Raw genomic sequence first — 142,320 nt, forward strand, 5'->3', positions numbered from 1 at the left:
AAAAGAAACAGGGTCCGGTACGATCTCCCGAACGGCTCAAATTGAAGTGTATAATACACGGTTTTTCGGGATTCAAGGGTACCGGAAAGAAATTCTCCGGTAATCGCGCATAAAGTTCCTCGAGTTAGATAAAGCGGCCACGCAAAATTTGAGTAGCAACGGAAGACATTCGGGAGTGCCGGTATGCCATAATCCAGCATTCGTCGAACCTCGGATAATCGAGAAAAATGTATTAATAGTCGTCATCCGAGGCTAAAATCTAATAGGTTAACTCCTGAAATAACCTCGGACGCGTGATAAGAAAACCGGGAGAAAAAAAAACATGTTCCGGTACGACCTCCCGAACGGCTCAAATTGAAGTGTATAATACAAGGTTTTTCGGGATTCCATGGTACCAGAACAAAATTCTTCGAAAATCACGCAGAAAGTTCCTCGGGTCAGATAAAGCGGCATTGCAAAATTTGAGTAGCAACGGAAGACATTTGGGAGTGTCTGTATGCCATAAACCAGCATTCGCCGAACCTCGGATAATCGTGAAAAATGTATTAATACTCGTCATCCGAGGCTAAAATCTAATAGGTTAACTCCTGAAATGACCTCGGACGCGTGATAAAAAAATCGGGAGAAAAAGAAACAGGGTCCGGTACGATCTCCCGAACGGCTCAAATTGAAGTGTATAATACACGGTTTTTCGGGATTCAAGGGTTCCGGAACAAAATTCTCCGGTAATCGCGCAGAAAGTTCCTCGGGTCAGATAAAGCGGCCACGCAAAATTTGAGTAGCAACGGAAGACATTCGGGAGTGTCGATATGCCATAAACCAGCATTCGTCGAACCTCGGATAATCGTGAAAAATGTATTAATACTCGTTATCCGAGGCTGAAATCGAATAGGTTAACTTCTGAAATGACCTCGGGTGCGTGATATAGAAAACCGGGAGAAAAAAAAAGGGTCCGGTACGACCTCCCGAACGGCTTAAACTGAAATGTATAATACACGGTTTTTCGGGATTCCTGGGTACCCGAAATCGCGCCGAAAGTTTCTGTGGTCAGATAAAGCGGCCACGCAAAATTTGAGTAGCAACGGAAGACATTTGGGAGTGCCGGTATGCCATAAACCAGCATTCGTCGAACCTCGGATAATCGTGAAAAATGTATTAATACTCATTATCCGTGCCTAAAATCTAATAGGTTAACTTTTGAAATGACCTCGGACGCGTGATAAAAAAATCGGGAGAAAAAGAAATAGGGTCCGGTACGATCTCCCGAACGGCTCAAATTGAAGTGTATAATACACGGTTTTTCGGGATTCAAGGGTACCGGAACAAAATTCTCCGGTAATCGTGCAGAAAGTTCCTCGGGTCAGATAAAGCGGCCACGCAAAATTTGAGTAGCAACGGAAGATATTCGGGAGTGTAGGTATGCCATAAATCAGCATTCGTCGAACCTCGGATAATCGTGAAAAATGTATTAATACTCGTCATCCAAGGCTAAAATCTAATAGGTTAACTCCTGAAATAACCTCGGACGCGTGATAAAAAACCGGGAGAAAAAAAAAACATGTTTCTGTACGACCTCCCGAACGGCTCAAATTGAAGTGTATAATAAAAGTTTTATTTGGATTTCAGGGTATCGCAACAAAATTCTCCGGAAATCAAGCAGAAAGTTCCTCGGGTCAGATAAAGCGGCCACACAAAATTTGAGTAGTAACGGAAGACATTTGGGGGTGCCGGTATACCATAAACCAGCATTCTTCAAACTTTGGATAATCGTAAAAATGTATTAATACTCGTTATCCGAGGCTGAAATCGAATAAGTTAACTCCTTAAATAACCTCGGACGCGTGATAAAAATACCGGGAGTAAAAGAAACAGGGTCCGGTACGACCTCCCGAACGGCTCAATATAAAATGTATAATACACGGTTTTTCGGGATTTCCGGGAATCGGAACAAAATTCTCCGTAAATCGCGCAGAAAGTTCTTCGGGTCAGGTAAAGCGTCCACGCAAAATTTGAGTAGCAACGGAAGACATTTAGGGGTTCTAGTATGCCACAAACCAGCATTCATCGAACCTCGGATAATCGTGAAAATTGTATTAATACTAGTTATCCGAGACTGAAATCAAACAGGCTAACACCTGAAATGACCTCGGACGCGTGATAAAAAAACCAGGAGAAAAAGAAACAAGGTCCGGTACGACCTCCCGAACGGCTTAAATTGAAATGTATAATACACGGTTTTTCGGGATTCCTGGGTACCGTAACAAAATTCTCCAGAAATCGCGCCGAAAGTTTCTCTGTTCAGATAAAGCGGCTACGCAAAATTTGAGTAGCAACGGAAGACATTTGGGAGTACCGGTATGCCATAAACCAGCATTCGTCGAACCTCGGATAATCGTGAAAAAGGTATTAATACTCATTATCCGTGCCTTAAATCTAATAGGTTAACTCCTGAAATGACCTCGGACGCGTGATAAAAAAACCGGGAGAAAAAGAAACAGGTTCCGGTACGACCTTCCGAACGGTTCAAATTGAAGTGTATAATACAAGGCTTTTTAGGATTCCAGGGTACCGGAACAAAATTCTCCGAAAATCACGCAGAAAGTTCCTCGGGTCAGATAAAGCGGCCACGCAAAATTTGAGTAGTAACGGAAGACATTTGGGAGTGCCGGTATGCCATAAACCAGTATTCGTCGAACCTCGGATAATTGTGAACATGTATAAATACAAGTTATCCGAGGCTGAAATCGAATAAGTTAACTCCTGAAATAACCTCGGATGCGTGATAAAAATACCGAGAGTAAAAGAAACAGGGTCCGGTACGACCTCCCGAACGGATCAAATTGAAGTGTATAATACACGGTTTTTCGGGATTCCCGGGTATCGGAACAAAATTCTCCAGAAAACGCGCAGAAAGTTCCTAAGGTGAGATAAAGCGGCCACCCAAAATTTGAGTAGCAACGGAAGACATTTCGGGGTGCCAGTATGTCATAAACCACATTCGTCGAACCTCGGATAATCGTGAAAATTGTATTAGTACTCGTTATCCGAGGCTGAAATCGAATAGGTTAACTCCTGAAATGATCTCGGACGTGTGATAAAAAAATCGGGACAAAAAGAAACAGGGTCCGGTACGACCTCCCGAACGGCTCAAATTGAAGTGTATAATACACGGTTTTTCGGGATTCCTAGGTACCAGAACCAAATTCTCCGGAAATCGCGCAGAAAGTTCCTTGGGTCAGATAAAGCGGCCACGCAAAATTTGAGTAGCAACGGAAAACATTTGGAGGTGCCGGTATGCCATAAATCAGCATTCGTCGAACCTCGGATAATCGTTAAAAATGTATTAATACTCGTTACTCGAGGCTAAAATCTAATATGTTAACTCCTGAAATGACCTCGGATGCGTCATAAAAAAAACCGGGAGAAAAAGAAACAGGTTCCGGCACAACCTCCTGAACGGCTCAAATTGAAATGTATAATACACGAGGTTTTTCGGGATTCCAGGGTAGCGGAACAAAATTCTCCGGAAAACGCGATGAAAGTTCTTCGGGCCAGATAAAGAGGTCACGTAAAATTTGAGAAGCAACAGAAGACATTTGGGGTGCCGGTATGCCATAAACCACTATTCATCGAACCTCGGATAATCGTGAAAAATGTATTAATACTCTTTATCCGAGGCTGAAATCGAATTGGTTAACTCCTGAAATAACCTCGGACGCGTGATAAAAAACCGGGATCAAAAGAAACAGGGCCCGGTACGACCTTTCGAACGGCTCAAATTGAATTGTATAAAATAAACAGTTTTTCGGGATTCCAGGGTACCGGAACAAAATTTTATCGTAATCGCGCAGAAAGTTCCTCGGGTCAGATAAAGCGGCCACACAAATTTGAGTAGCAACGGAAGACATTTGAGAGTGCCGTTATGCCATAAACCAGCATTCGTCAAACCTCGGATAATTGTGAAAAATGTATTAATACTCGTTATTCGAGGCTGATATCGAATAGGTTAACTCCTGAAATTACCTCTGGCGCGTGATAAAAAAATCAGGAGAAAAAGAAACAAGGTCTGGTACGACCTCCCGAACGGCTTAAATTTAAATGTATAATACACGGTTTTTCGGGATTCCTGGGTACCGGAACAAAATTCTCCGGAAATCGCGCCGAAAGTTTCTCTGGTCAGATAAAGCGGCTACGCAAAATTTGAGTAGCAACGGAAGACATTTGAGAGTACCGGTATGCCATAAACCAGCATTCGTCGAACCTCGGATAATCGTGAAAAAGGTATTAATACTCATTATCCGTGCCTTAAATCTAATAGGTTAACTCCTGAAATGACCTCGGACGCGTGATAAAAAAACCGGGAGAAAAAGAAACAGGTTCCGGTACGACCTTCCGAACGGTTCAAATTGAAGTGTATAATACAAGGCTGTTCCGGGTGTAATTCCAGAGCAAGTATTGTTACCACCCGTGGCTTGTAGAATGATGTCTCGAGTTGGATTCCTCACGTCTCTATCGTTCCTCTCGGCCTCACCTGCAACAATGAACGAACTGAGGGCTTGGCTTTGTGCCAAGCGTACTCACTCCGACGCTCAAGTCAGTGAACTTAGTGGGATAAGTTGTTATTACTCGGCTAAGGATGTATTGTAGAGAGATAAGGAAGATATTACCAGATGAATAGTGATTCTTAGGTTAATTTATGGATCCTTTCCTCAATGAGGGTTGAGGAGTATTTATAGACTTTCACCTTTTGTCACGTAGTGGCCAAGTGGCCAAGTGGCTAGCAGGTGGAAAGACCGTTCAACCCTCGGCCGCTGGACCCATGGCAGGCCGGCCGAGGGTCTTGGATATGAGTACGCGGATATGTGTCCCGGCTGATCAGTTGCCAGGCCGAGACCCAGGTGACAGGCCGATGGGCTTCATCGGCTAGGCTGTCTAAGTCGTTGACTTTGCTGTGGATATCTTTGACCTTGCTCAATATGTTGACTTGGTCAGCGGTGCAGAATATGCCCCATCAATTTTCCCCCAGCGTAGTCTATGCCGTGGTATGGGCTCCGATGTATGCTGAGCGTATATTCTGCGAAAGTAATTTTTGAAACTTTTCTGTATCGGCTTCTTCTATCTCGGCCTGGTTCTTATCAGGCCGTACCATATATATCCCCCCTCCGCATGGATGTGTAAAGGGCATCCGATGTGGAAAAGGAAGTGACGCTGGCCGAGACCAGGGTTGGGAGTGTCGGTTGTTTTTGATTGCCCCCAGGCCGGTGCTCCTTATCATGGTTGATCCTGTGGCCGGCGGAGAGCAGATACCTAGGAATTTGTTGAGGAAGATGAATGGGCAGAGATATGAAAGGGCGTGTTGAAGACGCTTGGTCACTGTTGCGTTGATTGAAGTTTAACTGTTGCGATGATTGACATTCCGTGGTTGCATGTCCGACACGTGTCTGCTCGCTGATTGGCTAACGCTTCATGGCCTGTTCTATGATTGGTCCTTCTTTATGGGCTTTTTTTCTATAAATAGGGCGGTTGTTCCGTGAATTTGGCCACCAATTTCATTCTCCAAAATTTTCTTCTCTCTAAACTTCCAAGGCCTTCTTTGTCTTCTAATTTTCAGGGTTGCTACTCCGGCGAGCGTTTTTCTTCAAGGTAAACAAACAAATTTCCTTTCTTCTCTTGTTAAATAATCATTGCTATCATGTCTTCTGCTGACGCTGGGACTAGCGCTTCGGCGCTGGGGGGTTCCCCGTCGCGTCTTGATGGGGAGGGGATACTAGAGGCCATCCCGATAAGGTTTGGGGGTCCTAGGTGTTCCTCTCCCGTAGTTGATCCACCAATTCTGGAGGAGTTGGAGGATGAGGATGATGATGCTGATGATGATGAGAGGACTCCTTCTGATGGTGAGAGGACTCTTTCTGTTGTTGAGAGGCCGTTTATCCCGGACCATGGCGAGGCCTGCACAACTGGGTTTGACCGCGCCTGGACTAATAAATTCGCCAGCTGTTCCGGCGGGACTCTTTTCGAAGGCCATTTCTCCTTCGGCGATGGGTACAAGATCGTTATCCCTGAGGAGGGTCAGGCGGTCTGTTGCCCTCCCCCTGGTCACATCGGCGTGTATATCAGGCATCTGGAGTATGGGCTCCGGTTTCCTCTGAATGAATACGTCGCGGCCATCATCAAAGCCATGAACGTTGCTGTGGCCCAACTGCATCCGTTGGCCATGAGGACGATAGTTGGCTTTGTGTGGCTTTGTCTCTTTAGGGGGGAGATCCCAACAGTAAACTTATTCCGCCGCCTTCACCATCTACGACCTTCGATCTCCGGTAAAGTGGGGTGGTACAGCGTGCAGACGGAGCCAGGCGTTGTCTCCGTGTCCAAGATTACTTCTTGTAAGGACTGGCAACGGCGGTGGGTGTACGTCCAAGTGCCTGAGGACTACCCATTGCCTCGGTCCTTCCAGAGCCTTGTTTACTTACGGTGTGAGAGCCGGGAAGAATATGAGAAATGTATCTCCCGGGGTAAAGTTAAGATGGACGCTTCGATGGTCCCTCTTACTGCGGAGGAAGAACGGGCGAGGCAGCTGTTTGATGCTGAGAAAGGATGGCTGCCCCCGACTCAGATTATCTTGCAGGATGAGCTGCTTTGCCGCGTCGGCCTCATACCGGCCCTCAATCAGGGTGAGTGGGGTCGGTGTGAGGCCCATCTTTGCCTGTTGTATTCCTGTTTTAGAGCTTTGTTTCGCTTCTTTATGTAACTCTTGCTTGATTTCTTGCAGATTGGTTTGGCCAGGGTCTGTCCGAGAAGACCTTAAAGAGGTTGGGGCTTGATAAGGACGGGAAGGTTGTTCAACGGCGTCCTACGGCTAACAAGCTTGATCGCAGATCGCTCCCAAAGAGTCGATGGACAGACACCAAGGCTTTGGATCCGGAGACGGCCCAGGCACGGGTTCTCGGAGGCGTGCCGAGGAGAACGAAGAAGGCGGTGTCCAAAACGGTGGCGGCGTCAGTGCCAGCCCCATCCTCGACTCCAGCGGTCCCGAAGGATCATTTGGAGGTCGTCGATATCACTGGTGGGGTGGTGACCGTTGCTCATGTCTCCTCTCCCCTGAGGAAGAGGAAAGTGCCACCGTCTTCTTCCACCGTTGCTGGGGAGGAAACTGCCCCAACCGGCCCTCCGACTAAGAGGGTCCAGACTGGTACGGACCTAACTTGCGGTTCAGACCTAGCTGGTTCGTTGGACATTCCCGATGACCGACTTTCTTATGTGTCGATGCGTGTTGACGTGGATGCTCTGTGTAAATTTTTTGTAGATTTGCCGTCGATAGCTGCCGTTCTCACTGAGCGGCGGCTCGAGAAGCAGCCTGAGAAGACAGGTGATAGAAATGTCACCGTTGACTCCTCGGTCCAGAAGATTTCTTCCGACGAGCTCGTGGCGGAGGGTGAGAGAATATATAAGAGGCTGGCGAAGTGGACCCGTCTAGCCGGCTCCCACATCATGGAGTAGGAAAAGAGCGTGGCCCAATCTGCGCCGTTGATCGCGAAGCTCAAGCTTGATCTCTCCGCTTCAAGGGGGGAAGCCGGAAAGGCTAAGCTGGACCTCTTTGCTGCCAAGAGGCGTGTGGAGGAGGTTGAGAAGCTGCTGGTGGCCGAGAGAGCCAAAGTTGAGGATGCTGATGCTGCCACCGCCAAGTTGATGGAGGAGCGAGACCGGTACAAGGGCGCTTATGACGCCGTGGTTTCCAAGAGGGACGAGTGGAAAGATTTGTTCCAAAACCAGGCGGAGGCGCTTAGGGATACGCGGGCTTCCCTTGCTCAAAAGGAGAAGGATATCGAAATGCTTCAAGATGATCTCCTTCCTAAACTGTGCGCCCAATACCGTGCAGGCCGAGGAGGCGACCAGGGAGGCAATCAAAAAACTCATCCCTGACGGCTCCTTCCCGTGGGATAAATTTGAGCAGCTTCTGGATGAGATGGCTGATGCTGCGGAAGCGGCAGCTGCGGAGAAGGCGGAGGCGGCGAAGGCGGCTCAGATAGCTGAGGCCAAGGCGGCCTACGATGCAAAGGTGAAGGAGGGTGAGAGGCTAAAGGAACTTGAAAATGTCGGGCCCTCCTCTGAGCCGGCCACCGTAGATGCTGCTGCTACTGATGGAGGGCAGCAACAGGCGTAGGGAGACGGGCGGTCGTCACCAGACTCACCCGGCATCTCGGATAGCTTTAGCTGCTCGGGAGCCAACTATTGAGCCTTTCCTCCCTGCCACTTTTGGCGCTTCAAATGATATGTCTGTAATCTTTTGCTTTTCTTTCCCTTGTTTTGTTAGTAAAACTCCTGGTAGGTTGTGTTTAGGCTTATCCCTATGGGGACGGCCGTCGTCTGTACTTCCTCTGTAATTGTTTTCAATAAAGTTCGTTTTATCGGCCTTTGGCTTGGACAGGGCTTCGATCACAATTCCTCGTTTGTCTTTTTGCGTTATTAGGTGAGTGCCTTCGTTTCTAACCTCGGCATGACCGCGGTAGTTTGAATGCATGTCCCAACTGTGTTTAACGTCTTTAGCGTGTCGACAGCGTTCGTAACTGTGTAGGCATATTGATCGCTAGATTTGCGTCTCAATTGCACTGAGTATACGTTTCTTGTAGCGTATCGACCGACGTGTTCCCCGTCGCTCTCGGCTTTGGCCGAGGTAATCGGGGTTGCGGCTTCGACAGCGTTCGTAACTGTGTAGGCATATTGATCGCTAGATTTGCGTCTCAATTGCACTGAGTATACGTTTCTTCTAGCGTATCGACCGCGTGTTCCCCGTCGCTCTCGGCTTTGGCCGAGGTAATGGGGTTGCGGCTTCGACAAATGTTAAATCGAATCGTGGCATATTGATCGCTAGATTTGCGTCTCAATTGCACCGAGTATACGTTTCTTCTAGCGTGTCGGCCGGTGTGTTCCCAAGTCGCTCTCGGCTTTGGCCGAGGTAATCGGGGTTGCGGCTCGACAAATGTTAAATCGCGTGTAGGCATATTGATCGCTAGATTTGCGTCTCAATTGCACTGAGTATACGTTTCTTCTAGCGTATCGACCGGCGTGTTCCCCGTCGCTCTCGGCTTTGGCCGAGGTAATCGGGGTTGCGGCTTCGACAGCGTTCGTAACTGTGTAGGCATATTGATCGCTAGATTTGCGTCTCAATTGCACTGAGTATCGTTTCTTCTAGCGTATCGACCGCGTATCCCCGTCGCTCTCGGCTTTGGCCGAGTAATCGAGTTGCGGTTCGACAATTAAGAATCGTGTAGGCATATTGATCGCTAGATTTGCGTCTCAATTGCACCGAGTATACGTTTCTTCTAGCGTATCGACCGACGTATCCCGTCGCTCTCGGCTTTGGCCGAGGTAATCGGGTTGCGGTTCGACAGCGTTCAGAATCGTGTAGGCATATTGATCGCTAGATTTGCGTCTCAACCGCACCGAGTATACGTTTCTTCTAGCGTATCGACCGCGTGTTCCCGTCGCTCTCGGCTTTGGCCGAGGTAATCGGGTTGCGGCTTCGACAAATTCAGAATCGTGTAGGCATATTGATCGCTAGATTTGCGTCTCAATTGCACCGAGTATACGTTTCTTCTAGCGTATCGACCGGCGTGTTCCCGTCGCTCTCGGCTTTGGCCGAGGTAATCGGGTTGCGGCTTCGACGGCGTTAAAATCGTGTAGGCATATTGATCGCTAGATTTGCGTCTCAATTGCACTGAGTATACGTTTCTTCTAGCGTATCGACCGGCGGAGGAGATAAATACTGACGGAAAATTTGGATGTTTCTTCACTAGATATAAACATGCGCCGGGGTGCCGACAATGGTTTTGGACACCTCCGTCGCTTATACAAAGTACTTTCTTAGGTTGTCAGTGTTCCAGTGGCTCCTCAAAGGCACGCCCCTCATGTCTGTCAGCCGGTATGTACCCGGCCTCATCTCTTCAACTACTTTGTAGGGTCCCTCCCAGTTGGCCGTTAATTTTCCATGAATATTTCCTTTGTTGGTGGCGGCCGACTTTCTTAGGACCAGATCTCCTGTTTTTAAGTCCCTTTTGTGGACTCTTCGGTTGTAGGCCCTTTTCATCCGGTTTTGGTATACTGCCAAGTTGAGGCGTGCCGTATCTCGGCTTTCTTCGACCAGGTCTAGGAGGCTCTTAGGCCTTCCTCGTTTTCAAATGGTTAAAGGTAGCCGTTCAATGTTGGCACCGTCGCCGATTGCGGATCGCCGAGCCGTAGACTAAGTGGAAGGGGGTGTACCCCGTTGCTTCTTTCTCCGTGGTCCGAAGGGACCATAGGACGCCGGGTAGTTCATCGGCCCACCTTCCCTTAAGGTCTTCAACTGTCTTTTTCAAACCGTTGAGTATGGTTTTGTTGGCCGCCTCCGCCTGCCCGTTGCTCTGTGGGTGACAGACGGAGGAGTATGCAAACTTGATGCCAAGCTCTTCTAACCAGTTCATTATCAGGTCACTCCAAAACTCTCGGCCGTGATCAAATACCATAACTTGGGGTAATCCGAAACGGGTTATAACATTTTCCCAGATTACCTTTCTGACGGCCGCTGTGGTTTTTGCCGGTACTGCTACCGCTTCAACCCATTTGGTGAAGTAGTCAACAGCGACGATCAAGAACTTCCTTCCTCCGGAGGCCGTTGGGAATGGCCCTAGCATATCCATCCCCCACTGTGCGAAGGGGAGGGGATTAAGCACCGGTTGTAGGTCCCGGGAAGGAGCATGTATCACCAGAGCATGCATTTGACAGTTCGTGCACTTCTTGGTTTTAGCCTTGGAATCCGCAAGCATGGTGGGCCAGAAGTAGCCGGCTCGGAGAGCTTTGTGGGCCAGCGTTCTTGCCCCCATGTGGTGACCACAGATGCCTTCGTGAATTTCTGTCAAAATTAGCTTTGCGTCGGCTGGGCCGACGCATTTCAAGAGTGGTCTTATTAAGGACCTTCTGTATAATTCACCTTCAAACAATACGTACCTGGCGACGATCCTCTTTATCTTGGCCGAGAGATTGCGGTCCTCCGGCAACTCATTTGCAAGTTTGTATTTCATTATGGGAGTCATCCACGTCGTCACGGCCTCGATGTTGTCCACCGTGCAGAGTGTGTCAGTGATGCTTTTAGCGGTCCTGATATCTACTAGCACGGTTCAGCTGATATTCTTGATGGTTGAACTGGCAATTTTTGAGAGAGCGTCGGCTCGGTTGTTCTCAGATCTGGGAACGCATCGGATTTGGAAAGATTTCAATTTTGCTATGTCGGTCTTTACTCTTTCCAGGTACCTTACCATTCCGTCGTCCCGAGCCTCGAACTCCCCTCTGATTTGGTTAGTAACCAACAATGAGTCTGTCTTCAACACAATGTGTTCTGCTCCGGCAGCCCTAGCTAGCTCGACTCCGGTTATCACCGCCTCGTATTCGGATTCGTTGTTCGAGGCCGAGAAGGTGAATTTCAAGGCATACTCAAACTCGTCCCCATTTGGGCTGATGATAAGGATGCCGCTTCGAGTCGTTCGTCGTGGAGGAGCCGTCGGTGTAAACCTCCCATACTCCCGGTTTGGCTCTTCTTGATATGTGCATTCGGCCAAGAAATCTGCAAGTGCTTGCCCTTTTATCGAAGGCCTTGGTTTGTACTGAATGCCGAAGGCAGAGAGTTCCACTGCCTATTTGATGAGCCTACCGGATCGTTCGAATTTTTCCAAAGCTTTTTCCAGTGGCTGATCGGTTAGGACCGTCACGGGGTGTGCGTCGAAGTAGGGTTTTAACTTCCTCGCGGCAACGACGACGGCGAAGGCTGCTTTTTCAATTAGTGGGTAATTTCTCTCGGCGGGCAACAACGTATGGCTGACAAAGTAGATTGGGTGTTGCTGTTTATCCTCTTCCCTGATGATCACAGCACTTACCGTGGCCGAGGTGACTGCTATGTATAGGTATAGCGTTTCCCCCAGCAACGGCCTGGACAGAGTTGGGAGAGTCTGAAGATGAGCTTTCGGTTGCTTGAAAGCCGTGCTCGTTCCTCCCCCTGGGTGAAGTCTTTGTTCCCCTTCAACACTTTGAAGAATGGGGTGCCTTTGTCGGCTGACCGAGAGATGAAACGGGCGAGAGCCGCCATTCTCCCGGCCAAGATCATAACCTCTTTTCGATTCCTTGGTTCCGGCAGGTCTAGGATTGCTCGGACTTTGTCCGGATTGGCATCTATGCCTGCGCGGCGACAAGTACACCTAGAAATTTACCTGCCCGGACACCGAAGTTGCATTTCATTGGGTTGAGCTTCATCTTGTATTTCCTTAGTGAACAAAATGTCTCGTGTAAATCGGCCAGATGCTCGCTGTCGGACTTGATTTTTACAATAGCATCGTCGACGTAAGCCTCAATGTTTCGTCCTTTTTGGTTTTGGAACACTTTGTCCACCAGCCTTGTGTACGTTGCTCCGGCGTTCTTCAAACCAAACGGCATCATTTTGTACATGTATGTGCCGTTGGCAGTGATAAATGCGCATTTAGGCATGTCTTCCTCGGCCATAAATACTTGGTGATACCCCGAGAAGGCGTCCAGCAGGCTCAGCATGGTGTAGCCCGCCGTGGCGTCGATTAAACTATCTATTCGAGGCAAGGGATAACAATCTTTGGGGCATGCTTTATTAAGGTTGGTAAAGTCTACACACATTCTCCATGCCCCCGATGACTTCTTCACCATTACAACATTGGCTAACCACTCAGGATAAGTACAAGGCATGATGAAACCCGCCGCTAGTAATTTATCTACTTCGGCTTTGATGGCCTCATCCTTCTCGGCCGAGGAGTTCCTTATTCTCTGCTTGACTGGGCGAGCGGTGGAGAGTACGTTCAGCTTGTGAACAATCACCTCCCGACTCACGCCTGGCATCTCGGCCGCTGAGTATGCGAAAACATCTTTATTCTTCCTCAGCAGGTCCAGGAGGTCGGCTCTGAATTTTGGTTCCAGGTTGACACCGACGGTTACGGTGCGGCCTGGATCAATCTCTACCTCCTCGGTCTCTGCTTCTTCGACCATGCCGATGGTCCGGTCGTTTCCGGATCTGGGGGTGTACTGTATCTGGAAGGATTTTAGTTCTGAAGCGACAGCTCTCACCCTCACTAGATACTTTATCGTCCCGTAGTCCTGGGCTTCGTACTCTCCTTTGATCTGGTTGGTCACTAAGAGTGAATCTGTCTTCACCATGATACGCTCTGCCCCGGCGGTTTTAGCTAGCTCAACTCCGGTTATCACCGCCTCGTACCTGGATTCATTGTTTGAGGCCAATTAGGTAAGCTTCAAGGCGTGCTCAAACACGTCTCCGTTTGGGCTGATAATAACGATGTCGGCCTTCGAGCTATTCGTCGTGGAGGGGCCGTTAGCGTAAACCTCCCATAAACCGGGATCCTCCTCGTTCTTCGAGATGAGCTTATGCGCCTCCCCCCGGTCCGAGACATATACTAATGTTAGGGCCCGGATGGACATCACAGCGTCGGCTTCGCTCCCTCGCCGAACATTACTGGCAGCTTGATTGATCCCAGGGTTACCAGGCCGGCCCCAGAAAAACTGTACAACGGTTTGTAGGGGCTCAAGTCTTCAACCTTCAGACCGAGGTCGAGGAAACATTCTCTGTACATAATGTTCGTGTAGGCGCCCGTGTCAATCAGGCATCTCTTCACCAAGTGGTTGGCTATGTCTAGGTGGACCACAAGTGGGTCACTGTGAGGGGCGATGACTCCCTCGTAGTCTTTCTTCCCAATGGTCATGTCGGGGATGTTGGAAGCGGGGGTTGCTGTGTTGGGCACAAAGTTGATGGCCTGATATGGTTCATTCAGGTGCCGTTTGTGCCCATGAGCGGACCCACCGTTCTCGTTGTCCCTGATGACGACATTGACTACTCCTACTCGCTCAGAAACGGATTTCTTATTTGTCCTGTCGGTATCTGTTTTTCGGCCCCGGCTACGTATTTGCCGAGACTTCCCGTTCGGATTAGATCTTCAATGGCGTTTTTCAAATGCCTAGCGATCGTTGTTAAGTGGCCGGTGTGGCCGTGGTACTCACAAAAGATCGCTCGTGTCACCGTCACTTCTCGCCTTAGGGGGCCTTTCCCACTTCTGACCTTCGTTTTTGCTCAGGGTGAAGACCTCGGCGGCAGATACGACCAGAGGGGTGTGATTATTGAACTGCTTCCGGTAGTATGGTGCCGAACTCCCCCCGGCGCCCGCCGAGTCATGTTTCCTGGCAGACTGGCCAGACCGTGACCTATTATTGTCACGGCGCTCTTCATTCGGGTTGTTCTCCCGGTGGCTCTTCTTCTCTGAGTGGTCGGCCCCGCTGGGGCCTACCCAGATTTTGTGGTAGTCCTCCACTTTAATGGCTTGATCAGCCAATCTTCTGGCGGCGTCAAAGGTCAGGCCGCCGCGTTTGATGAGCTCGTTTTTTAGGTCCCCCCTTGGGAGGCCTTTCATCAGCGCGAAGGCTGCCAGTTCGCTGTTCAGCTCACGAATTTGCTGAACCTTGGCGTCGAACCTCTTCACATAACTCCGGAGAGACTCGCCTCCCTCCTGTCTGATAGTCAGAAGGTCCGATGTCTCCACAGCCCTCCTCTTGTTGCAGGAATACTGGGCTAGGAATGCGTCCTTTAGGCCGGCGTAACAGTATACCGACCAGTCGGGCAGCCCCTTGTACCAACTCTGTGCCATCCCATGCAGTGTCGTTGGGAAGATTCGGCACCAAACCTCATCAGATTGCTCCTATACTGACATGTGAGACTCGTAAGCCTCGACGTGGTCAGTCGGGTCACCTTCCCCTTTGTATGCTATAGGTGGTAACTTCAGCTTAGTCGGCACCGGAGTATCAAGGACGTAGGCGCTGAGGGGTTGCCTGACCACATGTCAGACGACACGCGGCGATCGGCTCCTCGCATTCCTAGTCCGGCTTCTCTCCTCGTAACAAGAAGGACTTCTCCTCCGACTCTGGCGAGTCGGGCTTCTTCTCCAACTCTGACGAGTCGGGCTTCTCTCGCTCCTCCGGGGTGTGCCTCGTTCGTGCCGCGACGACGCAGTCTTCTCACGAGTGCGAGAAGGACTTAGGTTCACCACGACCACTTTGGGCTCCCCCGGTGTCTTGACAGGGTCAGCTTCTCCTAATGCTCCGTTTAAGTTTCTGGGGGTCACATTTTGGGCCCTGGTCTCCTGGACGGTTTCCGTCGCTCTTGTCGGCGTGACAGTGTGAGCCGGCGTACTCCCAATTAGGTCCAGGAGCATCTTCGGTTTGCTACGTCAACCACATGTCCCATGATGGTGACACGGTCGGCGGCAGCGGAGTGTCCGGTATTATTGGCATCCCGTACTCCGGTTGAATCACTTGACCAGCGGAGGGTTGCACAACTCCAGATTTGTGGACGGTATCATCTTGGTAGAATTCGGTTTCGTCGGTCACGAATGCCTCTTGTTCTTTCGACATCTTCTTGGCTTTCGGGGTGGGTTTTTGTGTGTATTTTGTTTGGGAATGAATGTGACTAGCTTCTAGTGTCTTTCCCCACAGACGGCGCCAATTGTTCCGGGTGTAATTCCAGAGCAAGTATTGTTACCACCCGTGGCTTGTAGAATGATGTCTCGAGTTGGATTCCTCACGTCTCTATCGTTCCTCTCGGCCTCACCTGCAACAATGAACGAACTGAGGGCTTGGCTTTGTGCCAAGCGTACTCACTCCGACGCTCAAGTCAGTGAACTTAGTGGGATAAGTTGTTATTACTCGGCTAAGGATGTATTGTAGAGAGATAAGGAAGATATTACCAGATGAATAGTGATTCTTAGGTTAATTTATGGATCCTTTCCTCAATGAGGGTTGAGGAGTATTTATAGACTTTCACCTTTTGTCACGTAGTGGCCAAGTGGCCAAGTGGCTAGCAGGTGGAAAGACCGTTCTACCCTCGGCCGCTGGACCCATAGCAGGCCGGCCGAGGGTCTTGGATATGAGTACGCAGATATGTGTCCCGGCTGATCAGTTGCCAGACCGAGACCCAGGTGACAGGCCGATGGGCTTCATCGGCTAGGCTGTCTAAGTCGTTGACTTTGCTGTGGATATCTTTGACCTTGCTCAATATGTTGACTTGGTCAGCGGTGCAGAATATGCCCCATCAAAGGCTTTTTAGGATTCCAGGGTACCGGAACAAAATTCTCCGAAAATCACGCAGAAAGTTCCTCGGGTCAGATAAAGCGGCCACGCAAAATTTGAGTAGCAACGGAAGACATTTGGGAGTGCCGGTATGCCATAAACCAGTATTCGTCGAACCTCGGATAATTGTGAACATGTATAAATACAAGTTATCCGAGGCTGAAATCGAATAAGTTAACTCCTGAAATAACCTCGGATGCGTGATAAAAATACCGAGAGTAAAAGAAACAGGGTCCGGTACGACCTCCCGAACGGATCAAATTGAAGTGTATAATACACGGTTTTTCGGGATTCCCGGGTATCGGAACAAAATTCTCCAGAAAACGCGCAGAAAGTTTCTCAGGTGAGATAAAGCGGCCACCCAAAATTTGAGTAGCAACGGAAGACATTTCGGGGTGCCAGTATGTCATAAACCACATTCGTCGAACCTCGGATAATCGTGAAAATTGTATTAGTACTCGTTATCCGAGGCTGAAATCGAATAGGTTAACTCTTGAAATGACCTCGGACGTGTGATAAAAAAAATCGGGACAAAAAGAAACAGGGTCCGGTACGACCTCCCGAACGGCTCAAATTGAAGTGTATAATACACGGTTTTTCGGGATTCCTAGGTACCAGAACCAAATTCTCCGGAAATCGCGCAGAAAGTTCCTTGGGTCAGATAAAGCGGCCACGCAAAATTTGAGTAGCAACGGAAAACATTTGGAGGTGCCGGTATGCCATAAATCAGCATTCGTCGAACCTCGGATAATCGTTAAAAATGTATTAATACTCGTTACTCGAGGCTAAAATCTAATATGTTAACTCCTGAAATGACCTCGGATGCGTCATAAAAAAAACCGGGAGAAAAAGAAACAGGTTCCGGCACAACCTCCTGAACGGCTCAAATTGAAATGTATAATACACGAGGTTTTTCGGGATTCCAGGGTAGCGGAACAAAATTCTCCGGAAAACGCGATGAAAGTTCTTCGGGCAGATAAAGAGGTCACGTAAAATTTGAGAAGCAACAGAAGACATTTGGGGTGCCGGTATGCCATAAACCACTATTCATCGAACCTCGGATAATCGTGAAAAATGTATTAATACTCTTTATCCGAGGCTGAAATCGAATTGGTTAACTCCTGAAATAACCTCGGACGCGTGATAAAAAACCGGGATCAAAAGAAACAGGGCCCGGTACGACCTTTCGAACGGATCAAATTGAATTGTATAAAATAAACAGTTTTTCGGGATTCCAGGGTACCGGAACAAAATTTTATCGTAATCGCGCAGAAAGTTCCTCGGGTCAGATAAAGCGGCCACACAAATTTGAGTAGCAACGGAAGACATTTGAGAGTGCCGGTATGCCATAAACCAGCATTCGTCAAACCTCGGATAATTGTGAAAAATGTATTAATACTCGTTATTCGAGGCTGATATCGAATAGGTTAACTCCTGAAATTACCTCTGGCGCGTGATAAAAAAATCAGGAGAAAAAGAAACAAGGTCTGGTACGACCTCCCGAACGGCTTAAATTAAAATGTATAATACACGGTTTTTCGGGATTCCTGGGTACCGGAACAAAATTCTCCGGAAATCGGGCCGAAAGTTTCTCTGGTCAGATAAAGCGGCTACGCAAAATTTGAGTAGCAACGGAAGACATTTGGGAGTACCGGTATGCCATAAACCAAAGATTCGTTAAATCGAACCTCGGATAATCGTGAAAAAGGTATTAATACTTATTATCCGTGCCTTAAATCTAATAGGTTAACTCCTGAAATGACCTCGGACGCGTGATAAAAAAACCGGGAGAAAAAGAAACAGGTTCCGGTACGACCTTCCGAACGGTTCAAATTGAACTGTATAATACAAGGCTTTTTAGGATTCCAGGGTACCGGAACAAAATTCTCCGAAAATCACGCAGAAAGTTCCTCGGGTCAGATAAAGCGGCCACGCAAAATTTGAGTAGCAACGGAAGACATTTGGGAGTGCCGGTATGCCATAAACCAGTATTCGTCGAACCTCGGATAATTGTGAACATGTATAAATACAAGTTATCCGAGGCTGAAATCGAATAAGTTAACTCCTGAAATAACCTCGGATGCGTGATAAAAATACCGAGAGTAAAAGAAACAGGGTCCGGTACGACCTCCCGAACGGATCAAATTGAAGTGTATAATACACGGTTTTTCGGGATTCCCGGGTATCGGAACAAAATTCTCCAGAAAACGCGCAGAAAGTTCCTCAGGTGAGATAAAGCGGCCACCCAAAATTTGAGTAGCAACGGAAGACATTTCGGGGTGCCAGTATGTCATAAACCATCATTCGTCGAACCCCGGATAATCGTGAAAAATGTATTAATACTCGTTATCTGAGGCTGAAATCGAATAGGTTATCTCCTGAAATGACCTCGGACGTGTGATAAAAAAAACCGGGAGAAAAAGAAACAGGATCCGGTATGACCTCCCGAACGACTCAAATTGAAGTGTATAATACACGGTTTTTCGGTATTCCAGGATACCGGAACAAAATTCTCCGGAAATCGCGCAGAAAGTTCATCAGGTCACATAAAGCGGCCACACAAAATTTGAGTAACAACGGAAGACATTTGGGGTGCCGGTATGACATAAACCAGCATTTGTCGATCTCGGATAGGCAAAAGAGTTATGCAGATCGACATCGCCGGGATATAGAGTTTCAGGTTGGGGACAAGGTTCTTCTGAAAGTGTCTCCTATGCGTGGGGTTATGAGATTTGGGAAGAAAGGCAAGCTGAGTCAGAAGTTCATAGGGCCTTATGAGATCTTAGAACGGGTTGGAGAGGTTGCTTATCGTTTGGCTTTACCAGCTGCGTTAGAGAGGGTGCATAATGTGTTTCATGTATCTCAGCTGCGGAAGTATGTGAGTGATCCGTCACATGTGTTAGAGGCAGAGAGCTTAAAGCTAGATGAGTCCTTATCCTATCTTGAGGTACCTAAGCAGATTCTTGACCGGAAGGTTAGGAAGACTAGGAGTGGTGAGACAGTTTTGCTTAAAATCCTTTGGTCTAATCACGAGACTGAGGAAGCTACATGGGAGGCAGAGGAGGCCATGAGAGAGCATTACCCTTTCCTTTTTGATCAGGTATGTATGGTTACGGGGACGTAACCTTGTTTCTTTTTTTTTTTTGGGGGGGTAGGAGATGATCGCAAAGAGTTTTTAAGAGTTTTTACATCTTTTTGTGTGTGTCGGTATGGTTAGTAATGGTTTGAGTCGGGTTGAGTTTGGTTAGTAGCATGTTTTTATGTTGAGTTTTGTTTTGGTTGTTGTGTCAGGAATGTAGTAGTCGGGAGTGTAGTAGTATGTCTTTGTTTTGTTGTGGTTTGAACTTCGGGGACGAAGTTCTTTTTAATGAGGGAAGACTGTAATACTACGGTTTTATGAGTCTCTGGGTACTCCATCGAGTGTGCCTTACTCTGTCGAGTAAGGGTGTTTTGCGATTTAAAATAGTTTCTGACCTGTAGGGTACTCGATCGAGTAGCCTTGGTACTCGATCGAGTAGGCAGCACTCGATCGAGTACGTCAGTTACTCGATCGAGTAGTCCGGTTTACGGGTAATGTTTTATCGGGTTTTGTTAATAATGCGAATTAATATATAAACACTTCCGTCACTTTCATAATACGCTTTTACAAACCTAATTACTTTCAAAAGAGATTTCAATCTACGTACTTCGCATTCATCGCATTATTGACAAATCCCGGAGCTTGGAAAGTCGGAATTCATCTTTCTTTACATCTTTGTGATCCTTGCGTCAAGGGTAAGATCTACGTACCGAATTTGTTACATTTAATTAAGTCTTGTTAAACCCTAATTTTGGGAATTGGGGATTTGTGTTAGTTTTATGTGGTTAATGATGTATGTGATGTTATGTTAGGAGGAGAATTCGTAACAGAGGCTTTTTGATAACAGCTGTTGAGATCGTCTGACTGTATTACATTCCAGGTAGGGTTTCCCTACTCAGTATTAGACCCATAATGTGTTGGTGGTGATTTGTGATTGTTGATTGTTATCATACGAGTATTGTGAAGGTTGTTGGTTTTGATTGCTGATTAGTAGTTGCAATTGTTTGTATCTGTCTGTGTTCTTCGGGGTTGCGTCCCTGGCTGAGTGGAGTCACTTGCGAGAGTGGCTTCACGCCCATTATTCGCCTTCTGTGGAACCCGCCACAGAAGGGATGTGCACATTAATGGATTTGGGTTTATCGCTCGACAGAGATGAGCGGGGCTTAGGTGGGAACGGCTGCGGTCCCCACTGGCGGCGAGGAGTGACCTGTTGCGATGGGCACTCTGGCAGGGCTACACACTTTAGTGTGTAGTCAGTATTGTGGAGTTGGTGATGGAGTTCGGAGTATATCTGTGACGATTGAGCTGTGTTGTTTGTTGTGTTGTTGAATTATATAAATTGTGTGATTAGTACTGACCCCGTTTATTGTTTTAAAAACTGTGGTGATCCATTCGGGGATGGTGAACAGTTGTTGAGCAGGTTTGATATGGTACTTATGGGCTAGCTGGGATGAGTCATCACTTGCAGTTAGAAGAGTCTTCCGCTGTTGTCAGACATTATGTTTGGTTTTCGGATTGTAATCTTTCACTTAACTTTATACTATTTAAACATTGTTTCGTTATTGTCTTATGATTATCATTGCCTCGGGGCACCGAGATGGTAACATATTTATACCTAAGTGGTCCTGGTAAGGCACTTGGAGTATGGGGGTGTTACACTCAAATTGAAGTATAATACACAGTTTTTCGGGATTGTATGGGAACCGGAACAAAATTCTTTGGAAATCGTGCAGAAAGTTCCTCGGGTCAGATAAAGCGGCCGCGCAAAATTTGAGTAGCAATGGAAAACATTTGGGGGTGCCGGTATGCCATAAACCAGAATTCGTCGAACCTCGGATAATCGTGAAAAATGTATTAATACTCGTTTTCCGAGACTGAAATCGAATAGGTTTACTCCTGAAATGACCTCGGACGCGTGATAAAAAAAAAACCGGGAGAAAAAGAAACTGGGTCCGGTACGACCTCCCGAACGGCTGAAATTAAAGGGTGTAATACACGGTTTTTCGGGATTCAAAGGTACCGGAACAAAATTCTCCGGAAATCGCGGAGAAAGTTCCTCTGGTCAGATAAAGCGGCCACGCAAAATTTGAGTAGCAACGGAAGACATTTCGGTGCCATAAACCAGCATACGTCGAAACTCGGATAATCGTGAAAAATGTATTAATACTCGTTATCCAAGGCTGAAATCGAATAGGTTAACTCCTGAAATAACCTCGGACGCGTGATAAAAAAATCGGGAGAAAAAGAAACAGAGTCTGGTACGACCTCCCGAACGGCTCAAATTGATGTGTATAACACACGGCTTTTCGGGTTCCTGGGTACCGAAACAAAATTCTCCGGAAATCGCGCAAAATGTTCCTCGGGTCAGATAAAGCGGCCACGCAAAATTTGAGTAGCAACGGAAGACATTTGAGGGTGTTGTCGTGCTTGTATGCCATTAACTATCATTCGTCGAACCTCGGATAATCGTGACAAATGTATTAATACTCGTTATCTGAGGCTGAAATCGAATAGGTTAACTCCTAAAATGACCTCGGACGTGTGATAAAAAAACCGGGAGAAAGAAAAACAGGGTCCAGTACGACCTCCCAAACAGCTCAAATTGAAGTGTATAATAATACATGATTTTTCGGGATTCCAGGATACCGGAACAAAATTCTCTGAAAATCGCGCAGAAAGTTTCTTGGGCTAACTCATGGTGTGTTTTTTTCCCGTGTCTATGTGGATTTTGTCGGAAATCAGGTCGTGAGCACTGAGCCTATCACGGAGTCGTAGCTAGAGTCCACTTAGTGATGGACATGGATTTCGGGTTTAGTCCACATTTATTGGGTCGGTTTTTTATCGTAATATTTGTTATTGTCAAGAAAAACTAATTCTTGCACCCGTCTAAGTACCCTTGAGCTATAGGCCATATCCGTCCGAATAGGTTGAGATTTTAATTCGTATCGGTTAATTATACTCATCACCCATTTATACACTATAATTTCATCCGAATTTTATTTTATTTTGTTCAAAATATATTTCAAATGGTTTTGATTTTGATTACATAATTTAATAAATTATTTTCAACACAAAAATAATTTTATAAAATAGTAATAATAGTACGGTTTATTTAATAATCGGCGAGTATAAAGCAACTATAATGCAAATTATTAATTTATTAATGAAGCTCATCAAGAATATTATTTGGGGAGAGGATGAGAAATATTATATTATTGATTTTCATTTAACTTATTAAGCATTTTTTTCTCTTAATCAAATTACGATAATCCGATCAAATTCAAAACTAAAAATGAACTACTCCTCCATACCAGACCAATGGTAACACTTACCTAATACGGCTGTACCACACCAATGAAAACATTCCTTATTTGGTCCACAACATTACCAAGTTATCCTTATACCTTTTTGATATTTACACAAAATGTCATTACATACCCACCTATAAACCTACAATTAAACCCACAATTACATACCCCCCTAATTTTTTCCCTCTTTACCCTTGCTTTTACCTTTTTTTTCTTAAAAACTCCCATTTTTACGTTACCATTTGTCTGGTATGGAGGGAGTATTAGAGAGGTAATGGAATCTCATTTCTTTCGAAGAAATAATAATGATCTTTACTCGTTCGTTTGATAGCTATACTCTCCCTACCACTAACCACTCATTAAATATCTACTCATTCCTTAGTATCGTTCAATCTGGATTCAAACCGGATACTTGCATAACTATATAAAGCGGCGGGACATTGTACATGTAGTCAGGAGAACACTAATTAAAACAATGCATAGATGATCGACTGTTTGACAGAGTGTTCATGCTAGTCAACACCGTTACCCTAGTTATCTAGTTAATACAAGGTTGTTCATACGTAAAAATACACACACCGCACCACTATGAGTAGTCGCTAACACACAATAATACGTTCATAATCGACGTTCATAATCGAGACTAAGATTTCTCAAACATACAAAATCGTCAGGTGTAACTGTAAGCATGTTCTGCTTCTTGCTAATTGCTATCCAATCAGGTCGCCGCCACCTGAAAAGTAATTAACTCTCATTATTATTAGAATAGCAAGCTATTAAAGCTAGCTGTCGACTTGTAGCCTCTAAATACACAATCAGGTTCGTAAAGAGATGCGTATCTAATTAGAAAAAAAAAAAAAAAAACGTCTAAACTTACTTGTAGAATTTATCTGGGGTAGTATCTCCAACAATCAAGCATAGCTTGAGCTTTTCGCCGGTACTTTCTCTTAATATATTGAACTCTACTGATTTCCCAACCATATCCCAGATCACGTCAAAAAACTGACAAATATAGAGTAATACCAATTACCAAGTGCGCAAAGTCTCTAAAGAAATGGTCTCAATAAGAAGTACTAAGTGTACAAGAGAATATTTCCATCTATAAACCAATAGAAGAGGATTGTGCAGGAGAATATCTACCTACATAAATAAAAAAGATTGTCAATTTACCTGTAATTTACTGGAGACCACCTTCCCATTGCATTCTACGATAACATCTTTAGGGCGTATTCCAGAACAAGATGCTGGCGAGTCCTGCGTGACCTGTTTAAACCACGGTTAGATAGAGACATACATGGTCATAATCTTACAGAAGTATTCTACTTATTATAATGGCAGGTTTTAGCATCCTGATCAGCTTCCTAACCGCACCGGGGGGAAAAAAAAATAGAAAAGGCGTTCCTGAAATAAGTTATTAGACATTAAACTATCATAATCCCAGTCCCAAAATAAGTCTTAAACTAACAAAATTATTAATTATATTCTTATGACTCAGTTTAGACTAAACTTATTTTCCAACCTTATCCCTCAGACTCGTCAAAACATTCGAACATAATATATAGGATCCGCTATTTCACTCACATTCACGAGTCTTGAGATGGGTCTAAGAAATCCAAAATTAAACTCAAAACCCACAAAAAACTCTTCAACCCTAACGCAAGTCTTAGCTCAAGACTCATCTAGAGACTTGCGATAAGGACAGTCTTACTCTTTACAAGTTTAAGGTATTCATGCACAACATACCATCCCACCCTATCACCTTTTCACTGCTCGACATAGCCATTGACACCAAAGGAACGTAATATTACGTGAAATGCTACTTATCGACAATTAGTTTGCTATTATTGGCTGTCAAATTACAAAACTATCCTTTTCTTCCTTTTCCTTTAGTTTGACCCTCAGGTCCTCCATTACCCATTGTGACATCACCTCTACAACTTTACGGCTAGGCCAAACAACTCCTCCCGGCCAGCCTGCCGCCACCAGGCTCAGCATAACCATCTTACTTCTGACCCGTTGGAACCACGGGACGCCAGTGTAGCCCCTTTCCCTCCCCATCTCTTCATCTTTTAATGTCTAAGTTACCACGAAATGAGTCATCAAATTGATAAAGCAACACGATCAAGAACATACCTCTGCCACAACAACACCTGTGGAGATATTAGGGAACTTCATCATAAAATGCTCCAGAAACTCTAGATTTGAAGAGTAAAGATTGGCAACTTCCACGCCAAGCCAAGGTCGACGGTATTGCCTACATCAATAAATTAGAAACAATAAACATGTTAATAACAGGAAATTATTATATGAAATCGTTTATTAAAGAACGACAGCAGAAAATCTTCATGCAAGGATTCAGAAATGTAAATTATAAAATGAAAAAAAAAATGAATAAATGGCAAATAGGATGCACTCAGAATACACCAGAAGGTGACTGAGATCCATCTGTAGAAATTACTCAAATGACAAACTTGGACAGAAGTGCAAAACTGAAGCAATTACTCACCCACAACTTTTAAAATGCTCCCACCACCTTGAAACTATGTTTGCTGGTAGAAATGGTTGTCTATAAAAACCAATACCAATGACTTCTCCAGAGTAGTTCGTAACAGGTCCCCCACATCTATCCTATCGATCGAGATATAAAATTTTAGTTAGTAAACTACTCCAATGCACCATGTACGTCCGGAAGCTAAATGTTAGAGTAAGAGAAGCGAGATTACAACATTTGCGTTGGCATGCTTGACCCAATAGAGCTCATTGCAATTCAATAAAGTTCTCTTAAAAGTATCACTGAACAAAAAACAAGAGAAGACGGTAAGAAAAGCATTTTTTTATCGGAAAGTAGGATACAATCCGAAGTATCTCTGAGCCAACATTTTTCATTGAACTAAAGTGTCTGTACGATACCTGAAAACACCAGAAGAAATAGAAAGACGGCCAGCGGGTTGATAACTATGAACAAGCCTAATAATCTTGGTTCCGGGAACAATCTTAAATAAGTTAGAATGAGGAAGCATTTGCTGAAGTCCATGAGTAGGATAAATAGAAAGGGTATCATCCAAAGACTTAAAAGTGGCAGTTTGTATCGGAAAATAGGATACAATTCGGATTGCAGCGAGATTGTAGTGAAAATCACAAGCAATGACTCGACCTTTGAATAATTTACCGTCTGATAAATACACATCAACCTTAACTTGATGAGGTAAGACGCCATTTGTGCGTTCAAATAGAGATGCAGCGGTCAATATAATATTAGAATATTTACCACCCACGAGTTGCTCGCATTCTACTATAATCCCAGACCCCCTAAATATAATCTCATCTCCTCGGCTTTTTTTGTAGACATATATTTGTGTTCCTGTTTCGTGCTCCGCCATATCATCTATTAGATCAAATTTAACCGTAAGAACAAATGGACATAGACGGAATAAAAAGCGCTACTTTTATATAATTTAAAGTTAAAGAAATGATTGAGACGTAATTGTAACTAACCAGGAACATGATAAGAAAAGATGGAAACGAGCCAAGGTGAAGCTTTGGCAGTTAGGTCCATCTCTAAGTTATCAAGTATAGCTTTCGATCCCGCAACATGTTCTACACGTTTCTTCTTTCTCAATCCTTATAAATATAAATTAATAAATTAATTAGTATACAAAAAAGTAAGACGATTAATGGGGTGATGGTTTAAATCGGCCCATCACTGGCGGATATTATTTAAAGCTTAATCATTGAAGTGGGTGGGGATGGGGGATGATAATTTAACACTAAAATACGAAAACTCAAACTCCGAGCACAACTAAGGGTGGATGATCCTCCACTGACTTAACTATGATGATGATGATGATGATGATAAACAGCAAAATAAATAAGGGAGGATAGAAACAATAAGAATAAAAAACGGGAACAGACGGTTACCTTGCGATATTAAGTGTGGTGAATTGGTGATTGACGGCATTGGAAAACGAGTTCGTCGCACTGGAGACCTAGGTTTTGCTTGTTATTCTTTTGCTCTCTCTCTCTACTCACCGTCCCTCAATATTCAATAATAAAGAATCCGCCCTCACCCCATTTATTTCATACGGAGCTAGATTTTACAAAATTGACCCGTTTGAATAACCCCATCCGACATGCGAACTTAAATCCTGAATTCAAATTGACCCGACCTAATATAACTTGATCCGATATTTATTATTATAAAGTTATTATTATCCATAAATAAGTTGATAATAGGCATAATCATATAAGGTGATCCGAATTATCTTATAATGAATATTAATATATTTAAATATGAAAATTATCAATATAAAACATTACGCTATCAAAATATTTCTACGAACACAAATTCTCATTGTAGACGAACACTATCCGTCTTAGCGCCGAAGATTGTTCTATGAATATATTGAATAAAAACATGGGTTTTTTGTCAAAAACTACCTTATATTTAGGGGTATTTGTAAAAATACTACCTTACATTAATTTTTTTTGTTTTTAACTACCTTTATTTTCTTTATCTTTGGTTAATAACTACCTGCGCCAAGATTCTAGACATATTTGGTGAATTTTACGGCATTAACTTATTTCACAAGAGTCTTTTCTTACTCTAATCTTGCGTAGGTCCGATTTTAGGAAGTCAAGATGTACTTACACTCAACTTTAGTGAATATTTGTAGTTGTTATTGACATATGTAAACATCTGAAGTTAAATTACAGTTTGGTCGTACTTGGTAATTGTTGTCTGATGTTAACAAAGTCATGTGAGATACGTTAATGTCACTAAACTGATCAAATCTCGTCAGATTTTCAGCACAGGTAGTTAATGACCAAAAAAAGAAAACAAAGGTAGTTAAAAGCAACAAAAATAATATAAGGTAGTTTTTTTACAAATACCCCTAAATATAAGGTAGTTTTTGACAAAAAACTTAATAGCAGATAAATTGACAAGGTTAAATCAAAATTATGTACCATGGTGTATCGATACAGAGTTATTTTTGGTTCAAATTAGCGCATTATGTCATGGGTGGGAATTAAACCCCCAAAAAAAGGTCTTACCACTTGAGCTAACTCTTGTTCTCAGGTGTAATCAATCGGTAATCACTAATCAGTGTAGAACATTTCGGTTGACAAAAGGAGGCGTTATACAATAGAAAGGTGTTGTTACTCATAAATATAAAAGGTGTTAATAGAGGAAGGAGGGAGCAATCACTATAAAAACTTAGAAGTCTCAGCCTAAGTTTCCATCAACACAAGAACTTAGAAGTCTCGCCTAAGTCTCAGAGTATATAAAACTATCTTATAACGTAAGAACTTAGAAGTCTCGGAGTATATAAAAACTTAGAAGTCTCTATATAGAACTGTCTTATAACGTAAGAACTTAGAAGTCTCGCCTAAGTTTCCATCAACACAAGCTATACTCTATTGCTCTACATCGCATTCATCATCACGATCACATCCCGTCCCTGTTATCTCTGCAACCATTTTCTAATCAGTGTAGAACATTTCGGTTGACAAAAGGAGGCGTTATACAATAGAAAGGTGTTACTCATAAATATAAAAGGTGTCCATGAAGAGAGCCTTCATAAGTCCTAATAACGCAGACCATTGGCCCAAATACCCAATGACATTATAACTAAACTAGGAACTATGGGCTTCAGTGAACATTTTGACACTTGGAATTCATCATATACATTAGCAAGATGTTACTCATAAATATCGACAAAACCCGGGCACGACCGGCGCCACCAAAACTAATTCTTCAAAAGAACAAACTACTCTTGAACCCCAAGAGTGTTGCAGAGTAGGCTTCATCAATCAATCATTTAGCCGTATGCCCAAGCGTCAAAAGGATCTGATGCTTTAATATATTCCAAGAAGTTTTCTTCCACCTGTTAAAAAAAAAACACCCACAAAATTAGAGATAAGGAAGATCTTATTATCAGAGTATCATGAGGGAGCGGGGTGAGATACGTTAAACTACTTGAAAAGAACTTACTGATAGAATTTATCTGGGGGAGTCTGTTCAACCTTCAGACTTAGCTCCAGAGTTTCACCGTTGCTCACTCTCAAAACCTTAAGCTCAACATATTCTATTCCAACTTTGTTCCATACTATCTCGAATAACTGGAAGGAAATAAAGCAGTTAGTTAGGTGATGTTAACATCATCAATGTATGCAATCATGCAAGTATGATTATCTCGGTACCTTGGAAGGAAATTACCTAGTTGTCACCAATCACACAAGGGATGCACACAATTTTCTACCAACGACGAGTACAATGAATAGATGAAAAAAAAAACCATGCTTACTGAGATGCATGGAGTAAAAATATGTAAAATGCAAAATTAGCACAGCAAATAAGACAGTCTATGAAATACAGAGTCCAGAAGCATCCGTGTTGCCAAACTACCCAGCGAAAATGAGTTGAAAATTAAGAAACATATCCATGATGTCATCCTTGATAATCAATAACTCGTGTGATTTTATCTTAAGCTAAAGCTGGAAAGAATCATCATGGGTTTTGTATTCGTGTTTTTTTATCACAATAGAACTCAGAGACTGACCTATGGACTAACTAAAGAACAGAATCAGCAGTCCAGAGGAGAAAGGAGTAATAAAACATTTGTTAGAACCGACCTCAGAGACTTAGCATTATCATTATCATTTTGTTCAACAAAAAGAGGCAGCTTGCCATGGCAGGAGCTACAGATGGAAATATACCTCCAACGAACTGCGGACTAATTTGCCATCACATTTTACTATGACATCGTTACAGCGTATACCGGAAGCATACGCTGCTGAATCCTTTGCAGCCTGTTTCAGAGACAAACAAGGGACGATTAAAATATAATAGGAACATCAGCCCAAAGCCTGCAAAAGCACAACCTATGATTATCATCAACTATAATTAGTGTAAGATGAATTACCTTTTGATACCTACTAAAACCATATGCTCGGAAAAAGATGAGATCACAAATGCCTCATGAGATCTTTCAGTCAACAATTTAAAGAAGGAAAAAAAAAAGATAACTGTCAAATATCAACCGAAAATGAAGCTGCGGGTATAGGAACTGTTTTAGAATATACTTCCTTGAGTCCTAACCGTCAATAGTTAACATTTTCTTAATACACGAAGACCAAGATAAGAACTAAAATCCCTGTTTATCCCTCCCTTTGTCCTATTATTTTCACATGCTATTGTATACTATCTTCCAAATTTCGCATTTTCACATGTTAATTATTTTCACATGTTAATTATTCACGGTTGTGAGAGACAATGGATTTGAGAGATAGGAACAGAGTCAGATGGAAGGGGGTCGGCTAGAACTGGTCAGTGACGACCTTACTGGCAATTAGTGACCTCAAAAGTTGGCGGTAGTCCGAAGGTTTCCATATTTGGTTCTGGCTGGTGAGAGACATTCTCATGTTGTATGGTGAGGTGAGTGGGCGGTAAGGGAGAGTGGTAGCTAGGGGAGACGAGGTCGATGTTGAATGGGCTGGGTTCAAAGGTGGACGCCGACGGATATCACGAAGGACAATAATACCACTTTCATTTTTCATAGAGGTTCCTGAAAAAAAAAAAAAAAAAAAAAGAAGGTTCCTGAATTTATTCTTAACTAGTTTCATAATACCACTTTCATTTTTCATACAAAATAAATGTGTAATGAGAAAAAAAAAAGGCTCCAGTCTTTTTGAGTGAGGGTCATTAGCTTACCTTGAAGACACCTGTTTGCTCAAAGAGAGATTTCTAGAAAAAAAAACAGCTCTAGAATTATTTTCCAAAACAGACCCAAACTCCCAAAGGACACAGCCCAGATAAGATACGGAAATCCCTCTACACCAAGACTCAAGAAAATAAGAAAGAGGTCCAACACCGTCAAAAGGACAGGTCCATTGGTTCGACAGAAGATCATTCATAAACCATAAAAAATAAAAAATAAAAAAAAATAAACAAGGCTGAACGGAATAGCAATTGTCTATCCAATTGACAAGCACCATAATTAATAAAGCAAATGCCTGAATCTTTTTTTTTTTTTTCTCAATCTACTCCCCAACCAGACCCACGAAAAAGGCACATTGCAAAAAGAAAAATGAAAATGGCAAACATATGGATAGTATGGGAGAAAATTTAAGCCACAAATTCCAGTAATTCAAAGTTCATGATAATAAGTAAATAAACCAAGGAAAATAAGTTCTTGACTGTTGATGTTGCAATGATAAGAATATACCTTTGTGACAACAACACCTCCAGTGACATCGGGGAACACAGCCAAAAACTTTCTCAAATAATTAGTAGATTTAGTACGAGTGGCATGAAGATTGACAAATTTCATACCAATGCAAGGCCGATGATATTGCCTACGCCAAAAAAAAAAATAACAAATTCAGGTTTAAGGCACAGAGAACTAGATGAAAATTTATGTATAGAAAGGAAAAATTCATAAAAGTCATACGATATGTAAACACACATTGGAAAGCTTCGAATTTGCACAAAAATGAAAGAGAGAGAGCGCAACGGGACAAGGTCTCAACTGGACAAATTAAGATTTATTTCAGGAATTGATTATTAGATGGCAAAACAAACTAACGGGGTCAGAATTATATTTCAACCAAAAAAACTCAGATAATTAAGAAAAAAGTGACGACACTACAAAGAGATAAGAAATGTTACTAGTTCATGATGGTAAGAAAGAAAATATGTACACTCGAAGATGTAAAAGTGATGGCATTATCTCAGATGACTATAATGTGTGTAGCAAGAAGAAACATGGACCACCCACTGTTACCACACTCTGACTACACTACCTATTTGAGGAAGCTACTGATGAAATAAGGAACACACTCGAACACTGATGCCGTCTTACTTGAGTTTTAGAGATCATGACTAGTGGGACAATCTCATAATGGCTAAATCTTACGACTTGAATGTATGTTGCTCAGACATTTTATTAGGGTAAAGACTTGTAAGCCGGTTGTCGATTCCAAGCAGAATTGCATAGAGTAAAGATCTTGGCCATATATAAGTTAAAGATCAAACAGAGCCTCAAAAAGACTGTTGAATGGAGAGTGCATAACTTTAAACTCAGAACAATTAGCAGCAAAAACTAGTGCCATCGGAACAGAATCGAAATCAGATTTCTCAAAATATAAAGACCTTAATTGCTAGCAATGAGTCATCCATAAGTCCATAGGTACTCCATCAGTCGATTTTTTATCGTCTCATTTCCATAGTAGGTTGTCCCAAAATAGTAGCCTTCCTAACTTAGTGAAGTACAATTCAATTGTTGCTTTTATCTAAAAACAATCGCCATATTGATACTTGGAAATGAAATAGTAACTCACCGGCAACTTTTAAAATTTCTCCACCAAGTTGAAACTAAGTTAATCGGTAAGAAAGAAGACTTATAGAACATGAGTCCAATAACTTCTCCTAGATAGTTGATGACAGCTCCTCCTTTATCCTCCTAAAAGAAAATATGTTAGTTAGATAAACCGCTATATTTGAACGGAATGGACGGTAAGCTAGAACAATGTACAAAGACATGTTCAACATTAGAGATCTTAGAAACAAAGTGATGTAAAAGTAAGACAAAAAAAGGGGCTATTACTGGATGGTTGTTGTCCTTGACCCAATAAAGCTCGCTGTAATCCAATTCTTTGTTCCACCCAAGTGTACTGAACAAAGAGATATATATCAGCTTAGTGAAGAAAAAGAGAAGAAGAAGATTGAAAAAGGAAGAGGGCAGTAGCGATTGGGAGCGATAAGTACGTGAAAACACCGGAACCAACAGAATGAGCATTAAGGGGTCTCAAAGAGCGGGAAATGGTGATTAAGGGAGTCTCAGGTGAAATGTTAAATTTCGTAGAATGAGCACGCAATGGAGGTCGGTGTTGCTGCTGCAGCTGCTTCTGCTGTATGGGGGTGTGATTTAACGGAACAACATCGTCCAAATTCCTAAGAGTGGCAGTTGGCAACTGGCAGGGGGTTTGAATCCGAATGGCAGCAAGGTTGTAGTGGAAATCACAAGCTATAACTCGACCTTGACATACCTTACCATCCCATAGACACACATCAACCTTCACAACCAACCAAACAAACAAGTTTAAATCTTTCTGAATTGCCTTTTGGCAGAGGTGCATAATTATAATGAAAACGAACAAAGCACAAGTTACTTGCCTGAATATCACTAGGGTCGAGACCATTACTACGAACGAAGAGTATAGCGGGACAAATAATGATACTAGTAAAATAATTAAGTGTCGTTTCATCATCATCATCATCTCGGTGAGATTCATAGATAATACCAGAACCCCAAAATACAAGTTCACCTCGCCTTTTGATTTCACCTTTGCTGATTCCGTAGGCTCGGCGGGCTTTCGGGTAATAAGCCATATCATCTGAATACATACATTATACTTATTTATTTTTATATTCAAGCTAATAATTCTATAAATACATAAACAATACTTCGTAATTATTAGCTATGATTCTATAAATACATCAACAATACATGAACAATACTTCGTAATTATTAGCTATAATTCTATAAATAGCTTAACAATACTTCGTAATTATTAGCTATAATTCTATAATAATTATTAGCCATAATTCAAGTATAGATAAATGAACAATTACATTATTAGCTAATAATTATTAGCTATAAGAAAGAATACAATGAAAACAATAAAGCGGAACTAAATAACAAAAGAAAAACGGTTTTACAATAAACTAGTGTAAGACGGTCTAGTGTACTTACAAGGAAGATGACGAGAAAGGATACCGACAACCGAAGGAAAAGCTTTAGCAGCGGCAAACTTAATAAAACAATCCATCTTTTTGACATCAAGCTTTTTGACATCAACAACTCCATCTTCTTTAGGAAGAATCCTCTTTATTCCCCATCCCGTCAATCTCCTGGTTTGTATGTTGCTTGTCATTCTGTAGAGATGGAGGAGATTCAGTGGAAACTAAAATTACTTCTTACCCTAATAATAAGGGTTTTTTGATAACTGCTACCTTTGTATTAGCCTATTTTAAAAACTACTACCAAAATAATTTTCGCTTAAAAACTACTACCAATAAGTTTGAATTTTTTAAAAAACACTACCAAATCTCATCCAAACGCAATAAAACACAATCTCAGCCATTTATTTTTGAATTTTCATCCTAAGTTGTTAATTTTATCCCTTAAACTAGTTAATTTGATGAAATTTAAGCAACTTTTTTACCTTAATTACGTTAGATAAGTGAATTAGATGAAGCTAATTTAAAGTGATTTTGCCCCAAAATGATTGGCAAACGGTAGTATTGGTAGTGCTAAAGGGATAAAGTTTACAACTTAAGATAGAAATTCAAAAATAAATGGTTAAAATTGTGTTTTATTGGGTTTGGATGAGATTTGGTAGGGTTTTTAAAAAAAATCAAACTTACAGGTAGTAGTTTTTAAACAAAAATTATTTTGGTAGTAGTTCTTAAGACCGTGTACTACAAAGGTAGTAGTTATCAAAAAACTCTAATAATAAAGCTATAAACTATAGAGTCTAGTAGTGCTGGTAATCGGGTCGGGTTTGATTCGATTACATAGATATGGGTAGAGGTGAACAACATGGAGGGTCAGCCTAGCACAGCTCGGCCCAGCCCGGTCTCATGGGCCAGATTTCAGCTGCCCGACCAGTACATGGCCCGGTCCGGACCGACCCGGCCAGCACTATGGGTCGTGCTAGTGTTGGGTTTTTCAGCCCAGCCCGGTTTCCAGCCCGTTTTTTTAAAAAAAGAAGTAACCGGCCCGGCACTATAGTGTTGTGCCTGGCCTGACCAAAACCAGTCCAGTCCAGTCCAGTCCAGCCCAGCCCAGCCCAGCCCAGCCCAGTCCAGCCCAGCCCAGCCCTGCCCTGCCCTATGGTAGTGTCGTGCCAGGGCTGCTCTACCACAGTCCGGCCCGCCCTTGGCCCGCACCAGCCCAATGAGCACCCCTAGATATGGGACATGTAAGTCGTTGCTCTTAGTTGGTCTCTAAGCTTATTGTTAATAGGTCAATGACCTATTAACAATCCACGTATTATACCGAAAAATAAAGAGAAAATGTAGTGGGAATTGTTTTTTTATCTAGAACCTGTACTTTTAGTACTTAACTGAGGGTTTTTTATAACTACTACCTTTGTACTACACGGTTTTAAGAACTACTACCAAAATAATTTTCGTTTAAAAACTACTACCTGTAAATTTGATTTTTTTTAAAACACTACCAAATCTCACCCAAACCCAATAAAACACAATTTTAACCATTTATTTTTGAATTTTCATCTTAAGTTGTAAACTTTATCCCTTTAACACTACAAATACTACCGTTTGCCTATCATTTTAGGGCAAAATCACTTTAAATTAGCTTCATCTAATTCACATATCTAACGTAATTAAGGTAAAAAAGTTGCTTAAACTTCATCAAATTAACTAGTTTAAGGGATAAAATTAACAACTTAGGATGAAAATTCAAAAATAAATGGCTGAGATTGTATTTTGTTGAGTTAAGATGAGATTTGGTAGTGTTTTTAAAAAAATTCAAACTTATTGGTAGTTGTTTTTAAGCGAAAATTATTTTGGTAGTAGTTTTTAAAACATGGTAATATAAAGGTAGTAGTTATCAAAAAACCCTAACTGAAATAATCAGTAATTTTTATCTAGAACCTGTAGGGCTTGATGTTAACTGGTTCTGCTCCATCCTTAAGCATTATTTTGTGGTTATGACCATCCCTAAATGGTGGCAGGCCTTTTGGCTCCTCAAAGACCTTATAGTATTTTCTTTTAAGCTTCCTTACATCTCCTTAGTTATCTCTTTCTCCTGTCAGAGAGATAGCAAATAATTCTGCTTCTCCTATTGACTGTAATTGCATCAAAGCTAACTGTCCCTCGTTCTCCATAGTCTTATCTACTTGTTTCTGCTCTTTTAAGTTCATGGATTGTGCCCATTGATTACATGATTTCTTCCCTCAAAGCTAAATTGCATGGTGAGGTGTTTAAAATCCCGGGTGATTGCCCCTAGGGTTTCCAACCATTGAATACCTAATACTGCATCACAATTCCCCAAAGGTAAAGCAAAGAAGTCTGCACTGAACTCGGTGTTTCTAATCTTCCACCTTAACCCGTATACTGAGTGTGAGCATTGTAACCTTCCCTCATTGGCTACAGATACATTAAAGTTGGGTATGGGTTCCATGTTTAGGTAAGTTTCTTAGCCACTCTAATGTCAATGAAGTTATGTGAACTTCTTGTGTCCAGTAGTATGCTTAGGATTTTCCTTCCAACCTGGCCATGTATCCTCATAGTTTGACATTGGTATTGACGTGTTAGGGCTCGGATGGAAATCTGTGTTATCTGCCCAGGCTCTTGTTTTTCACGGGAGTTATCCTCATCCTCAATAGGAATCTCCTTTTCCTCATTTTCTAAGGTAAACTGTTGCCTTTTGTTTTTACAGATGTGTTTAGAGGTAAATTTCTCATCACAATAAAAACAGAGTCTCTTAGCTTTATTTTCCTCAATATCAACATTATTTTGTCAAAAACTAGGGTTTATATAATTCTTAAGTTCTTCAATTAAGTTGATAAGGCATGGTGGTTTAATTGTTGGACGGTACTGGTCGGAGCATGGACTGTATGATGGCCGGTAATTGTCGAACCGGGGGGCAGGGGGAGGGTATGTGTGTAACCGCCCTGTTTAGGGACCCCTTGACCGACCGTTTGACCAGAGAAGACCCGTGGGAGGGGATAGGAGAAAGGATAAAGGACCTATGTATCTGTTTACTCGACCTAATAGGGGCTACTTGGCCGAGTAGTGGTAACACTCGACGAGTATCACCGTTGTTGACGCGTTATTATAAAACGCAAGTTTGTAAACCTTATTTAATTTTCGACGGTTCCCTATCTTTCTAACCCTAATATCTCTCTCTCCCACCTATCACCCACCTCTCTATACTCTCTCATCTAGCCTAGACACTAACCCAAGAAGGGAGAATGGTTCATGCTTGGAGTCTTCGAGTCGGGATGTCATCATTGTCGACTTCGGTCCGCGTCTCAAGGTAGGGCGTTGTTTCGTTGTTGTATTTCAGTAGTTTTTTGGGGTATCTAGTAATAGGACGTGGTTATTATTTGTAGGATTCGCCTCGTAGTCTTGCTTGGCTAGTTGTTGGATGCATTTTCATGGATTAGCAATAAGGTAGGGTTTCCCTACTCGGTTTACTGTTTAATTGATTTAAGCTTGTGTGGTAATTTTTTGTACGATTGATATTGTGGTTATCTGTTGTTGTTGGATTGGAGTTTGGTGTTGGAGTTGTGATGGTTGATGATGATGTTCGCGAGGTGCGTCCTCGGCTGAGTGGAGTCACTTACGGGAGTGGCTTCACGCCCTAGTTTCGCCCTCTGTGGCGCCCGCCACAGGAGGGGATGTGCACATTAATGAACAGGGTTATCGTTCGTTGATGAGCGGGAGTTAGGTGGGTACGATTGCGATCCCCCACTGGCAGGGTCAGTTACGTGATGAGACGTGATGAGATTGAGAGTTGGAGATGGGTGATGTGACGGCTGTTTATCTTTATCTTACTTTGTCTTATCTTGATTGTTCAGTAACTGACCCCATATTGTGTTTTAAAACTGTGGTGATTCATTCGGGGATGGTGAGCAGTTGGCTTAGCAGGTACAGTTAGTCTTGATGCTTGATGCTTGTGGGACATGGAAGGGAATCGAGTCATCACGCTACCGAAATAGATGTCACCGTCACTCATGCTTAGTAGTCTTTATAGTTATTCATGTTGTATCTTGCCACGATGTCCTACAATGTAAAGTCTTAATCTATTTAATAAATGTTCTTGATAAGGCACCTTGGTATACGAGGGTGTTACAATGTGGTTGGTGGTGGTAGGAGCAGGGAGAGGGGGTGCGAGGGAGGGCCAGTCGGGAGGGGGAACGAGTACAAGGGGAGGGGAGTGGTCGGCTGAGAGACGGTGGTTGGCTGAGAGACGGTGGTTGGCTGGGGACGGTGGTGTGTAGTTATTAAGTTGTCGGCTGGTGGTCAGATTGGGGTGGGGACGGCCGGTGGTGTACTGGTGTTGATGAATGTAATACTACGGTTTTCTCTGTCTATGGGTAACTCTATCGAGTGGGGCTTACTCTGTCGAGTAAGTAGGTTGTTTTACGAAACAGTGTTCTGTCTGATGGGTACTCGATCGAGTAAGTGTGGCACTCGATCGAGTAAGGGTCACTCGATCGAGTAAGTTACTTACTCGATCGAGTAAGTTAATTTTACGGGTTGTTTTTGACGGGATTTGTTAATAACGCGAGATTAGTATATTAATCCTTCCGTCACTTTCTTTATCATTTCTCACCCTTTCTAAAACCTTTCAAAGAGAAGAGAAGTTACGTTGTCTTCGTTCGTCGCGTTACTATCAAATCCCAAAGGCTAAGGCGGTCGGATTGTCTTGTTCTTTACACCGTCGAGTTCGTCGCGTCAAAGGTAAGATTCTTGTATAATTTTTATAACGATTCGTTGAGTTTGTTTAAAACCCTAATTGGGTAATTTGGGGGTTTTGGGGAGTATTGTTGTTGTCAGATTGTGATTGTATGATTGTATGTTTGGTAGGAGGTAATTTCAGTGAAGGACGATGTTGGTTAGCTGATTATGACCGTCTGTGGATTGTTGTTCCAGATAGGGTTTTCCTACTCGGTATTAATTACATGATTTGTTGTGATTGTGCTGTAGTTAGTGATTGTTGATTGTTTTAGACGGTTGTTGATGTTGTATTGTGGTTACTGTTTAACTGTATGTGTTATTCGGGATGCGTCCCTGGCTGAGTGGAGTCACTTGCGGGAGTGGTTTCACGCCCTTGATTCGCCTTCTGTGGAATCCGCCACAGAAGGGATGTGCACATTAAGGAACATGGGTTTATCGCTCGATGAGATAAGCGGGGCTTAGGTGGGAACGGTTGCGGTCCCCCCACTGGCGGTGTGGAATATCTGTTGCGATGGGTACTCTGGCCGAGCTACACACTTTAGTGTGTAGTCAGTGGTGTGGAGTTTAGAGATAGAGACTGGGGTTTTGATGTGTGGATTGAGCTGTTTGGCATTTGTTTCTTATTGGTTTGTATTGTGTAATTAGTACTGACCCCGTTAATGTTTTAAAAACTGTGGTGATCCATTCGGGGATGGTGAGCAGTTGTTGAGCAGGTTTGATACGTGGCATTTGGGTTAGCTGGGATGAGTCATCACGTGGCATTAGACGAGTCTTCCGCTGTGTCAGACGATAGTTGTAGTTGTTCAGTTTTGGATATTAAACAGTTTGGTTTTGGATTTGTATTTCTTTAGACAGTTTGGTTTGAGACATGTTGTCACTTAAATTATATTTACTTTTAAAGTACGTTTCTTTATTGTCATATGATATTCATTGCCTCGGGTAACCGAGATGGTGACGTTCCTATACCTGAGTGGTCCTGCTAAGGCACTTGGAGTATGGGGGTGTCACAATGAAGGTTGTATTGACTTTGTTTTTTACCCTTAAAATCGTAATTATTACTTCTTTTGTATGTCTTGTGTTTGTTGATTAGTTTGAATTTTTAATTAATTAACTAGATTAATTAAACTTAGTTGTATTGTCTTTTTTTCTTAAAATAAGGGATAAAAAAATGACGAGGGTGGAAGATGAGTGAAGGGAGAAAAAAAATCAATTGGGTGAGAGATGAAAAAATGACAAGGTTAAAATTGTTAATGATGTATGTGATAGAGTAAAATCCGTATGTGAAAAAGCAATACCCAAAAATTAAGGGAGAACATATTAGGAATTTTTTTTTATCTAGAACCTTTACTTTCGGTTCAGTCCGGTCTTAAACTGAAATAATCAAAATTTAATTTTTAAATCAAATAAACTACGAAGTAGTTGATTAAAGTATATTTAATTAGCATAAATAACCACCATTATTAAGTTTACAATAAAAAAAAAATTACAGTTTACAATATGATAATTGATTACTTAAGGTTTTTCTAAAATGTGCCCAATAAAACACATGTTAAGATGATAAGAAAGAAAAAAATTTACATCAATAAATCCCTTTACTACTAAGAGAATAAAATTTCTCTTAATTTTCCCTCCAAAAAGCATCTAGCTAAATAAGGTAATAAATAAAATTTTCTTTCGTTATATTATTATCTTTTCAATGAATATATTCGTATAAATAAACTCTGATTTTTTAAATAAATTCACAATTATGATTTTTTCATTAAAATAAAATAAAATTGATATTAAATTATAAAGTATAAGTTGCTAAATTTTTCAGTAATGCAATAATTATTACTGTAGAGAATAACTTGACACATATTTACTATTAGCTTCATGACAAAAAAACATTCACTAAAAAAATTCACAACTTAAATAATTTTTTTTATTAGTTTTCCATTTAATTTTTTTTTGTTTCATATCAAAATACAATGGAGTGAACTGATAAATATTAATGTGGTGCAAATTTTAAAAGTATAAACCCTCTTATATATATATATATATATATATATATATATATATATATATATATATATATATATATAATTATATACTGGCGTTTGGTACGGGAAAGGGAAAGAGAATGGAAACAAGAAAGGGAAATGAGGGGGAAAGAAAAGGAAAGCAAACAAATCCCCTTTGATGTTACTTCTTGTTTGTTTTGCAAATGTAAAGAAATGGTAAACAAAATTAACATAATACACCACCCAGGCGCCACTATTACAACCACCAACAACCAAGGCTCAACACCGACCATCAGCAACCTCCCCCTCGCTGGCACCCCGGTGACCGCCCGACGCCGGCAAGTCGGCCTGATGCCGGTCACACCACCAACCCCCACGTGACACCACGTTTTCCCATCTTCCACCCTTTTCGTTCCTTCTCCTCAACTCCACAACCACTACTCGAAACACCATTAAACAGCCCCCCCAAACCCGAAAACCCCCTCCCCCACCTCTCTAAACATCGGATCTGGTGTTTAGAGAGGTGGGGGAGGGGTTTTCGGGTTTGGGGCTGTTTTAATGGTGTGTTGGGCGGTGGTTGTGGGGGTGGGGAGATGGGACGACAAGGGTAGAGAGGGTAGAAGACTGGCACGACCATGGTTTCGGCGAGCGCGGTGCGGAAGACGGCGGTAGCGGCGATTGCAGTAGTTGGTGGTGGTGGCGATAGTGTGGTATGACAATAGTAGTTCTCATGTATGGTGGGGGGATGAAATTTCGTTCTCTTGGGGGGTGAGGTGAATGGAAATAGAGGGTTTAGGGAGTATGGGAGAGAATGGAGAGGAGAAAGAGTATGGAAAAAATGGTGAAACAAACAATAACAAAGGGAATGGAGGGGCATGATTCCCTTTCCCTTTCCTGTAGACCCCGAACCAAACGCCCTACAACTTCTCTAAGGTTTTCCCTACAAAGTGCTCAAACTTATATATGGAAACAAATTAGATTTTCATTTATTAAACTAATTTTCCATTTAAAATAATCTATACATAAAAACTGTATCTCCTATTATTAACTTCGCGCCGAACAAAGATTTTTAAATTTTTTTTGATGTAGTTAAAATATTTTCATAAAAAAACACAATTCATGAAATTGTTCAATTCTTTTCATTAATTTTAATATTAATTATTTTTTATAAAAATTCACGAGATATAAATCTAAAATTTAAAACTAATACACTAAAAATTAAAATGCCTATATTTACCGCGCATTTGCGCGGGATCTACATTAGTTCTCCAAGTATGATAATAATGAGTTTGAATTCAATTTATCATGATATATTGATATTAATCTTTCCTTAATTCTCTAAGTATGGTAATAATGAGTTTGGATTCGATTTCTCATCACATTTTAGTTGTGAAAATTAGTTACAAAATACCTAAATTTCGATCCATTTGTCCTGAACTGTAATTAACCGGTCTGGTAGGGTGCAAATCTTTGTCCCACATCGGTAAAATAAAGATGGAATATCATCTTTATAAGTGTCTACAAACTATAATAGTATGAGGCCTTTTGGGAAGGAGCCCAAGAGTAAATCCCTGAGCGATTGGCCCAAAGCGGACAATATCGTTCTATTATGAGTTGTGGACACGGATGCAGCAGAGGCCCAACACGGGATATTCACGCTTCCGCACAACAAGTGGTATCAGAAGGTTCAACTTGGGCTAGACACGTGGATTCATCAGCAGGCCCAAGACTTGAAGTTTTACACTGTAAGGCATGGAACTCCTAGCTCGGGGGAGTCCTTGAGCGACCATTTGTGTACTAGAACTATTGATCAGATGGACCCTTAGCAGATTGGGTGCCACAGGTCTTGTGGGTTCTTTCCAGGTTGGATGTCAGCGACCGTTTGTGTTCTAGGACTTCTGAAGTGACGGGCCGGTCCAGGGTATATTGAATGGAGAGGATGTTCGATATGCATGTGTAGCAAATCCCCAAGAAGGGCACATGGACATGCAGGCTCAGGAGCATGTGGGGGCACTCACTTGACCAGGCGGTGACATGTGGTGCAAGACATGGCTCGTGGTAGTATGGTGTGTCGTCTAAGGGGAGGTTATCAAGACTTGTGATGTTTCGGGTGTCTAAAAAGTAGGGGCTGTAGAGTGGTAATCTTGGTTATTATCCAACGTCCTTTTTCCTTCAATTATGAAGTGTGTTATGGACTGTTGGACAATAATGGTGCATGCTTCTGCATGTGCTCTTGTACTCGTGCTTGAACTATGTGCATCATCTTCTTTAAAAAAAATAAAAAATAAAAAATAAAAAAAATAAAAATACTCCCCTCTGTCCTGGTCATTTGTTGTCCTTTTTCATTTTTGGGTGTCTCCGTCATTTGTTGTCCTTTCTATTTTAAGAATGAATTTGATGAGTAATTTCATCATTCACACTCAATTCATTCCACTTGTCATTTAATAATTGGCCCATTCCCCTTTCCTTTGTCTTTGTGCCAAAACCAAAGGACAACAAATGATCAGGACGGAGGGAGTAGCATACAATAACTTCTAGTTACGGATTTAAATATGATTTTTTTTTAATTGTAGTTCTCGGGAAAATGATCGATTTAAAAAAAAAATATTATTTTATGGACTCGTTAACACGAGTTATGATCTCTTAAAGTTTTCTGGATTAAGTTGATCCTTTAAACAATAACTCGTCCGCCGAAGATGGATTGTCTAAACACAGGCGTACTGAAGATGAACTCTCTGATTATCGTACACCTGTGTTTCTAGTGAACTTCATAGAAATAATAAGTCGTGCATAAAAAAAGAAGCTTGTGCGATCTATGAATGTTAAAATTATTTCATTTCTTTCATTATTTCGATTTTGAATTTTAATTCTTCCACATGTTGTTAAGTACTAAATCAGAGTACCTATCAGTCGATGCACTTGCAAGTTAAAGAGAAACATCTACTCTAATATGCAAGAGTTACATTAATATCCCATGAAAAGTGTTGCATTCAAATATAGGGTAAACATATGGGATTTGCTCGTCTTATTAATGTAGAAAAAGGTACTTCGGTTGTTCATTTGCAAGGGATTCAGAAACCCAGAGGAATCATCATGATTGCTGAGACGACGCTAGGTTTAAATTCTACCTAGGACCAAAACATCAATTATACCTACATTTCGAATTCAAGTAAAAGAAATTCAAAACAATTAGTGAGAGTAGATTTTTTCCCAAAAATTCATCTGGGCCATGACCCGGTGAGCATATACTTAGCTTCATCTCTCCATGATTGGATTGTAGTGTCATATTCTTTGTGTAATTGAAAATATTTTTGGGTTGATTTTGTAAATACGAGATAATTACTATGATAAACTTCCGCCAAATATTTTGATCAAAGTCAAAAAAGTAAATTGGTTTGATTTTTTTGGTACGAATGAGGGGTAATTCCTGAAATTAATTGTTATTAGCTATTAAACGGGGGATAGCTACCTCAAAAATATCCACCTCAAGAATAGGATGCAAATTATTTAAAGGGAACATTTAAATACGTAGGAATAGTACTAGAATGGACTCCAGAATTTGCTAATAAGTTGACTGCTCTGTTGGCTTCTCTATAAGTGTGCTCGATTTTGACCTTCCTATGGTTTTCTTTGATCGATCAACTAAGATCCTCCACTGACTATGATGATGATAAACAGCAAAATAAGGGAGGATAGAAACAACAAGAATAAAAAAGGGGAACAGACAGTTACCTTGCGACATTAAGGATGGTGATTGACGGAATTGGAAAACGAGTTCGTCGGACTGGAGACCTAGGTTTTGCTCTCTACTCACTAGGGCAGAGCAAAAAATCTGATTATCCAAACTGATTCGATAGCCGATCTGAATCTGATCCGAATGTTTGGATATCTGATCCGAAAGTTAAGTTTGGTTTGGATATCTGATCCGAAATCTTTGGTTTTGGTTTAGATATAGATATTAGAATTAAAACATTTGGATATCCGATCCGATCCGAAACTATAGTTTTCTAGTATAATTTCGAGAAAATAAAATTTTATTTGATACAACAACTTAATTAATGTTTAAAATATTAGAGAAATATCTAGGTGGTACTTAAATTTTATGTCGAAAACATTGGAATAAGAATACTAAAGAAAATCATCATGTAAGACTATGAATATAATCGTGTTTCAAACTTAATTTTAAAGTAAATTCTAAAGTATGGATATCCGATGGATATCCGCATCCGATCCAATTGTTTTGGATACCCGAACATTGGATATCCGAAACATTTGGTTTGGATATTGGATATCTAACTTCAGGATTTTTAATGTGAATATCCGATCCGAACTAGCACTTTGGATCAAATACCCGATCCGTACTCTGCCCTACTACTCACCGTCCCTCAATAATAAAGAATCCGCCCTCACCCTGTTTATTTCATACGGAGCTAGATTTTACAAAATTGACCCGTTTGAATAATCCGATCCGACATGCAAACTTAAATCCTGAATTCAAATTGACCCGGCCTAATATAACTTGATCTGAATATTTATTATTGTTTTTTGTAAATAACCCCTTTTATGTACTAGTTTTTACAATAACCCCCTTATATATTCTTTTTTTACAAATAACTACCTTAAATCCAACTTAATTAAAAATTATAGCACCTAATATTGATTACGCAGACGGTTTCTATTAAACCTGACTATTTACGACATTCCGACTTAAATTTAACTAAGATACCTCAACTACCCTTAGTCCCTTACCTATATTACCCACCCCTACCCTTACCCTTGTTTTAATTCATAACCCAAATAAACCCTCCAAATAAGAGGAGTTTTCTACTATAAAATCAATACACTTTAGGACTTCACAATGTCATATTTTTTTTTTAATTACACAATGTCATTTATTGAAGAACAATCAAATAAGAGGGGTTTCCTAATGGGATCTCATTTATCTTGTTTAGCTGCAAGTATCGGACTTCACAATGTCAACACATGTAATTGTGGAAAGTTTAGTGTTTTGGCATATGATCAATTAGTGTGTCCTGTCATTTTCGAATGTGGGAGTCTGGCAGTCTGCAACAGATGTGAGACAAGAGACTCGCTCAGTCACATACATACATAAATTGAGAAAAAATTGGGACAATATATTGCTGATCAAGTGAGTTATTCCATTGTTAGGAACTACAATCCCGGAAGGAGGGAGAGGCAGCAAAAACCCTGTCAGCAAAGAGGTAGCGATGAAGGAGCTCCTTTATGGGGTTATTGGAGGAAGTTGGCGTTATTGGAGGAAGGAGGGAGCAATCACTATAAAAACTTAGAAGTCTCAGCCTAAGTTTCCATCAACACAAGAACTTAGAAGTCTCGCCTAAGTCTCGGAGTATATAGAACTATCTTATAACGTAAGAACTTAGAAGTCTCGGAGTATATAAAAACTTAGAAGTCTCGGAGTATATAGAACTGTCTTATAACTTAAGAACTTAGAAATCTCGCTTAAGTTTCCATCAACAAAAGCTATACTCTATCGCTCTACATCGCATTTATCATCACGATCTCATCCCCGTCCCTGTTACCTCTGCAACCATTTGCTAATCAGTGTAGAACATTTCGGTTGACAAAAGGAGGCGTCATACAATAGAAAGGTGTTACTCATAAATATAAAAGGTGTCCATGAAGAGAGCCTTCATAAGTCATAATAACGCAGACCATTAGCCCAAATACCCAATGACATTATAACTAAACTAGGAACTATGGGCTTCAGTGAACATTTTGACACTTGGAATTCATCATATACATTAGCAAGATGTTACTCATAAATATCGACAAAACCAGGGCACGGCCGGTGCCACCAAAACTAATTCTTCAAAAGAACAAACTACTCTTGAACCCCAAGAGTGTTGCAGAGTAGGCTTCATCAATCAATCCCCGTATGCCCAGGCTTTATTATATCCCAATGAGTTTTCTTCCACCTGTAAAAAGCACCCACAAAATTAGAGATAAGAAGCAGCACCACGGTATAATACTGCATGCATATATGCCTGAAATATTCAGCTGTCAAAAGGGTCTCCCACTTTGACGGAAGATCTTATTATCAGAGTATCATGAGGGAGCGGGGTGAGATACATTAAACTACTTGAAAGAACTTACTGATAGAATTTATCTGGGGGAGTCTGTTCAACCTTCAGACTTAGCTCCAGAGTTTCACCGTTGCTCACTCTCAAAACCTTAAGCTCAACATATTCTATTCCAACTTTGTTCCATACTATCTCGAATAACTGGAAGGAAATAAAGCAGTTAGTTAGGTGATGTTAACATCATCAATGTATGCAATCATGCAAGTATGATTATCTCGGTACCTTGGAAGGAAATTACCTAGTTGTCACCAATCACACAAGGGATGCACACAATTTTCTACCAACGACGAGTACAATGAATAGATGAAAAAAAAAACCATGCTTACTGAGATGCATGGAGTAAAAATATGTAAAATGCAAAATTAGCACAGCAAATAAGACAGTCTATGAAATACAGAGTCCAGAAGCATCCGTGTTGCCAAACTACCCAGCGAAAATGAGTTGAAAATTAAGAAACATATCCATGATGTCATCCTTGATAATCAATAACTCGTGTGATTTTATCTTAAGCTAAAGCTGGAAAGAATCATCATGGGTTTTGTATTCGTGTTTTTTTATCACAATAGAACTCAGAGACTGACCTATGGACTAACTAAAGAACAGAATCAGCAGTCCAGAGGAGAAAGGAGTAATAAAACATTTGTTAGAACCGACCTCAGAGACTTAGCATTATCATTATCATTATCATTTTGTTCAACAAAAAGAGGCAGCTTGCCATGGCAGGAGCTACAGATGGAAATATACCTCCAACGAACTGCGGACTAATTTGCCATCACATTTTACTATGACATCGTTACAGCGTATACCGGAAGCATACGCTGCTGAATCCTTTGCAGCCTGTTTCAGAGACAAACAAGGGACGATTAAAATATAAGAGGAACATCAGCCCAAAGCCTGCAAAAGCACAACCTATGATTATCATCAACTATAATTAGTGTAAGGTGATGAGTAATGGCAATATTTGAATTCCAAACCATTTGTCATAACTCATAAGTAAAAGGGTCGGACATATAGAGGTGGGGCACATGTGTATGAACTATGAATTACCTTTTGATACCTACTAAAACCGAGGAAGTTATGTATATGGTGTGCAGCATTTCTATATTCATTATATAATGGGGTTTTATGAAGATGACTGTCATGTCTTCTATATTCCACAGGCAGGAAAGTAGGTTTCTCGAAGCCATTTAGAGCCCTTCTCATCTCCTTAATTTGCATAGTGGAGGATCATTATTCTCTAAAAGCATATGCTCGGAAAAAGATGACATCACAAATGCCTCATGAGATCTTTCAGTAAACAATTTAAAGAAGGAAAAAAAAAAGATAACCGTCAAATATCAACCGAAAATGAAGCTGCGGGCATAGGAACTGTTTTAGAATATAATTCCTAGAGTCCTAACCGTCAATAGTTAACATTTTCTAAATCTACTCCCCAGCCAGACCCACGAAAAAGGCAGATTGCAAAAAGAAAAATGAAAATGGCAAACATATGGATAGTATGGGAGAAAATTTAAGCCACAAATTCCAGTAATTCAAAGTTCATGATAATAAACCAAGGAAAATAAGTTCTTGACTGTTGATGTTGCAATGATAAGAATATACCTTTGTGACAACAACACCTCCAGTGAAATCGGGGAACACAGCCAAAAGCTTTCTCACATAATTAGTAGATTTAGTAGGAGTGGCATGAAGATTGACAAATTTCATACCAATGCAAGGCCGATGATATTGCCTACGCCAAAAAAAAAAAATAACAAATTCAGGTTTAAGGCACAGAGAACTAGATGAAAATTTATGTATAGAAAGGAAAAATTCATAAAAGTCATACAATATGTAAACACACATTGGAAAGCTTCGAATTTGCACAAAAATGAAAGAGAGAGAGCGCAACGGGAAAAGGTCTCAACTGGACAAATTAAGATTTATTTCAGGAATTGATTATTATATGGCAAAATAAACTAACGGGGTCAGAATTATATTTCAACCAAAAAAACTCAGATAATTTGTAGCAAAAGACAAAACTTCTCTCAAGCCCTTCACAAAGATGAAACTTAGGGCTTACTTAGAATATCAATCGCAATTAGCAAAGGTTATGTTTAGAAAGAGAAAAATTAGACAGAATTCATCACTCTGAAACTTCGGGTTTGATAAGCATTGATCATTTGAGCCTTTGAAAACCATAGCAGTAAGAACTGTCTACTCTTGTCGGCTAAAGGGAGAGCTAGAGAGGTATGTCATCAAAACCTCACTCAAAGACTATCACACCTCTTCTTTCTCCTGCTAATTTTTTTAAGTATTGTAATAGACTATGTTTGACCCACTGTGTTCAGTTTAAACAATGGACAACTACATAAGGCCAATTGCTTCAATAAAATCTAGACAAGTGCTTTCGAAACCAAAGGGCCCTAGAAGAGCAAAGCAAACTTCTCGTCCTTGATAGGGGAAGCTTCATTGTGTGATTGTCAGGAGTTATCTAGTCTCATTTCTAGTATGATAATTTATGTTAGTTGGACTCGATTATGGGTGTCAGGCATGCATTCATACATAAGTCTGACATGGGTACAGCCTTAGAAGCGAAGAGTTGAAGTAGCATATTGATATTTATTATTAAGGAAAAAAAATCACTTTGCCTTGATTGCTAGAAAGAAAGGAAAATTAAGAAAAAAGTGGCTAGAAAGAAAGGAAAATTAAGAAAAAAGTGACGACACTACAAAGAGATAAGAAATGTTACTAGTTCATGATGGTAAGAAAGAAAATATGTACACTCGAAGATGTAAAAGTGATGGCATTATCTCAGATGACTATAATGTGTGTAGCAAGAAGAAACATGGACCACCCACTGTTACCACACTCTGACTACACTACCTATTTGAGGAAGCTACTGATGAAATAAGGAACACACTCGAACACTGATGCCGTCTTACTTGAGTTTTAGAGATCATGACTAGTGGGACAATCTCATAATGGCTAAATCTTACGACTTGAATGTATGTTGCTCAGACATTTTATTAGGGTAAAGACTTGTAAGCCGGTTGTCGATTCCAAGCAGAATTGCATAGAGTAAAGATCTTGGCCATATATAAGTTAAAGATCAAACAGAGCCTCAAAAAGACTGTTGAATGGAGAGTGCATAACTTTAAACTCAGAACAATTAGCAGCAAAAACTAGTGCCATCGGAACAGAATCGAAATCAGATTTCTCAAAATATAAAGACCTTAATTGCTAGCAATGAGTCATCCATAAGTCCATAGGTACTCCATCAGTCGATTTTTTATCGTCTCATTTCCATAGTAGGTTGTCCCAAAATAGTAGCCTTCCTAACTTAGTGAAGTACAATTCAATTGTTGCTTTTATCTAAAAACAATCGCCATATTGATACTTGGAAATGAAATAGTAACTCACCGGCAACTTTTAAAATTTCTCCACCAAGTTGAAACTAAGTTAATCGGTAAGAAAGAAGACTTATAGAACATGAGTCCAATAACTTCTCCTAGATAGTTGATGACAGCTCCTCCTTTATCCTCCTAAAAGAAAATATGTTAGTTAGATAAACCGCTATATTTGAACGGAATGGACGGTAAGCTAGAACAATGTACAAAGACATGTTCAACATTAGAGATCTTAGAAACAAAGTGATGTAAAAGTAAGACAAAAAAAGGGGCTATTACTGGATGGTTGTTGTCCTTGACCCAATAAAGCTCGCTGTAATCCAATTCTTTGTTCCACCCAAGTGTACTGAACAAAGAGATATATATCAGCTTAGTGAAGAAAAAGAGAAGAAGAAGATTGAAAAAGGAAGAGGGCAGTAGCGATTGGGAGCGATAAGTACGTGAAAACACCGGAACCAACAGAATGAGCATTAAGGGGTCTCAAAGAGCGGGAAATGGTGATTAAGGGAGTCTCAGGTGAAATGTTAAATTTCGTAGAATGAGCACGCAATGGAGGTCGGTGTTGCTGCTGCAGCTGCTTCTGCTGTATGGGGGTGTGATTTAACGGAACAACATCGTCCAAATTCCTAAGAGTGGCAGTTGGCAACTGGCAGGGGGTTTGAATCCGAATGGCAGCAAGGTTGTAGTGGAAATCACAAGCTATAACTCGACCTTGACATGCCTTACCATCCCATAGACACACATCAACCTTCACAACCAACCAAACAAACAAGTTTAAATCTTTCTGAATTGCCTTTTGGCAGAGGTGCATAATTATAATGAAAACGAACAAAGCACAAGTTACTTGCCTGAATATCACTAGGGTCGAGACCATTACTACGAACGAAAAGTATAGCGGGACAAATAATGATACTAGTAAAATAATTAAGTGTCGTTTCATCATCATTATCATCATCATCGTCATCGTCATCTCGGTGAGATTCATAGATAATACCAGAACCCCAAAATACAAGTTCACCTCGCCTTTTGATTTCACCTTTGCTCAATCTGTACTTCACTGATCGGGGGTTTTCCGGCAAATAAGACATCTCATCTGAATACATACAGTATACTTATTTATTTTTATATTCAAGCTAATAATTCTATAAATACATGAACAATACTTCGTAATTATTAGCTATAATTCTATAAATACATCAACACATCAACAATAGTTCGTACTTACAAGGAAGATGACGAGAAACGATACCGACAACCGAAGGAAAAGCTTTAGCAGCGGCAAACTTAGGAGAACAGTCCATCTTTTTGACATCAAGCTTTTTGACATCAACAACATCATCTTCTTTAGGAAGAATCCTCTTTGTTCCCCGCCCCTTCAGGCTCCTGGTTTGTATGTTGCTTGTCATTCTGTGGAGATGGAGGAGATTCGGCGGAAACTAAAATTACTTCTTACCCTACTTGATTAATAATAAAGCTATAGAGTCTACTTGTGCTGGAAATCGGTTCATTCATATCGGATTTGATTTGATTCGATTACATAGATATGGGTAGAGGTGGACAACATGGCTGGCCAGCCCAGCACAGCCCGGCCCAGCCCGGTCTTATGGGCCAGATTTTAGCAGCCCGGTCAGCACATGGCCCGGCTCAGTCAGCATTATGGGTCGTGCTAGTGTTGGGTTTTTTCAGCCCAGCCCATTTTTTTTTTGAAAAAAAAAAGTAACCAGTCCGGCCTGGCCCGACACTATATTGTTGTGCCCGGGCCTGACCAAAACCAGTCCAGCCCGGTCCTATGGTAGTGTCGTGCCAGTGCTGCTCTACCCCAGCCCGGCCCGGCCCAATGATCACCCCTAGATAATTAGATATGGGACATGTAGGCCGTTGCTCTTAGTTGGACTCTAAGCTTATTGTTAATAGTTCCATGACCTATTAACAATCCACGTATTATGCCGAAAAATAAAGAGAAAATGTAATGGGAATTTTTTTTTTATCTAGAACTTGCACTGTACTTAAACTGAAATAATCAGTAATTTTTATCTAGTACCTGTAGCGCTTGATGTCAACTGGTTCTGCTCCATCCTTAAGCATTATTTCGTGGTTATGATCATCCCTAAATGGTGGCAGGCCTTTTGGCTCCTCAAAGACCTTATAGTATTTTCTTTTAAGCTTCCTTACATCTCCTTTGGTTATCTCCTTCTCCTGTCAGGGAGATAGCAAAGAATCTTGCTTCTCCTATTGACTGTAATTGCATCAAACCCAACTGTCCCTCGTTTTCCATTGTCTTATCTACTTGTTTTTGCTATTTCAGGTTCATAGATTGTGCCCCATTAATTACATAATTTCTTCCCTCAAAGCTAAATTGCATGGTGAGGTGTTTAAATCCCAGGTGATTGCCCCAGGGTTTCCAACCATTGAATACCTAATAGCGCATCACAATTTCCCAAAGGTAAAGCAAAGAAGTCTGCACTGAACTCGGTGTTTCTAATCTTCCACCTTAACACGTATACTGAGTGTGAGCATTGTAATCTTCTCTCATTGGCTACAGACATATTGAAGTTGGGTATGGGTTCCGTGTTTAGGTTAAGTTTCTTAGCCACTCCAATGCCAATGAAGTTATGTGAACTTCTTGTGTCCAGTAGTATGCTTAGGATTTTCTTCGAACCTGGCCATGTATCCTCATAGTTTGACATTGGGATTGACGTGCTAGGGCTTGGATGAGAATTTGTGTTATCTGCCCAGGCTTTTCTTTCTCACGGGAGTTCTCCTCATCCTCAATAGGAATCTCCTCTTCCTCATTTTCTAAGATAAGCAGTTGCCTTTTGTTTTTACAGATGTGTAGGTAAATTTCTCATCACAGTAAAAACAGAGTCCCTTAGCTTTTTTTTCCTCAATATCAACATTATTTTGTCAAAAATTAGGGTTTATATAATTCTTATTTCTTCAATTAAGTTGATAAGGCATGGTGGTTTAATTGTTGGACGGTACTGGTCGGAGCATGGACTGTATGATGGCCGGTAATTGTCGGAGTAGAGAGAGGGCATTTGTGTAATACCCGCCCTGTTTAGGGACCCCTTGACCGACCGTTTGACCAGAAAAGACCCGTGGAAGGGGATAGGAGAAAGGATAAAGGATCTACGTACCTGTTTACTCGACCTAGTAGGTAAGTAGGGGCTACTTGGCCGAGTAGTGGTAAAACTCGACCAAGTATCAACAATATTGACGCATTATTATAAAACGCAAGTTTGTAAACTTTATTTCATTTTCGACGGTTCCCTATCTTTCTAACCCTAATCTCTCTCTCTCTCTCCCACATATCACCCACCTCTCTATACTCTCTCATCTAGCCTAGACATTAACCCAAGAAGGGGGAATGGTTCATGCTTGGAGTCTTCGAGTGAGGATGTCATCGTTGCCCACTTCGGTCCGCGTCTCAAGATAAGGCGTTGTTTCGTTGTTGTCTTTCAGTAGGTTTTTGGGGTATCTAGTAATAGGACGTGGTTATTATTTGTAGGGTTCGCCTCGAAGTCTTGCTTGGCTAGTTGTTGGATGCATTTTCATGGATTAACGATAAGGTAGGGTTTCCCTACTTGGTTTACTATTTAATCGATTTAAGCTTATGTGGTAATTTTTTGTATGATTGATATTGTGGTTATCTGTTGTTGTAGGATTGGAGTTTGGTGTTGGAGTTGTGATGGTTGATGACGATGTTCGCGAGGTGCGTCCTCGGCTGAGTGGAGTCACTTGCGGGAGTGACTTCACGCCCTAGTTTCGCCCTCTGTGGAACCCGCCACAAGAGGGGATGTGTACACTAATGAACAAGGTTATCGCTCGTTGATGAGCGAGGCTTAGGTGGGTACGACTGCGGTCCCCCACTAGCAAGGCTACACACTTTAGTGTGTAATCAGCTACGTGATGAGATTCGAAGTTGGAGATGAGTGATATGACAGTTGTTTATCTTTATCTTACTTTGTCTTATCTTGATTGTTCAGTTAACTGACCTCGTGTTGTGTTTTAAAACTGTGGTGGTCCATTCGGGGATGGTGAGCAGTTGACTTAGCAGGTATAGTTAGTCTTGATGCTTGCGGGACATGGAAGGGAATCGAGTCATCACGCTACCGAAGTAGATGTCACCGTCACTCATGCTTAGTAGCCTTTATAGTTATTCATGTTGTATCTTGCCACGTTGTCCTACGATGTAAAGTCTTAAGTTATTTAATAAATGTTCTTCTGTTGTTTATTTGATCTACTACCTCGGACAACCGAGATGATAGCACCTTCATACAGTGGGGTGGTCCTTGGTAAGGCACCTTGGTGTACAGGGGTGTTAGAATGTGGTCGGTGATGGCCGGAGCAGGGAAAGGGGGGTGCGAGGGAGGGCCAGTCGGGAGGGGGAACGAGCAAAGGGGATGAGAGTGGTCGGCTGGGGACGATGGTGTGTAGTTATTAGGTTGTCAGCTGGTGGTCAGATTGTGGTGGGGACGACCGGTGGTGTACTAGTGTTGATAAAGGTTGTATTGACTTTGTTTTTTACCCTTAAAATCGTAATTATTACTTCTTCTTTTTATGTTTTGTATTTGTTGATTAGTTTGAATTTTTAATTAATTAACTAGATTAATTAAACTTAGTTGTATTGTCTTTTTTTCTTAAAATAAGGGATAAAAAAATGACGAGGGTGGAAGATGAGTGAAGGGAGAAAAAAAATCAATTGGGTGAGGGATGAAAAAATGACAAGGTTAAAATTGTAAATGGAGTATGTGATAGAGTAAAATCCGTATGTGAAAAAAGTAATACCCAAAATTAAGGGAAAACATATTAGGAATTTTTTTTTATCTAGAATCTTTCCTTTTAGTTCCGTTTGGTCTTGAACTGAAATAATCAAAATTTAATTTTTAAATCAAATAAACTACGAGTAGTTGATTAAAGTATATTTAGCATAAATAACCACCATTATTAAGTTTACAATATAAAAAAAAATACAGTTTACAATATGATAATTGATTATTTAAGGTTTTTCTAAAATGTGTCCAATAAGACACATGTTAAGATGATAAGAAAGAAAAAATTTTACATTAATAATTCTCTAAGTATGATAATAATGATTTTAATTCAATTTCTCATGCCCACTAGGCATAGGATAAGAAACCTAAAAGTGGAAAGAATTAGTGGATTTTTATGGGAAATTGCAATGTCCTATCACTTTAAAAGAAAAATATCATTAATTCTTTCCTTTTTAGGTTTCTTATCCTATGCCTAGTGGGCATAGGATAGAAAAACCGTTATGGTAATAATGAGTTTGGATTCAATTTCTCATCACATTTTAGTTGTGAAAATTAGTTACAAAACACTTAAATTTCGATCCATTCATTCCGAACTGTAATTAACCGGTCTTAAATTGGGATCGGACTGAAAACTGAAACTTTAAGAAGTGTGGACGGAGGACCAGACCTAAATAAATCCGAACCGCGTTCGATCCATACCAAATAATTTGATCCGATCCATTTTTTCGGTCGGAAGTTAAACTTACCAGCCCTAATTAGTGTATAAAGAAGCAGGAATTACCCTTCACAAACTTTAATGCCATTTTCATGTACGAAGAAATTAAACTGATCGACGTCACTTTAATGTGATGAAATGGACTTGCCATACTTTTAACTTCTAGCATACTCTAATCTTGGTTACTATCCAACGTCCTTTTTCCTTCAACTATGAAGTGTGTTATGGACTGTTGGACAATAATGGTGCATGCTTCTGCATCACTGCATGTGCTCTTGTACTCGTGCTTGAACTATGTGCATTAATGCATCATCTTCTTTACAGAAAAAAAAAAAAAAAAAAAAAAAAAAAAAAAAAAAAAAAAAAAATCCGCCTTGTTTCACACCGCAAGTTCCATCTGAAACAATAAGACCTCTCACAAGTGTGAAGCACATGGGTGGTTGGACACCTCCATGTGCTTTCCCACTCACTCCCTAAATGGATTTTTTGTTAGATAAAACGGTATCCGTCTTATTATTTCAGACGGATCTTACGGTCTGAAATAAGAATTTGTGGAAAAAAAAATTAGCATACAATAACTTCTAGTTACGGAATTTAAATATGATTTTTTTTAAATTGTAGTTATCGGAAAATGATCGATTTAAAAAAAATATCATTTTCTGGACTCGTTAACACGAGTTATGATCCCTTAAAATTTTTTGGAGCAAGTAAATCCTTTAAACAATAACTCGTCCACCGAAGATGGATTGTCTAAACACAGGCGTACTGAAGATGAAATGTCTCCAATTATCGTACACTTGTGTTTTTAGCGAACTTCATAGAAATAATAACTCGTGCATAAAAAAAGAAGCTTGTGCGATCTACGGATGTTAAAATTATTTCATACAATTTCTTGCATTGTTTCGATTTTGAATTTTAATTCGTCCACATGTTGTTAAGTAAATACCTATCAATCGATGCACTTGCAAGTTAAACATCTACTCTAATATGCAAGAGTTACATTAATATCTCATGGAAAGTGTTGCATTCAAATATCACAAATATAGGGTAAACATATGGGATTTGCTCGTCTTATTAATGTAGAAAAAGGTACTTCGGTTGTTCATTTGCAAGGAATTCAGAAACTCAGAGGAATCATGATTGTTAGGACGACACTAGGTTCAAATTCTACCAAGGACCGAAACATCAATCATACCTATATTTCGAATCCCCCTACTACTAAGAGAATAAAAATTCTCTTAATTTTCCCTCCAAAAAACATCTAGCTAAATAAGGTAACAAGTAAAAAAAATCATTACATTATTATCTTTTCAATTAATATATTCTTATAATTAAACTCTAATATTTTTAATTAAAATTCATATTTTTGACTTTTTCATTAAATCCATAATTTTTTATGTAATCATTTCTATTTCCATAGATATTATTTTTCATTAGTTACACTCTAAAATTACGCAAACCTACTTCTTATGCAGTCTTTAACATAATTATTGTCCTCACTTACACCCTAAAATTACGTAAATCTGTTTCTTATATTATCCTTCATCAGTTACACTCTAAATATGGTGTATATTTTAAAGGACGTAACAAGTTTTATGTATTTTTTAATTTAAAAATAATAATATTAGTCTAAATATTCGTAAATCGTCATTAGATTTTACATTTTTACATCACTTCATTGTAATTTAATGTCATAAATTAGTTTCATGCACTGATATAACATTAGAGAGTTAATTTTTATAGTAAAATAAAAATGATTTAAGACAAAAATAACTTAACTTAAAGTGTCTTTTGATGGTAATAAATTTTCCTTTTCTACCTCTTACTAAGATTATATTAGTACATTATAACATTAAAGGTACAGTTAATTTATATAATTAATTTAATGAGAATGTCTCTTTATAAAACAGAACTAAAAAATACCGTGCTGTAGCACGGAGATCTACACTAGTTAAAATAAAATAAATTTCAAAAAAATTAGTGAGAGTATATTTTTTTTTCCCAAAAATTCACCTGGGCCATGGCCCGTTGAGCATATGCTTAGCTTCATCTCTCCATGATTGGATTGTAGTGTCATATTCTTTGTGTAATTGAAAATATTTTTGGGTTGATTTTGTAAATATTAGGTAATTACTATGATAAACTTCCGTCAAATATTTTGATCAAAGTCACAAAATAAACTGGTTTGATTTTTTTGGTACGAATGAGGGGTAATTTCCGAAATTAATTGTTATTAACTATTAAACGGGGATAGCTACCTCAAAAATATCCTCCTCAAGAATATGATGCAAATTATTTAAAGGGAACATTTAAATATGTAGGAATAGTACTAGAATGGACTCCAGAATTTGCTAGCAAATATTTAAAGGGAACATTTAAATACGTAGGAATAGTACTAGAATGGACTCCAGAATTTGCTAATAAGTTGACTGCTATGTTGGCTTCTCTATAAGTGTGCTCGATTCTGACCTTCTTATGATTTTCTTTGATCGATCAGCTCCTTGCATTACCTGGCAATAAATTTCAGATTATTGCTCACTAGTTGATCTTCACGGATGATATTAACAAATTGGGAATTGTCCATGTGTATTATGAGCTTGGTAATACGAAGTGACTTTGCTCTTTCCAAACCAGCCACTAGAGCGAATAGCTCGGCTTTTATAGACGTGCATATACCACATGAGAAATAATAAGAAGAAATAAAATTACCCATTTCATCCCGGAAAATACCACCACTTCCCGCTAATCGTTGGTTGAATCAACAGTAACAACTTTTAATCGAAACTTCCGTTTTTAACCTTTGCATAGTTGATTTATAAATAAAAATGAACTATTTATTTATTCTTTTTATATATTATTTTATTAGGGTGGTAAGGACATTCGGTAACACCCGATATGACTATATCGTCATTTATAAGAATAATTATAATAGTTGCGTCTCAACTATTATCTTAACTTTATTGATAAAATCGTCTGCATTCCACTACTACAAGTCTACAGGCCACGGACGGTCACGACTCACGAGTCATGTGACCAGAGATTACTATTGAACAACTATAACGTGAAAGCGTTGTCGATGATCAGTTTGTTTTTACATTTCACTTCATACATGAAAATGGCAATCAAAGTGCGTGGTACTAGGGAGAAAAAATGACCATGATAAACATTGATCATTTTATATTAGAAAATATCACTTTTTTGTTATTATTATTAGGGACGTGCTTTTTCACATACGGATTTTACTCTTTCACATACGCTTTTTACAAATTTACCCTTGTCATTTATTCTCACCCTAACTCAGTTGATTTTCTTTTCCTCCGTTCTCTCATCTAGTCCTTTCCCTTCACCATCAATGGTGTCCACCAACTCCACCTCCGTTCAACACCTTTTGTTCCGTTAGACTGGTCGTCGGCGACGTCATTCCGGCCGACCTCAACTGCCCTTCTCCGGCTACCCTAGTCAGCCCGATAAGAAAAGTCGACAGCAAGTAACACGGGTTAATTACCGGAAACATTTGTAGATTTATGCATAACGTTTACGACAATAATACCATGATTAAACACATTAGAGTAATGAAGTTTAAACTTCATAGGCGGATTTCATTTCATTTACTGCTACTTTACATCTCTTTATTAATAGTAGTGTTGTGAATTAATTTCCAGAAGGTTGGTTGTACGACCATCCCTTCATCATATATGGCTTGCATTTCAGGTTTGTAATTATCAAAGGCACATTCATCTTCTCAGGTCTGTATCCCATAGCATAGATTCAAGAATTTCGTAGTCGTACAACTAAACGTTAGTTGATAAACAAGTAAATATTAATTTCATCAATTGATAAACCCTAAATGGAGAATTATAATCCATATTTTAAGTTTATAAATTAATTAGATTCGATTTTAGGGAGAAAGTATATGTAAAAGCTAATTTGATTAGGCTTTGGAGAAAAGGGTATGTTATGGAAAATTTATGAAAAAATGTATGTAAAAGAGTAAAGTTCGTATGTGAAAAAGTAATTCCGTATTATTATAAAATGACAAATCATTTAAAAATAATGTTAAACATTTTAACCTAAAATGATCATTATTTATCATAAAATGATCATATTTTCCGCTCAAATCATAAAACTGCGTCACACACAATAACTATGGAAAATTAAATAGGTACCACCCAAATACCCGATGGGCACCAAATCACATTTTTTTGAGGAAAAACACGTCAATTTGGATGATTTTTATTCCTTTCTCTCAATTTACTTTCAAATATACGCATATTTTAATATATTTTCTTTATTCATTCATTAAAACATTATTTTTATGAAAGATTATAATCATTAGATTATCTCAATATCTAATTTAGATCATTCATAAAAAAATGGAATATCAATATCAGCCTATAAAATAACAATATCTAATCTGGACTGTTCATAAAACATGGAATATCAAAATCTAGATCGTTCATAAAATAACTCTGTACTTATATTGCTACAAATACTTTGAGCACAACCCTAATCACATTTGATACAAATAATTGATTTGATCCAACTTTAAAATTCCAACTCGAACAAATTGTACTACTCATGTTCAGCGTGTAAAATTGTAATATCAATAACGTATTGATGTAACCAAATGTGTTTGGTGTGGTGGTTGCTCACCTCATCCCGTAATCATGAGGTCAGGGGTTCGATCCTTCATGCACTACAAAGCTAAATATTTTTTAACTAGTCATTTTATTTAAAAACGTCTATCTTAACTTTAAAACCTGCCACAATCTCTTTCATTTCTAGGTTTTTTTATAGTAGGTGTGAGACTCGTCTTAGATTAAGACAATCTTGTTGAATCGGTGTTCTCTTAATAATGCTAAATGTTTTATCTGAGAATATTTTGTCAAATTATATTTTTAGGAAAAAAGTCCCAACAACAAATAAATGCAAATATACTCAAAAGTGGTCTTTAGAGCTCCGAGATTGTGAAAAATAAAATGCACCAGAATAAAATTGAAGTCATTAAGACCTGTATTTTTGGATTTAATTACACCTCAGTTCATCTTCATTTAGTACAATTATTAAGTTCTATTCAGCTTTTCTGTTCACAAATTAAGACTCTATTTTTTTGAACTTAATTTCAACACATTTTTGTTCAGTTCGGCACAGTTCAGTTCTTCTCTTCACAAACTAACTCTTACATCAGTTTAGTTTAGTTCAGTTCGGCTCTTCTCTTCACAAATTAACTCTTATTTCAGTTCAGCTCAGACAGTTTCAGTTCAAAAGCACATGGAATTTAGTTCAACTCTATTTAATTCACTTCACAGCTCTATCAGCTAGTCTTATTATAGACGGATATATCCGTCTATAACTAAAGACGGGTCAAATAGCTTGAAAGTGGTGACATTTTTTCCCACCAGTACACCACCACACTTATTGTCTGTCCTATTAAAAATATAGTATTGAATTTGGCTCGTCTTTAGTTATAAACGGATATGTGTCATCTATAATGAGATTTTGCTCAGTTCTATTTACTTCAATTCAAGAACACGCCTAATAGTACGTACGATATTTCCTTGGAATATTTAAAGCATCTACAAATCTACAATGAGTCTATTTCATTGAAGATGACCACTATCCGTCATAAACTAAAAACAGATAGTAACCCTTTAACAAAATGCAAGATGACTTGAGTTGCTTATCTATTTTTTTGAACTTAATTTCAACACATTTTTGTTCAGTTCGGCACAGTTCAGTTCTTCTCTTCACAAACTAACTCTTACATCAGTTTAGTTTAGTTCAGTTCGGCTCTTCTCTTCACAAATTAACTCTTATTTCAGTTCAGCTCAGACAGTTTCAGTTCAAAAGCACATGGAATTTAGTTCAACTCTATTTAATTCACTTCACAGCTCTATCAGCTAGTCTTACTATAGACGGATATATCCGTCTATAATTAAAGACGGGTCAAATAGCTTGAAAGTGGTGACATTTTTTCCCCCACCAGTACACCACCATACTTGTTGTTTGTCCTATTAAAAATATAGTATTGAATTTGGCTCGTCTTTAGTTATAAACGGATATGTGCCGTTTATAATGAAATTTTGTGCAGTTCTATTTACTTCAATTCAAGAACACGCCTAATAGTACGTTATACGTACGATATTCCCTTGGAATATTTAAAGCATCTACAAATCTACCATGAGTCTATTTCATTGAAGATGACCACTATCCGTCACAAACTAAAGACAGATAGTAACCCTCTAACAAAATGCAAGTGAGAGGGTAAGTGGGGTATCCATTTCTGATTTCACCCTCACTTGTATGATCCATTAGCATTTTGTGAGAGAGATACTATCCGTCTTCAGTTTGTCACGGACAGTGTCCGTCATGAGAATCAGTGTGATCTACAAATCTACAATGACCAATGACGATGATTACGCATGTGATGCTTACGTTACTATACGTGTTTAAGTAGAGCAAGTTAGCTAGGTTACTACTCGTAGTTACTACTCCGTACATAGTACATACTACACCATTTCGCAAATTTCATGCATATATACGTGTGCTGTGGGCAGAAGAAATACTTGCCAAAAGCAATTTACCCTCTCTTCCAAATTAACAAAAGCAATTTATTTTTCACCTCTTAACTCTCTGTAAGTTTCTAGTATCACTTTTTTAGCTTTATTATGTGTACAATTTAATTTAAGCTCTTATTAACTTAGGACGTCTCACATATTTCATTCTTCTTATTTTTCATTGTTTAAATAGATTGTGAGTTACGTCTTAACTTAAGACGGTTTTACGTAAGAATTTGTGTAATTTAATTACATGCAGTGTAGCAGAATTTGTGTATACACGTTTTTGGTATTTTTGTTGACCCAAACAAGTGTTTTACTAATTATTATATATACATAGTAAATTGCATAGAATTGTTTTGAGTTTTGACTTGAGTAATTCTTTTTTTTTTCTTTTTTTTTTTTTTGTAAATTGTTAGAAATAAACTTCCATGCACGTATATATAATTTGTAAAGTTATAACAATGAAATTTATTGTGAGTTTGTTTTAACTACTTAAGCAGGTTATAATGAATTCTGTTCTGAACAAGACTTGGGTTTTTCGGACTGAAGCACTAAATGGGACACGAAATGTAACCGGTGGTGCCTTATGTATATCGCGTAACGGTTTGATTATAACAGTAGCTCATAACTTAGAAATTCCCAACATACATCCGACCCTTTATACGTTTCTGGCTAGAAAAAGAAACGATACGGAGTTTAGGCAACTCAGACTTATTGCCGAGTCTAGTAATTTCGATCTAGCTTTGCTAGAAGTGAAAGACGTAAATGAGGATGATGATGAAGAATTCGATTTTTATTCTTTTCGAGAGGAAGGTGTTGAAGTGGACATCAACGAGGGTGTTATTGCATTTGTGCACCAGAATTATCACCTTTTCACAGAAAAACATGGAATTACTTGTTACCCATTCCCTAAGAATGTTAGTCATGATTTTCCCGACGTTTCGGATACCACAGCTCTGAGATATTTTTGGTTCCCCAACGAAGATACGTGGACAGATCAAGAGTATAAAACAGTTGATTGCGTGGCAGATAGATGGGATACAAGTTTTATGGACCTCCATCCAAAGCTTCCATTAGTTCAAGTTGCCGGGTTTGATGACGAACCCGGTTCTTCCGGGTGCCCTTTTTTCAAGATACAGGATGAGAAGTTGATTGGTCTTGCTGTCATATCCAAGGATAATTTTCAATATCTCCTTCCGGTGGACCTTCTAAGGGCTTTTGCTAATAGTCATGCTGAAATAGACGAGAATGACCGTCATGTTCGACAAGAATCGGAATCGGAATCGGAATCGGAGTCAGAGTAATGATCCGTTGGATAATGAACTAATGTTAGCATATGTACCAGTACCAGTACCACTATTACTATTAGTACTTGTATTTCTCTATTCCGTATCAGTTCTTTCATAGACTCGTTGTTTAATACGTATTGTATTCGGTATTTCTCTTATGTAGGTCGTCCGGTACGGAAATGTATGATTTATGGCTCCTACTCCGATATAATTAGTATTTGTTGAGATTTCTCTTTTACTTATTTGTCAAATCGCAAATTTTTATTTGAGAGGGGTTGTTTTTCGTCTGAAATAAAACAGATTAAATGTAGCTATTTTACGATAAAATGGTACTATTTTCTGATTAAATGTTACCATCATTTTCAAGGTAAAAAGTGACAATTTTAATTATAACATTTTGTCATTAAATAATTACATTCTATTTGATGGGGCATATTCTGCACCGCTGACCAAGTCAACATATTGAACAAGGTCAAAGATATCCACAGCAAGTCAACGACTTAGACAACCCTTAGCCGATGCGGACCCGTCGGCCATCGTTAGCTGGTCTCGGCGTGACAACTCGCCAAGGACACATACCCGCGTACTCATATCCAAGACCCCTCGGCGGCGAGTCAACATGGCCCGCCGGCCGCCATAGGTCCCTCGGCCGAGGGTAGATCGATCTTTCCACTGCTAGCCACTTGGCCACTTGGCCACTACGTGACAAAAGGTGAAAGCCTATAAATACTCCTCAACCTTCATTGAGGAAAGGATCCCACAACTTAACCTAAATATACTATTCATCTGGTAATATCTCCCTTATCTCTCTACGATATATGTCTAGCCAAGTAACACGACTTAATCCTTTAAGTTTACTGACTTGAGCGTCGGAGTGAGTACGCTTGGCACAAAGCCAAGCCCTCAGTTCGTTCATTGTTGCAGGAGAGGCCGAGAGGAACGATAAAAGCAAGAAGGGTTCAACCCAAGACATTATTCTACAAGCCACGGGTGGTAACGATACTTGCTCGGAATTACACCCGAACAATTGGCGCCTGTCATGGGGAAGAAACTAGAAGCTAGTCACATTCATTCCCAAACAAAAAAAAAAACAACAAAAAACCCACCCAAAAAGCTAAGAAAATGTCGAAACAACAAGACGCAATCGTGACCGACGAAACCGCATTCTATCAAGATGATACCTTCAACAATTCTCGAGTCGTGCGGCCCTCCACCGGCGTGAGTAATCCACCGAGTTCGAATGCCAATAATACCCGACACGCCGCTACTACCAAACCAGTCACCATCATGGGACATGTGGTTGACGTAGCAAAACCGAAAATGCTCCTGGACCTAATCGCAATCGCCCGCTCACACCGTCACGCCGTCAAGAGCGGCGGAAATCGTCCAGAGACCAGGGGCCAAAACGTGAATCCGAGAAATTTGAACGGAGCACTAGGAGAAGCCGACCCAAATAAGACGCCGGGGGAGCCCAAAGTGGGCGCGGTAGACTTAAGTCCTTCCCGCACTCGTGGGAGGACAGCGTCCCCGCCGCACGAACGAGGCTTACCCCAAAGGAGCCAGAGGAGTCCGACTCAACAGAGTTGGAGGAGAAGTCCAAGTCGAAGAAGGAGTCCTTCCCGCTACGAGGAGAGGAGCCGGATTAGGAATGCGAGGAGCCGATCGCGCGTGTCGTTCGGACGTGGTCGACAGCCCCTCGCGCCTACGTCCTAGAAGTCCAAAGTGCCAACTAAGCTCAAGTTGCCACCTCTGTCATACAAGGGAGATAGCGATCCAGCCGACCACGCTGAGGCTTTCGAGTCTTACATGTCGGTATGGGAGCAGCCCGACGAGGTCTGGTGCCGAGTTTTCCCAACAACTCTGCATGGAATGGCTCAAAGCTGGTACAAGGGGCTTCCCGACGGCTCGATATACTGTTACGCCGACATAAGAGACGCCTTTCTAGCCTAGTACTCTTGCAACAAGAGAAGGGCCGTGGAGACATCGGACCTCCTGACTATCAAACAGGAGGGAGGCGAATCTCTACGGAGCTATGTGAAAAGGTTCGACGGAAAGGTCTAGCAGATTCGAGAGATCAATCCCGAACTGGCGGCCTTCGCACTGATGAAGGGCCTCCCAAGGGGAGATTTGAAAAATGAACTCATCAAGTGCGGAGGCCTGAGCTTGGACGCCGCCAGGAAGTTGGCCGACCAAGCCATCAAGGTGGAGGACTATCACAAGACCTGGGTAGGCCCCAGTGAGGCCGAGCACTCAGAAAAGAAGAGCCGCCGGGAGGACGACCAGGATGAAAGACGCCGTGGCAACAACGGGTCACGGTCCGATGAAAAACGCCGTGAGAATAATAGGTCACAGTCGGAGAGATCCGCCCGGAAGCAGGACTCGGCGGGAACCGGGTGGAGTTCAGGAACGTACCACCAGAGGCGATATAGCGATAAAACCCCTCTCGTCGTATCGGCCGCCGAGGTCTTCGCCCGAGCAAAACGAGGGCCGTGAGAGAGACCCCCAAGCCAAAAAGTGACGGTGACACAAGCCGATCTTTGTGAGTACCACGGCCACACCGCCATCTAACCAACGACTGCCGGCATCTGAAGAATGCCATCGAAGAGCTGATCCGGAAGGGGAGCCTCGACAAGTACGTTGCCAAAAGCCAAAAGACTGACGCCGATAGTTCAGGGAGGAAATCCGTTTTCGAACGGATAGGAGTGATCCATGTCGTCATCGGGGGCAACGAGAACGGAGGATCCGCTCATGGGCACAAACGGCACTTGAACGAGCTATACCAGGCCATCAACTTTGTGCCCAACACAGCGATCCCCGCTTCCAACATCCCCGACATAACCATTGGAAGGAAGGACTACGAAGGAGTCATCGCTCCTCACAGCGACCCACTTGTGGTCAATTTGGACATATCCAACCACTTGGTCAAAAGGTGCCTGATTGACACAGGCGCGTACACGAACATCATGTTCAGGGAGTGCTTCCTCAGTCTCGGCCTGAAAGTCAAGGACTTGAGCCCCTGCACCAACCCACTATACAGCTTCTCTGGGGCCGGCCTGATACCACTCGGATCAATCAGACTCCCGGTAACGTTCGGCGAGAAGAATGCGGCTAAAAATGTCCTAGCTGAGTTCGTGGTCATCGACGGTTCGTCCGCCTACAACGTTCTCATAGGCCGAATCACCCTGAGCAAGGCTGACGCGGTGATGTCCATCCGGGCCCTAACACTGATGTATATCTCGGACCGGGGGGAAGCGCATAAGCTCATCTCCAAAGACGAGAATAACGAAGTGGTCAACGTCCAGATAGCTGCCAGAGGATGCAACATGCAATCCCTCAAAGTAGCAAAGAAATCAGAGAAAGAGAAAAGTCTATCCTTACAACAGGAGGGCGACCTCATGGACGAAGCTAGCGGCTGACCGGGAGGGTGTGCCTTTGATAAATTGTTTTGGACACTGGTAATCTCGGAAATCGTAACGGCGGAGGTGCCCAAAACAGCTGTGGGCACCCCGACGCATGTTTTTATCTAAATAAAGAATCGTCCAGGTTCCCATCAAAATGTTCATTCCCCCCCATAGTCACTATCAAGAAACAGACGCCGGCTCACACTGTCATACCGACAAGAGCGGCAGTCTCCATCAAGAAATCAGCGCCGTCGCAGTCACCCCAAGTAGTAGACGCTACGGCAGTCACCCCAAGAGGTAGATGCCGCAGCAGTCACTCCAAGTGGTAGACGCCACGTTAGACGCTATCAAGAAACAGACGCCGCTCACACTTTTGTCATACCGACAAGAGCGGCGCCTCCATCAAGAAATCGGCGCTGTCGCAGTCACCCCAAGTAGTAGACGCTACGGCAGTCACCCCAAGAGGTAGATGCCGCAGCAGTCACTCCAAGTGGTAGACGCCACGTTAGACGCTATCAAGAAACAGACGCCGGCTCACACTGTCATACCGACAAGAGCGGCAGTCTCCATCAAGAAATCAGCGCCGTCGCAGTCACCCCAAGTAGTAGACGCTACGGCAGTCACCCCAAGAGGTAGATGCCGCAGCAGTCACTCCAAGTGGTAGACGCCACGTTAGACGCTATCAAGAAACAGACGCCGGCTCACACTGTCATACCGACAAGAGCGGCAGTCTCCATCAAGAAATTAGCGCCGTCGCAGTCACCCCAAGTAGACGCTCGGCAACACCCCAAGAGGTAGATGCCGCAGCAGTCATTCCAAGTGGTAGACGCCACGTTAGACGCTATCAAGAAACAGACGCGCCACATCATACCGACAAGAGCGCGCGATCTCCATCAAGAAATCAGCCGTCGCAGTCACCCCAAGTAGTAGACGCTCGGCGATCCCCAAGAGGTAGATGCCGCAGCGATCACCCAAGTGGTAGACGCCACGTTAGACGCTATCAAGAAACGACGCCGCTCACACCGTCATACCGACAAGAGCGGCGCCTCCATCAAGAAATCAGCGCCGTCGCAGTCACCCCAAGTAGTAGACGCTACGGCAGTCACCCCAAGAGGTAGATGCCGCAGCGGCCACCCAAGTGGTAGACGCCACGTTAGACGCTATCAAGAAACAGACGCGGCTCACACTCGTCATACCGACAAGAGCGGCAGTCTCCATCAAGAAATTAGCGCCGTCGCAGTCACCCCAAGTAGTAGACGCTACGGCAGTCACCCCAAGAGGTAGATGCCGCAGCAGTCACTCCAAGTGGTAGACGCCACGTTAGACGCTATCAGGAAATAGACGTCGGCTCACACTGTCACACCGACAAGAGCAGCTGTCAGTAACAAGGAGCACTCGCCGGCTGATACCGTCACACCGGCAAGAATGGCAATCACCCTCAGGAAATAAATACCTCGACGGTCACGACCAGCGCAGTTGATACTCGCAAAGTGATCAAAACGCCTTAGAAGCGTTGCAGTTGAGGAACACACTCTAAGACTGCCTCGGCCAACCCAAGGCGGAAACAGAGGAGACGCCCAGTTAATAACATAAAAAAAAAAAAAAAAAAAAAAAAAAAAAAGAATCATCAGGCAAGGATGAGAAAAGACCTCGGCCGAGCCAGAGGCAAGGTGAAGCGTTAAGTACAGATTGAGTTGCTCAACTATTAACACAAGGAAAAAAGGAATAAGGTAAAAACCTCGGCCAAGCCGGAGGCAGAAGAAACGAGCTCTTATTAAATATGTTCAACGAAATTACAAGAAATACAAAGACGAAAGGCAAAATGGTACAGACACCATCTCCCTATGTCTGTCGCTGCTCGCCATCAGCAGCGGTAGCAGTGTCCCCCTCGGTGGGTAACCCAGCGGCTTTCTGCACCTCGGCCTTTGCCTCAGCAGCCTCAGCTTCCCTCATTCTCTTGGCCTCCTCATTGGCCGTCTTCGCCCTCTCAGCAAGGGCTGCTGCCTCCTCGGCCGCCTCCTGCTCTATCTTAACCTTCACCGCCTCCTTGACCCTCTCCTCCACGACCTTCTCCTTAGCTTCGAGCTTGTCGTCAAACAGCTCGTCGAATTTGCTCCACGGAAAGGAACCTTCGAGAGGGAAGAGCTCCTCAATTACTTCCCTAGCAGCTGCTTCGGCCAAATCCCGGAATTCAGAGCACATGTCTGGGAGCATTTTGGTTTGGAGCATCTCAATGTCATCCTCCTTTTGTCTGATGATGGCCTTCTTGCTCCGGATCACCTTCCCCTGGATCTGATGCATGCCCCTGAATTCATTCCTCTGCTGGAAATAGAGGTCGGCGTGCCTCTGAACGAGGTCACACTTCGCCAGCAGCTTTTCAACTTCGGCCGCAGAAGCCTCGGCCTTGGCCCTCTCAGCAAGGACCTCCTTTTCAGCGTCCTCCCTGAGCTTTCTCTCAGCCAAGAGCGCCTTCTCGGCCTCCTCCCGAAGCCTCTGCTCGTTGAGAAGATCCAGCTTCGCCTTCGTGGCCACCTTCTTAGTGGCATTAAGCTCAAAAGCGGATTGAGCCATGGCCTTCTCCTGCTCCATGATACGAGCGCCGGTCAGCTCGTTCCACCTCGCCATTCTCTTAATCAACCTCGCGCCTTCCGCCACGAGCTGAGATGGAGAGTCAGTGGCGACGTCATAATCATCAGCTTGCGGACGGGAAAGGGAAACCTTCTGGGATGAAGAGTCGATGCGACGTTAATCACCGGCTGCGCGCAGGTTCTCCTCCGTTTGCTGCTCAACAAGAGCGGTGGCCGACAGCGGTGGACCTGCAAAATAAAAAAGGGGGAACATCAGTATCAACATACATAGGCACGCCGAAAAGCCTGTCATCAGCAGCGCCTGACGAACCGGATAGATCAATACCGTGCTTGGCCTTCTTGACCGAAGGGCGCATCTCCTCGTCAGCAGCAGAAGCAACGGCAGCGGTAAGAGCTGTCTGCTTTCTTTTTCGGACAAGGGGAGACCCCTCCTCCTCACCGACATCATCGCCATTGGAGACATAAACGACTTCCACCGTCTCCTTTTGAACAGGGGAGGTGGAAGGCGGAACCGATGTCGACGCCAGCATTGCCGAAGGATTTGTTTTTCGCGCATGGCGCGGCATATTACTAACAACCTTCGCCTGGGCCTCCACCGCATTCAAGCGTTTCAGCTGCTGGTCCATAAGATCAGTCGGCGACGTCCTGCGGTCGTGGGTCAGAGCCTTGGGGTGCAAGTTAGCAACGGTTTTGTCTTTTTGCAGCCCCATTCTCCGGAGGATATCCTCAGACAAGTCCGGTCCAAAGTGGCCTGCGAAGGAAACAAAGCAAGAGTTAAATAGAGGAATTAAATTGGAGTTCGAAGAACAGGAGCATTGACAGCGGTGATAGGCCTCATACCGACCCTACTCACCCTGTGCTAAGGCCGGTATGAGGCCGACATGGCAAAGCGGCTCATCCTGAAGAATGATCTGCGTTGGGGGAATCCATCTTTTCGGCACCCCACCCTTCTCCGCCTCAAAGAGCCTCATCGCCAGCCTCTCATCCTCCTTAAGAGGGACCCTGCTGGCATCCATCTTGAGTTTTTTACGGGAGACCCATCTGTCATGTTCCGCCTTAGTCTCACACCGCAAGTTAACTTGGTGCTTTGAAAAATGAATGGGCGTGGATAGTCATCCCAAGCACCTTAACGTACACCCACCGATCTCTCCAGTCTTTGCAAGAAGTAAGTTTGTCAACAGAGACATAACCCTTCTCCATGTGCACACTGTACCAACCGACGCGGCCAGCGATTGACGGCTGGAGATAATGCAGCCGGCGGAATAAATTCACCGTCGGGGCCTCCCCCTTGAAGAGACAAAGCCACACAAAGCCGACTATCGTCCTTATGGCCAACGGATGCAGTTGGGCCACAGCGACGTTCATAGCCTTGATGATAGCCATGACGTACTCGTTCAGCGAAACCGGAGCCCGTACTCCAAGTGTCGCATATACACACCGATATGGCCCGGTGGAGGGCAACAGACGGCCTGACCCTCCTCAGGGATGATAATCTCGTACCCCCTGCCAAAGAAAAAGTGGCCCTCAAAAAACTTCTCACCAGAACAACTAGCCAACATATGGGTCCAAGCTCGGTCCACGCTTGCCTTACAGACGTCACCGTGATCCATAACGTACCGCCGCCTCTCTTTGGGACGAGCACTTTCCTCCTCCTCACCGAAATCATCACCAAAATCACCATAAGAATCATCATCCTCCCATTCCTCCAGAATTTGAGGATCAACTTCAGGAGAGGGAGACCTAGGGCCCTCCGACGCAGGTTTACTAGGCCCAGCATCAGCAGAAGACATGGTCACAACAAAATACTAGCAAGGTAAAAGAAAAATTGTTTGTTTACCTCGAAGAAAAACACTCGCCGGATCAAAGACTATGAAGATTGGAAGAAAAGGAAGCCCTCGAAAGTTTAGAAAGATGGAAGATTTTGGAAAAAATTTTGAGAAATCAAAATTAGTGGCCAAAATCGCGGAATAATCGCCTCTATTTATAGGAAAAGCCCATAAAGAAGGACCAATCGTGAACACCCGAAGCGTCACCCAATCGGCGTGCACGTGTCGGACATGCAACCACGGGATGTCAATCATTGCAACAGTTAGACGTCAATCAATGCAACGGTAAAGAACCAAGCGTCTTCAACACGCCCATTCATATTTCTCCGCCTATTCACCTTCCTCAACAGATTCCCAGCGTTCTCCGTTCTCCGCCGCCACTCGATCAACCAAGCTAGGTAGCGCCGTGGGGGCAATCAAAACAACCGCACTCTCAACCCTGGTCTCGGCCAGCGTCACCTTCTTTTCCACATCGGATACCCTTTACGCATCCATGTGGAGGGGGGATATGGTACGGCCTAGGGAAGACCAGGCCGAGGTAAAAGAAGCCGCCGCAGAAGAAGCCGATGCAGAACAATTTTTACAAATTACTTGCGCAGAATATACGCTCAAACGTACATCGGAGCCCATACCACGGCATAGACTACGCTGGGGGCAAATTGATGGGGCATATTCTGCACCGCTGACCAAGTCAACATATTGAACAAGGTCAAAGATATCCACAGCAAGTCAACGACTTAGACACCCTAGCCGATGCAAACCCGTCGGCTGTTAGCTGGGTCTCGGCGTGACAACCGCCAAATGACACATACCCGCGTACTCATATCCAAGACCCCTCGGCGGCGAGTCAACATGGCCCGCCGGCCTGCCATAGGTCCCTCGGCCGAGGGGTAGATCAGTCTTTCCACCTGCTAGCCACTTGGCCACTTGGCCATTACGTGACAAAAGGTGAAAGCCTATAAATACTCCTCAACCTTCATTGAGGAAAGGATCCCACAACTTAACCTAAATATACTATTCATCTGGTAATATCTCCCTTATCTCTCTACGATATATGTCTAGCCAAGTAACACGACTTAATCCTTTAAGTTTACTGACTTGAGCGTCGGAGTGAGTACGCTTGGCACAAAGCCAAGCCCTCAGTTCGTTCATTGTTGCAGGAGAGGCCGAGAGGAACGATAAAAGCAAAAAGGGTTCAACCCAAGACATTATTCTACAAGCCACGGGTGGTAACGATACTTGCTCTGGAATTACACCCGGAACACTATTAGAAAATTATGACACTTTTCAAACCGTCTAAAGTCAGAATTATTGCTTAAAAATACTTTCTTTTTTTGGAGCGTGTGATGGCTTTGAATTTTTTAAAAACAATTTTTTTAAGCTCAAAACAATCAAACGGGTTTAAAATTAAGTTCAATCCCATCTATGACAAACTTGTACGATTAAAAGATCATCAGGTACTCAGTAGAGAAATTAGGATGCAGTTAGTTATTTAAATTTTAGATAATGATTTTTAAAGTTTAGACTTTGTTTTCGATAATAATGATTTTTATTACTCCCTTCTTCCATTCATTTGTTTACTCTTAAACAAATGATTAGGATCGAAAGGATACATGATTGCAAACTTGCCATGTACGTAGGATTCTCATATTATATACAGATATACTCATCCAAATCAAGGACTACATTTGCTAGTGAATGGTCTTCGAGCCCATACTTTAAACCATATTTTTATACATTTATACATTATTTTTTCTTTTAAGAAACAAAATTTTCTGAAAGTTATATAATTTTAACGGTATTTACCGTCAAAATTTTTAATTTTTGACTATTAAAAGTACTATGCTACTGTTCAAAAATTTTAGTTTTTGCCTATTAAAAGTACTATGCTACTGTAGTACTGTGTAATCCATTTATTTGCTTAAAGTTGCTAATAAGGATTGTTTGGTTGCCGGTTATCCTTTTAAATCATGAGAAACAGAACTTCGCATAAGTTGCTTAAATTGACGTTGTTTGAATGGTAAGAAATTTTAATTCTTCCTAATGTAGAAAGTTGCTTACATAGACCCCCTTTTTCTGGGTAAATGCAACTCCCACATAAATTCACTTCCGACGTAACAACCAAACAACATTTTTGCAATTCACATGGATTACAAATTCACAATAAATTAACATTTTAAAAACTTTATCTTCCCATGGTAAATCAAATAACCCCTAAATGTAAAACCATAATGGATCATGATTGTTTCCTCCGTTCTACCTTTAGTTTTGGTACAAAGATAATTATATAGCTATTCATTAGCACTAATTTTCATTTCAGACGGACTATTCCGTTTGAACCCTTCAGACGGTCTTATGTGACCATTCTTACGGTAAAAAGTAACCATTTAAACCAAGTCACATTTTTGTGGTAAAATTTTACCATTTAAACCTTATTTACATTTAACTATACTAATAATAGATTATTACATATCGCCCATCTAAATCTTTCAGTCAAAAATGACCATATAAAGGGAGAGATCAGGGGCGAATCTAGCCTTTGGGCTATATGGGCTATAGCCCTATATGAATTTGGAGATAATGAAATTTGCTTTCAATTTCTTTATGACATTAAAGTAACACAGGTGGTTGGAGACTTGCTATAAGAACATCTCCATGGGTAATTGGTGGGGTTTCAAACCCCTTTCACAACATAATATGAAGTTTTCGTTATACCGAGGTGAATCTTTGACAAAAAGGAAATCTGTATGTGTGTGTTTCTTCATCAAAATTTCCGTCTTATCCATGTCTCCTCCGGGAGGATCATTCTCCTTACACCCAAATCTTTATAATATCCCATTGGTTATAAATATAGGTTCCACACAATTTCGAACCTAGATTTTTTTTATTTCTACAATTCCGAAATCTAGCCCGACATCATTTCAAATCCTGGCTCCGCCCCTGGGAGAGATTTAGATATAAATGAATCACATATGGCCCATCTAAAACATTCCGACAAAGATGACAATATGAAGGGAGACCTTAGTTGCTACATGATTTTAGATACTTGATACATACATTTGGGATTCTCGATTACATGACATGGTTTTATTCCCCGTTGATAGATTTAATTCGGAATTGAATGGATTAGATAGTACACGATTTTATTCCCCGTTGTAGGGGGTCAGTAACTATTCAGACCTCCCTCTCCCATACTCCGTCGACCTACAAGGGAATAAATGGCAATCGAAGGGGGCGGCGCTGTAATGTCAGTAAGGTATGAAGAAGTATAAATGGAGCATAAAAAAATTTAAGGTTATAGACTCTTAGTTTTAGTATTGATTCGTATTATATTGGACTAATGATCAGTCAAGGACGGGACGAACTGAGAATGAGTAAAGTCGAGCAAAGCCCAATTTCGAGTGAAGAAGTTCCAATCATAAAGGCCCATTGATACCAAAAGGAACGTTGACACCAAAATGGTTGTCTGGCAGTGAAAAGCACTATTACCTTTCACTGCCAGGCAACCATTAACACCAAAAGGAACGTTCTTAATATCACATTCAGAGCTATTTATCGGCCAGTACGTTACTAATAATAGCACGTCAAATTTTCATGCTATCACCATTGCTTTTTACCTACCATCGGACCAACAGCGTCCAGCCATGACCTAATCTCAAAAAGCGAACCCAAACCATGTTCACGCTTATCACGCTCATTCTTTCTTAATCCTGACAAGTCCAATGCTTCTGCACAAGCGCACAATACCATCAGGCCATTGGAGTCCAGCCATGACCTATTTTCAAAAGGCATGCTCAAACCATGTCCACACTCATTCTTTCTTAATCTTGACAAGTCCAATGCTCTGCATAAGCGCACATTTCAGTTAGGTTTCTGAAAGACGGATAATTGGAATCAAGACTTCATCCACAACATGACTTACACAAGTTGCACATTCACTTTCAATCTTTCTACTCAAAAATTAATGTATTTGAAATTCCAACACGCAGCTTAATCCTCGAAGCATTACTTGTCAGCAAATATATATATCCCATAAGAGCCAAAACTGACCGATAACCCAGGTCCACATCTAGATAAGAGTAAATCGGTAGGTTTTAATTTTGAGGACGGGGTTTTAAAATGGGTTTGTTCAAGTGGGGTTGATAATAAATCAGAAGGGTTAGTTGTTGATGAATCTAGCGAGGAGAATTGATATTAGGTTAAATAACGGCCCAAATAAGAAAGCAAAGTATCATTTCCCAGTATGTCATGAGATTTGAAGAATGTTTTACATTGGAGGTCTAAGGTAAAAATACCAAAGTGGAATTAGCTCAAAACTTAGGATAGTGAAATTTCCAAGTATTCGATTAAAAGAGAATGCTCATTACTAGTAGTAATGACATACCTTCAACGAGCGGCAAAAATTGGCATCTTGGTGAAGCCAAAGATGCTTCACCAGTCACTACTGTGTAATCAATAGCAGAAGATGTTTGAAGCAATTTGATTCCCATATGAGAGCTGCAGAAAAAAAAAAGACGCGGAATAAAATGAGATCTAGCTCAAAAGTTTTTCTCCATTTACATACAGCTAAAGAAAAAGCCACAGAATGACATACCAATAATTTCTACAGATCCAATGGACCAAAATTAGGGCCTCAAGAGAACCCAAAGACAGTTTTGGGCCAACTGTGGGAGTTAAACCAGATGGGGTTATGGGCAAAGCAACCCTTTGAACAGAAGATATCACCCTGCGGATATATTGGTGAGCCATTGTTGCAACGCTTTCCTGTAGGTTACTATCAAACGGGAGCTGAAAGGGAATGGTCAACACAGAACGTGTACTTCCAGATGTTGCCGCATCCGACGCTCCCTGGTTTGTTGTTGGTCCCATTTCAAGACTCAAAGTCAAGTCAAGAGTTAGGTTTGTCAGATTGTCCTGTTTCAGATAGTACTGTGGTGAGTTAATAATCAAAATTCAAAATAGTGGAAGAGAACAGTTACATTCAATGATGAATGATACTCCTTAATAGATTATGGTCAAAGCTAAGCTGAGGGATGGGTTGATGAAAAATGTCGAAAGGTTGTCTTTGAAAGAAAGAACGAACATACTAGTACCCTCTAATCTTTGGGAAGTAAAAAATGTTCTATGACTAAGCAGTAATTAAAGCAAACTTAGTGGTTTTGAATCCAATGGAATAATAGCCAGGAAGGCAGTAAGAGAGCATCATCACGAAAAAAATTCATCTACTGGTACAAAAACAAATTCCAACTGCAATCTCATCTATACCACTGCATACCTGCCAGAATATATCTGATTTAAGTGTGCATAAAATTAAAGGATAAACATTACCCATATTGGATCTTGATCATTTAGGGGAGAACAAAGATTACGATCGAAAAAAGGAAAAAGCTAGTGCCTCAAAGGCTACCCCTAAAGGTAGAGCAAGGGATGTCGGACATATCTAATCTTGCACCCTTACCTCGTGTTTGTAACACAAAGAGGACATTTTCAAACGACGCATAATGAAATTAGCCTTGTGACCTGTTGTATGTACAACTGCTACTTCATGACAAAAGAGGCGTACAATTTGTTGGTTGCTTAATTTTTTAACATTATTTCAAAGCACAAGAAAAGTAACATCTCAGCTCTGTTGAATATGGAAAAAAGGGGAAAACAAAGATTAGAAAACCTAAGAAGAATGAACCAAAAAGGGAACATTAAGTCTTTAAATACATAGTTTTTTATAAAAAGAAAAATAAAAAATTGAAAAGAGAATCATTTCCTTGCACACATTTTACCTCCTTTATAGTAGTGAATAGTTTCTAAATACATAGGTTTAATTATTGGTAGGAGCATCAGTAAGCCGATAACCGATAACCTGTAAACAGCACGATTTCTCCAACTATTTACCTTGACTAATGACTACCAACTGTTTAATCAATTAGTAACGCTTGGGTAACACAAACCATACAAATGCTATTCCAGACCGCGAACAAGTTTTAAAAGTTTTAAATGAGTTTAAAGTTTTGACTAGCTATGACCTTTTCAAAAACACACCTAAATACCGTAATTCTAGAGATCTAGGACTAGGATCATATCTGTAAGAGATGTATCTCTACAGAGATATATGCATTTTCTGCTGTAACAGAATACGGACTAGGGACTTAGGGAGTAACAAAAAGTTAATGTTAACATGCAAATTCATATCAAAGTATTAAAATTAGTGACGGACACAAATGCGAATCCACCATCCTTTCAAAAGAGATATCAGCAAAAAGGATATAAACAAGAGATAAACCTAATCAAAATATTCATAATGCATCCCCTACTAACTGACTTTTAACTTTGAATTTGTCAACACTCAAGTAAGGTGATAAAACATAATCTCGTATCAGAAATGGCCATTTGTCCCAGTCAACAACTAAATCAAGAGAAAAAAAAAAAAAAAGAATTTCAAGACAGAAATTTACTTCTTCATGCTCAATTGTGCGATCAAGAGGCATGATTATTTGACTCCCGCTAAATATCGTAACCCGCATTCCTGGAAATCCATACGAATTAGCCTTCAACGCTGCAGCAGAATATGTGTCAACACTGAAATCAGCCCACTCAGAAAGATGCTCTCTGACCAATCGAACCAGCACAGTAGGAGGAGGTACATTCTGCATATCAAGTTTGTTCTATCATGTCAATAAGTAATAGATGAACAATCGAACCAGCACAGTAGGAGGTACATTCTGCATAACAATCTTGCGAAGTTTATCAGTGCACGTAAGTGGAAACCTATGTGGCAGCCCGATAGGATATATAAGAATTAAAAGGTTGGATATAATAGCAAAAGCCTACTGCTTATATGATTGGGACGATATATTAGACATTCTGCTTATAAAGTTCATCCCCACCATGAAAAATTTTAGTTAATGAATTGTAAGAAATCATTCGAAACTCCAAACTAAATAAAAAAAACCACGTCAACAGGGACACATTTTTGTCCATGTTACAACTGTAACCTCATTTTGACAAGAACTTTATTTAAAACATCAGAACAAATATTTCAAATAAAAGTTTCATAAATCAAACACAGCATAGGTAAAGCACTGGCAATGTGTTCATTAGTCATTACAAAGCACCGTTAACAATGCAGCTGAGATTATAGTTAAAAACAGAGCAACATTATCAACAATAGATGTCTCAAGTTATTAGCATACAGTTGAATACAAGGGTACAAATTCATTCGAAATAAAATGAAAAATGTTGAGGTATCCAGTAACATACAAACATACATGCTGGAGAGAGCAAGTAGCAGAATACCGTGCTTGGAAACTAAAACTCGAAAATCATACCTCGAGTAGCATAGATGCCTTTGCACATAGCACTACAACGACTGGTAGTAAATTAGCACCGTTTAGCGTGGCTATGAAAGGCTTGGCTGAACTACAGGCAATTATCACATCTTCAGCACCATCAGAGTTCAACAAAGTCCAGCCATCATCACTGAATTCGTTGATCGCATCATTGAATCTTTTACAGATAACAACCATATAATCAAATTATTAATGAAAATATAATGTGGAAACAAAAAGGTAACATCCATAACAAAGTTTATCTATCTTTTACATGTCGACATTTCGAAAAACAAAAATTAAAATATCGCTCTGAAAGGCGTCAGTAAAACAATTAGGAGAACAACAATTAAAAGTCAAAAGTAAAAATATACCTGTTCAGTCTCTGACTAAATGTTCGCAAAACTGGCCTACCAAAGCCATAAGCAACCTCCCCACTTGTCCCCTGTGCAATTTGCTGGCCATAGTGCAAAGCCTTCACAGAGAGAACACTTTTGAGTACGGCCGAATTTGGAAAGCAATGATTCAGATTCAGTGTTACTCTAAACCAGTATCTAATATCGGGATAACACCATTTGAAAGAAAATTAGAAAAAGGAAGCTTACCATAAAAGAATTGCACCGACCACCCGTTTGAGTTTTATGGTAGAACCCTTTCCCTGGACAGCTGCAGGAAAAGATAAAAAAGCTATAGTATTAAATGAGTTATAGCTTAAAGTCTTTCTCCATCTACAAGAAAAAGGCACAGTATGACAAACCTATAAATTTTACGAATCCAATGAACCAAGGTTAGGGCCTCATGAGAACCCGGAGACAGTTTTGGGCCAACAGTGGGAGTTATGGCCATAGCAACCCTTTGAACAGAAGATATCACACTGCGACTATATTGGCGAGCCGTAGTTGCAACACTTTCCTGCAAGTTACTCTCAAATGGGAGCTGAAAGATGATGGTCAACACAGAACGTGTACTTCCAGAAATTGTCGGATCCGAGGCTCCCTGGTTTGTTGGTGATCCCGCTTCAGGAATCGAAGTCAAGTCAAGTGTTCGGTTTGTTGGATTGTCCTGTTTAAGATTGTGCTGTAGTGAGTTTAATAATCAAGATAGTGAAGGGGAATAATTCCATTCGCTGATGGATGATAAATTGACACACTATAATAGAAGATTAATGTCAAAACTAATCTGAGGGATGGGTAGATGAAAAACGTCGAAAGGTTGTTTGCGAAAGAAAGAAAGAACGAACAAAATAGCACCCACTTATTTTTTGCTAATACAAACTATGCTGCTGTTTCTACAGCCTAGCAGTAAGTTAAGTTAAAGTTAATGGTTTTGAAGCCAACGGAATAATACGGAGCCCAGAAGGCAATAAGGAGAGTCATCAGAAAACAATTCATCGATTGATGCAAAAACAAGTTCCTAACAAGCTACAACTGCATTATCACCTATACCACTGCATATTTGCCAGAATATATATAATTGAAGTGTGCATAAATAAACATAGAATGAACTAAACATCACCCAATATTGGATATTGATCAGTTAGAGGAAAACAAAGATTACAGCAAAAAACAACCTAGTGACTCAAAGCACCACTAAATGCAATGTAAGAGATGTCGGATGTTGTGTACATAGTCTTATCCCAGTGTTTAAAACACAAAGAGGACATTATCAAATGATGCATAATGAAAGTAGCGTGTGATTTGCTGATTTGCATCGTCAATAGCTACTTCCTAATAAAAAGAAGCAACGCGATTTTGTTAGTCATTTGACTTCATTTCAGCATATTTTAAAACACAAGAAAAGCAAGTCCTCAACTCTATGTCTCTATTAAAATTGAAAAATTAGGGGAAACCAAAAATTAGAAAACTAAAAAGAACGAACCAATAAGTGGAAACTTAGTCAATAACCAATAAGTATAGATACCTTTGCACAGAGCACTCCTCTTCTTCGGCCACCTCGACTATTTCCTCCTTGACCACCTCCACCTCTTCCTCCACCTTGCCAGCCTCCACCTCCTCCTTTACCTCGACCGCCTTCTCCTCTTCTTCGACCACCCCCACCCCTCCCTCCTCCACCTCCACCACCACCACCACCACCACCACCACCCCTCCCTCCTCCACCTCCACCTCCACGTCCACGTCCACCTCCACCTCCACCACCACCACCACTCCCTCCTCCACGTCCACCTCCTCCACCACCACCCTTTTTCTTTTTCTTTTTCTTTTTCTTTTTCTCATCAATATTTTCATCATCCCTCTTTCTCTTTCTACCCTTGTAGATGACATGACAAATTACACTTAATGGGATTACGAGACTGAATTGACCAGTACAAAACGCAATTAAACCTAAAAAATCATTGTTCTCCATTTTAAAAACTGGACAACCCGACATCCCTGAATTCATAATATCCCCGAGATTTGAAAATTGTAGAAGGGGTAAATGGTCGTCGAGATATGGGAAATACTCTGCAGCAACATCCTTTAAAATCCGAAACTGGGATAATCTTGGGGGAATTGGAGGGGGAGGGAAATTGCTACTGCCAGTCCTAAATGAATAATTACCGCCTGTGTGAACAAAAGAAAATACTTTATCTAACACATCGTATTCTACCTTGTTCACCTCATGAACATTCAAAAATTCAAACACCTCATCTTTCACTTCTTTTTTAATTTGATAAAGAGCTAATCCCCATTCTAACCAACACTGAACAAACTTCACCTCTCGGAAGTAATTGAGATAACATCTAGCTTTCACAGTTGCCTTTTCAATTTTAGGCATTTTTGAACTAGTAATACCCGTGACAGTTGTTAAGATTAAGCCTGATGGATCAATACAAATTGCACCGCCAAACGTAGGCACAACCATATCCTTCTTCCTCTTCCTCCTATCAACCTCATAATCGCGATCCTCCGGCTCCTTATCCTCCTCCTTCCAAATGGGTTTCAAAACCCAAATAAACCTTCGAACTTCTTTTATCGTACATTCTTCCATTGTACAGTACACAAATAAAGCCCCAACAAAAACCACAATTGGACTGAAAATCAAATCAATAAAAGGGGAAATGTAAACTTACCAAACCCTAAACTTCAATAACTCTCCATTTCTCTGGCAGTAACAATTGGTAAATGGAAATGCACGGTAAAAGTGTGAGACGGATCAAAAGAGTCGATCTCTTGGAAGGATAAGACTGAGTTTAACCAACGTCTGAGCAAAGTATGAAGGAAAGGATGAGGTTGGTGGTATAGGCGTATTCGTATAGCGTTGAATCAAAGCTCACTGTTAGACAAGTATTTGAGTGGGTCTTGGCTTGTGAATAGTAAAAAGAATACTTTTATGAATTTAGGAAAAATAAATATTTACCTAGGTAATTAAAAGCTGTTAAAATTTAATTTATGAAACTTTTATCTCAATTTTAAAAAACAGGGAAATTTTATATAAAAAATTGAGAAAAAGGATTGTACATCGGATGTAATACATCATACTTAATGACTTTTTGAGTTTTTGTGTATTTTTTTCGAGCATTATAGAGTTTATAAATTACATTTTAGTTTTATGATGTCAAAAATCAAATTTTTTTTGAGCTTATATGTAATTTTTTTGAATTATAATATAACTTTTTGAGATTAAAATTTAAGTAAATAAACTCAAAAACTTTATAATAAAACTCAAAAATTTTAGATTAAAACTCAAAAACTTTATCTTAATGCTCAAAAACTATACAACCTGATGTAATGCTCAAAAACTATACAACCTGATGTACTACATCAGATGTATAATCCAGTTACTGTAAAAAATTGGGTCACGTAAAAAGTTCGTAGTTTATTTTCGCAGTATGTTTTTTACTCATTTCAGTACTTTTTGCGCAATATTTTTCATTTGCTACCATTCCCTTCAATTCTTCAATAATATCTCTCTAAACCTAATTCTTTCAATTAGTACTAATAATACATCTTAAATTAATCATATTTTTTCAATTATGGATGATAATTTGAACATAAAACATGTATTTAAATTATTAGTTGTATAATTATGAATCAAATTAATGTTCTTTTTAGATTTTTTTGGATTTAGCTTAGGGTTTGTGGTTAGTCATAAATTATAGATTTGGGAGATTGGTTGTTGTGTGGCGGTGGGTTGGTGGTGTGGGTAGATGACAACCGGTTGGATGGCCTGGCGGTGGTCGGCGACGGTAAAGGGGTAGGGGCGGGTGGTAGAGGGGGAGGGTGGCTGGACAATTGAAGGCTTTACAAACTTTTACGGCTGTACAATTGCAAATGAATAAATGCTTGTGATTTCTAATTTCTCAGATTTGTGACTATTGTTGACTTGTTGTGTTGATGGTGGTTGTCCATGGTGGTTAACCGTGAATGCAGTGCAACATTCTTCTTAATTTTCTTTTTCTTTTTTTCTCTTGTTAGGATGCAGTACACAAGGGGAAGAAATGAGAGGGGTAAAATGGGAAAAAGTGTACTATGCCGAGTAAAAAACGTACTGCGAAAATCAACACCCAAAAAGTTTATGAATAACTCCTAATATTGTTTGGTCACATATGTTTCCATCAGGTTGAAGTGTCTAGACCTGTCAGACAGATCGGGCGGATTGGGTCATACGGATCAGGTCAGAACACAAGTCAGTTAAATACGGGTTTTGGGTCGGGTTAGGATTGAAATAAGGGTCTGAGTAAAGTGTGTGACATCTTTTATTTTACCATTTTTCAACAGAAAAAGCATACTTTTTGAAATTAAACTATTTTAATATAGGGTTATTTCATAACAATAATCCATCCTATTGGTGGTCTGCAATAATCACTCCATCCTATCAATAATTCCAATTAAATCCAACCTAAACACCATACCTTCTAATAACGAACCAGCTGATATTTTGTGATGTTTATGTGTATCAAATAAACCAAGTTCTTGATTCATCACTTGAAAATATTACACATAAACTTCACATATACCAGCTAGGTTGTCCAAAAACTATCAAATATTCCAACATAAACTTCAAAAAAATATTAGCTGGTTCGTTATTAGAAGGTATGGTGCTTAGGTTGGATTTAATTGGGATTATTGATAGGATAGAGTAATTATTGCAGACCACCAATAGGATGGATTATTGTTATGAAATAACCCTTTAATATAATAGTTTTAGTATATTCATTATTTTAATAATTATTTTGTTATTTAATGATATAAAAGTTATAAAAATACTTAATTTTAAATTAATTTTTTAATTAAAAAATTAAAATAATATTAATATTTTAATAATATTCTTCATTTATTTCTAACCCAACAGGTCGGGTTTCGACCCTAAAATAACGGGTCATTTCGAGTTTGGGTCATTTCGGATTTGGGTCCTTTTGGATCACAGGTCAAGATTTACGGTCTTTTACCCTGAAAACGGGTCGGGTCTGTGAGTTGGGTTAGATTTTGACAAGTGGATGTTGAACACATTTGGGATCATTTAATGGATAATTAATATTTTTATTTTGTTTTAAAAAAAATAAGTATTTTATCTCGTCTTTCTAATTTTTATGTTTTGTCTTTTTTTCCCTTTTTGTGTGTGTTACTTCTCCTTCAATTATTGGAATTTAATTTAAAGTTATAAATTTTTTTACGGAAGTTTCTCATGAGTATCCTTTAATTTTGCAAATTTTCAGTGGCACCCTTATTTTTAAGAATCTACCTATGGTATTTTTGAGGTTCCTTTTTTGTGCCTATGATACCCCTAATATAATGGAGATTAAGTTTTGATGACGTGGCAATAAATTACTCCCTCCGTCCCGGTCATTTGTTGTCCTTTGGTTTTGGCATAAAGACCAAGGAAATAGGAGGGGGTCAATGACTAAATGACAAATGGAATAAATTGAATGTGAATGATCAAATTATTCATCAAATTCATTCTTAAAATATAAAGGACAACAAATGATTGAGACACCCCAAAATGAAAAAGGATAATAAATGACCGGGACAGAGGGAGTAGTAATTAGATATTACAGAAATTTCCCGTGGTACCTCTTAATTTTGTCAGATTTCTCATGGCACCCCTGCTTTTCATTTTTATTTCCTTATTATTAATAATTTTTAATTACTAATTCATTGGCACATTATCAAAATTTAACGACCATTTAACAGTCGTTACATTTGGGGTACCATGGGCAAAAAATAGAACCTTAAGGGTATTATAGGAGATACTTAAAAGCACGGGTACCATGAGAAATCGGACAAAATTAAGGGGTATCATGAGAAATTTCCGGTTTTTTATATATGTCGGTATTTTAAACAAATATTACAAGGTTTATTTAATGTATAATTTATCCAATGAAAGTAAACAAATAAAAAACTAAAATAAGTTAAGTGGAAAGTAAAATTGGCAAACAATGACACGATACGAAACACGACACGAACCAGACACAAAATTAACGGATTTGGGTTGAGGCTTAACAACTCATTCTTGTAAGTAAGTCGACACGATATTTGATTGGGATGAGTTTGGGTTGAGCTCTCTAAACACGAACACGACATGAATGACTTGTTTACTAAATTAATCCTAATTTTTCTTAATCCTTCATCACATAAATATACTTAAACTTTCCAAATATGGACATGATGCGAAAACCTTTCACGAAATTAATGGGTTAGGGTTGAGGCTTAATGACCAATTTATCTAAGTGGGTCGACATGAACACGACACGATATTTAAATGGGCCGGGTTTGAGTTGGAGGATTTGTGACCCGTTTACACGCGACATGAACCCGACATGACCTGATCTTTTTGTGAGGTCTAGTGGAAAGTTGAGGTGACAAAGTTTGAAATGAGTCTAGGGATAAAATATATTTTTTGAGTGAGTTTAACAGTGTCCGAGTCTGAAGAATAAAAAGGTAGGGGAAAACTGAAGTGGCAGAGTCTGAGTCTGAATAGATGTATGTGGATAAACTTAGTCTAAGGATGTGACTCATGCGAGTATTCGTCTTAAAACTAAAACGGGTTCAATAATACCCCACGTAGCTAGGTACAACAATTCTTATTAGAGCAATTTTAACAATGTCGGATTAAAAAAGAACTAATCTTAACTCTAATCTTGCTACATGTGCCCTCAAACTTAATGAATTCCAAGCTACTTTGGGCTTGTGCTCTCTCATCTTGAATTTCTTTCCCCACAATGTTAAGACTTTATTTTGTAGGGCGTTAGCATTTATGAAATTGAAAAGGTTTTGGGAAGCAGAATTAGATTTAGATTTGGTTGAGGCACTGGTAGTTGAACCCAAGAATAAGGATGTTTTAAAGGAGTTAGGTGTGGTTAAAGTCATCTTCTTATAAAGGAAAATTGTAAACGAATGTTAGAGGTTGATCGTGCACTTGATGTGGATAGTAACAACAAGCTTGTTCATGTTTTTGAAACTTCTGTGAGGGTTAAGGACTCCGAGAATGTGAAAATGGAGGTGACAGATCCTCAAAATAATCATAGTTTGAGTATGGATAAGAGTATAAAGGTTAGTGAGAGTGTGGTTATGGAGATGAAAAATGATCAAAATAATTGTAATATGGATTTGTGCACTAGCTTAACAAAAGAAGAGCATATAGCTGGTAAGTCGTCATCAATTCATGAGTTCTCCAAGAAGGGTGGAGGAAATTGTCGGCTAAAAATATGTGGACAAACTTATCAAAAGCTCCTCGTAAAGGTGAGCTTTTATCATAAGAGAGATTCAGATTCTTTATAATGAGAAAACAAAGGAAACAAACACTACAAGTGACAAGGGTAAGAAAAAGAGGAGGAAGAGACGTTCTCGAAAGAGGACGATGGTTACTTTAAATGACGACTTGCCTCCTTTTGATATCAACAATGCTAAGCCTCTTGTCCCTCATGCAATTTCGAGCACGTCCTCCATATGTGACAATTTCAATACTGTTGATACTCAAATCCTCCAACTACCATACATCGTCATTTCTCATGATCCTAGTTTATCACTCTCTTCTAAAATAGATAGCACCACTTGTGTCTGTACTCAAGCTCCTTATGTTTCGAATGCTCACCCGCCTTTCCTATTTTCCAAAGAAGGGTTAAATGTATACAAATTATCGTCTGCCCCTAGGACGTCTAAACTCTGGAGGTACTCTCCTAATACACGGTATGGGAAAATCAAAAGGAGAATTCTCATTTCCAGGAAGAAATTTAGCTAAAGGGATGAATCTCAAAGACATAATTTATCTACTTTATCTCCAAGTAGATCTCTCACTCATAAACTTCTACGTGTTCATGGCCTAAGTATGTCTTCTTGTAGGTAGTCCCCCGAAGCTCAATTCATAAGGAAAGAGGAGGAAAGAAATGTTTGGCTAATTGGCCAACTCCGACCGTCCCGCTAAAGAAGCCTACTTTGTTTATCACCCCCTCCTAAGTTTACTTTTTTATTCGAATAATGGAATAATAAAGTCTGACTCTGAGAATCGGATATGAATTATGGAACTATTCGTTCTTGCTGCCAACAAAAAGAAAAAAAAAACTTCCGCAAGTTTTTGGTAAACGTGTAGATTTTAAGTTCTTCTAGTTGTATGCTTAGCTCGCTAATTCTCCTTGATATAACTAATTTAAGCAAGGGACTTAATTAGCTTCCAAAAATGATTAAGATTAATGATTTTTTGCTACTAAAAATTGTATATACAACATCTTAACACAATAATTATACAAAATGAGAGAAATTCGCTACCCAAAATTCCAATTCTAGGTATGTCCTTGCTAACTTACCATCGGAGATAGATCGAGTTAGCTAGTAACAACGAGTAGTACTTAACTAGTGTTACCTCAAAGCCCCTAATGAGGCAATCGATAGTTAAAAATTATCATATTTTACTACCAAATTAAATAATTCTTAAACATGAGATCTTTGGCATAAACATAAATATAAACATCAAATCTACACTAAACATAAAACATAAAAAAGTACAAAACAAGAATAAAGTTTGCTACCCGAGAACTTCATTTCTAGCATCGCTCTTTGTTGGTTAACTCTAATATTCACGTCTCATACACCAACTACCCTAAGATAACGGCAGGAGCGTAGACAGAAACGAACTTTTAGGGTAGCAAATATTTTTCTTGCGGTCTAACAAGTAGCCATGCTAGCTACGTACCTTAATCAAGCTGAAATCCATGACTAATGACTTAGAGTACTTCTTTGTAATACTCCCTCCGTCTCAGCCAATTGCTTACCTTCTATTATCATACTGAGCTCCTCACAATTAATATAAAAGGTAAACAAGTGATTGAGACGGAAATAATATATGAGTTCATCACAGATATATACTACTTGGCATGAAAGAAAGATCTGGTGTTTTCGAGGGCGAGAATGGTTTTCTTAAGGTGGGTATCGGTGGTTTTCGGGGGATAGATTATAGATATGGGTGGGAGTAAATGAGTGGTAGCTGAACATTTAGTATGGGATTATTAATAATAATAAATAATACATTAAATTAAATAAATAAGAAAATTGAGAAAATGGAGGAGAGAGGAAAATCACGACAAGATGTGGTGTGGTCGTCCTTCTTCTTTAATCTTGTGATTCTTTTCAGATCACTCCACCAATATTTTCTGCTCATTTCTGTTTTTTGTTGTGGAATCTTTAGTACGGTGTATGACCAGTTTTGATTCTACATGACCCGGTTTCGATTCTGTTTTATGCAAAAATACGTATATAATATCGTATCGTATATCTTTATTCACTTTACAAAACTTTCATCTCCATATGCCCAACAAAAAGTTATGTCGGTTAAGAGTATACCTGTCAAAACATGACACAATTCAAAATACTAATCAAACTTGCCAAAAAATAATCCCCTTTATCAAATTCAAACAAGAAAATGTGGGATCGTTAGAATCTAACATCAAATTATCTGTATGTATAACCGATGTGACTTTAATTTAATTCCATTTCATTTTAGTTAATTTGATTATATTTTACACATGACCGAGACCGAAATGGTATAACATATAATTATATAAACGACTTCATAATTAATTAGAACCTAACAGTAATTATTACCTAGCCTAGCTCATGATCACCTTTATATAAATCAAAGCTTAAAATAAATAGTATCCGCCTTAAATATTCAGCATGAGCTCATGATGAATTGATGATTGACTCTAAGTGAACATGCTAATCTTGGTGTCGTCCATTTCCTAAAATTAATCAGTTTTGTACAATGGAATTATTATTCAACCATACATTATGTCATATCATACCCTAAGAATTCTTGACATACTTTTTTCTCTTTTATTCACTTTATCCACTTTGCATGTATATTATATGTTCATTCATGTTTTCAGTTGTCCTATTCGACTTAAATCCCATTTACAACCTTGAATGGCCACAATTTAATGTCTTGTTGTATATTATCAGCGCTAATATTCCTATTAGAATCGTCTACCTATAAGCCTTTTCGAATGGGTTCCTGGTAATTTGATTCATTGCAGCTAATTCACCAATGAGACGGTCTGAATCGGCAAAGGCAACACAAGATGGTGTTGTACGGTTACCCTGGTCGTTGGTAATGATCTCAACGCGGTTATGCAGCCATACTGCAACACATACATGAATATGTCGTTCCAACAAGATCGATCCTAATCACTGGCCATTCTCCTCCATTTTCTGTCATTTTTTCTTTTGCTAACCTCTACAAATTAAACAGAAGAAACTAATGGCTAAATTTATAGTACTCTGTATAATATAAGGTCGATGCATAATCTAGCTATGGTAATATACAATAATTTCCAACTAGGGCTGTAAAAAGGTCCAAACCCGGACCGGTCCGGTGCAGACCGGGGACCGGCTTCTTCTCAATGCTTGACCCGCAGACCGGACCGTGTGGCTAAAAACCCGGACCTAGACCGACCCTTAGGTCCGGTCTAAACCCGGACCGGAAACCCATGGACCGGCAGTTAACCATTTTGTGCGTGTGATCAGTGATGTGAATTTTAATTTCCATGCCACTGTTACTTCCACAATTTGTATACAATATCCAATCCATGCCACTTATTGTTTGATGCCCAAAAAGTCAAAAGACTTGTGCATCCATAAATACTCCATGTCTCCATTTATACGGTATATACTATATACTACGCAAAGCAAAACAAGTAGGTCATATTGTGCAGTACGCCAGTAACATGCGTGTCTTGTCTTTTATAATCTTAAAAACAATTTCTTATTGTCTTAAAAATAACAAATAAGTACTAAAATCCAATCCAAATAAACTAATATCTCAACTCTCAAGTCTTAAGTATAATAAAAACTTTCCAAATGACCAATCTTCGACCCTTTAGGCCTTCAATGATAAGATTATTTAAGCCGACATGCGGTCTAAGACAGGGGGATCCTTTGTCACCTTTTTTGTTCGTTTTGTGTATGGAGGTGCTGTCTGTGAATATTCTTGAGGCGCAGAAAAATGGGCTCTTGAAAGGAATCACTTTGTGTCGTGGGGTGGATGCTTTATCGCATCTATTCTTTGCGGACGACGCGGTGTTTTTTCTTCATGATAATAACAACTCATCAAAAACTTTAAAGCCCATTTTGGACAAGTTTTGTTTGGTCTCGGGGCAAGTCATGAATGATGATAAATCAGGAATTCTTTTCAGCCCTAGTACTACGTTGGCTAAAACACGACATGGGATGAAGACGCTAAAGGTAAAAGGAAAGAAAAATCTTGGAAAATATCTAGGATTACCTACTTAATTTCAAGGTTTTAAACGTGAGCTGTTCAGGAGTCTGATTGATAACGTCATGAAAAGAATTTCCTCTTGGAATGGGATTTTTTTGTCACGAGCGGGCACTACAAAAAGAATTGGCTTTAGCTACAGAACTTTGCGACAGAATCATAATCCATCGGTAAATATGGGTTTGCGATGGATTTTGCGATGGATTTGCGATTTGCGATGGAATTTGCTACGTCCACTAGTTGGCGGGTGAAAATTCCAATGGCGCCTAATTGTTGCAACGGAATTTGCGATGGCTTACTTTAATTTGCGACGGAAACTGCGATGGAAAATTCTAATTAAATTTCCTCCTAATATAAAACGCGATTAGTAATACTCTCGGAATAAAAAAACGCGATTACTAATTAAATTCCGTCGCAACATTACCCAAACCCTCGCAAGGAAAAACAAAACCCAATCTCCCTACCCTAACTCGACATAACACAGTCACAAACCCCAAATCAAAAGAAACCCCCTTCTCCTCCATCATCTCCATCATCGTCATCACCGCAGTGTCCTCCATAATTGTCTGCCGCCGTCGTCTTCAGCCGGGTCCTCCACCATCCTTGTCGATCCGTCATTGCTCTCAATCCGTCGCAAGGTTATTTTCCTCTTTTTGTTTGATTCATTTTCTAGTTTTTTAATATAAAGCTTTAATGAAACAATCTAAAGTAATTGTTACGATTTTTTTCTGGGTATAGTTTTCTGGATATTTCCATTATTATAGCTTCATATTCTTGAAATCAGTAAACCCTAATTTCGAAACAACCCATTACATCCCCTTCTAATTTCTCAGTCCCATGATTACAATTTGCTTGTTTTTCATATCAATTGTAAGTTCTTCATGCCATCCCCTTTGATTTCTTTAATTCTGTTGCTATACATATGTTCAATTATGTGTTTTTCTGCGTTTAATTTTTAGTTTCTTGTACCTAGAAAAGTAGATTCATTGAAATTTATGTTGGATTTTGCTAGATTATTCTTTGAGTACCCAATTAGGTTTGCTTCATGATTTTCCTTTTCAATTGATTTTGTTTTACTGTTGCTGCAATGTATTGTAAATTATATGGTAAATTGGTAATTTCTGCAATGTTTTTGGGCTGCTTTTAGTTTTAATGAAGAACTTGACGGCGTTAGACTAGGAGTGCCTTAACCGTAAAATTTTGAAGTATAATCCCTTACCTGTAAAAAATAGCAAGGTTTGGTTAAGGGTAAGATAAGGACCCGAACTATCCATCGTTATTACTCTTTCTCATGGATGTTCCCTTGTGCATTGGATTATTCATCCCGTGTTTCATTTCTCATTTGCATATCCGCGTCCAAACTTGATTCTCTTGCGCGTACTGGACTATAATATGAAAAATATTAGAGTCAACACTTTCTGAGCTAACTTTTTATTTTTTATTTTTTATTTAACAGCGGTTGTCATGTTGGGGAGTTATAGGCATCATCTTACAATTGTGTCACACATGGGACAAGTCTCAGAAGCTTGTCAAATATCAATAATAATCAATCAAAATAATATTTGAAAAACCAGTTCAGAATATTGCAAAGTTATATTAAAACCAAACAAGGACTTGAATTACATAAACTTTCTGTGTGGTATGAATTACCAGCTAACTTTTTGTTAATTTAAGACGGACGGTATCCAGTCTTAACCTTAAGATGGGTGGATGGTATCCGTCTTAACATCAAGACGGCACTACCCATCTTAACCTTAAGACGGGCCAGATGGTATCCGTCTCAACCTTAAGGGAGATTTATTGTTATCTAATGAATTACACAAACTTGAAATGATCGTTTTATGTCATATGAATTTCAGTTGTCCAAATTTCTGTTTGTAGTTCGTTATTGAAGTATTTGATAACAGGCCATCCGCAACTGTCAAGAGTCGTCTTCTGTTATTTCTCCCCTAACTTAAGATCATTGTTGGAAATCAGTTTGGTTGATTTACTGATTTGGTTGATTTTTGTTGATGAGCAGGTTTGGGTTTTTTCTGGTACGTAGAGGCTCACAGCTTGGACGCTTGGTATATTTCAGCTAATTACGTAATATATCTTATTCAGGTAAGCTTGATTCTCCTTTTGTTCTTTTTTGACAGGCCAGTTGCATATTGGCAGGGAATTTTGTTTTAAATTGATCATATGAGTGCTGTGATATGTTCCCATTTTTTTTGTAAACTTGTTAGAATTTTGAACTTAGTACCGTTCAAGAATTACTCATTAGGAGTTATCCTTATACACTTAGTTTTAAACTTGCTGTGATATCTTTCCTCTCATGCACTTAGTTTTTCAATTGCATTTCTCTTATGTTATCCTTATACATATTCTTGTTCATCTTCATTTTCGATTTTTCTAGTTGATTTTACTCATCAAATTTCTTGTTGATTTTGTGCTCGATGTTACTCGTTGAAGTTCCTGTGCATTTTTCAATTTTTCCGCATGATTTTACTCATTAAATTCTAACTATAGATAGCTAGATAATAGATAGCTAGATAAGTGCATAATATGCTCCTGATAGTCGTAAGCAAAAAGGCTGTTAATTCCCAAAGTTAGAAGTTAATAATAATTATAACATGATTTACTTAATGAATGTGTGATCTTAACAATAATATAAACGATAATCACTGTTAACATCCTAAAGCTACATGAATACTTATGTGCACTTACATTCTATTCTTGGGATTAGAGCTGTTCAAAGGCGGGCTTGGGTCGAACATGGGCCGGCTGTGAAGGAAAAAGCTACCCTTTAAGACCTTAGTGGGCGGGCCGGGCCTTAATTATGAGCCAATTATCCTTGCCCTTACCCGCCCTTTAGTCAAAAGTCGGACGGCCCATGGGCTAATGGGCCGTAACATGAAACTCCAATTTAGATGTTTTATTAATTAAAATAAATAAGGGTACCCAATATATAAATATTTTCGTTATATTTTAATCTTTATAGTTTACGTATTATTTTAGTGTTTCACATCCATATAAAATTGATACAATTTTCTTTGAAATTGTCTTTTTATAAGTGTAAAGTAAAGGCTTTAAATAGTAAACGGGCCTAATGGGCCAGCCCACGAGATTTTCTTGTTGTCCACACCCGCCCAATTAACTTGGTGGGCTGGGCTTGGTCCGCCCTCTTAATTTTTCGGGTAAAAAATACTTGTCCAAGCCCACGTAATAAGCGGGCCGGACGGGCGGGCCTAATGGGCGGGATAGCCCATGAACAGCTATACTTGGGATGTTGGTGGCTGTTGTTGTGACCCGGTTGCTAGTTGTAATTATGATCGTCAAAACCAGCAGTAGGAGCTAATTTATCTCGTTCTAGACTAATCAATTAAGTTTATGATGGAATGAATTAAGTTTGCAACGGAATCTTTAAGATTTGCGATAGAATGAATTAAATTTAGCGACGGAATTTTAAGCATTTGCGACAGAATACAAAAGTTAATTGCACACTTAATCAAAATTAATTAAAGCAAAATCCATCGCAAAATCCGTCGCTAATCTCTTTGCTACGAAATTTCCATCGCAAAGCAACAAGATTTGCTACTAAATTGTGCAATGACTTGATTTAGTCGCATTTTCCGTCGCAAACACCCATTTAGCGACGGATTCTATTGAATTTGCGACGGAATTCTGTTGTCGCTATGACCACTTCTTTTTGTAGTGGGGAAGACTGACCCTAATTTCCTCCGTCCTATCAAATCTCTCAAATTATGTTCTATCGGTATTTAAAATACCGGTAAGTGTGACTAATAAGATTAATTCCTTATTAGCACATTTTTGGTGGGCGGGTTGTAAATCAGGGAGGACTCTTCACTGGTGTAGTAAGAAATTTCTAAGCTTGCCGAAACGAGAGGGAGGTCTGGGGATTCGAAATATTGAATGTCTGAATCAAGCGATGTTAGCAAAACATGGTTGGAGAATTTTATCAAGTCCGGGACCCTTTTTTGTTAATGTTTTTCGAAAAAAACTGCTTAAGGACGGAAGGATCACGAAAAATTTATCGCTGAACTATGGTAACAATTTGTCATGGGGGGCAAAAAGTATTTTACATGGGTTGTCTATGGTACGGCAGCATATAGGATGGAAGCCCGGTCTAGACTCAAGTTTGAACGTGTGGATTAATAATTGGGTGGGAGGAGAGTGTCCGGAGCCAAATTTGAGACTGTTGGATGCTGAGTTCGTGGAGCTAAGGAACGTAACGGTAAAGGATTTAACTATGTCCACGGCTGATGGTAGGAGAGTTTGGAATGAAACTCTTGTTGGTCAACTATTTGAGGAAGAAAGCGTGCATCTAATTTTAGTCAAACCAATTTGTCTTTCACAATTAATGGATGAAGTGTATTGGTTACATTGCAATGATGGCGAGTATAGCGTTAAGAGTGGATATGGTGTTATTTTTGAGGACTTCATGGACCGTCGAGGATCGGATAAAGACAAGGCTAGAATAGGGGAGGATGTACGCTTGTTTTGTAGGCGAAAAATGTGGAAGATGCCGGGGCCTCAAACGTGGAAAATCCTTGTGTGGAAAATTTTAACAAACACCCTTTCGGTAGGGAAAATTTTTAGGAAAAGAAATATTGGGACTGACAAATTGCAAACTTTGTTTGTCAACCGGTGTGAGTATGGAAACATTGGAACATTTATTCCGTGACTGTCCGGTGTCACGGAGACTTTGGGCTGGTTCTGAGCTAGGAATACGTACTGAGTTAGGATCCCATCTGAGTATCGCGAAATGGCTTATTCAATGGACTTCGTATCTTGGAAATTTGGAAGGCGGAGAGGCTCGGTTAGTGCGATTCCGATTCTTGGCGATGCTTTGGTGTCTATGGAGCATCCGTAATAAAATTCTTTTTCAAGGATTGACTTTCCACCCGTTAATGTTTTATAATTTATGGACACAAATGGTTGGAACGGCGGATCAGGCGGTGGAGACACGTGAAAAGGACTTAGCTACTACTATGGAGTTCTCAGGTATGTCTAGAATGGATAGTATGTTGTGGATTCGAGAAGTAATCCGTTTTGTATTGTGGGTGAGATAAGAAATTGTGATTACGTAAGGATTATGGTGGATGCCGGGTGGCGGGGGATTGAGAAAGCGGGTATTGGTTGGGAAGGTGTCTTGGGAAATGGACAAAGATATTGCAGGGAAGTGAGAAAGATTAGAGCTGAATCACCGCTTCAAGCTGAGGGTTTGGGGGTGTTATCAGTTATGTTATGGGCTCAAGAACAAGGAATAAGACACTTGGAGATCTCTACGGACTGCATCTCTATTGTCTATCAACTAGCTGGTTTTGAACGAATGCAACACCTCATTAAAGCGACTCTAATGGATATTATTGGAACGGCTGCCTCTTTTCATTGTTTAGCTATTAGTTACATTCCTAGATCGTTTAATAAAAGAGCACATGGCCTTGCATGTAAGGCCATGGATAGTTAGGTGTACCTTCTTTTACAGCTGTCAAAAAAAAAAAAAAAAAACCAAAGCCATCTCTTAGAAATCTTATAAAATGGCAAAAACAGCACTAATTTGCACACCAGTGTCCTCAAAATGTCAATAGAATACCAGAGCCACAAGAGAAAACTACATCAAAGGCAATCAAGAAGACATCATCATTTTGGGGACACTGTCATATATTGATAATGACAAATGCTTTGCAATCTCAAATATGTCATTCGGTAACCATGGACAAAGAGACATCATGTTAAGGTATTCACCAAATAATCGACACAAAAAGTTCGTATGTCCATTCATGCTTCCAAAACTTTGAACCATGACCACCGTAAGAGAAGATAGCAGTAAGCTTGTTGTATGTCCATTCTCGCTTACAAAACTTTGAACCATGACCACCGTAAGAGAAGATAGCAGTAAGCTTGTTGTATGTCCATTCTCGCTTACAAAACTTTGAACCATGACCGTCGTGAGAGAAGATAGCAGTAAGCACAAACTTCAGAAAAAAAAAAGCCGAGATTTTAGCAATCGCTTGTTAGTTTGCAGCAATGCAACCCCACCAACAATGTAGACTCAAATCTGAGGAGGAAAAAATAGAATTATTAAAAAGATTTGCAAGTTGACAGACCAATCTTCTAATATGCTTGAAGAATAGTAAAATCTCAATGTGAGCTTATACGACGATCAATCAGGCAAATAATGGTGCTGTTTGGCCTTGATTATGGAAAATGGTTTTTCCTTTTCAAAAGGAGTTTATTCATAAGTTACTTTTCGGAAAAGTTCTAGTTGTTTGGCCATACTTTTGTAAATGTGGTTTCTCACAAAATTTATATGTTTGGCCTAACTACTTTAATACAACTTTTGTTTGCTTCTTTGGTTATTTATGTGAAAAGTAGAAGTAGAAGTAGTAATTATCTACTTCTCCTTTTGGGGGTGAATAATCAGTTTTTGACTTTTCAAAAGCACTTTTAAAACCCTCTAATTTACCATGTTTGGCCAAGCTACTACTTTTTCAATTGTAAAAGCACTTTTTAAGCTTGGCCAAACAGCACCAATAAAGGGTCTGTTTGGTTTGTGGTTTACAGGAAAGGGAATGAAATTTTCCTATTTCCTTTGTTGATGGTTCATTTGCTGCCATTTTTATTAACTTTGTCTGGAATGTATTGCCACCTTCTCACGGCCCAAGGGTACCCAAAACCCTTTCCCCCATAACCTTTGTCTACCACCAACGCCCGACCACCAACCACCAAAGGGAAATAGAGATAAGTAGCTGGGAGGGGTTTTCGTAGGTGGATAGGGTGTTGGGGAGTAGAAGTGAGGATTCCAACGGGACCGGGCCATGTGCTGACCGGGCTGCTGAAATATGGCCCATGAGACCGGGCTGGCCCAGGCTGGCCCGCCATGTTGTCCACCTTTACCCAAATCTATGTAATCGAATCAAATCCGACCCGAATGAACCGATTTCCAGCACAAGTAGACTCTATAGCTTTATTATTAATCAAGGGTAAGAAATAATTATAGTTTCCGCCGAATCTCCTCCGTCTCCAGAGAATGACAAGCAACATACAAACCAGGAGGTTGAAGGGGTGGGGAATAAAGAGGATTCTTGCTAAAGAAGATGGAGTTGTTGATGTCAAAAAGCTTGATGTCAAAAAGATGGACTGTTCTCTTAAGTTTGCCGCTGCTAAAGCTTTTCCTTCGGTTGTCGGTATCGTTTCTCGTCATCTTCCTTGTAAGTACGAACTATTGTTGATGTGTTGATGTATTTATAGAATTATAGCTAATAATTACGAAGTATTGTTCATGTATTTATAGAATTATTAGCTTGAATATAAAAATAAATAAGTATACTGTATGTATTCAGATGAGATGTCTTATTGCCCGGAAAACCCCCGATCAGTGAGGTACAGATTGAGCAAAGGTGAAATCAAAAGGCGAGGTGAACTTGTATTTTGGGGTTCTGGTATTATATATGAATCTCACCGAGATGATGATGATGATGATGAAACGACACTTAATTATTTTACTAGTATCATTATTTGTCCCGCTATACTCTTCGTTCGTAGTAATGGTCTCGACCCTAGTGATATTCAGGCAAGTAACTTGTGCTTTGTTCGTTTTCATTATAATTATGCACCTCTGCCAAAAGGCAATTCAGAAAGATTTAAACTTGTTTGTTTGGTTGGTTGTGAAGGTTGATGTGTGTCTATGGGATGGTAAGGTATGTCAAGGTCGAGTTATAGCTTGTGATTTCCACTACAACCTTGCTGCCATTCGGATTCAAACCCCCTGCCAATTGCCAACTGCCACTCTTAGGAATTTGGACGATGTTGTTCCGTTAAATACCCCCATGCAGCAGGAGCAGCTGCAGCAGCAACACCGACCTCCATTACGTGCTCATTCTACGAAATTTAACATTTCACCTGAGACTCCCTTAATCACCATTTCCCGCTCTTTGAGACCCCTTAATGCTCATTCTGTTGGTTCCGGTGTTTTCAGGTACTTATTGCTCCCAATCGCTACTGCCCTCTTCCTTTTTCAATCTTCTTCTTCTCTTTTTCTTCACTAAGCTGATATATATCTCTTTGTTCAGTACACTTGGGTGGAACAAAGAATTGGATTACAGCGAGCTTTATTGGGTCAAGGACAACAACCATCCAGTAATAGCCCTTACTCCCCCTTTTTGTCTCACTTTTACATCACTTTGTTTCTAAGATCTCTAATGTTGAACATGTCTTTGTACATTGTTCTAGCTTACCGTCCATTCCGTTCAAATATAGCGGTTTATCTAACTAACATATTTTCTTTTAGGAGGATAAAGGAGGAGCTGTCATCAACTATCTAGGAGAAGTTATTGGACTCATGTTCTATAAGTCTTCTTTCTTACCGATTAACTTAGTTTCAACTTGGTGGAGAAATTTTAAAAGTTGCCGGTGAGTTGCTATTTCATTTCCAAGTATCAATATGGCGATTGTTTTTAGATAAAAGTAACAATTGAATTGTACTTCACTAAGTTAGGAAGGCTACTATTTTGGGACAACCTACTATGGAAATGAGACGATAAAAAATTGACTGATGGAGTACCTATGGACTTATGGATGACTCATTGCTAGCAATTAAGGTCTTTATATTTTGAGAAATCTGATTTCGATTCTGTTCCGATGGCACTAGTTTTTGCTGCTAATTGTTCTGAGTTTAAAGTCATGCACTCTCCATGCAACAGTCTTTTTGAGGCTGTGTTTGATCTTTAACTTATATATGGCCAAGATCTTTACTCTATGCAATTCTGCTTGGAATCGACAACCGGCTTACAAGTCTTTACCCTAATAAAATGTCTGAGCAACATAGATTCAAGGCGTAAGATTTAGCCATTATGAGATTGTCCCACTAGTCATGATCTCTAAAACTCAAGTAAGATACTAACAATTGGGAAAAACCGCTGCTTTCAAGGCATCAGTGTTCGAGTGTGTTCCTTATTTCATCAGTAGCTTCCTTAAATAGGTAGTGTAGTCAGAGTGTGGTAACAGAGGGTGGTCCATGTTTCTTCTTGCTACACACATTATATTCATCTGAGATAATGCCATCAATTGTACATCTCCGAGTGTACTTGTTTGCTTTCTTACCATCATGAACTAGTAACATTTTTATCTCTTTGTAGTGTCGTCACTTTTTTCTTAATTTTCCTTTCTTTCTAGCAATCAAGGCAAAGTGATTTTTTTTCTCTTAATAATCAATATCAATATGCTACTTAAACTCTTCGCTTCTAAGGCTGTACTCATATCAGACTTATGTATGAATGCATGCCCGACACCCATAATCGAGTCCAACTAACATAAATTATCATACTAGAAATGAAACTTCCCCTATCAAGGACGAGAAGTTTGCTTTGCTCTTCTGGGGCCCTTTAGTTTCGAAAGCACTCGTCTAGATTTTATTGAAGCAATTGGCCTTATTTAAGGTCAAACATAGTCTATTACAATACTTAATAAAAGTAGCAGGAGAAAAAAGAGGTGTGATAGTCTTTGGGTGAGGTCTTGATGACATACCTCTCTAGCTCTCCCTTTAGCCGACAAGAGTAGACAGTTCTTACTGCTATGATTATCAAAGGCTCAAATGATCAATGCTTATCAAACCCGAAGTTTCAGAGTGATGAATTCTGTCTAATTTTTCTCTCTCTAAACATAACCTTTGCGAATTGTGATTGATGTTCTAAGTAAGCCCTAAGTTTCATCTTTGTGAAGGGCTTGAGAGAAGTTTTGTCTTTTGCTACAAATTATCCGAGTATTTTTGGTTGAAATATAATTCTGACCCCGTTAGTTTATTTTGCCATATAATAATCAATTCCTGAAATAAATCTTAATTTGTCCAGTTGAGACCTTGTCCCGTCGCTCTCTCTCTCTTTCATTTTTGTGCAAATTCGAAGCTTTCCGATGTGTGTTTACATATCGTATGACTTTTATGAATTTTACCTTTCTATACATATATTTTCATCTAGTTCTCTGTGCCTTAAACATGAATTTGTTTTTTTTTTTTTTTTTTTTGGCGTAGGCAATATCATCGGCCTTGCATTGGTATGAAATTTGTCAATCTTCATGCCACTCGTACTAAATCTACTAATTTTTTGAGAAAGTTTTTGGCTGTGTTCCCCGATGTCACTGGAGGTGTTGTTGTCACAAAGGTATATTCTTATCATTGCAACATCAACAGTCAAGAACTTATTTTCCTTGGTTTATTATCATGAACTTTGAATTACTGGAATTTGTGGCTTAAATTTTCTCCCATACTATCCATATGTTTGCCATTTTCATTTTTCTTTTTGCAATGTGCCTTTTTCGTGGGTCTGGTTGGGGAGTAGATTGAGAAAAAAAAAAAAAAAAGATTCAGGCATTTGCTTTATTAATTATGGTGCTTGTCAATTGGATAGACAATGAGTTTGACTCACAATTGCTAGTCCGTTCAGCCTTGTTTTTTTTCTTTTTTTCTTTTTTATGGTTTATGAATGATCTTCTGTCGAACCAATGGAACTGTCCTTTTGACGGTGTTGGACCTCTTTCTTATTTTCTTGAGTCTTGGTGTAGAGGGATTTCCGTATCTTATCTGGGCTGTGTCCTTTGGGAGTTTGGGTCTGTTTTGGAAAATAATTCTAGAGCTGTTTTCTTTTTTTTTTTCTAGAAATCTCTCTTTGAGCAAACAGGTGTCTTCAAGGTAAGCTAATGACCCTCACTCAAAAAGACTGGAGCCTTTTTTTTTCCATTACACATTTATTTTTGTATGAAAAATGAAAGTGGTATTATGAAACTAGTTAAGAATAAATTCAGGAACCTTCTTCTTTTTTTTTCCCGGTAAATTCAACTACATCTCAAACCTCTTTGTCGCTTTTTCGAATGTGGTTGATACAGTGGTGCAGAGTGGAATATCAGAACTCTCTTAATCAAGCCCGTTCTGATGGTCTGTCTCTTGTTCCAAAATATTTGTGGCTTCCTTGAATTGATAAAAATTTGTTATGATCTCTTACAATGCAAGCATAAAATTATTTATGACGACCACCATTTTGTAATATCAAAATGTTCCTGATCTGTGATTGCTGGTTATCAGAATTTGGGCTGGGGAAGGTTTGGTGGGTGGTTGTGTCTGCGAGGAACACTAATTATTACCAGCTGTGAACTGTCTCTGTTTGGCTGTTCGCCGATTCATGAAAATTGTGATCTCTTCTGTTCGCAGTGTCATTGAGATCTGTTTTCCTCGAAGAAAATCTTTTTATATTATTGGGTTCAGTGTGCTAGTGCCTGGCTCGTATTATGTTTGCATAAGTGCTTTGTTGGGTGACTATATATTGTCCTTCGTGATATCGGTCGGTGTCCACCTTTAACCCCAGCCCATTCAACAACGACCTCATCTCCCCTAGCCACCACTCTCCCTTACCGCCTACTCACCTCACCATACAACATAAGAATGTCTCTCACCAGCCAGAACCAAATATGGAAACCTTCGGACTACGGCCAACTTTTGAGGTCACTAATTGCCAGTAAGGTCGTCACTGACCAGTTCTAGCCGACCCCCTTCCATCTGACTCCGTTCCTATCTCTCAAATCCATTGTCTTTCACAACAGTGAATAATTAACTAAAATTGAACTACTGTAGGTTAAACTAACGAGAGAGGAAAAAGAAGGGAATAGTAAAGGTAAAAGCTTTGATATGGAAATCGAAGTTAATTATAGTTTCAGGTTGTTGAGGAAATGAGTGTGGCTAGCTTTTATCATTTTATAGCTCGAGAGGAGCTGTTGATTTACATGGAGTTTTTAAAAATGGAGGTTTTGAGAGAGAGGGGGCGAAATTTGGAAGACAGTATACAATAGCATGTGAAAATAATAGGACAAAGGGAGGGATAAACAGGGATTTTAGTTCTTACCTTGGTCTTCGTGTATTAAGAAAATGTTAACTATTGACGGTTAGGACTCAAGGAAGTATATTCTAAAACAGTTCCTATACCCGCAGCTTCATTTTCGGTTGATATTTGACAGTTATCTTTTTTTTTTCCTTCTTTAAATTGTTGACTGAAAGATCTCATGAGGCATTTGTGATCTCATCTTTTTCCGAGCATATGGTTTTAGTAGGTATCAAAAGGTAATTCATAGTTCATACACATGTGCCCCACCTCTATATGTTACTCATCATCTTACACTAATTATAGTTGATGATAATCATAGGTTGTGCTTTTGCAGGCTTTGGGCTGATGTTCCTATTATATTTTAATCGTCCCTTGTTTGTCTCTGAAACAGGCTGCAAAGGATTCAGAAGCGTATGCTTCCGGTATACGCTGTAACGATGTCATAGTAAAATGTGATGGCAAATTAGTCCGCAGTTCGTTGGAGGTATATTTCCATCTGTAGCTCCTGCCATGGCAAGCTGCCTCTTTTTGTTGAACAAAATGATAATGATAATGCTAAGTCTCTGAGGTCGGTTCTAACAAATGTTTTATTACTCCTTTCTCCTCTGGACTGCTGATTCTGTTCTTTAGTTAGTCCATAGGTCAGTCTCTGAGTTCTATTGTGATAAAAAAACATGAATACAAAACCCATGATGATTCTTTCCAGATTTAGCTTAAGATAAAATCACACGAGTTATTGATTATCAGGGATGGCATCATGGATATGTTTCTTAATTTTCAACTCATTTTCGCTGGGTAGTTTGGCAACACGGATGCTTCTGGACTCTGTATTTCATAGACTGTCTTATTTGCTGTGCTAATTTTGCATTTTACATATTTTTACTCCATGCATCTCAGTAAGCATGGTTTTTTTTCATCTATTCATTGTATTCGTCGTTGGTAGAAAATTGTGTGCATCCCTTGTGTGATTGGTGACAACTAGGTAATTTCCTTCCATCGTACCGAGATAATCATACTTGCATAGTTGCATGATTGCATGCATTGATGATTTTAACATCACCTAACTAACTGCTTTATTTCCTTCCAGTTATTTGAGATAGTATGGAACAAAGTTGGAATAGAATATGTTGAGCTTGAGGTTTTGAGAGCGAGCAACGGTGAAACTCTGGAGCTAACTCTGAAGGTCGAACAGACTCCCCCAGATAAATTCTATCAGTAAGTTCTTTCAGGCATATATTCATGCAGTATTATACCGTGGTGCTGCTTCTTATCTCTAATTTTGTGGGTGCTTTTTACAGGTGGAAGAAAACTCACTGGGATATAATAAAGCCTGGGCATACAGCTAAATGATTGATTGATGAAGCCTACTCTGCAACACTCTTGGGGTTCAAGAGTAGTTTGTTCTTTTGAAGAATTAGTTTTGGTGGTGCCAGCCATGCCCGGGTTTTGTCGATATTTATGAGTAACATCTTGCTAATGTATATGATGAATTCCTTAGTGTCAAAATGTTCACTGAAGCCCATAGTTTCCTAGTTTAGTTATAATGTCATTGGGCATTTGGGCTAATGGTCAGCGTTATTAATTTATTATGACTTATGAAGGCTCTCTTCATGGACACCTTTTATATTTATGAGTAACTACACATTTCTATTGTATAGCGCCTCCTTTTGTCAACCGAAATGTTCTACACTGATTAGTGATTACCGATTGATTACACCTGAGAACAAGAGTTAGCTCAAGTGGTAAGACCTTTTTTTGGGGGTTTAATTCCTACCCGTGACATAATGCGCTAATTTGAACCAAAAATAACTCTGTATCGATACACCATGGTACATAATTTTGATTTAACCTTGTCAATTCATCTGCTATTACTCGGTATTTATAGATGTTTTTATTCAATATATTCATAGAACAATCTTCGGCGCTAAGACGGATAGTGTCTGTCTACAACGAGAATTTGTGTTCGTAGAAATATTTTGATAGCGTAATGTTTTATATTGATAATTTTCATATTTAAATATATTAATATTGAAATAGGATCTCGTGCGAACTTAAAGTTCGGTGCGAACTTACGAACTGACTTATGGACCTGAGAATAAACACACGGGCTATGCCCCTTTTGTTATCCAGCAACATTCCAACCCCAACCCAAAATTAAACAACCCCAAATACTTTCAGACTCACGCACCACCTTCACCAGCCGACACCCACAACGCCGTCGTGCACCACCGTCGCACCATCGTCGGCAATCCCGTCGCCGACATATTCTCAGGCCGCACACCATCGAGTTCAAGTGTTCCTACTTTTTCCCTTTTCTCCCTCTTTTGAAGGCCTCATAATCCACCACCAAAGTATCGTCGCAGACCCTGCTCCACCTCAGTGTTCCTACTTTTTCCCTTTTCTCCCTCTTTTGTGGGTGCGGTTGAGCTGTGATGGACCATTGTTATCGTCGGTATCGAGTGACGTTTTGGCAGTTGGCCTGGGGTTGTGTGTAGTGGGCCTAGGGTCTTCGGTGGGACAATTGGTTATTGTTATTGTTCGCAACGTTTTGGCAGTTGGCCTGGGGTTGTATGTAGGACCATCTGGTGTGACCATTGTTATTGTTCGCAACGATCTTAATCGACAAATCGCTTTACAATACACCTCCGTGCCACGGTATCTACATGTGCGGTCTGGTTTTCAAGGATTTGCTGCAGCAGGGTGGACTGGCACAGGTTGAAAAGAACATCATTGCCAAAGCTCAGTTACTGTATGATGCTATTGATAACAGTAAGGATTTTTTTGCTGTCGTGTCGAAAATTCGGTCAGGTCGCTCATGAATGTGACTTTTACTCTTGCCAACTCAGACCTAAAACCGGAGTTTATCATGCTGGCTGCTAAGGAGAAAATGGTGGCTCTTAAAGGGCATAGGTCTGTTGGCGAAATGAGGGCTTCTATCTACAATGTTATACCTCTTGCTGGTGTTTAGAAGTTGATTGCGTTTATGAAGGATTTCCAGTCTCGTCATGGTTAATTATATCCATAATCCGACTATCCCCTCTTCCTGTTGTTTTTTTGTTTGTATCGGTTGTGATTTTGTGTTATGGATTGTCAATGAAGATGGAAGCACCGAGGATGTGAAGACTATTGGAAATTAGAAGAGAGAAAGAGCAGATGTAAGTGGTGTTACACTCCAAAAGAAGAGTCATCAAAATGGGTTGTCAATGAAGATGGATGTTCCTAAGAAACCTGATGAAATTGGAGGGTCTGACAGTGGAAGAGTAAGTGAAGGGATAATTGATTTAAAAACATTGAATAATGATCTTAATCTTGTAACTGATTATCCCGGTGAGACTACAATCAGAAAGTTTGAAGCGACGGAAAATTGCAGTGGAATTGGAGGGATTAGGCGGACAAAGGAAGCAAACACAGATAAGCCTCATGGGAGCACTGTCTGTTCGACAAGAAAAAAGAAATAACGGATAAAATGTAGTGTGTACCATTGTCCAAATCCATTGTTAGATACACTTCTTTAAATTGTTCGATACACTTTCTTACCTTACTAGATACACATCTATGACATGTTATATACACTTCTTTATCCTACTAGATACACTCTTTTACCTTTCTAGATACACATCTATGGCATGTTATATACACTTCTTAAGATTGCTAGATACACTCCTTTACCATGTCGATACACTCTCCTCTGTCGTTAGATACACGCTTTAAATTCTTTGATCAAGCCTTTACCTTGATAGATAGATACACTCTTTTAGATACATGTCTTTACCTTTCTAGATATATCTTGTGACGCAAACCGTAAAAACTACTTAGATACGTAAAATAATAGTCTAGATACGTAAAATATTACTTGAAAAACCAGTTTAAGTAATTTCAACAACTAACTTATACGTCATTTACCCGCAATTTGATTGGTTTATTACTTTATGCTTATGCATATCTAGTTACCATCTCATCCAAGCTTAACCTAATTATGACCATAATCAGTAATTGAGGACGCTCATTTTTGGAGTGTAAAACTTTCATTTGCATTTTATCGAAGATTTCAATCAAAAAATGGTAAAGCTAATATCACATAACAAAACAGACTAACATTAACAAAATCATAAGTTTGGTCGATTTCATTGTCACGAAAGACAAATAATTGTAGAATAATGAGATACACTCCTTTTAAGTTACTATATAAATATCTTTAGCTAACTATATACACTTCTGCAAGTTACTAGATACACACATATAGCTAGCTAGATACACATTTCTATCATGCTAGATACACTCATTTACCTTTTCTAGATATACATCTCGGATATGCTAGATACACTTCTTCACCTTGGTAGATACACATTTATGACATGCTAAATACACCTTGTCTACTTTCGTCTCATCGTCTTTGATCACTCAAGTCATACACTCAGTAATTCACTCTGGTCAGAAATCTCCTGCCGAAATAAACCTTTCCGAAAGCATATAAGGAAACCTCCTGCGAAAATTTCAGACACATGATGACAAGCATCTGAGCCACGACAACTTAAAATTCCTTTGCTCCATAAAACTAAGTGCAAGCATGGATACCAAGCCCGCAAAAAATGGAGAGAATGAGGTTTTCGTAAACTAGTACTAATAAAAATCTGGAGACGCTCTCGATACATGTGTAGTTATTGTCGTCTGAATCGCTTCAATAATCAGCGAGTATCTCCTCATCACTGCTTTCTGAACCACTGTGATCATAACCAGAGATTGTCACGGCACAACTGCTCTCACCAGATTGCCAGTAGTTATTTACTTGACTTGTTCTGAACTTATTCATCAATGACAAGGCCTTCGCCTGCAATTCGAGGGCCAGCCGCTTCCTCTTGAGGTTTTCGGCGTGTTTCAACTGCTGCATCTGCCTCCGCTAACTGCCTCTTGAGCTTTTCCAGTACCTACATTAAACCTAGTTAGACCATTTTGCCCATCTGCAATAATTGTCTGATACACTAAAAAATTCGGGATGATAACTGAAAACGGATAGCGCTTCAAAACTGTAATTAAAACTAAATGCATAAAAAACTGACTAATAAAGTTGCAGAGATCAGACAGCCTTACCGGGCTAGGACGTTCTGTATCAAGGAAAACAACCCGCAAAATTTGTTCTACTGATACTTGATCTCGTTGCTCCTCAAACTGCGATGAAACAATCAGAATGTGACATTAAGCTCATCTGCAATAACACTGTTGCCAGTTCTGAAAATTTCTGATTCAATTCCTACAGTTTACCGGCCTCAATAAAGAGTAATGCCAACAAACAAAAATGTTAAATATCCTCATGATGCAGTTATATGTTGTTATTTTCATACCAGTTCTATATAGAAGATTACATCTTAAACTAAAATGATGATCAATCCATGGTGTCAAACTTAACTAGCAGGTTTGAATCTTCAATTGTATATTGTGAAGCTTTCTATGTCAAGTTCAGCCTTTATATGTTATAAATCTTGCCATGCCGATGAGCCCAACAACCTTGTAGCATTCAGCAATGCGATCCACAAAGTCATCCCACGCCCCCTCCACAGATGCCAAATCAAGCAAATATGCAGCTTCATCAAACGCAATCTACACATAGGATGAGCAAAGTTCACCGCTATATTCACAGGCAGGTATTAAATACTCAAACTAACAAGAGATCAGTGGCATCATTATAGAACCTGAGCGAGCTCTTTTCCCTTATGTAGATCCACTTGCTTTCCTTCCTCACTCAACTTATTCTTAATGTAATAAATTTGTTCATCCTTCCATTCCGCTATTTCAGCAACTTCCAAATCCAGCTCATAACAAAAACGCAAACTAAAATCCGAACCTCAAACACTCGCCTAAATCCGGACACTTAGCTTCGTTACAAACTGTATACAATTTCACCAAAATCAAATAAAACAGTATACAATTTCACTAAAATCAAATAAACTAGCTCAAAACCTCAGCCGAAAATCTTCTACAATCTTCTTAACTCAAATCACCGAAGTCCACACCACTAATCAGAGGTCAAACTCTCAAATTCACGGCGTAAATCATAATTCAACACAAATCAAACCTCAAACACTCAAATTCACGCCATAAATCATAATTCTACACAAATCAAACCTCAAGCACTCATATTCACGCCAATAATCCTTACAAATCCAGCTCAGTAAACTTCCACAGCCTAAAACAAAATCGCAATAAAAATTCGATCATACCTACAACCGCGAGTGCAAGTATCACCAATAATCATAATGTATCATTACCACTTTCACTACCTGACCAACACTCCGACTAAATTCAGCCACTCTGCCTCCTCACAAACAGTAAACAATGTCAATGAGTAAACGTAAAATCAACTAAAATTGCTCAAAACTTCAGCTGAAAATCTCCATGTCCAATTCTCTTGAATCAAATCACCATATTCTTACTATTCCGCATCAAAATTCATAATTTAGCACAAATCAAAGGTCAAACTCTCAAATTTAGACTACGAATCGATCTTAACAACAATGCAAGTAAGAATCCGAACCTCAAAACAATCGAAAATCAAAATTCGGCAAATCATAAGATCATACCTACAACCGCGAGTACAAGTATCACCGAGAATCATAATCGTAGCAGTAGCAGTACCAGTTTCACCACCAGACCAACACTCACCTAAATCCGGACACTTCGCTTCTTCACAAACAGTATGCAATGAGACGCTTGGTAACAGATAACACCATGTCTGACGGTCGTCTGGAAGCTCCGACAGTTGGTAGCGGTGGTGGTAGTGGATGAGGGAGAAGGAAATCAGATGTGGTGGTAGGGGCGGATAAGAATGAGATTGAATGAAGTCAGGGCATTGAGTTTGGTGCGCGTGTTTTATTGATTTTGGGGAGTTCGCACAGTTCATACGGAACTTTAGTTCGCACCTGACCCCGACCCTATTAATATTCATTATAAGATAATTTGGATCACCTTATATGATTATGCCTATTATCAACTTATTTATGGATAATAATAACTTTATAATAATAAATATTTCGATCAAATTATATTAGATCGGGTCAATTTGAATTCAGGATTTAAGTTCGCATGTCGGATGAGGTTATTCAAACGGGTCAATTTTGTAAAATCTAGCTCCGTATGAATTAAATGGGGTGAGGGTGGGTGGATTCTTTATTATTGAATATTGAGGGACGGTGAGTAGAGAGAGAGAGAGTAAAAGAATAACAAGCAAACCTAGGTCTCCAGTGCGACGAACTCGTTTTCCAATGCCGTCAATCACCGATTCACCATCCTTAATATCGCAAGGTAACCGTCTGTTCCCGTTTTTTTATTCTTATTGTTTCTATCATCATAGTTAAGTCAGTGGAGGATCTTAGTATTTTAGTGTTAAATTATCATCCCCCATCCCCACCCACCTCAATGATTAAGCTTTAAATAATATCCGCCAGTGATTGGGCGGATTTAAACCATCACCCCATTAATCGTCTTACTTTTTTGTATACTAATTAATTTATTAATTTATATTTATAAGAATTGAGAAAGAAGAAACGTGGAGAACATGTTACGGGATCGAAAGCTATACTTGATAACTTAGAGATGGACCTAACTGCCAAAGCTTCACCTTGGCTCGTTTCCATCTTTTCTTATCACGTTCCTGGTTAGTTACAATTACGTCTCAATCATTTGTTTAACTTTAAATTATACTATTAAAGTAGCGCTTTTTATTCTTACGGTTAAATTTGATCTAATAGATGATATGGCGGAGCACGAAACAGGATCACAAATATATGTCTACAAAAAAAACCGAGGAGAGGAGATTATATTTAGGGGTTCTGGGATTATCGTAGAATGCGAGCAACTCGTGGGTGGTAAATATTCTAATATTATATTGACTGCTGCATCCCTATTTGAACGCACAAATGGCGTCTTACCTCATCAAGTTAAGGTTGATGTGTATTTATCAGACGGTAAATTATTTAAAGGTCAAGTCATTGCTTGTGATTTTCACTACAATCTAGCTGCAATCCGAATTGTATCCTATTTTCCGATACAAACGGCCACTTTTAAGTCTTTGGATGATACCCTTTCTATTTATCCTACTCATGGACTTCAGCTGCCTGGGCGTTCGTTTCAGATGCCTTCTAATTCTAACTTATTTAAGATTGTTCCCGGAACCAAGATTATTAGGCTTGTTCACAGTTATCAACCCGCGGGCCGTCTTTCTATTTCCTCTGGTGTTTTCAGGTATCGTACGGACACTTTATTTCAATGAAAAATGTTGGCTTAGAGATACTTCAGATTGTATCCTACTTTCCGATAAAAAAATGCTTTTCTTACCGTCTTTTCTTGTTTTTTGTTCAGTGATACTTTTAAGAGAACTTTATTGAATTGCAATGAGCTCTATTGGGTCAAGCATGCCAACGCAAATGTTGTAATTCGCTTTTCCTACTCTAACCTTTAGCTTCCGGACGTAGATGGTGCATTGGAATAGTTTACTAACTAAATTTTATATCTCGATCGATAGGATAGATGTGGGGGACCTGTTACGAACTGCTCTGGAGAAGTCATTGGTATTGGTTTTTATAGACAACCGTTTCTACCAGCAAACATAGTTTCAAGGTGGTGGGAGCATTTTAAAAGTTGTGGGTGAGTAATTGCTTCAGTTTTGTCATTTGAGTAATTTCTACAGATGGATCTCAGTCACCTTCTGGTGTATTCTGAGTGCATCCTATTTGCCATTTATTCATTTTTTTTTTCATTTTATAATTTACATTTCTGAATCCTTGCATGAAGATTTTCTGCTGTCGTTCTTTAATAAACGATTTCATATAATAATTTCCTGTTATTAACATGTTTATTGTTTCTAATTTATTGATGTAGGCAATATCGTCGACCTTGGCTTGGCGTGGAAGTTGCCAATCTTTACTCTTCAAATCTAGAGTTTCTGGAGCATTTTATGATGAAGTTCCCTAATATCTCCACAGGTGTTGTTGTGGCAGAGGTATGTTCTTGATCGTGTTGCTTTATCAATTTGATGACTCATTTCGTGGTAACTTAGACATTAAAAGATGAAGAGATGGGGAGGGAAAGGGGCTACACTGGTGTCCCGTGGTTCCAACGGGTCAGAAGTAAGATGGTTATGCTGAGCCTGGTGGCGGCAGGCTGGCCGGGAGAATGACGGCCTGGAGGGGAGGGTTTATAGCCGAGTATGGGTGGGGGAGGAGTTGTTTGGCCTAGCCGTAAAGTTGTAGAGGTGATGTCAGTATGTCACAATGGGTAATGGAGGACCAGAGGGTCAAACTAAAGGAAAAGGAAGAAAAGGATAGTTTTGTAATTTGACAGCCAATAATAGCAAACTAATTGTCGATAAGTAGCATTTCACGTAATATTACGTTCCTTTGGTGTCAATGGCTATGTCGGGCAGTGAAAAGGTGATAGGGTGGGATGGTATGTTGTGCATGAATACCTTAAACTTGTAAAGAGTAAGACTGTCCTTATCGCAAGTCTCTAGATGAGTCTTGAGCTAAGACTTGCGTTAGGGTTGAAGAGTTTTTTGTGGGTTTTGAGTTTAATTTTGGATTTCTTAGACCCATCTCAAGACTCGTGAATGTGAGTGAAATAGCGGATCCTATATATTATGTTCGAATGTTTTGACGAGTCTGAGGGATAAGGTTGGAAAATAAGTTTAGTCTAAACTGAGTCATAAGAATATAATTAATAATTTTGTTAGTTTAAGACTTATTTTGGGACTGGGATTATGATAGTTTAATGTCTAATAACTTATTTCGGGAACGCCTTTTCTATTTTTTCCCCCCGGTGCGGGTAGGAAGCTGATCAGGATGCTAAAACCTGCCATTATAATAAGTAGATTACTTCTGTAAGATTATGACCATGTATGTCTCTATCTAACCGTGGTTTAAACAGGTCACGCAGGACTCGCCAGCATCTTGTTCTGGCATACGCCCTAAAGATGTTATCGTAGAATGCAATGGGAAGGTGGTCTCCAGTAAATTACAGGTAAATTGACAATCTTTTTTTTATTTATGTAGGTAATTTATGTAGGTAGATATTCTCCTGCACAAACCTCTTCTAATGGTTTATAGATGGAAATATTCTCTTGTACACTTACTTAGCACTTCTTATTGAGACCGTTTCTTTAGAGACTTTGCGCATAATTTGTATTACTCCTGAACTCTTGCTTGTATATTTGTCAGTTTTTTGACGTGATCTGGGATATGGTTGGGAAATCAGTAGAGTTCAATATATTAAGAGAAAGTACCGGCGAAAAGCTCAAGCTAGGCTTGATTGTCGGAGATACTACCCCAGATCAATTCTACAAGTAAGTTTACACGTTTTTTTTTTTTTTCCTAATTAGATACGCATCTCTTTACGAACCTGATTGTGTATTTAGAGGCTACAAGTCGACAGTTAGCTTTAATAGCTTGCTATTCTAATAATAATGAGAGTTAATTACTTTTCAGGTGGCGGCGACCTGATTGGATAGCAATTAGCAAGAAGCAGAACATGCTTACCGTTACACCCGACGATTTTGTATGTTTGAGAAATCTTAGTCTCGATTATGAACGTCGATTATGAACGTATTATTGTGTGCTAGCGACTACTCATAGTGGTGCGGTGTGTGTATTTTTACGTATGAACAACCTTGTATTAACTAGATAACTAGGGTAACGGTGTTGACTAGCATGAACACTCTGTCAAACAGTCGATCATCTATGCATTGTTTTAATTAGTGTTCTCCTGACTACATGTACAATGTCCCGCCGCTTTATATAGTTATGCAAGTATCCGGTTTGAATCCAGATTGAACGATTCTAAGGAATGAGTAGATATTTAATAAGTGGTCAGTGGTAGGGCGAGTATAGCTATCAAACGAACGAGTAAAGATCATTATTATTTCTTCTAAAGAAATGTGAGTCTATTACCTCTTTAATACTCCCACCCATTCATTATAATCTTCCCATTTGGTTTTGGCACAATACTTTAGGAAAAGTATTAAAATATGAGTAAAAGAGGTGTGTGTGGGGTTGGTGATAGGAGAGAGAGATGAATTATTACTCCGTAGTAGTTAAATAAAGAATTGTTGGGCCAAAACATAAAGGAAAGTAATAAAATAGAAGTAAAAGAGTTGTGTAGGGTTTGGTGATAGGAGAGAGAAATAAATAAAATAAGAGTAAAAGTTTCTAAAAATAGAAAGGGGAACATTAGTTGAATAATCTGTTTCGGGAAAGAGGGAACATTATAGTGACTGGGAGGGAGTAGTTCGGTTCATTTTTACTTTTGAATTTGATCGGATGATCGTAATTTGATATAAGGGAAAAAATGCTTAATAGTGAAATGAAAATAGATAATACGGAGTATAATATTTCTCATCCTCTCCCCCAACAATATCCTTGAGAGTTGTCACATGATAATTAAATACTATTCAAATTAGTATTTTAATGGTATTTTATAGAAGATTTAGCTAGTCATAAACTCATAACTATATTGTGTAGATAAAAACATATTTCAACGTGAAAATCGGCAATTTGGTAAATATGATATTTTGAAAATTGTATATATAGTTTGAAATCTAAGAAGTCATCTTGTGCAACACCAGACTCCAAATCATCAGTTTGAGTACTAGAAGAGCCATAGAATAGCTTGTACTCATCAAAAAGATCAATTGCTTTTTTGTACACTTGCTATGTCAGCTCCTCATCTTTGGGTGCCCCATAAATATGATTGAAAGTAAGTTTTAAGCCCAATAACTTCACCGAAGGATCAAGAATAGCACCCATATACACTAACACATTCATTTTCTCTACATCCCCTAATACTTGTCAAATTTCTTCCTCATCTTACCTGCCATAACTTTAAAAGCCTCATTTTTACTTTTACTCCACTTATTTAATTGTTCAACCACACGAGTATTTAATTGTTCAACCACACGAGCAATGTAAAAAAGAGAAGAATTACTTGTAACATATAACGAACCAGAAACATCTTCTGTCAAGTCTTTAAAATCTTTCAAAAATGTTACCAATGATTCTACGATAATCCAATCATAGTCACTAGGACAACCAGAAATCTCAATTTCCTCTTCAATTGGATTGCCAAATTCATCTACAAACTCAACACTTGAATCAACCTCATCACCACAGGGATTAATGAGAACATCTATATCACCAAATGCATCCTTATATTTCGAGGGGGTTTCCAACATGGTAAATGTAGAATTTCATCTAGTAAAAAAATTATAAACAATTTTATTAATTTTGTTTAAAATCAATATATATACTTAAAAAAGGAACTTTTGGAGCGCTATTATTGGCTATTGCTTTAGAGTGATTTCATTGGCTATTGCTTTTATTGAATAAATTATATGTATAAATAAAATTTGTAAATTATTTAGTTATAAAATTTTGAAATAAGATAAATATATTAGTACTTAATAATTGTAAACTATTAAAAAGTTATCTACATAAATCGGTAAAAAAAATATAATCTAAAGAACTAATTTGTTTAATAAAAATTAGAAAATGGGCATAAACAAATTTGAGTAGAAATAAAATACTACTGGTGCCTCATGTTAGTATATACATATCGATTCTTATGGTGTTCCAGAGTATATCATTGCCCTACTACCGGATTATTTAAACGGTCTGTCAATACTATTACTAAAGAAATTGATATGAGTATTTGTTTTACGTACCATATTTATCTAACGCCGTTTTATGATTTCATCTAAATATGTTGATTGGTATTGATATTTTGATGTTCATCTATCACTTCCTTAGGGTAATATTATTGGTGTTCATCTATCATTGTCCTATCTACTATTGGATTATTTAAACGATTTATCAATGATATTAGTAAAGAAATTGATATGAGTATTTGTTTCTCCTAATAAGTGTACTATGTTCTACGTACTAATAATTTTATGTGTTCCTAATAAGTCTTTTATTTATGAATGTGGAAAATATTGATTATATTACATAAATTTAATAGGATGCGGAAGACTGTCCGATCCTATGGTGCAGCAAATATGGGAAGTTGGAGGGGGGGGGAGTGTGATGTATTGGAGTCCAATAAAACCGGTATGGGTGTTCTAATTAGGGACAGCCTGGGGTGGGTAGAAACTAGCAAATACAAAAATAGTTAGAGATTGTAAGCGATTAAACTCCATATCATGCGTCCATCCATTATGCATCTCTTTTCCATAATTTATTTTTTTCTCTAATTTAACCCTTTTATAATACTTTTAATTAATAATTAATGATTTGCCTAAAACTTAGAAATAAGGCCTTATGCTTTCTCACTCAATTTCAATTCAGTTCAATTTATGCCTTTTTTTTGTAATCTAATTTATATTTCATTTATTCATTTGTTTTCATTTGTTGTGGTAGTATGCAAAACATGCCCTCTGACTCAAAACGTTCCTCCGATTATAGAGCTACCTTGAGACTTTTAAAATTGTAAACTAATGAAAGATTAAATAATACAGAGTATCATAATTAAAAACTCAGGATTGGTTAAAAAAGATAAAGATTACATTACAAGACTTTCAATTTAAATGCTAAAATTTTGTATCAATAGGATACTGCATACTCCGTATCATTCTGTACAAATATCATATCCAAAATTTTGAATATGAAAATTTCGCAAATTTGAGGTTTCTTTATTACCTTTGCCGGTATTTTCATCATCAATACATGCATAGAAAAGTGGACAAGATATGAGACTACGGGGTCAAATTAAAGTCTATACAATGATTTACTATTTCTCAATATTCGCTATGTCATGGTGATTAGCAGAGACCAATGAAAGTGGTAGTTGTGGTGACTGGTGGTCGGGGTTCAAATGATATGGGAAGATAACTCAGAACGAATTTTCTCTAATATGTCACCAATTTATTCATTCGATGCTTATTCTCAATGATTAATATATTATATAAAAGCAAATGTTCAACCTATAAATAGTTATACGGAGTATGTGGTTTAAATTGGGTTAGTTTAAAGCCCAATTAGCTTCAAAAAATTATATATTAACACAAGCTTATTTAGTCGGACTATTTTAAATATGTTTTAACACCAAACATTTTACAAACTGGTTTACTCTGAAAGAGTCGATAACACAGTCGCACTCTTCTTCACTCCCTCTGTCTCATTGAATAGTTTACATTTGCTTTATTTTGTGAGGAGAAATAAAGTAAATGTAAACTATTGACTGAGATGAAGGAAGTAGTATTTTATTAAATAAAGTATGCAAAACACATATAACAAGGTCTATAGTGGTCTGTAGTCACTGTAAAAGGCTACGTAGACAACAATCTCTTGATAATAATCAAAAGCCACTGTTACGATATGACCCGGGCAACGCCCGGGCTTGAACACTAGTATATATATATTTCATGAAATTACTCAATTTTTTTTATTAGTTTTATAGCTCAATTGTTTTTTCTAAAAATAAAAACTCTATAAATACCGCGCATTCATTGCGCGGGATCTAAACTAGTTTATAAGTAAACATATAGGAAACAACATAATACATAAAATCACATTGCAGTATCACAATGTATCAACAATTAACCAAATGGGTTTGGTGTGGTGGTTGTTCACCTCATCCCTTAACCATGAGGTCAGGGATTCGATCACTGCCTATGAGAATGGAGCAAACTCTTTGGCCAGCCGTTTACCTCTTCGTGAGAGCACCCGCGGCGAGGGGATTATACACTGTTGTCGACGGTGGACACCCCGGTTTACACCAAAAAAACAATGTATCAACAATTGCAAAACAAAAGCAGAATATTAAAACAAACCCATTAAAAATATATGTGAATTCAATCAATCGCACCAAAAGGTAATACAAGAAATTAGTGAATACCTTGGAGAGTTCGGGTATTGCGTCGTAGAGGTTTTGTTCGACGAACAAGTTCCAAGGCGAAAGGCCGAAGGCACACTAGTATTTTTCTTCAAAAAAGTTAATCAGTCGGTAGCAGTGGCGTATCCAGGATTTGAGTAAAGGGGGGGGCACAGTAAGAAAAAAAAATTTGCGGACAACATTTATACATTAAAATTCAAATATCGTCTTTTTTTTTTATTTTTTTTTTATTTTTTTTTTTTTTTTTTTTTTTTTTTGTCACGTGAGGGCACGTGCCCCCGCCCCCCCCCCCCCCCCCCCCCAAATCCGCCCCTGGTCGGTAGGGTTTATAATTCTTCCCATTCACGTATAAAAATTAGAGTATTATAGAAAATTCACTTCAGGTCATGTTTATTAAGTTCAGCTCACTTAATTCAGCTTAGTTTAGTTCAGTTCAATCTAGTTTAAAATAGATAGCGTGTGTTATGAAGAGACCTGACCGTCAGTAACTCCAATATAAATATTATATAGTTTTGGTTGAAACATGTTTTGTAAACTATTAAAAGGAAAATAAATGAAGCTAGATTTCCAAAAAATATAATATTCAATAATTATTTTGATTTGATTTAATGCATATATGTAATATATTTAGGGTTATTTTATGGCAATAATCCAACCTATTGCTCTTCTTCCTCTATTAATCCAATCTATATTTTAACCCATATTAATCTTACCTATACACTCATCTTTCTCACAATACACCGGGTAACCGTTTACTTGTTTGTCAGGTCACACTTTACCAAGAAAAAAAGAAAAAAAAAATCATTAAAAACAATAACAACCTTTTTAACTCACTGCCCTTCCTTTTCCCTTCCCTTCATCCCTTCATTGTTCATTCTCATCACCAATCTGCAAATATCAATAACCACATTTGAAGTCTCACCACACCGAACCCGGAACCACCACCGAACCGCACACCCTACCCCTTATCTGAAGTCTCATCCTGTACACACCATCGATCCACACTCCACCACCGCTAAATCTCCACGCCCTACCCACCTTTTTGTAATCAAACCATTCGCCCCATCCACATATTGAAACATTATCTCCAATTTTCTCAATTTTTCAATTTCAAGAGTTCACATTTTGAAAGTCTTCATTTTTTTTTCGAAATTCTCGTACTGTACTTTAGGAATTGGCGATCGAAACGGCCGTCGTATACTAGATTGTGAATAGTAGTTAATGACCGGTTCACCGACGCCAATCTTTGCTCAATCGAACCTGGGTCGATTTGGTTCGGAACTTTATCAATGGCGAGCTACGCCGATGACATACTTAGTGAGCCGGTGGATGCTTCTGAATCCTCTAATGGCGATAACATTTTCGTCACCGTCCGATTTTGTCCGTTGAACTTTGTACCACATCGCATTAGGATTGTGATTATATGAGTTTTGTCTTTATTTTGGGAAAATTTAAAGATGAGGAAGAAGAAGATGGATTATGAGTTCAGTGAGGAAGAACAAAAAAAAATAGGGTCCACAATCTGATGACCTGAAACTTTACGGGTCATAACAGGTAAAAATTAGGCAGGTTCAACGAAAGATAAATGAGTACATGGTTCAGATTAATATGAGTTAAAATGTAGGTTGGATTAATATAAGAAGGAGAGACATAGGTTGGATTATTCTCATGAAATAACCCATATATTTATATAAAAATATAAACCTCTTAAAATTGCATTCCTAATGTTAGTAGTGAAAAAATTATGGTAACATTTGATTGAAAATAATTTTTAATGCTAAATAAAGGTAGCCCGAGAGGGGTTGGGCACCAATATTAGTATCCATTAAGTTAAATTAAGTTCAATTTAGGTTCAAAAAATTTTACAGAGCTAAGTGCCATAGTGCTATACGCTTCAGAAAATTAAATTTTACGGAATTTTTACCTACTGCTTCTATAACTCCATCCCATTTATATTACCTCTAGGAGATTTCAATTGTAAACTAACTAGTAGTAGTCTCTCCAAATATATTATCACCAAGTTATTTCTCAAATGACCAGCCAAATAAACTGATTCATACACGACCCTACACCAAAAGGAGGAGCCGGACTTAACTTGTAACCCGAATTGATTCAACCCAATACAATATAACTCGAATGTTTATTATTGCACATTGAGTCACTGACACATATCCCTAAATAATTTAATATAGGAACATATCCAAAATGACCCGATCTGACTTGATCTTACTCGAATTCTTACAAATTCAAAATAAACCCGTATGAATTGACTCAACCCACAGGCCACAACCATTTCGGTTGACCTATTTACCAAGTCTACAACAAGGGTTTCTACAATTTACCCGATTAAAAACGGTTAATAGAAATTGCGAACCAAAAACCCCTCTTAATTTCGATAGCAAGAGCCAAGAGAGGAGAGGAGAGGAGAGGAGACGACAGTTCGACACGATGATCAGCATTCTCACCCAGGTATCATTTCGATTTGCTCAAACCCTAATTTCTTAATTCATCCCAATAATTGAGATTTTTATTGAAATTACTGTGATTTTATCGATTAATTGCAAAATTTCAGGAACGAATTCTCGGATTTGCGTTAACTGCAAATTCATCGTTCGATTTCTGAGATTAATTCTAAATTCGGCGATCAACATCAGGTGATTTCAATTTATTCTACATTTTCCCCAATTATTTTGTGCCTAATTTTACTTAGAATCTTAGAATTAAGATTGGTGCTTTATTTTACTGAGTTCGGAATATGTAGTGTTCGTAATTGCCATAGAATGTACGTGAAATCTCATTTGAGACTGTCTAATGCTAGACTGCTAGTGCTAGCTATGGTGATTGGTGAATATGATGTTAGCTTAAGACGGTATTAAGCAAGACTAACTCGGTTATCACTAGATTAAGGAGTACTTGTATAGTCGTATCAGCTATCTAATACATGTAGATGAGTGAGGAATGAGGATAGAGAAAGCCGAGATTTTCGTGCCTAACAGGCTAACACAATGTTGGTTATAGAGTCCGGCAACTTCATTAGCATCCCGACTCACGAGAATGACGAGAAATGGGGTCTCTTTGTAGTGGGAAGCATCCTTCCTAACGAGAAACTTTCCGTGAAATATTTCAAGCATTGTGAATGAGTGACGAACGACCTTTGATGATAGACGGGTTACCCTATTTGTATTTTCATCTTCTAAGCGCCTAGAAATGGGGAAGTTCGGCAGTACGCCAAAGAAAGCTGACATGTCCACTGAGTTTTAACACCAACTAAAAGAACCTTCCCCTTTTGATCTCGGATGTTATAGCCTAGTGCGTTATTGCTATTCTTGCAGTTTAACCATTTTAATTAACTTTGACAAATCTTTACAATGAATTCTTTCAATAAATATCACCACCAACATTACTATCATTAGTATGCTTTTTCTGATTTATGAATTATGATGATAGTGTCATCCTATTGAGATCTTGATTATCCAAATCGTTATGGCAAAGTACATTCCATGAAAAGGGTATATACTACTCCAGTGCTATACCTAGAGGTTGATAAAATTTGAATTGGCTTTTAGTGTTGTTGATGTTAGATGAGAAGCTTACTTGACTACCTAGTTAGTCGTGTTTTTGGTATGATACCCTTCACGATTCCACGTGGTTCAAATAGCTTTAACCCATTTTCAGTATTGATACAATTTTGGTTTCTTAGAACATTGAAGTTGCTGGAAATGTAACCACTGTCAACAACTAAGATTCTTATCCAGAAATGCCTGCATCTTGTGTTTATGAAATTTCGTTCTAGTTTCAACCTGTATGAATACCATATTTTGATAAAAATGACTTCAACTTCTTTCCTTATTATATATAGGCGATAAGAATTTTAGATCCCTTTTTGTTGTGCTATTAGTCTATAACTGCTGTTTCCTGCTGCAATCTTGCCTTTATTCTGTGTCTGATAATGAAGTCATTTTCCCATTCCATTTCTCATTGTACCCATGGTCACAGATTACAATTTCTTAGACAAATTTGAGCTTTCCGGTTCTCCTCCTGCACCGATCTGCTTTGAAATTGATGTGGACGGCATTCTTAATGTGTCTGGCTGTCTGCAGTGGAATTGGGCGGGTGCTGGGCTGAAGAATCAAAGCGTCGTTACGTATGTACGCCTTATCATGGACGGCTTTAAACTGAGGAGATAAATAAAATGATGGATGATCCTGAAAAATACAAGGCTCAAGATAAAGAGCAGATGAAACTGGTATTGTCTGTGCATCACACTACTGAAAGTGCTCATTTCTACATTTACCACTGCCCATGTAAGGTATGTAATCACTTCATGGTAAATCATGTAGACCTGTCGAATGGGCTGTTGGTGGGTTATGGACTTATGTGATTCGGTAATTTCGAGTTTAGGTAAAATATTATATTTTGGATGTGGTAAAACTATGCTTTGACAGTTTAACTTGTATAAAAACCTATTTTTTATCTCAAAAATATGAAATTCAATTCATATTACATATTCTCTATTTAGATTTTTGACAAAAAGTGTGTCTTGATCTGGAACAGTTTTCAAAAGCTCACCCGGGACATAGCTTGGTTGGCCCGTGCTCTAGCCAGTGCTTAGATACGTCCCTGGAAACATGTCCAACGGGTCAACCCGTTCCGGTTTTGACCTGCTTTGTATGGGCCATTTCGGTTTCTGGGAAAAAAATGGGTTATTTTCAGGCTGGGTTCTAGATTGGGTCATCTTCTCACAGATCTAATTAGTAGTAATCAATTTTATGCTTGTTTTTATTAACTTTTACTAAATTAAATTAAAATGAAAATTGTCACATACACTTAGGGTAATTGTATTATCTTTCAAAATCTTTGAACCTTTTCAAAATCGTTCCTGTTCAGGTTTACAATAGACTAACCCTGGAACCTGCATCTTCGAATGATTTCACTTTGAATAAAATACTCGTCACATATATTTAGAAAAGTAGAAGCTTTTACAGGGAAGAATTATCTAATAAAAGTTTAGGCTTTTTAACTTCCCTGTCAGCTTGTCCCAAATACTGTTAGTAGAACTCTCGGCAGCATTATTAGCATGCATCAATTTCCTCTGTTCCTCATCTTGAGCTTTGTATTTTTCAGCATCGTCTATCATCCTCTTAATGTCCTTGTCTGATAGTCGCCTACATTGATTTGTAACAGTGACTTGATTACGCAACCCAGTGCCTAATTCCACTGCGGACACTTTTAGAATGCCGTCCACATCGATTTCAAAGCAGACGTCAAATTTAGTGCGGCCTTTTGGTGCTGCAGGAAAACCGGAAACTATAAACTCGTCCAAAAAATTGTTGTCTTTGGCCATGAGTCTCTCGCCCTCAAACACTTTGAAAGACGCTCCAGTCGCATTGTCGACTGCGGTTTCCCAGTTATTTTGCTTAATCTTCACGGGGATAGTTGTATTTCTCGGAATAATAACTCTTAAGTCGCCATCAAAACTCTTGAGACCAAGTGACAAAGGAGTGACATCAACTAGAACAGTATCGTTATGACTAGTACCTACACCATTTAAAACAGCGGCATGGATCGCGGCCCCATATGCAACAGCCTCGTCCGGGTTGATGCTTTTGCAAAGCTCCTTCCCATTGAAAAACTCTTGCAACATTTGTTGGACCTTGGGAATTCGCGTTGATCCTCCGACAAGGACAATATCATCGACATCAGTCTTCTCCATCTTTGCATCCTTCAAGCACTTGCCCACAGTATCTATACAGTTTTGGAAAAATTTCATATTTAAATTCTCAAAACGAGCACGAGTTAATGTTGAAGTAAAATCAATGCCCTCGTAAAGGCAATCTAACTCGATATTGGTTTGAACGACGGATGACAGGTTCCTTTTGGCTCTTTCGGAAGCCGTCCTTAATCTTCCCCGAACCCTAGGGTGTTCGCTAATGTCTTTCTTATGCTTTCTTTTAAACTCTGCTAAAAGATACGCCACTATTTTGTTGTCGAAGTCCCCTCCTCCAAGATGCGTATCTCCATTTTTCGCTTTAACTCTGACTTCACCTTTTTCAATGGTAACCACCGATACATCAAAGGTCCCTCCACCGAGGTCAAAAACCAATACATTCTTTCTTTGGTTATTTTGCTTGGAAATCGTTCTATCAAGGCTATAACCATGGCCGCAGCTGTGGGTTCATTAATGATCCGAACCACATTGAGCCCGGCAATGGTTCCAGCATCTTTGGTTGATCGCCTTTGTGAATCATTGAAGTATGCCGGTACAGTGACAATGGCATTCTTCACTGTGCTACCAAGGAAAGCCTCGGCTATACTTTTCATCTTTGCTAGGATCATAGCGGAAATCTCTTCCGGTGTGAATTTCTTCTCTTCGCCCAAATAATTGACGATAATCATTGGTTTCTCATCGTCTTTGCTTGAACCAGTCCCATTTACAACCTTGAACGGCCACAACTTAATGTCGTCTTGTATATTCTCATCACTAAATCGTCTACCTATAAGCCTTTTTGAATCTGCAAAAATTAGCTTCAATTAAAAATACACCACCGTGGCGTTCATTGCATATGAGTAAGTTAGGATTACAGAGGAAAACAAACAAACAAACCAAATATGGTATTCAAAGGGTTTCTGGTAGCTTGATTCATTGCAGCTTCACCAATGAGACGCTCTGATTCGGCGAAGGCAACACAAGATGGCGTTGTACGGTTACCCTGATCGTTGGTGATGATCTCAACACGGTTATTCTGCCATACTGCAACACATGAATTTGTCGTCCCAAGATCAATCCCAATCACTGGCCACTCTACTCCGTTTCCTGCCATTGTTTCCTTTTATAACCTCTACAAATCAGAAATTTGAGTAAATGTGAGGGAAACACAGTGTAACTAATGGATAAATTGCTAAAGAAGAACAATGGTCAGCTATTGATAATAAGTTAATAACCGATATTGCTAAAGAAGAACAATAACTTTATATAAACTTCTTTTTATTGCGGTTGCTCTAAATACAACAACATCAGAGTCTTAATCCCAAATTGATTTGGGGTCGGCGTACATGAATCATCCTTTAGAACTGTCCATGAGTGAACGCACAACTCAAAATGCGAATAAAAAAGAGAAAAATGAAAAACAAAAGAGAGAGCGAAATGTAATACAAAGTCAGGTTAAAAGGTTTTAAAATCGAATTCCGTATTGCGGTTGCTCTAAATAGTTTGGAAAAATACCTGAACCGGGAAACTACGATGAATTTAAGAAGAGATGAAAACCGCGAAGATAGGCCAGGCACTACAGAAGAGGTTGCATATACAAACCAGGTTGGTTAATCACAAATTTATAGACCTTTCAATTTTCCGTGTTGAATAATGTCGTGCAATTTTTGAATATGACATTAGAAAGGCCCGGGATATACACCACAATTGACAAGTTAGGACTCTTGGACGCACCAAGTTGGCTAGCTAGAGTCAACTTTACAAGATTAGGACACACTTAAATGGCACCTAGTAGTATACGGAGTATAATATCAACAGTCAACGCGGGTCAAAGTCAACAGCGGATTAGGGTAAGTTATGAACTTGTGTAATTTTGTAAATTAACTAAAATTTTCGAAGTATATAACGTTATATGTTCACCTTCATGGAAAATTTACGGAATGTTTGTTAAAAATAGGGTTAAAAATCAAAAAATTATTACCCAAAATGGATCAATGTCATTGTCGAACCTAGGCTCGAATTTAAGTTGCTCTCCCGCTAAGCGACCATATCCTGGTCGACAAGTAAATAGAGTTGATATTAGAGCTATGCGGTTTTGACTCTTGAATCAAGTCACTCTTAACGAGTGAGCGACTCGGGACAAAGTCGCTTTTTGGGTGAACGACCAGACTTCAAAATAATTTTGTAAGGAGGAAGTCAAACCCAAAACCTACGCGATATATGCTTGCACTTAGCCAACAAACTAAACAAGATTTTGTAAGATTAGCGCTTAAATCAATAAGATGCGTTTAAGACTCACTACCCCCAATTAGTTAAGTTATTAGACATTAATTGCGTGTTTAATTAACACACATTAGCTTAGCCCGGTGGTTAGTGCATGGTAATTAGAGGTACGAGATCATAATCTTAACTCTGCTGTTGATCAAAGTAAGCGTGTAAATAAGAGGTTGCTTGGTTCACCAGGGAAGATGAAGTACCTAAGAACTTAAATTCACCTGAATTTGTAATTTGTGTGAATTGCAAAAATGGTTTTTGGTTGCCCGGGAGAAAATAAGTTCATGTGAAAAGTTGCACTTACCAGAAAGGACATGTAAGAATTAAAGTTCTATGAAAAGTTCTAATTCCAATGAAATTGGTAAACACAAGTCAAAGTAGTAAACGTATGACAAGTAGACAGTAGACTTAACCCCACGATTCTTGTCGTCCTATATTTTCCCACAAGTTACAAGTTAGGATAGGAGGGTGCACCAAGTTGGATATACAAGATTAGGACACAATAGAATGGCATGAAGCATATGTCAACACAGGTCAACGTTAATATGTACACTAGACTAAGCACGGTTCACAATTGAAACTAATTTCAGTTCAGTTTAATTCAATTACACTAGGCTAAACCCATGACAATTCACGGACTGATCAGGACGGAGGGATCAAAGTACATGTTTATATACCATAGTACCTAACCCGCTTCTTCACGTAAACTATTTGATAGGATCGGAGTACTTGTGCTAGTGTAATTTCAATGTTGTGTAATTATTTGATACTCAATTTATCTTAATGCTTACTGAATAAATCTTCAAACATACGTGATAATCAGCAAACTATGAGTATTTGTACAGGAATAGGGCCGCAACTTTCAATCCCTTGTCCTATTATTAGCCAATTTTATTACTCCCTCTCAGTCTCTATATTGTTCCCATTTGATATGGGCACAATAATTTAGGAAAAGTATTAAAATAGGAGTAAAAGAGTTGTGTGGGGTTGGTTATAGGAGAGAGGAATGAATTATTAGTAGTTAAATAAAGAATTGTGGGGCCAAAACATAAAGGAAAGTAATAAAATAGGAGTAAAAGAGTTGTGTGAAGTTTGGTGATAGGAGAGAGGAATGAATAAAATAAAAGTAAAAGTTTCTAAAAATAGAAAGAGGAACATTAGTTGAATAACCCGTTTCGAGAAAGAGGGAACATTATAGTGACTGAAAGGGAGTATTTTTCATTGATTTCTGACCAACCATTATTGGGTGATGAAGATGGTCCATGAATATGCCAAGCAGCACAGCCAAGTGGTGTACTTGTGAACAGTTGACTTGGCAGTTGGCATTACTAATGTGTATAACAAGAACATTCTTTCAGCGCAAGTTCTTGTTTCGGCTATTTCGTCTTACACAATAAGACCGAGTTTTGTAACTGTTTTATCTTCAAATGTAATCACAATGGTCCAGCTAGGTTCCAACTTATTGGCAACTTTTATCCCAAAAATGGTCACATTTGCCTGTAAAATGGTCTCAAAATCCCGTCTAATTTTTTCAAACGAAAATAGCCTATCTTAAGCGAGACCAACTCTTCTTTGTGAACACTGAAAAGGCGAAGAATAATCTACAAGTACTACTGTATTTGTAGGTAATATAGTTCCTATATAATTGGCCAAAACATTAGTTTGTAAAATATATACTTTTATTTAATTTGTAAAATCTTTTGAGCTGATCATCCCCTACCCTTCTTAATTCTCGCCAATTTACATTTTCTTCACATTTATCCCGTCTTCAGGTTATTTTTCACCTACTTAATTGTTCGTTTTTTTACTATGATATCGACCACAATGTGAAATTTAACATAGTGATAAATCTTTGGCATGTACGTAGTAATACTAAGCTAAAACCTCTTCGATATAGATTTTTGTTTTATAGTGTGGAAATCCACAGTCACTATCTTCGATATGCACCTAGTATTACCTTGAGTATACTTAATAGCATGCAAACCTAAAAGTTAAAATCGTTTAATTTTACAATATTGTAGTTTTGTATGGTGTTTTTCCTCACTCGTTAGCAAATTTCTGATTTTGTGTAGAGGAAAGAATGGGAGGAAGAGGAGGAGAATGGCCGGTGATTGGAATCGATCTAGGGACGACATACTCATGCGTTGCTATTTGGCAAAATAACCGAGTTGAGATCATCACCAACGACCTTGGTAACCGCACAACTCCGTCATGTATTGCTTTCACGGACTCAGAGCGCCTCATTGGTGAAGCCGCTGTCAATCAAGCTACCAGAAACTACGCGAATACTATATTTGGTTTGTTTCTTCTTCTCCTTGTTTAAACTAAACTACGCGAATACTATATTTGACAGTTTTACATATTTACGGTCAAAGTTATGAAGGTTTGACCTCAAAAAGTCAACTATCGTTTTGAGAGTTACGCAAATGCACGCGGTGCCCTTGAACTTTTATATTTTGTCCGAAATACCAAATTTTTTTTTATCCGAAAAACTTAAAAGAGGCTATAACTCGTGTTTACGAGCTCAGAAAGTGACAATTTTTTTTTTTTCATATTGATTATCTTTTCGAGAACTACTACTTGAAAAAAAACTGTCGAGTTTGGAATTCGTGACCAAGAGATATGGTCACTCAAAGTTTGTTCGGTAAAAAAAACTCCTAGCCACGGGATCCAAATATGACAATTTTTTTTTTCAAATCGTAGTTCTCGAAAAAGATAATCGATTTGAAAAAAAAAATTATCACTTTCTGAACTCGTAGACACGAGTTATAGCCTCTTAAAGTTTTCCGGAACAAAAAATTGGGTATTTCGGGCAAAATTTGAAACTTCAAGGGCACCGCGTGCATTTTCCCGCTTTGAGTTATTTACCCCATCATTTACTCAACAATAATTTTTTGTTAGGAATATTGCCATATAATCTCGCTTTCCATATTTCCTCGTATAATATTTCTTGTGTATTAGTTTCCTTCTTATGTTATTCCATATCTTGTAATTACCTTAGTTTACAAGTTTAGATTTAGGGTAAATATTCTAGATACGTTTCTTGTGCTTCGATGTAATTGTAGTATATAAGGACATGTTGTATTGCTTGAATAATTATCAATAACAATTAACCTTTCATAAATCTTACATGGTATCAATCGCCACACGATCCTAAACAACTCCAAAACGTCCTCGCAAACCCCAGCCATGTCGAGCAATACTATCAAAAACACACATGAACCGAGTGTCCCACTCTACCTTGTTAACCTATCTATGGTCGATAAGCTCACTCCATTGACGTTTATGCAATGGCAAGACCAAGTTGCATCGTTCCTCACCGGATACGATCTTCTCAAATACCTCGACGGTTCCCACCCCTGTCCACCCGAAACCCTCACCTCTTCCTCTGACACAGAGAAAACCGCCACCACTACCAACCCTACGTTTCACACTTGGAAACGCCAGGATCAACTCATCAAAGGTGCCTTACTTGGCACTTTAACCCCGGAAACCCATGCCCTTGTCATGAGAGCTCCCACCTCACACGATATCTGGACCATTCTCACCAATACTTATGCCAAATCAACTCGTGGTCACATCTTACAAGTGAAAGACCGTCTTAAATCAATCTCAAAAGAATCCACCCAATCCATCACCGACTATATGCACTCCATAAAGTCTTGCACTGACAAACTAGCCATCCTAGGAAAGCCTATGGACAATGACGATATCATAGCTGAGATCATTCGAGGCTTAGACTATGAACTCTATAAACCAATTATCGATGCAATCAACGCTCGAGATGACCCTATTTCGTTCGATGCCCTACACGAAAAGCTCATAAACTTTGACCTCACTCGCAAAACTCTCACCAAACCCTCTCCTTTCCCTGCCTCGGCTCACCCTGCCCAAGCTCTTCGAGCCACCACCCGTAGCTACACACCCCACCAAAACCGTGCCTCCACCTCCACTGCCCCACCTCCTGCTGCCGACAACTACACCCCTGCCCCATTCAAGGGCAAGTGTCAATACTGCCGAGCAATTGGCCACGTCATCTCGAGTTGCTTCAAAGTCAAACGCGATTATCCCGATGTTGTGTTTCCTCCCTCGAATTCCTTTCCACAAACTCGCCAAAATCGCCCTCCACCACAAGCCCACACAGCCACCACCCAAACCTCCCACTCGGACGCTTCACGGCCTTGGCTTGTCGACAATGGAGCCACACATCACATCACCAATGATCTTGCTAACCTTGCCTTACACAACCCCTATGATGGTAGTGATGAACTCGTGATAGGTGACGGCTCTGCTTTACCCATCTCCCATATAGGTTCGTTCACAGCTTCCGCTTCTACTTCCTCTAAATTATTTTTTAACAGTGTCTTGTTTGTTCCGTCAATTTCACGAAACATATTGTCTGTCTCTCAATTTTGTCATGATAACAATGCTTATTTTGAATTCTCACAAAACTCTTTTTCTATAAAGGATCTTCAAACTCATCGGATTCTCATAAGCGGGACGTCTAATGGTGGAGTCTATGAATGGCATCCTCCTACACCGATCGCTTACACTAGCCGGCTCTCCAAAGACTATGGTTGGCATCATCGTCTTGGACATCCTTCGGCAAAAATATTAGGACAATTAATTAATAAATTTTCTATTTCAATTCCAAGCAATTTAGTTGATTTTTGTAACTCTTGCAATATACACAAGAGCCACAAACTTGAATGTTCTAATTCTACCTTATTATCCAAAGCTCCATTAGATTTAATTTTCACCGACTTATGGTCTTCTCCTATTGTGTCGTATGACAATTTCAAATATTACATTATTTTTGTTGATCACTTTACCAAATATGTCTGGCTATATCCGCTTAAGTTGAAATCCGATGCTACCACTATCTTTGTTCGATTTAAGAAACTGGTTGAAATTTTTTTTAAAAGACCCATCTTACAATTATTCTCCGATAATGGAGGCGAGTACATTAAAATGGCCCATACTCTAAACGATGCTGGTATCGGTCATTTAACTACTCCGCCTCACACCCCCGAATTAAATGGGTACGCTGAACGACGTCACCGTCACATAGTTGAAACCGGCTTGTCCCTCCTTACCCACTCACGGCTCCCACCCACGTTTTGGACACATGCCTTTTCTACAGCTGTTTATCTAATCAACCGCTTACCTACTGCTACCTTACAAAACACCTCTCCATATGATCGTTTGTTTGGCCAACAACCCAATTATGCTAAACTTCGAAGTTTTGGATGTCTTTGCTACCCCTGGCTTCGGCCTTATACTTCACATAAATTGGAACCTCGTTCCAAACCATGCGTTTTTGTTGGATATTCTCCGACTCAAAGTGCATTTTATTGTCTCGATCCCACTACCCACAAGATTTACATATCCAGACATGTTAAGTTTGTTGAACATTGTTTCCCATATCCCACTCTTGTCCCACGCACCTCCACCTCCGCTGCTCAAATACCCGTCACCTCCTGGTTTCACGAGTCACTTGAACCCGTGTCTACTGCCACCCACAACCACATCCCAGACCCCACACCTCCTACACCACCCACTTCGCCTAGACAACCCACCCCCCAACCCTCGACCCCTGTTACTCATTCCCCTGCCTCCCCCACCACCCCTGCAAACACGAACTCCCCTGCCTCACCCACTACTACTACTTCCCTCACCCCTCCTCCACCACCACCACCCCCACCACCACCACATCAACGCGTTGTTACTCGCCTCACCAACAACATTCGCAAACCTAACCCCAAATATGCTAAACTAGCAACCCTTCTCCCACCCTCTCGCCTACCAAACACCACAAAACAAGCTCTCATTGATCCCCTCTGGCGCGCTGCAATGACCGCTGAACATAATGCTCTTCAAAATAATAATACTTGGACACTGGTTCCTCACAACCCATCCTACAATGTTATTGGGTGTAAGTGGATTTATCGTATCAAATACAAACCCGATAATACCATTGATAAGTACAAAGCTCGCTTGGTTGCTAAAGGGTTCCTACAACGTGCCGGCGTTGATTACTCCGAGACTTTCAGTCCCGTTGTCAAACCGGCTACGGTACGTGCTCTCCTATCTCTAGCTCTCACGAAAGGTTGGTGTTTACGCCAACTAGACATTAATAATGCTTTTTTACAAGGTCATCTTTCAGATGAAGTTTACATGTCACAACCACCGGGCTTCACTAGTCCCGAACACCCCACATATGTCTGTAAATTAAACAAAGCAATTTACGGACTTAAACAAGCTCCACGAGCCTGGTACACGACACTGAAGCAACACCTATTCGGTCTTGGCTTCACGGCCTCACTCGCTGACCCGTCTCTATTCTTATACACGACACCGTCGCACACCCTGTTTTTACTTGTCTATGTCGATGACATAATTGTCACCGGCTCAGACCCACGCCATGTCTCCTCATTTATCACCTCACTGGCATCTCGTTTTGCCCTCAAAGATTTGGGTAATTTGTCTTATTTTTTAGGTGTAGAGGTCACCCCCAACCCCCATGGTCTTCTTTTGACACAATCAAAATATATCCATGATTTATTGCACAACCACAATATGCTTGAGTCGAAACCAGCTAACACACCTTTAGCTGTTCACCCTCCCTTGCACAACGATGGGAGTCCTGCTCTCTCGAATGTTACGGCCTACCGTGCTATTCTGGGCAGTCTACAATACCTCTCGTTTACTCGTCCTGACATTGCATTCTCTGTTAATCGACTTGCTCAGTTTATGCAACATCCAACCGAGCTCCATTGGAGTGCTCTAAAACGGCTTCTTCGTTATTTAAATGGTACATCTCATGTTGGACTTCAATTGTATCGTTCCTCGCCTCCTCGACTGCACGCTTATTGCGACGCTGATTTGGCTGGGGATCGTGACTCATACGTCTCAACAACTGGTTACATTACTTACTTGGGACGTAATGCTATCTCTTGGGCCTCGAAAAAGCAACGAGCTATAGCTTGTTCTTCCACTGAGGCCGAATTTCGAGCTGTTGCTACCACCTCGGCTGAGTTAACTTGGCTGCGCTCGCTACTCACTGAACTTCAAGTTCCATTTTCTGCTCCACCGGTTATCTACTGTGACAACCTAAGTGCTACTCACTATTCTGGTAATCCCGTTTTCCATTCTCGGATGAAACATTTGGCCCTTGCTTTTCATTTTGTTCGAGAACAAGTAAATCAAGGACAACTTCGCGTTCAACATATTTCTGGTACTGATCAACTTGCTGATGCTCTCACTAAACCGCTTCCGTCACCACGTTTTGCTTCATTGTTGTCCAAGATCGGTCTCTCCCTTGGGTCGTCCGTCTTGCGGGGGCATGTTAGAAATATTGCCATATAATCTCGCTTTCCATATTTCCTCGTATAATATTTCTTGTGTATTAGTTTCCTTCTTATGTTATTCCATATCTTGTAATTACCTTAGTTTACAAGTTTAGATTTAGGGTAAATATTCTAGATACGTTTCTTGTGCTTCGATGTAATTGTAGTATATAAGGACATGTTGTATTGCTTGAATAATTATCAATAACAATTAACCTTTCATAAATCTTACATTTTTTACAGATGCAAAGAGGCTTATAGGTAGACGATTTAGTGACAACAATATACAGGAGGACATGAAATTGTGGCCATTTACCGTTATAGACGATGTTGGTTCAAGTGATGAGAAACCAATGATTGTTGCAAACCATAAGGGTGAAGAGAAGAAATTCACTCCGGAAGAGATATCTTCCATGATCCTAGCGAAGATGAAAATTGTAGCAGAGGATTTCCTTGGTGACGCGGTGAAGAATGCTGTTATCACCGTGCCAGCATATTTCAACGATTCACAACGCCGGGCAACTAAAGATGCTGGAACTATTGCAGGGCTCAATGTGGTTCGTATTATTAATGAGCCTACTGCCGCTGCCATGGCTTATGGCCTTGACAAAAAGGTCGCGGGAAATGAATCCAAAAAGAATGTGTTGGTTTTCGATCTTGGTGGAGGTACATTTGATGTGTCCTTGGTAGCGATAGAAAAAGGCGAAATCAATGTTAAAGCGATTAGTGGAGATGCCCATCTTGGCGGAGGTGACTTCACCAACAAAATCGTAACATATCTGTTTGAAGAATTCAAACGAAAGCATAAAAAAGACATTAGCGAAAGCCCTAAGGCTCTGGCTAAATTAAGGGTTGCTTCGGAAAAAGCTAAAAAAGCGCTCTCGTCAACGTTTCAAACAACTATTGAAATCGATAGCCTTGAGGGCATTGATTTTACTTCAGTACTAACTCGTGCTCGTTTTGAGAATTTGAATATGGGTTTTTTCTTGAGTTGTATTGACACCGTGGATAAATGCTTGAAGGATGCGAGGATGGATGTGAGTGATGTTCATGATGTAGTCCTTGTCGGAGGCTCAACCCGAATCCCTAAAGTTCAAAGCCTCTTGCAAGAGTTTTTCAAAGGAAAGGAGCTTTGTAAAAGCATCAACGCGGATGAAGCTGTTGCATACGGAGCTGCAGTCTACGCTGCTGCTGGTTTAACCGATTTTGGTAATTGTGGCCATGAAACTGTTTTAGTTGATGTTACTCCATTATCACTCGGTGTTAAAAATGTCGATGGCAAATTAAACGTTGTCATTCCGAGGAATACACCAATCCCCGTGAAGAAGCATCAGATTCGAGTCACAGCAGATGATAATCAAACCACTTCGTGTTTTTGGGTGTACGAGGGTGAGAGACCAATGGCCAAAGATAACAATTTCTTAGACAAATTTGAGATTTCCGGTTTTCCTCCCGCGCCTGGAGGCCAAACGAAGTTCGACATCTGCTTTGAAATTGATATGGACGGTATTCTTAATGTGTCCGCCGTGGAATTGGGCACTGGACTGAAGAATCAAATTACCATTACGTCTCATCATGGACGACTTTCAAGCGATGAGATTAATAAAATGATGGATGATGCGGAAAAATACAAGGCTCAAGACGAAGAGCAGAGGAAGCTGGTTGAAACCATGAATGAGCTCGAGTGCTCGAGTTTATCACCCTACTGAAAATGCTCATCCTTTATCAAGCGCTTTATCATGGAAATGTCTTTCTGTCGTGATGAAAGAAAATGTATTGTTTAACTCAGTTTGAGGAAAACTAAAAGCATAAAGTTTGAAATGTATTTTTTTTTTTATGATGCATTTTTATATTGTGGGTGTATTTTTTATGTTTCTGAATGTAATTTGGAATTCATTTTTTATGGTGTTCAATTTTTGCCTAAATTCAGTTTCTGGAACTCGTAATCATGTTATGGACGATTAAAGTTTTTTTTTCCACAAAAAGAGAGGAATGAGTGAGAAAACTAATACTCCCTAGTGTAAGGGTACATGTTATAAAGTCAGAAGTTTTAAATAAGGTTGACTCTAATAATAAAATTAACTTAATTTCCTTTTAATGTAGTTCCTCCGTTCCATCGAAAAAAAAAAAAAAATCAAATAACTAAGCGTAAACTATTGGAGATTTGGAGTCCATCAATTACCTTATTTAACAATTAAGCTACAAAGTACTTACCAAAAACTTACCCAAAAGATAAGTCAGCTTAAGTTTTTATTATCAAATAACTAGTTTAATCTAAGTTAACTGAAACGATATGCCAATTAAAGCTTAAAGACAACTCACAACTCGGTGATTTAATATGATCATATTTAGACGGGTAGACATGATAAAATTGATCTAGTTTGAATGACCCCGATTTGTAGTCGACCCTCGAACAGAGGAATAAAGCTTGACACGTAGCAAGAATTGTCTTAATATGATCCGACACAAATGTTTATCATTGATAACTTTTTAATAGAATATCTAAAATTATCCGAACCCGATATCCCACAACACGGTTTTTACAAGTTACCCATTTGATAAACGGGTAATAGGATTGGGAATCAAACAAAGGCATTTTGATAGCAAGAGAGAAGAGAGGAGACGACAGTCAAACACGATGATTAGCATTTTAACCCAGGTACATCATTTTAATTTGGTCAAACCCTAGTTTCGTAATTCATCCAAAAAATTGTGATTTTTATTGAAATTAGTTTGTTATTGCTGTGATTTTATTGATTAATTGCAAAATTTCAGGAACGAATTCTCGGATTTGCGTTAGGAAGTGCGTTAACTGGAGCCGTTGTATTCGAGAATCGTAGGCAAATTCATCGTTCGATTACTGAAGTTAATGCCAAATTCGGCGATCGACCTCAGGTGATTTCAATTATTTCTACTTTTCCCCAATTATTCTGAATTTAATTTTAGTTAGAACCCTAGAATTAGATTAATGTTTTTATTTTAAGGAATTTGGAGTCTGTAGTGTTCGTAATTGCCGTGGTATGTATGTGAAATCTCATTTGAGACCGTCTAATGCTAGATTGATAGTGCTAGCTATGGTGAATATGATGTAAGCTTAAGACGGTATTAAGCAAGACTAAGTCGATTATCTCTAGATCAAGGAGTGCTCGTATAGTCATATCAGCTATCTAATGACTGTAGATGAGGGAGGAATGAGGATAGAGAAAGCCGAGAGTTTCGTAGCTAACACGATAAAGTTTAGAAAGTCGGCAACTTTATTAGCATCCCGAGAATGATGAGCAATGGTGTCTTTTTGAAGCAGGAAGAATCCTTTGTAATGTCTTCTACAATCTGAATAATTTCCCCTGAAATATTTTAAGCATTGACCCTGTCTGTATAGTCATCTTTAAAACACCTAGAAATGGGGCAGTGCAAACATGCTCTGTACATTACCAAAGGTCCGCGCCGTAAGAAAGCCAACATGTTGACTAAGGTTTAACACTAACTAAAAGAACATTACCCTTTTTATCTCAAATGGTATAGGCTTATAGCCTAGTGCATTATTGATGTTCTTACAATTTGAACCATTTTAATTAACTTTGGCAAATCCTATTAACGGATTCTTTCAATAAATATCACCATCAATGTTACTATTCTTAGTGTGATTTTAGTGCCATCGTATGGATCTTGATTATCCAAATCGTTATGGCAAAGTACATTCCATTAAAATGGTATACTACTCCAATCCTACATACACCTAGAAGTTGATAAAATTGGAGTTGGCTTTTTAGTGTAGCTGATGTTAGGTGAGAAGCTTAATTGAATACCTATTTAGTCGTATTTTTGTTACGATACCCTTCACCATTCCACGTTATTCAAATATCTATAGCCCACTTTCAGTATTTATATAAGGGTAAAACTACCTTACATTTAGGGGTATTTGTAAAAAAACTACCTTATATTATTTTTTTTGTTTTAGACTACCTTTGTTTTCTCAATTTTTGGTCAAAAACTACCTACGCTGAAAATATGGCGAGATTTGGTCGATTTAGTGACATTAACCTATCTTACATGACTTTGTTAACATCAAACAACAATGATCAACTGCGTCCAAACCACAATTTAACTTCAGATAAGCAAAATTAGTGAATTTTACATTTCAATAATAACTACAAACATCTACTAAAGTTAAGCGTCGGTACTTCATGACTTCCCAAAATCGGCATTAGTAAGATTAAAACATAAAAGAGTCATGTGAGATAAGTTAAAGCCGGAAAACAGACCAAATATATCTAGACTCTTAGCATAGGTAGTTGTTAACCAAAAATAAAGAAAACAAAGGTAGTTGAATACAAAAAAAATAATATAAGGTAGTATTTTTACAAATACTCCTAAATATAAGGTAGTTTTTAACAAAAAACCCTTTATATAATTTTGGTTTCTTAGAACATTGAACTATTGAAGTTGCTAACAATGGTCAACATTTGAAATTCTTGCAATGCCTGCATTTTATGTTTATGTTGTTTGATTCTAGTTTAAATTTGTGCGAATACCATATTTTAATAAAAATGACTTCAACTTCCTTCGTCAGGATATATAAGCGATAAGAACTTTGGAGCCTTTGATTCTGCTATTAGTGTATAATAACTGTTGTTTCCTGCCTATTTTCTGTGTCTGATAATGAAGTCATTCTCCATTCTGTTTCTCACTATATCTTTCACACAATTTTCATGTTTATTGTGTATGGTTGGCATATGTGAATTCCCTGAACTAATCCTTACTTTCACCTTGGATTTTAAATGACATTTCCCTGTGGGAACACTATTGACCATTCCTCTCATCAACAATGTAGCTTATAGCCACCTCCTATCTTGACCTTCCACTCTCTTGTCAACCACCACTAGATGCCGCGGATGTTGATACACTTTTCCATTATCTTGGGCACCGTGTTTAACACACAATACTATTACTCGGAGTATTTAACATCATTGAAATAAATGTAATTCTATTTGTCAGGGATCAAAAAATAAGATGAACAAAAAAATATAGGTTGACAGTCGCTCAAGGCTTTTTGTTCGAACTTCTAAGGTTCTGTATTTCGACTATGCAGATTATGAAGCCAGTCGTCCAAAGGCAATCTAAATTTGAAATTGCACATCTTTGGAACAAAGCTGTTGATAAGACTTTTGGGACTATGATTGCATACCTCAGTTCACGTGGGTGGTAATATTTTCTGTGAACTTTCTATTGAGGCACTTCCAGATATTTGGTCATTGATTTCTTCAGCGGAAGATGGCAGCCTGTTTTAATGTCAGAAGAGTTTCAAGATTATCTTTTTTTTTTATAATGTTACGAAAGTTACCAAGTTGTTATTTTCAAGCTTTACATAATCCGAGTGAACAGAAGTTCATCTACATTTAGCACTATTACTGATTGAAAATCATTAATTTCTATATCAAACTATCAGAATTTCATCTAAATTTAGCACTGTTACTGATTGAAAATCACTAATTTCTATATTAAACCATCTCTTATGGCTGCAATGTTCTTGGTTTGCGGTATGTTCTTGCGGAAATACTTCTCGCAGATCATGTATGCCAAGTGCAATCCTTTGTTGGTCTGCGGTATGCCGGTATGTTCTTGAGGAAATACTTCTCGCAGATCATGTAATGCCAAGTGCAATCCTTTTTTGTTGCATGGATGCCTTCACAATGGAGGACAATGCCATCACCATCTGTATTGGAATGTCTGAGCATTTAGGTTTGGTACTTCTCTTCTTAATGCATTTTTGTTTCTCTTTGTTGCATGTTATCTCCACTTTTTCCGTGCCTAAAAGATTGTTATCATAATGATGACTGTAGCTGTTTTCCATTCAGTAGGAATAGGGTCAGGTTAAGATTGAGTTTGATTATTTGCCTTCTTTATGTGGGAGAGGGGGGGATGGGGGACCGATTCAGAGTTCTTTTTTGGTGTCCCGGTTGAAGAAAGTCATTATTTTTTAGAACTACTATAATTTTTATAAAATCAACTCCAAAATTATGGAAATTGCACAAAAGTATGTTGTTTTATGGTGTACCGGGGGCCTTGTACTAATATAAGGGGAAATTATAACACAGAGGAAATGTACTCTGCGCAGCTCGAATTTTCTATGGTGTGCTTCGTGTGGCAAAGTACATTTCCGATGATCTATTAAAATCTGTCGGCCAATGTTTGAATGTGTGACAACAGTTGGATTAATACATGGCAAATCGTCTGATATACTAATTAGTAACCACCTCTATAGGTCTATAGCTAAATTTGCTATCGAAGATGACCATGACCTACGACCTTAGCATCTGGTTCATTCATGTTTGCATAATATAATACTCCGTACTTATCAAGAAAACATCCTAGTGCTTCTAAAGCTATCAAAATATGAATTGTGACAAACCCCCTGAAGTAACAGGCTTAAAACTTCAGCTCGAGCCTTGAAGGTTGAATAAGCCAAAATCCAAGTGCCTGCAGTAAAGCACCAATGTATAGAGCATCATACTTCTGGTGCAAGAGCTTTAGTAAGGCTTAACTTTGCTTGACGAGTGGTTGACAAGTAGTAGATGCCCATAGTCAAGCAGAGCATGATCACGACTGCAAAGGCTGGGATAGCAATTATCCCAACTCCGACCCCACGTACATTTGTTTTCTCTGCTCCTGATTGTGTCTCGTGTACTTGAGTCGCCATTGGTAATGGCGAACAATTAGATTTAGCACAAGGATCTTGACGGACATTTGGGTGGAAGAACTCATATGCCGAAGGAGAGAACGCAACAGGCTTTTGGTTATCAAGCCCGTGTGGTGATCTATCCTGAGCTATTGCGCTCGCAAATAAGGAAACACATACCACAAGCAAGAACCTGGCTGTTTCCATCTGGATTTATGAATGTGGATTGAGTGAGAGAGATTCTTAGGGTTTCTGCAGATTTCGGAATTTGATGCCGAACGGTTTGATGTGTTCTTATGCAGGTTTAGGGGGTGATTATATATTATATGTGAATGAAAGTGGTGGTTGCTTGGCGTGGAATTCTAGTAATGACATGGGTATGGAAGAGTGAAAATGATGAGGGGGGAACAGAATGATGCGTCATGTGGTTTCAATTATGGCTTAAAATGTTAAAGATGATGGCTTCTTGAGTGTGCTCTTCTCGTGACACTTACACCTCCCTACTTAAGTCTTTATCACTCAAACTTCATGCTTGCATGGGGAACATGAGAATGGCATTAAAGAAACAATAAGAGCAGTGGTGGAGCGCAGTGGTGGAGCGGGAGGGGGCTAAGCAGCGGCTCTCGCTCCCGTTGGAAAATTTTTAAAAAAAAAAAATCGAAAATTTTTCGAGTTTCTTTTATGGCATTGCTTGTTTGCCCCTGCTAAAATTTTTCTCGCACTAATTGTAAATCTATGCTCGGCCATTGCATATGAGCCGCATTCAATAATGGGGTCAGGATTTGTAGTTAGAGGGGTGAATGAGTAATGTAGAACCGTAAACTTGATTTTTGTTATAATTTTTTTTTTTTTTTTTTTTTTTTTTTTTTTTTTTTTTTTGGCAGCTGTAAAGAAAGGCACAAACAAGAACCTAATTACCCATAGCACCTTTTGCAAGGTTATGAGCAATCCTATTAAACCTACGCGGCACAAACCTAAAAGATAAACAGTGAAAAAAAGGAAAAAGAAGACGCAAGTCTTGAATGACACCATCAATGAGATGGTGTTCCCTTTCCATCCCGGCAATTTGAGCCAGCAGTTGTAAACAATCCGAGTTGACCTCCAAATGAAGGATCCCTTGTGAAAAAGCCCACCTCAGCACATCCCGTAGACCTAGGGCCTCAGCTTGTAAGCCAGATTCCGCAGAAATCCTAACACTTCTGGACAACATTGACTTTCCATCCTGCCCATAAGCCACCCACCCAATACCCGCATATCCCACTGACTTCCATCCCGCATCTACCATAACCCGAACAACCTGACACCCTCTCCCACCTCCTACCACAAAGAAGGGTCGCCCTTCTCTTAGATGACGTAGATCATTAACACATGAATCCACTTCCCCACCCCCCCTTATCCTTCTTTCCAGACTCAAGCGCCCGCAATGTCGTCTCCACCGAACATGACCACAAACCAAAGAACATTTGAGGGTGAAAGTGTTCCCCCTGGAACAGAACTCGGTTCCGCACCAGCCATAAGCACCATAGGGTGGCCAGGAACTTAATGACCTTAATCTCCGCATCCTCCGTTTTTCTTAAATAAATTATCCAGTTCATGACCCAATCCCCAATATTGATGTGAGCGCTGCCGAGTGTCCTAATTCTGAGATCAGAACAAGCCCAGACCCGACAAGCGATACGGCAGTCACGAAACAGATGGGCACTTGTCTCAACAAATTCCTCACAGTCCACACACAGCTTACAGGATGAGTCCACCTGAATATTCCTCCTCATAAACTCAGCCCCCATCGGCAGTGAGTTAGTCAAAAGTCTCCACAAGAAGACCTTCCAAGAACTCGGTCCCGGTAAATTCCAGAGAATACTCTTGCAGAAGGACGCCCCTGCCTCATTAATCCGGTCTCTATCCTTAGTGGTACCATGAATCTTCATATACTCCTCAAAAGCCATACCATACCCACTCTTAACAGAATAAAGACCATCACTAGTGTGTTTCCAAAAAACCTTATCGCGAACCTGGGACAAACAACAAGGAATGGCCAAGATCTTATCAACTGACTCTGGCGCAAACAAATAGCGAAGGAAACTCGAATCCCAAGACCCATCAAACAACCTCAGATCCTTCACCCGTAGATCTTTTAACCAGGCATTCTCAGGTAACATGGCATTGTCACTTGGTTCAGGCCTTTCACCATGCACCCAACAGGAGTTACTAATCGAAAGGCTAGAATTAATCTCAGGCTTCCAAGCAATATTATGCAAAATAAGCTCCATCCCATAGCGAATACCACGTACACCCCATGAGACATTATTTTGTCTTGTAGGAGTTGCGCTCGCGGACCACCCCTCGCGTCCAAACAGTTTGGCCCTAAAAACTTTACAAAACAAGGACTCTTGACCCGAGATAATTCGCCATGCTTGCTTGGCCAGGAGAGCTTGATTCAAGCACTCAATATTCCGCATCCCAAGGCCCCCCGCACACTTAGGTAAACTAAGAAATCTTCTACTACACCAATGAGTACTCCTTCCAGATTTGCATCCACCACCAAAAATGTGCCAAAGATTGAATTGATCTTGCTAGTCACACTTACCGGTAATTTGAAAACCGATAGAAAATAATTAGAAATATTTGATAGGACGGACGAAATCAAGGTTAGCCTACCCGCAGGTGAAAGAAAAATCCCATTCCAAGAGGACACTCTCTTAGAAACCATCTCAATAAGCCCTGCAAAGATCTCACGCTTCGAACCCTGAAACTCAGTGGGAAGGCCCAGATATTTCCCAATTCCGGTGTTATGTCGAATATTTAGTACCTGCAAACATTCCCTGGCCTGATTCAACTTTGTACTTGGGCTAAATAAGACTCCAGACTTATTATCATTAATGCGCTGCCCTGACGCTCGGCAATATGCATCTAAGATGCCCTTCAAGCTGTAGATTGACCTATTGGAATCTTGCAGGAAAAACACAGCATCATCCGCAAAGAACAGATGTGTCAAAGGAGGAACATTAGGGCATAGCCTTATGCCGCGAAGTGCCCCCGCATTCTGTGCCTGAAGTATTTTCCCAGACAACACCTCCATGCACAGAATGAAAAGATAGGGAGATAGAGGGTCACCCTGCCGCAGGCCACATGTTGGCTTAAACACATCCATCGGGGAACCATTGAGAAGGACCTCATAGGACACCGTTGAAACACAATTCATGATAAGGTGAACCAGATTTTCCGGGAAGCCAAATCTCCTAAGGGATAACTCCAAAAATTGCCATCGCACTCTATCATAGGCCTTACTCATATCAGCTTTAAACGCAAATCTGCCAGACTATATTTCATTTTACGGACCTTTTTTGTTTTTTGGAAAGACAAAAAATACCAAGAATTTCATTTTTTTTATGGGGTTTAGCGCCTTCGTTAGCCTTGTAAGTAGATACTCACGTTGATGACTTGATGTATTTCGAATTTCGGACATGAGTATCACCAATGCATGATTCAGACTTCATGTTTATGATACTTATCATGATTTACGGACATTTTTATTTCGGGACTACAAAATACCAAAAACCGTGTATTATACACATTAATTTGAGCCATTTGGAAGGTCATAGCGTTTTATGTTATTTTTTCTCCCAATTTTCCTATCACGTGACCAAGGTCGCTTCATGAGATAACGTATTAGGTTTCAACCCTAAAAAAACAAATATTCATCTGTTTTTAAAGAATACTCTATTTTTGTCCTATACTAGTTTATCGCATACCGACACACTCAAATGTCCTTTGTTGCTTCTTAAAATTTGTGTGGCTGGTTATCTAACCGAGAACGTGCGTACGAT

General features: G+C 39.6%; 11 protein-coding genes, 1 long non-coding RNA gene and 1 pseudogene across 31 annotated transcripts; 6 read left to right on the forward strand and 7 right to left on the reverse strand.

Annotated features, from left to right (window-relative positions):
* Positions 1–23,009: 23,009 nt before the first annotated feature.
* Positions 23,010–26,639, reverse strand: LOC141610667 (putative protease Do-like 14). Of its 2 annotated transcripts, none has more exons than XM_074428869.1 (9): positions 26,479–26,639; positions 26,056–26,181; positions 25,471–25,945; positions 25,284–25,353; positions 25,067–25,188; positions 24,694–24,814; positions 23,731–23,823; positions 23,438–23,562; positions 23,010–23,293 (listed from the first exon to the last, which is right to left on the reverse strand). In XM_074428869.1, exons 1-9 carry the CDS (start codon positions 26,516–26,518, stop codon positions 23,179–23,181), a joined length of 1,287 nt encoding a protein of 428 aa, XP_074284970.1. In that variant the 5' UTR covers positions 26,519–26,639; the 3' UTR covers positions 23,010–23,178. The 2 variants fall into 2 exon arrangements, with proteins under 2 accessions (XP_074284970.1, XP_074284972.1); XM_074428871.1 differs by having other exon boundaries at positions 25,287–25,353; positions 26,479–26,632.
* Positions 26,640–28,064: 1,425 nt separating this feature from the next.
* Positions 28,065–33,554, reverse strand: LOC141610668 (putative protease Do-like 14). The gene is made up of 9 exons (XM_074428872.1): positions 33,315–33,554; positions 32,735–32,955; positions 32,327–32,634; positions 32,166–32,232; positions 31,900–32,021; positions 30,786–30,915; positions 29,278–29,370; positions 28,553–28,680; positions 28,065–28,445 (listed from the first exon to the last, which is right to left on the reverse strand). The coding sequence occupies exons 1-9, from the start codon at positions 33,493–33,495 to the stop codon at positions 28,376–28,378; spliced, it is 1,320 nt and encodes a 439-aa protein (XP_074284973.1). The 5' UTR covers positions 33,496–33,554; the 3' UTR covers positions 28,065–28,375.
* A 12,117-nt stretch (positions 33,555–45,671) lies between these two features.
* Positions 45,672–51,055, reverse strand: LOC141610669 (putative protease Do-like 14). Its single transcript, XM_074428873.1, has 9 exons — positions 50,793–51,055; positions 50,416–50,660; positions 50,008–50,315; positions 49,847–49,913; positions 49,581–49,702; positions 47,781–47,910; positions 46,923–47,015; positions 46,192–46,319; positions 45,672–46,013 (listed from the first exon to the last, which is right to left on the reverse strand). The coding sequence occupies exons 1-9, from the start codon at positions 50,971–50,973 to the stop codon at positions 45,959–45,961; spliced, it is 1,329 nt and encodes a 442-aa protein (XP_074284974.1). The 5' UTR covers positions 50,974–51,055; the 3' UTR covers positions 45,672–45,958.
* Positions 51,056–61,586: 10,531 nt separating this feature from the next.
* Positions 61,587–63,144, forward strand: LOC141610670 (uncharacterized). Of its 2 annotated transcripts, none has more exons than XM_074428874.1 (2): positions 61,587–61,692; positions 62,118–63,144. In XM_074428874.1, the coding sequence occupies exon 2, from the start codon at positions 62,124–62,126 to the stop codon at positions 62,919–62,921; it is 798 nt and encodes a 265-aa protein (XP_074284975.1). In that variant the 5' UTR covers positions 61,587–61,692; positions 62,118–62,123; the 3' UTR covers positions 62,922–63,144. The 2 variants fall into 2 exon arrangements, with proteins under 2 accessions (XP_074284975.1, XP_074284976.1); XM_074428875.1 differs by having other exon boundaries at positions 61,608–61,692; positions 62,115–63,144.
* Positions 63,145–74,116: 10,972 nt separating this feature from the next.
* On the reverse strand, positions 74,117–87,490 carry LOC141610671 (homeobox-leucine zipper protein REVOLUTA-like). 4 transcript variants are annotated; one of them, XM_074428876.1, is made up of 10 exons: positions 87,170–87,490; positions 79,964–86,083; positions 78,801–79,120; positions 78,649–78,709; positions 78,418–78,518; positions 78,044–78,221; positions 77,171–77,362; positions 75,316–75,650; positions 75,106–75,218; positions 74,117–74,565 (listed from the first exon to the last, which is right to left on the reverse strand). In XM_074428876.1, exons 2-10 carry the CDS (start codon positions 81,029–81,031, stop codon positions 74,543–74,545), a joined length of 2,391 nt encoding a protein of 796 aa, XP_074284977.1. In that variant the 5' UTR covers positions 81,032–86,083; positions 87,170–87,490; the 3' UTR covers positions 74,117–74,542. The 4 variants fall into 4 exon arrangements, with proteins under 4 accessions (XP_074284977.1, XP_074284981.1, XP_074284979.1 ...); XM_074428880.1 differs by having other exon boundaries at positions 79,964–80,604; positions 87,170–87,489; XM_074428878.1 differs by having other exon boundaries at positions 75,316–75,635; positions 79,964–87,489.
* Positions 87,491–90,175: 2,685 nt separating this feature from the next.
* On the forward strand, positions 90,176–103,269 carry LOC141610687 (putative protease Do-like 14). Of its 3 annotated transcripts, XR_012528380.1 has the most exons (12): positions 90,177–90,384; positions 91,767–91,849; positions 96,777–96,960; positions 97,093–97,322; positions 97,423–97,727; positions 97,822–97,888; positions 98,040–98,161; positions 99,777–99,906; positions 100,628–100,676; positions 102,008–102,100; positions 102,704–102,831; positions 102,915–103,269. XR_012528380.1 is itself a non-coding variant. In XM_074428902.1 (11 exons), the coding sequence occupies exons 3-11, from the start codon at positions 96,780–96,782 to the stop codon at positions 102,964–102,966; spliced, it is 1,308 nt and encodes a 435-aa protein (XP_074285003.1). In that variant the 5' UTR covers positions 90,177–90,384; positions 91,767–91,849; positions 96,777–96,779; the 3' UTR covers positions 102,967–103,269. The 3 variants fall into 3 exon arrangements, 2 of the variants coding, with proteins under 2 accessions (XP_074285004.1, XP_074285003.1); XM_074428902.1 differs by lacking the exon at positions 100,628–100,676; XM_074428903.1 differs by lacking the exons at positions 96,777–96,960; positions 100,628–100,676 and having other exon boundaries at positions 90,176–90,384.
* On the forward strand, positions 94,842–95,216 carry LOC141612602 (uncharacterized). The gene has a single exon (XM_074431413.1). The coding sequence runs from the start codon at positions 94,842–94,844 to the stop codon at positions 95,214–95,216; it is 375 nt and encodes a 124-aa protein (XP_074287514.1).
* Positions 103,270–105,697: 2,428 nt separating the features above from the next.
* LOC141610673 (uncharacterized) lies at positions 105,698–108,528 on the reverse strand. 4 transcript variants are annotated; one of them, XR_012528371.1, is made up of 5 exons: positions 108,192–108,528; positions 107,304–107,498; positions 107,119–107,211; positions 106,705–106,782; positions 105,698–106,541 (listed from the first exon to the last, which is right to left on the reverse strand). It is a non-coding gene; the product is annotated as an uncharacterized LOC141610673 (long non-coding RNA). The 4 variants fall into 4 exon arrangements; XR_012528372.1 differs by having other exon boundaries at positions 107,021–107,211; XR_012528374.1 differs by having other exon boundaries at positions 106,977–107,211.
* Positions 108,529–108,752: 224 nt separating this feature from the next.
* On the forward strand, positions 108,753–112,372 carry LOC141610672 (putative protease Do-like 14). 3 transcript variants are annotated; one of them, XM_074428883.1, is made up of 11 exons: positions 108,781–108,912; positions 109,139–109,264; positions 109,359–109,475; positions 109,572–109,639; positions 109,721–109,851; positions 109,969–110,038; positions 110,132–110,253; positions 110,488–110,608; positions 111,532–111,624; positions 111,822–111,946; positions 112,089–112,372. In XM_074428883.1, exons 1-11 carry the CDS (start codon positions 108,873–108,875, stop codon positions 112,201–112,203), a joined length of 1,128 nt encoding a protein of 375 aa, XP_074284984.1. In that variant the 5' UTR covers positions 108,781–108,872; the 3' UTR covers positions 112,204–112,372. The 3 variants fall into 3 exon arrangements, with proteins under 3 accessions (XP_074284982.1, XP_074284983.1, XP_074284984.1); XM_074428881.1 differs by having other exon boundaries at positions 108,753–108,912; positions 109,359–109,851; XM_074428882.1 differs by having other exon boundaries at positions 108,778–108,912; positions 109,359–109,851; positions 109,969–110,035.
* A 6,412-nt stretch (positions 112,373–118,784) lies between these two features.
* On the forward strand, positions 118,785–133,742 carry LOC141610675 (heat shock 70 kDa protein 4-like). 8 transcript variants are annotated; one of them, XM_074428884.1, is made up of 5 exons: positions 118,785–118,956; positions 119,060–119,141; positions 120,484–120,796; positions 126,541–126,765; positions 132,061–133,742. In XM_074428884.1, exons 4-5 carry the CDS (start codon positions 126,549–126,551, stop codon positions 133,524–133,526), a joined length of 1,683 nt encoding a protein of 560 aa, XP_074284985.1. In that variant the 5' UTR covers positions 118,785–118,956; positions 119,060–119,141; positions 120,484–120,796; positions 126,541–126,548; the 3' UTR covers positions 133,527–133,742. The 8 variants fall into 8 exon arrangements, 4 of the variants coding, with proteins under 4 accessions (XP_074284985.1, XP_074284986.1, XP_074284987.1 ...); XM_074428885.1 differs by having other exon boundaries at positions 120,588–120,796; XR_012528376.1 differs by lacking the exons at positions 126,541–126,765; positions 132,061–133,742 and adding an exon at positions 121,672–121,994.
* On the reverse strand, positions 121,422–123,812 carry LOC141610674 (heat shock cognate 70 kDa protein-like; annotated as a pseudogene).
* Positions 133,743–134,367: 625 nt separating the features above from the next.
* LOC141610678 (uncharacterized) lies at positions 134,368–137,300 on the forward strand. The gene is made up of 3 exons (XM_074428890.1): positions 134,368–134,476; positions 134,593–134,712; positions 136,907–137,300. Exons 1-3 carry the CDS (start codon positions 134,456–134,458, stop codon positions 137,021–137,023), a joined length of 258 nt encoding a protein of 85 aa, XP_074284991.1. The 5' UTR covers positions 134,368–134,455; the 3' UTR covers positions 137,024–137,300.
* A 705-nt stretch (positions 137,301–138,005) lies between these two features.
* Positions 138,006–138,792, reverse strand: LOC141610677 (uncharacterized). The gene has a single exon (XM_074428889.1). It carries the CDS (start codon positions 138,698–138,700, stop codon positions 138,323–138,325), a length of 378 nt encoding a protein of 125 aa, XP_074284990.1. The 5' UTR covers positions 138,701–138,792; the 3' UTR covers positions 138,006–138,322.
* Positions 138,793–142,320: the final 3,528 nt, after the last annotated feature.

Source organism: Silene latifolia, chromosome 11, assembly GCF_048544455.1.
Source record: "Silene latifolia isolate original U9 population chromosome 11, ASM4854445v1, whole genome shotgun sequence".
NCBI lineage: Eukaryota > Viridiplantae > Streptophyta > Magnoliopsida > Caryophyllales > Caryophyllaceae > Silene > Silene latifolia.

Excerpts from the sequence above, each read along its gene's own strand:
- LOC141610671 (XM_074428876.1), bottom strand. The coding sequence starts at position 81,031 with ATGGAAGAATGTACGATAAAAGAAGTTCGAAGGTTTATTTGGGTTTTG. Across the intron at positions 79,121-79,963 it reads GAGGAGTGCTCTGTGCAAAG|CACAATCTTAAACAGGACAA; the intron begins GTATCTATACTT and ends AACTCACTACAG. Across the intron at positions 78,222-78,417 it reads TTTAGTCAGAGACTGAACAG|ATTCAATGATGCGATCAACG; the intron begins GTATATTTTTAC and ends TATCTGTAAAAG.
- LOC141610687 (XM_074428902.1), top strand. The coding sequence starts at position 96,780 with ATGACAAGCAACATACAAACCAGGAGGTTGAAGGGGTGGGGAATAAAG. Across the intron at positions 99,907-102,007 it reads GAGGTGTTGTTGTCACAAAG|GCTGCAAAGGATTCAGAAGC; the intron begins GTATATTCTTAT and ends TCTCTGAAACAG. Across the intron at positions 102,832-102,914 it reads CCCCCAGATAAATTCTATCA|GTGGAAGAAAACTCACTGGG; the intron begins GTAAGTTCTTTC and ends TGCTTTTTACAG.
- LOC141610675 (XM_074428884.1), top strand. The coding sequence starts at position 126,549 with ATGGGAGGAAGAGGAGGAGAATGGCCGGTGATTGGAATCGATCTAGGG. Across the intron at positions 126,766-132,060 it reads CTACGCGAATACTATATTTG|ATGCAAAGAGGCTTATAGGT; the intron begins GTTTGTTTCTTC and ends CATTTTTTACAG.
- LOC141610667 (XM_074428869.1), bottom strand. The coding sequence starts at position 26,518 with ATGCCGTCAATCACCAATTCACCACACTTAATATCGCAAG. Across the intron at positions 25,946-26,055 it reads CTTTTCTTATCATGTTCCTG|ATGATATGGCGGAGCACGAA; the intron begins GTTAGTTACAAT and ends TTGATCTAATAG. Across the intron at positions 23,563-23,730 it reads TGGTCTCCAGTAAATTACAG|TTTTTTGACGTGATCTGGGA; the intron begins GTAAATTGACAA and ends TATATTTGTCAG.
- LOC141612602 (XM_074431413.1), top strand. The coding sequence starts at position 94,842 with ATGGTGGATGCCGGGTGGCGGGGGATTGAGAAAGCGGGTATTGGTTGG.
- LOC141610668 (XM_074428872.1), bottom strand. The coding sequence starts at position 33,495 with ATGACAAGCAACATACAAACCAGGAGATTGACGGGATGGGGAATAAAG. Across the intron at positions 29,371-30,785 it reads GAGGTGTTGTTGTCACAAAG|GCTGCAAAGGATTCAGCAGC; the intron begins GTATATTCTTAT and ends TCTCTGAAACAG. Across the intron at positions 28,681-29,277 it reads TAGTCCGCAGTTCGTTGGAG|TTATTCGAGATAGTATGGAA; the intron begins GTATATTTCCAT and ends ATTTCCTTCCAG.
- LOC141610678 (XM_074428890.1), top strand. The coding sequence starts at position 134,456 with ATGATTAGCATTTTAACCCAG. Across the intron at positions 134,477-134,592 it reads TGATTAGCATTTTAACCCAG|GAACGAATTCTCGGATTTGC; the intron begins GTACATCATTTT and ends GCAAAATTTCAG. Across the intron at positions 134,713-136,906 it reads AATTCGGCGATCGACCTCAG|ATTATGAAGCCAGTCGTCCA; the intron begins GTGATTTCAATT and ends TCGACTATGCAG.
- LOC141610672 (XM_074428881.1), top strand. The coding sequence starts at position 108,873 with ATGCCGTCAATCACCGATTCACCATCCTTAATATCGCAAG. Across the intron at positions 108,913-109,138 it reads ACCATCCTTAATATCGCAAG|AATTGAGAAAGAAGAAACGT; the intron begins GTAACCGTCTGT and ends TATATTTATAAG. Across the intron at positions 110,609-111,531 it reads CAGGTGTTGTTGTGGCAGAG|GTCACGCAGGACTCGCCAGC; the intron begins GTATGTTCTTGA and ends TGGTTTAAACAG.
- LOC141610670 (XM_074428874.1), top strand. The coding sequence starts at position 62,124 with ATGAATTCTGTTCTGAACAAGACTTGGGTTTTTCGGACTGAAGCACTA.
- LOC141610677 (XM_074428889.1), bottom strand. The coding sequence starts at position 138,700 with ATGGAAACAGCCAGGTTCTTGCTTGTGGTATGTGTTTCCTTATTTGCG.
- LOC141610669 (XM_074428873.1), bottom strand. The coding sequence starts at position 50,973 with ATGACAAGCAACATACAAACCAGGAGCCTGAAGGGGCGGGGAACAAAG. Across the intron at positions 50,661-50,792 it reads CGTTTCTCGTCATCTTCCTT|ATGAGATGTCTTATTTGCCG; the intron begins GTAAGTACGAAC and ends GTATGTATTCAG. Across the intron at positions 49,703-49,846 it reads TCAAGGACAACAACCATCCA|GAGGATAAAGGAGGAGCTGT; the intron begins GTAATAGCCCCT and ends ATTTTCTTTTAG.